This window comes from Carassius carassius, chromosome 17 (assembly GCF_963082965.1).
Source record: "Carassius carassius chromosome 17, fCarCar2.1, whole genome shotgun sequence".
NCBI lineage: Eukaryota > Metazoa > Chordata > Actinopteri > Cypriniformes > Cyprinidae > Carassius > Carassius carassius.
Window position 1 is genome coordinate 18,226,028 of NC_081771.1, and position 144,179 is coordinate 18,370,206.

General features: G+C 37.2%; 6 protein-coding genes across 12 annotated transcripts; 4 read left to right on the forward strand and 2 right to left on the reverse strand.

Annotated features, from left to right (window-relative positions):
- Nucleotides 1-9,831: 9,831 nt before the first annotated feature.
- pkn2b (protein kinase N2b) lies at nt 9,832-55,736 on the forward strand. Of its 2 annotated transcripts, none has more exons than XM_059571195.1 (22): nt 9,832-10,264; nt 24,897-25,197; nt 37,103-37,257; nt 42,346-42,469; nt 42,567-42,721; nt 43,572-43,785; nt 45,182-45,367; nt 46,266-46,375; nt 47,470-47,613; nt 47,710-47,785; nt 48,720-48,897; nt 49,192-49,318; nt 50,582-50,703; nt 50,809-50,884; nt 51,058-51,149; nt 51,886-52,062; nt 52,160-52,222; nt 52,309-52,385; nt 52,488-52,630; nt 53,969-54,076; nt 54,282-54,362; nt 54,454-55,736. In XM_059571195.1, the coding sequence occupies exons 1-22, from the start codon at nt 10,244-10,246 to the stop codon at nt 54,655-54,657; spliced, it is 2,934 nt and encodes a 977-aa protein (XP_059427178.1). In that variant the 5' UTR covers nt 9,832-10,243; the 3' UTR covers nt 54,658-55,736. The 2 variants fall into 2 exon arrangements, with proteins under 2 accessions (XP_059427178.1, XP_059427179.1); XM_059571196.1 differs by having other exon boundaries at nt 49,192-49,312.
- Nucleotides 55,737-58,479: 2,743 nt separating this feature from the next.
- On the reverse strand, nt 58,480-64,496 carry LOC132160548 (kynurenine--oxoglutarate transaminase 3). Of its 3 annotated transcripts, none has more exons than XM_059570208.1 (13): nt 64,303-64,496; nt 63,208-63,272; nt 62,985-63,129; nt 62,758-62,907; nt 62,579-62,665; nt 62,365-62,493; nt 62,174-62,294; nt 61,999-62,075; nt 59,673-59,762; nt 59,402-59,588; nt 59,206-59,279; nt 58,971-59,057; nt 58,480-58,817 (listed from the first exon to the last, which is right to left on the reverse strand). In XM_059570208.1, the coding sequence occupies exons 2-13, from the start codon at nt 63,264-63,266 to the stop codon at nt 58,761-58,763; spliced, it is 1,263 nt and encodes a 420-aa protein (XP_059426191.1). In that variant the 5' UTR covers nt 63,267-63,272; nt 64,303-64,496; the 3' UTR covers nt 58,480-58,760. The 3 variants fall into 3 exon arrangements, with proteins under 3 accessions (XP_059426191.1, XP_059426192.1, XP_059426190.1); XM_059570209.1 differs by lacking the exon at nt 64,303-64,496 and adding an exon at nt 63,480-63,553; XM_059570207.1 differs by lacking the exon at nt 64,303-64,496 and adding an exon at nt 63,344-63,544.
- Nucleotides 64,497-75,104: 10,608 nt separating this feature from the next.
- Nucleotides 75,105-96,331, forward strand: lrrc8c (leucine rich repeat containing 8 VRAC subunit C). Its single transcript, XM_059571197.1, has 3 exons — nt 75,105-75,262; nt 90,694-90,835; nt 92,360-96,331. Exons 2-3 carry the CDS (start codon nt 90,698-90,700, stop codon nt 94,592-94,594), a joined length of 2,373 nt encoding a protein of 790 aa, XP_059427180.1. The 5' UTR covers nt 75,105-75,262; nt 90,694-90,697; the 3' UTR covers nt 94,595-96,331.
- LOC132091048 (uncharacterized) lies at nt 79,316-81,232 on the reverse strand. The gene is made up of 7 exons (XM_059497818.1): nt 81,167-81,232; nt 80,969-81,049; nt 80,767-80,878; nt 80,536-80,661; nt 80,322-80,405; nt 79,928-80,014; nt 79,316-79,560 (listed from the first exon to the last, which is right to left on the reverse strand). The coding sequence occupies exons 1-7, from the start codon at nt 81,230-81,232 to the stop codon at nt 79,316-79,318; spliced, it is 801 nt and encodes a 266-aa protein (XP_059353801.1).
- Nucleotides 96,332-99,937: 3,606 nt separating the features above from the next.
- LOC132161260 (volume-regulated anion channel subunit LRRC8D-like) lies at nt 99,938-113,726 on the forward strand. 4 transcript variants are annotated; one of them, XM_059571199.1, is made up of 2 exons: nt 99,938-100,071; nt 110,997-113,726. In XM_059571199.1, exon 2 carries the CDS (start codon nt 110,999-111,001, stop codon nt 113,501-113,503), a length of 2,505 nt encoding a protein of 834 aa, XP_059427182.1. In that variant the 5' UTR covers nt 99,938-100,071; nt 110,997-110,998; the 3' UTR covers nt 113,504-113,726. The 4 variants fall into 4 exon arrangements, with proteins under 4 accessions (XP_059427182.1, XP_059427183.1, XP_059427181.1 ...); XM_059571200.1 differs by lacking the exon at nt 99,938-100,071 and adding an exon at nt 100,099-100,655; XM_059571198.1 differs by lacking the exon at nt 99,938-100,071 and adding an exon at nt 100,100-100,651.
- Nucleotides 113,727-117,201: 3,475 nt separating this feature from the next.
- znf326 (zinc finger protein 326) lies at nt 117,202-121,151 on the forward strand. The gene is made up of 13 exons (XM_059570210.1): nt 117,202-117,424; nt 118,215-118,262; nt 118,388-118,460; nt 118,656-119,019; nt 119,102-119,267; nt 119,386-119,402; nt 119,470-119,515; nt 119,611-119,692; nt 119,875-120,022; nt 120,117-120,216; nt 120,385-120,515; nt 120,628-120,723; nt 121,036-121,151. Exons 2-13 carry the CDS (start codon nt 118,235-118,237, stop codon nt 121,138-121,140), a joined length of 1,356 nt encoding a protein of 451 aa, XP_059426193.1. The 5' UTR covers nt 117,202-117,424; nt 118,215-118,234; the 3' UTR covers nt 121,141-121,151.
- Nucleotides 121,152-144,179: the final 23,028 nt, after the last annotated feature.

Sequence of the window (144,179 nt, forward strand, 5' to 3'; positions counted from 1 at the left end):
AATATAAATAAAATAAATGTAAAACAAATTATGTTTCTACAAAATTATATTAGGAAAATTGTTTTTAACATTAATAATAATAACAATTTCTGAATGGTTCATAAGAGAGAGAATACTGTAGTAATGTCTGCTAAATATTCAGCTTTTCACAAGAACAGATTACATTTTAAGAAATATTAAACTAGAAAACAATATTTTTACTTTTTTATTGTTTTTTTTTTTTTTTACATATAAATGTGGCCTTGGTGACCATAAAATAAATCCTTAAAAAAATATATTTTAAAACCATCCTTTTTTTGTTGTTGTTGTTGTTTTTTAGATATGAATGTACTGAAAGTAACTCATGGCTCAGAGCTGTGCAGAACAATCTCAATGTCAGTAACGGTTGGACCTCCAGACTTCTCTGTGCTGTTATTTCTGCAGGCGTATCTGACCTCAAGTCTGTCCGTTGTGGCATTAACACCTTTGACATCATTAGCACTATAATCCCTCCACTCATTAGTGTATTAATAAAAGCTATGAACATCTGTGATGTACAACAGCACACAAAGCACATGTATGAATGACACTTTCCCTTATTTAATGACAACAGTCTCCCTCAAGCACCCAGCAAAGATCACTCATGACTTAATATTCCCGCAAGTCAGCCAGTCAGCCTTGTAGCCTAACTTGTAAATTCGGTACAATTAGTGGCCTCTTGCATAGCCGGAGACATCATTTGATTTTAACCTCCTCTGTCCAATTAACACAATGTAGGTTGGAAAATAAATGGCAGACGCTGGGGCAAATTAATTATGTGTCCTGCAAGATGTTAGCCAGCGAGCACCATACTGAGTTGCCATTGGTGGCGAAAGTGTGTGTGGGGGCATGTGTGTGTGTGTGCCATATGGCTTGTGTGAGAACGGACATCATTCAGGGTGCAACAGTGAACCCCCTGGATGTCTAGCAGATATTCTCACTTGGATTTCTCAGTTTCGATTGGACTACATGCAGAATCGCTTTGTCTCTTTTAAGAAGAGCAACATTATATGTTGTTTGTTTGGAGAGAATGTGAAAGTTGAACGCAAGTACAAAAGCTTTTCCAAATCTGTGTACCATTACATTGTTTGTTCTCCTACGTCCTTCCAAAATTCTCTTACTGCAGTACAAACATTTCAACAAAATCAGTTTGTGTTACTCATTGTGCAATATCGCCCTCTAGAGATTAAATTAAGAATGTTGCAAAAATTTCTTTGCTTCAATCAGTATTTGTTTTTTGTTTTGTTTTGTTTTGTTTTGTTTTGTTTTGTTTTGTTTTGTTTTGTTTTGTTTTGTTTTGTTTTGTTTTGTTTTGTGTTGCTTTTGTTATTTGCTTTTAACTCTAATGGTCTGGTTGCACTTTTTTTGAAGTTCATTGGAAAACATTTTGTTCTCCTATGTCCTTCCAAAATTCTCTTACTGCAGTACAAACATTTCAACACAATCAGTTTGTGTTACTCATTGTGCAATATCGCCCTCTGGAGATTAAATTAAGAATGTTGCAAAACATTTCTTTGCTTCAATCAGTATTTGTTTTTTGTTTTGTTTTGTTTTGTTTTGCTTTGCTTTGCTTTGGTTTGTGTTGCTTTTGTTATTTGCTTTTAACTCTAATGGTTTGGTTGCACTTTTTTTTTAAGTTCATTGGAAAACATTTGGTGCAGAAAACATTTTCGCTCAGAAATTGCTAGTAAATACCAAAATAATCACAAGCAACACATTAATTAAACAACAACAACAACAACAACAAAAAACTGAGTTAGAAAAGTTGAAATAGAATTTAAAAAAAACATACTTCATTAATCTTAATAATCCAAATTTTATTTAAACTTTGAAAAACGTCAAAAGCTGAAGTTTGCATAAAAGGAATCTTTAATGTATGAAACCATAATGGTGGAGACGTTGTTATATTTTTATTATATAATCAATTTGCATCCATTGAGGCCAAATTAAACAGACCAAACTAATATTTTTCAAGAGAGGAGGTCTTTCAGAGATTTGCCTCAGCATGGAAAACATCAAAATGCATTAATTCCCCTGGCACCTGAATGCACTGAAACAGATCTGCCTTAGTCTAAATATTTGATGCATTTTTTGGTGGTCTGAGTTGACTCAGTGTGTATAAACATGAGGTGTGTTCTGTGCGTCATGGCTCAGGTGGCGGATTTGCAAGCTAGAACTCATGAATGTCACAACATCCTTGTTCGTACACTGGCCCGTACATAACTAATGCCATCTGCTTCAAACTGCAAAAGGAAATGGAAGAGAAATCTGTGATTACACATTGTGTTCTCAACCATTTCAAAATATGGCACATACAAAATTGGAAAAAGACAAGATCAGAACAACAATAGCTTAGTCAGCCCACCCAAGGAAGTAATCATCCTGCTGAACAGCAGATGGGTCAGTGACAAACAAGTGTATACACAAAACAGAAAGTTGATTTTAAAACACATGTGCAAACAGAAATGTACTGAATTCTTGTTGGTTTCATTTTTTTTTTTTTGGCAACTTTTTTTCTTTTAACTTTTTTCGAGAAGAATTGAAACATTTAGGCTTGTTTTGTTTGTTATGTTTTTGGGAATTCACACTTCATAACTGAACTGAACTACTCTTGGCTTCTGGTAAAAGATTTAAAAAAGGCCAAATTGTCTGATATTTTATGTTTTATTGAGCCTGAAACAGTCAGGGGGGGTCTGTAGGGGCTTTCTTTATGATATCATTTTCTTGTGTTATGGTGATCACACTGCATGACTCTTGGCAGAGAGAGAGAGAGAGAGAAATAAGTAAGCTACAACTCAAAGTTTTCTTTTCAAAACATTAATCACCAACACTTTTTAGAATTTCTTCTTTTATACTGGTTTGGAATGACATGAGAGTGAATAAATGATAAATATATATATATATATTTTTAACTTTTTGGGTGACTTATCCACAATTAACCGAAAAAAAAAAATTGTTATTAAAATATGCCGATACATTATGTGTATAAAAATATAAATGTGAAAAATATATATTAAACACAAACATGTACTGCTTTATTTAATATACTTTTTATTAAGACTACAAATACCACTGTACATGATCTGTCTATGACTTACAATAATAATAATAATAATAATAATATCAATAAAATGTTTTATATTTTATACTCTTTTCTTCATAGATACAGTATCCTGACATATAGTGAGTATATATATATATATATATATATATATATATATATATATAGTGAGTAAAAAAGGAATGGAATAATTTACAAATCTCATAAACTTATATTTTATTCACAATAGTATATAGATAACATATCAGATGTTGAAAGTGAGACATTTTGAAATGTCATGCCAAATATTGGCTCATTTTGGATTTCATGAGAGCTATACATTCCAAAAAAGTTGGGACAGATAGCAATAAGAGGCCGGAAAAGTTAATTGTACATATAAGGAAATGCTGGAGGACTAATTTGCAACTTATTATGTCAATTGGCAACATGATTGGGTATAAAAAGAGCCTCTCAGAGTGGCAGTGTCTCTCAAAAGTCAAGATGGGCAGAGGATCACCAATTCCCCCAAAGCTGCGGTGAAAAATAGTGGAGCAATATCAGAAAGGAGTTTCTCAGAGAAAATTTGCAAAGAGTTTGACGTTATCATCATCTACCGTGCATAATATCATCCAAAGATTCAGAGAATCTGGAACAATCTCTGTGCGTAAGGGTCAAGGCCGGAAAACCATACTGGATGCCTGTGATCTTCAGGCCCTTAGACGGCACTGCATCACATATACAGGAATGCTACTGTAATGGAAATCACAGCATGGGCTCAGGAATACTTCCAGAAAACATTGTCGGTGAACACAATCCACTGTGCCATTCGCCGTTGCCGGCTAAAACTCTATAGGTAAAAAAAGAAGCCATATTTAAACATGATCCAGAAGCACAGGTGTTTTCTCTGGGCCAAGGCTCATTTAAAATGGACTGTGGCAAAGTGGAAAACTGTTCTGTTGTCAGACGAATCAAAATTTGAAGTTCTTTTTGGAAAACTGGGACGCCATGTCATCCGGACTAAAGAGGACAAGGAGAACCCAAGTTGTTATCAGCGCTCAGTTCAGAAGCCTGCATCTCTGATGGTATGGGGTTGCATGAGTGCGTGTGGCATGGGCAGCTTACACCCCCGGAAATGCACCATCAATGCTGAAAGTTATACCTAAGTTCTAGAACAACATATGCTCCCATTCAGACATCGTCTCTTTCAGGGACGATATATATATATATTTTTTTTTGTGGCGAGTGGGGCGGGGCCGAGAGCCGGTGGAGTGATTGGAAATGAGCGACACCTGCTCGACCCACCGGTCTCGAGTCCCACGGAGGAGATGGAGGAATACAAAAGAGGAGCGACGACAGTGAAGGACAAGAGGACCAGGTCTGGATTTTAGTCTTTTTTTATTTTTTTTATTATTAATTTTTATTATTAAAGCTTTTTGATTGTCTACCGGTTCCTGCCTCCTTCTTCCCACGAAAGAACATTGTTACATATATACATATATATATGTTGTTTTTTTTGTTTTTTTATTTTTTTATTGGCAGCTTATAAACACATTGTAAAGTGACAGGTATTGCATATTGTAATCTTTTGTGCATTCAACGCATTCAAATCAGATATATCTCAATTTACAAGAAAAACAGAAACATGAACAAGGAGCTTTATCTGGTAAGCCAGGGTTTGCTTACCTTATTAATGAGCATCTGAGGTGACACAGGGAAATATTTACATTTGTTATTTGCTCTAGTTAATATGGAGATTAAATTAGGTGCTGCTCCCTTTAACCCTGACATTGACAGCTGTGCTCTTTTAAAGTTGATCCCTCACTCGCATTCACAGGGGATTAAGGATTGGAAATAGCAAACAGTTTGAATGTGTATAAAAATTGATATCTGGGATAAGCTATGGATAAATGAGCTGGGAAAAATGGTTATGAAAACCTCTGGATGAATGGTCAACACCTGCTGTGGTTTGAATGGCTTTTCTTTCCTATTGCTGGTTATTTTGCTTCAGCTCTTTGCCAGATGCAAAATGAATCCTAATCGAATTGGAATCATTTGTAGAAGAATGTTCAAATAAACCAAAAATGTGTATAACAACAAAACTATTTAAATAAAAGCACAATTAAAACAGTATTTTGTATATTTTATAAAATGACAGTCTTAGTTCAAAAGTTTAGAAACCTAAAAACAGACTGTACTTCACATGTGGTGTTTGCAGAAGGCCCGTCCCATATGCAAAAAGAATGCAAACTCTATAATACAATAAAACATAAGCAAATGTGATATACGTATGGTGTGACCTGAGAAAATGTAAATACATCTCATGCTCTTCCTGCATACTGTAATTGACCATGATGAATGCCTTTAATTGTTCTATGTAGATACCATCATCATTCTATGCATGCAGGCTGTGTGTACATCACTTGGGCCAACTTTGTCTTAATTAAGTGTCTGTGTGCATAGATTTCAAATGGGGGGATGGAGTGGATTTGGTTCAGATTATCCCGGCTAGTTCTAACAGTTCTGATGGTAAATGCTATTATAGAGTTACAGTATGAAGAGTTTTTTTCTTATGTATCTGAAACATCTTACAAAGGAAATTCTTTTATCTATTATGATTGTGCATCTGTTTCCCCCCTGCAAAGGGTATATAATTTAACCCTTTAAACCCACCGGCGGGACACCACCACCACAAAAAAAAACAATAAAAAAAAACCCATCAAAATCATATTACTAAGCAACCCCTGAAGGGAATAACACAAAAAATGTATAGTTTTAAAGCTTAGAATCTCAGCTTTTTAATGAATGTTCAATCAACTCTTAAAGAACGCTGAGCTGTCCCTCTAAACCGAAGTGTATTGTGGGCGGGACCACCCCCAACCACAACAATATTACTAATCATATTTTTCAAAACACTACCAAAATGTGGATATCATTTGAAAGTTCAGAGTCTGACTCCAAAATAGTGCAGAGTTATTTGCTGATAAATGACAAATATATATATATATATATTTCCATGTACTCTAATACAGTATGTCAAAAATATAATATAGCTCAGATAGTTAATGTGTCACATGTCATTTGAAAGGTCAAAACAAAACATGCATAATTGTTTGGGGCTTTGAGTAAACTGGAGCAAGTTTTTGTACAAGCAGTCATACCCAGACCCATATGAAAATAATATACTGATGTCACTGTTTTACTTGAATCTTCATAAAACATGATCAGATCGTGGGAAAGTATTTAGATTATTATTTATAACAAATTCTCCTGATTAAAAAGAGGCCAAAATCACTATAATCTGACATTTATATCTAAAGATTTTCCTCATGAATTTATAACACACATAAAACTGCACAGGTGCATGTTGTAAAATCTAAGGTAGCTCTCATGTAGCGATTTCAGACGTAACTTCATGAAACATGCATATATCATCTATATCTATATCTATATATATCTATATATATATATATATATATATATATATATATATATATATATATATATATATATATAATCTTTGCATTTGAATATTCTCACGCTGGGAAATATGTGATAAAATGTGACAATATGTTTTCAGAATTTATAAAAAATGTTTTTGTGCCATGTATTCTAATATATCAGAAACATCATGTGGCTCAGATAATTATGTGTCATATTTAATTTGAAAAGTCTCATTAACAAGTATAATTTTGGGGGCTTTAAACTAAACTTGAGTGAGGCATTACTTCAAATTCAAAACAACAATTTCAAAACTGTAAAGGGCTAAGAGAAGGGCTACCTTGTTTCCAAATTTTGAATTGGATACACCTTGGTTGAATTGTTCTCCTACCTTGTTTCTTTCATGAGATATTGAAAATCAAATAAGAATAGGAAAAAATTCCCTTGACCACACTAGTTTATCTCGCATTTTATCACCCATTCCTCAGCATGAGAATATACAAAAGGAAAAGATATTTTCCCCCATAAAAATATAGAAACAAATGTTATCAGGCGATGCCTACCTTTTGATTCTCATTGCTATGGTCTTGGAATTATGAGTCATTATCTTTGTGTATGGCACTCAGAAAACAACAGTTTTTAAATTCCTTCAAGGAGTCATGAGCTAAACAAAAAGTCCTGTTTTGTTACAAAATACTGTAACATTTGGATACTTTAAGCTATCACCACAAAATCTGAAACAGCTACAGCTAACATGCTGGAGAACATCATCAAAACAATATCAAAAAACATCAAGAATTTTCCTCCTACCTTATTTCTGTCCTGAGATATTGAATGTCAAATAAGACAGGTCACCAAAAGGGTTTGATTAATAACATTCTTCAGAATATCTTCTATTGTTTTCTGCAGAAGAAAGTCATACAGGTTTGAAATGACAAGGGGTTCACTACATGATGACAGGATTTTATTTTTTTGGGTAAACTATCCCTGCTGCTTTAAATTCCACAGTCACAAAAATGATACATAATTTGGCAATTTATTAAAAAACAATAATAATTAATTATATGTTGATAATTTAAGTCTTTATAGTGTTATGTTCAACTGACTATAATACTAAATGAATACCTGTAATACTATAATATTACCAATATTTGAATTTAATAGAGGTAAATGATATGTGTAACTGTGAATACCAATTTATGATTTTATTGTTTTATTACTTTATATTAATATGATTATTTTAGATATCATGGTGTCATTTAAAACAGCCAAAACTATAACCAACTAAATCAAATTACCACTAGATGGCGTAAAATACACGGTAATCGTAAGTTTTTACCATGAAAAATCAATGCAAAAAGCTTTGTATAATAATAATAATGTTTATAAATAATAATAATATAAATCATTTTGTGTGCGTTTTCATAATAGCCTATTTATACGAATACAAAAAATAAAGAAATATAAAATAAAAATAAATAATTAAAAGATTATGCAAAACAATTAAGGCTTAAGGTTCTCGTCATTAATAATAATAATAATAATAATAATAGTTTATATTTCATAATGTCGTTTAATACATCAAAACAAAACAAAAGTTAAGGGTACAATTAACCACTAGGTGGCGTAAAATACATGGCAAAAGCCAGGTGGAAGTATTTAGATCTCCAGTGGGAATGTTGTCTCTGATAGGACTGCTTTTCCAACACTGAAATGAATATAGCCTAGTATTCAGCAGTTTTTTACAGCACAGTTTAATAAGAGTCTGATCATGTTGTGTGTGTGTGTGTGTGTGTGTGTGTGTGTGTGTGTGTGTGTGTGTGTGTGTGTGTGTGTGTGTGTGTGTGTGTGTGTGTGTGTGTGAATGTGTGCATGATGCAATGTTTTCAGTCTCTAACAACCATTGAGAATTACAGCTCTCAGTTCATTTTTGAATCATAAATTCTTTTGTTCTTCAATATGCATATGTGTAACTAAAGAAGTGGAGGACAGAATATGCAAAAACTGTAAAACTCTGCATTGAATGTTAACCCTATTTGATGACCAATCATCAAGGTATAAGTAACAGAATACTGACGCATCTCTAAGCTTGCTTGATCACTAGTCATGAGCCATGAATCATGACCAACCCGAAAAAAAGGAAAATCCATTGTTATTACCCCTATTGCCCCAAAGACTGGTTTTACTGGTTTTCCCTTGTGACTGCACAGAGCTAATATTCCATTCATACTTTTATGGTAATAGTCGTTTCTCCATAAAGTTGCATGATTTCTCATACAGAACAACATTGAGTCTTTATATTAACTGGGCCATAGAACTCTATAAAACTCTGTCATTCTAAATGAGGAACTCCTGATGCTATATTGCATGCTTTAGTCCAATATCTACTAAACATATTGGTGCAACCTATTATAAAAGCAACAGCAGATTATCATGGATGATAGAGAAACACATGCTCTTACACAGGAAGCTCAATTGTTACTACAGGAAGTGTCTAGCTCTTAGCTCCTTGGGAGATTGGAAGTCAAAAAGCCAATGGTGGTTTCAGAGGTTTCAAACAGGAGATGACTCCCCATGGTATCGACCCAATTCAAACCAAAGAGAGAACAAAAAGCAGTCTGAACAGATTTATGAACAATGTATTGAGATATCCTAATAATCGATATAAACTAAAAATATCATTCATCAAATAAAATATTGTTCATTAATAAAGAGGAGAGAAGAAAACATAACAAAATCTGAGAAAACATGAGAAGATTAATGCATCAAGATTGCAGTCCTTACAATGACTGTATTATGCTTTGTTCTTATTTCATCATGTAGCTATCAAACCTAAATGATTTACATACATACTATTTTTGTGTCTAAGCTTGATTTAAAAAAAAAAGCTGCAAGACAGAAGTACTGTTTAAAAGATATTTAAAAATCTACTATTTATAATTAATAATAATATCATTATATCATATTATATTATATAGGGGCTATTATGATACCCTATATGTAATACAATAGGCCACTGTATTATTGCTATTATTATTAAGTGCTATTTGATATCTATTTAATTTCATTGTGCTTTACATAAATCCCTGTATAAATGTCAAAAATAAACTTTTGAAAGGTTGAAGCCTAGAAAACACTGAGCCCCATGCACCTAGCAGCCTATTTCAGTATTGTTTAAAAATGTAATTCCACAAATGCAGAGCTTTTATACTCTCCGATGTGTTTCTGTCATTTTCAAACATTAGGCGCCGGTGTAATCTGATACAGGGCTCTAGTAAATATTTAAGAATGATTTAAACTCTATATTTGGCAGTGTGCATGGACACTCATGGGAAAATGCTTGCACAGAGTTTCTGATCACATGACTGGAAGTGTAGGATTTGACTCCAGCTGGGAGAGCAGAGGAGCGGAGCGTGTTCAACTATCCACGCGTTCAAGACACTCGCATTTCCACGTCCCTATACGTGTATCTGTCGCGACAAACTATTGCATTGGTTTCCTGGAACCTTTAAAGCTTTTATACAATTGTTTATACATATCATACAAGGATATTTCGGCAGCGTCATGGGAATTGGGAAGTTTACCGGCTGCGCTATGGAATAGCCCACAGTCGTGGATCCGATGCGTTTTCTCCAGTATCATTAAGAAATACGAGCTAACCAGGAGTGAAGTGGAGAGGTTTAACTTCTTACTGACATTCCTCCTTTTTGCTCCCTTGAGTCTGATTCAAAGTTATTAAGAGGCAAGATGGCGGCCGATCCCGTGCAGGTGAGAGAATTATTTTATCTCGTTTACTAACCACGCGCTTCAACACTGTCAGCTCACTTTGATCGCTGTGGCTTTGTTTTCATCTGATCACTTCTTTAGCATTTCAATGCTCTTCCTAAGCATTAGATAGTGACTTTTAACTGTGTCTGAAAGGGTTAAATGTGGCCTAGAAATATTGACACAGACCAACTGTTGCTTCAGTCCCAGGCCATAGATAAACTATGCCTTTTTTCTTTTTTTTTAACTTCAAACGAAGAGTATTATATGTATAAAAATATTGTGGTCATGTAAATTCAGTAGCATTCAGAACAGCGGTTAATGCTACCTCTTTGTGCTTAATTCGCAAAATGTTAATTTTCTGTTTCTTAAACGTAATATTTTTGATACAGTTAGCCTAACTATTTGAAAACAAAATGTAGCATTTTTGTATACTGGCTGAAAATGCACTAATAATGTACTTTCGTCTTCTCAAAAAGCTGTTTTCATGACGAAAATATGAATGTTTTAAAAAGGAGTGTAGCTATGTGCACACGACATAAATGTAGAAACTGTGGAGCAGAAGCTCTCTTTAGTGCCTGTGTGGTGAGGGAAAATCTGGAGTAAAATCTATTATTAGTAACATATCCTGAACGATTCCACCCTGGCAACTCCCTGAAACACTGCTGAATACTGTATGAGGTAATGTCAGTGTTTGCTTGCCTGCTTAATAATAATAATAATAATAATAATATATTATTATATTGCAAGGTATTTGAAGAAACTACTAAACTTTATAAACAACTGATGTCAAACACCATCACTGAACAATATGCAAGTTTTGACTTGATTCAGAATTAATTTAGAGAAGAATAAACTCGCTTTTTACAAAAAACTCCAGGTCATAAATGGATATTTTGACTTATGTAAGGGTTTTAGTCCAGCTGTTGCAAGATTTGATGGTCTTCACACCATTAGTCATGTAACAAAATTTTCTATCTGATTTGCATCTGTTTATTTCTTAAGGCATGTTTCCTCAAATATGTTATGTTGTGCTGTTTGGCTTTTTTAACTAGCTACATTTACAGTTAGTCATTCAGCAGACGCTTTTATCCAAAGCCCTTTGTTTATTTTAGTTATGACATAGGCTAGGTTTTGTACTGTTCCAACTGTCATTCTGAAGAGACAAAATATGTTTCAAGCAAAATATGATTCAGGTGAAAACAATACAAAGTGAAAAAGTAGTGTAGAGAGTGTAACTGGTTGTGAATCAGTCCTTTGTGAATAGGAGCATTTCTAAACTCATGCCATTTTGTTGCTTTGAGAGGGAGTAGTTTGATTGCTGTGTTTGGGTTGTGTCTCCTCCCCACCTAATTGCAGTAAGACTCAACTGAAACCCAACAAGTTAACTGATACTCTCAGTTCGAATGTTCAGAGGGATTCCGACAGGTTGTTTTTTAAATCCCTGAAAGAGAGAGAGGCATTAGCTCAGAAATGCCGCACTCTTTGGGTAGGAAGTTATTTGTGTAGCTAAGGGAAGAGGATGTAAGGATAAGCAAATTTTATTTTCTTTAAAGATTAGTTTAGATCATTGTCAAACACACTGGCATAAGCAGTCCACAAAATATTTCCTTGATTGCTGAAGTTGAAGGCACACTTCCTTGGAAATAGGGCTGGGCCAAAAAAATGGATTTTTCCATAAATTCTTTTTTTTTTTAATGGCGTTGATATCTGACAAGCTACACAATATCGCGTTCATTATCGCAGATGAATCGCCTTCGATAATGAAAGCGATGTTGCGTAGCTTGTCAGTCATCTACGGCTCTGTCTATTAAGTGCCGCTCCATTTGAAAGCAGGTGATGGCGATTTAGCGCTAACCACGCATCCAGATTTACTGACTAAATGTGCATGATCATATCGTTAGATATATCGCCCAGCCCTGTATTTACCCTGCACTATATTACAACGGAAAGCCTGTCATTCATTCAACGCTTATCATGGCGGAGATCCTGTTGATGAGAACCAAGAACAAAGCCATATGCCTGATTAGCAATGCTCAGCTGAAATTCTATAGTCATACTATAAATCTGCGGAAGCATTTAATATCACTCATAAGGCGCCATGGTTTTCGCAATCAATCAGTGAATGAATGAATGGCGGGGCGCACTGTTTTGTTTACTAATGTAACGTTACACGCATACTAGGGGGAAAGTCGTGGCCTAGTGGTTAGAGATTTCGAATCCTAACTCTAGGGTTGTGGGTTTGAGTCTTGGGCTGGCAGTACCACGACTTAGGTGCCCTTGAACAAGGCACTGAACCCCCAACTGCTCCCCGGGCGCCGCAGCATAAATGGCTGCCCACTGCTCTGGGTGTGTGTTCACTGCTGTGTGTGTGCACTTTGGATGGGTTAAATGCAGAGCACGAATTCTGAGTATGGGTCACCATACTTGGCTGTATGTCACATCACTACTAAAGGGCGAACAACGCTTGGAGTTTTTTTAGCCTCTGTCGTCTCACTATGATGATATGAATACATATATATACGAATATCATCTCCAGCTGCTCTGAGAGTCACTTCATTGGCATTTTACCAGTTCATTTATGAAAACTCATCATATCACAATACACAGCAGCTGCAAGTTCCTAATGGCAACTCGACAAAATAAAAGCATTTAAGTAATATAGTCAGATTATATTTCTATTTAGCAGTCTTAAGACTTAATGCTACTACTGCTAATACATATTAATAAATCTTTATTTTTAAATGAATAATCATATTTGTTTTTTAATTTTAACACCAAACCTCTTTTGTGCAGCACTTTGTTTGCCAAAAAATAAAAGGGTTTAATTTTCATTTAATTAGGATAAATAAATTGTTTATGCCTTCATCTGATTACCAGAAAAAAAAATAAGAAGAACATTTTATAGGGCCCTAGTATTGTTAAAAAAAAGGACCCTATACAAAAAAAGAATAGGTTAGGGCTGCACGATAAATTGCATGCGATACTTAATGTGCATCTTGTCTGTAAAGCCGGTTCTGTAATCAGCGGTAAATCTCCCATCACCTGTGCACGTTCACATGGAGCGTGTCATTGTTTTGTAACACCTGTGGTTTTGGTTTTAATCCGTTGTGCTCTGGCTGAATGCAGATTTTATAATACACACACACACTAAACTTGCAGCATGCATTAATATTGCAGTTCCTATTCTACTAGGTATTTTCTAATGGGTACTCCTGCCCGATATGCCCGATAGGTAGCAGTTTGCAGAATACATATGTTATAGGAAGTTATTAAAAAGACGTACATGAAATGGACTTCTGTATTGATAAATAATCAGCTGAAAGTAACAGGAAAGTAACAGTGTAATGTTGCATCTCAACACTGATACCCGCTAATTTACATTGCAGATTGCTTGCAGAGAAATTTCTAGCTAAACCAAGTACCCAGTAAATAATAACCATCTTTCTTTCTTTTCTTCATTTTTGTTATTTTTTTATTTATAATTCTGTGACTAAAAGCTCATGTAAAAAATTTGGTTTTCCTTAAAATGTCTAATGCTGAAAATTATTTCATGGTTTATGGGTCAATCTTTAGGCAATTTTTTTTCCCATGGGGAGTGAAAATCTCATGTGAATATTAAATAAAAATAAATACAAAATTAGTTAATAATTATGGATGTTTACTTTTTTTTTTTTTTTTTGATATTTGAAATTATTAAATTTAATGTTATTAAAATTGCAACTATTACTACTGCTACTAGTTTAATTATTACTAATGCTACAAAAGAATACATCCCATCCATCAATTAGTCACAGACCTGTCAAGAACCTCCTAGTCAAACAGGATAGGGCAGCTTGGCCAAACATGTAGAATGACAAAATAGGTTTTTAAGTCATTATTATTAGTGCTTTTATATTTGGCAAGGTGGAAATTCGGTTAGTCTTTATTTTTACTTGGCAAGTCACCTGAAATATGTTCCCATTTATTTAATCTAGTTCTATAAAGAACCCAGTGCAAGACGTTTCCTGAGTGATCTGTGCCAGAGCACCAGGTCTATTGGCTTATGTGTTTGCTGTGAGTGTGAGTTAACTGCAGAAGTGGTAATGGAACAAATAAGGTAGTGGGTTAGAGGAAAGTCTTTTTCACTGTCGTGGGTGATGGGGGTCATGGTAAAACCATAATAGGATGAGCTCTGAGCTCAAACTCACAGGATGATGCTCAAAACCTCATTGGCTCTGAGCTCGCTAATGACTCTTTTCAGTGGGTGGAGTTTCAGAGACTTGGCCAGACACTGATGTCACCGAGGGCTTCACATGTCGGAACTCCTCTGCCTAGTGTCTACCCATTTTGAACTCTTTAACTCACAAAAGTAAATCTAAAACACATGAACGCTAAAACTTGGGGATATAGCAAATAATAATATAATATTATATGAAATATTATAAATAGTTTTTTTAGTATTTTTTAATAGTTCATTATATTTAATAAATTAGTTGTATGCATTAATATAACAATGATAGTAAAATATACAGTAATATTAACCTGCATTATTAGCAGTATTCAACTGAGCTGGTAAAAAAAAAAAAAGTTTATAATGCTATTTAAATAGATGCATCACTAAACAAGGAGAAAACTAAAATGGTCTAGGAAACTTACTGATGCATTAATTATTGTATTTTTAATAATAATAATAATAAAACATTTATATAAAAAGGACTTTTCATACATTAAATGCAGCTCAAAGTGCTTAAAAAAATATAATAATGGAATTAAAAGAAACATTGGCAATATAATTTCAGTAGTTTTCTCATAGAGAGGAACGAGAATGTTAAGCGGAGAGGTTGAATCTGCAGTATCAGTTTCAGTCTTTCTCTGGGTGTGTTTACACTTGGCATTAACATGCAACCTGCATCTGGATGTTGTCCACATACACATTGAAAAGACAAGTGAGACACAAGACAAGTATGTGAATGTTATCCGATCAGCGTGTCCTGGTCCAGAGGTAGTCGAGGACGCACTGTGATCGGATCTCAGTGTAAACACAATCCAGCCAATGTGTCTGCAGTGTATTGTCAATGTATTGTCCTGTAGTGCGTTTCATTAAAGCAGCTCTGACCGCACTGAGGAACACCAGTTTCAAAGATTCCTCTTATTTAAATATTTCTTGTGCATTTTAAAAATTTAAAAGGTTGAAAATAATATACCCTAAACCTAACCAATAGTTTGAACAAAAGCAAAGATAATGAAAAGGGATTTCGAATTGGCCATTAAATTTCAACTTGCTTCTGCAAGAATTTGCCCTCTATTGTTGAGTGTTGTGTCTCGGTTTCATGCAATGCTGTAACAGCTGAGCTACTGAACAAGTTTACTACATCAAATAAGCTCTACACAGAGATGAGCACTCGAGTTAGTGACTTGGACTCGAGTCGCATTTTCATAGACTTCAGACTTGACTTGACTTGACCTGAAATGACTCCAAACCTGACTCGATTCGAGAAAAAAGGATTTGTAAATATGTGGACTCCATCTGGACCGCGAGCCGTAACAGCAGCACCATTTTAAAGTAGGGCTGCGCTGATCACGATCGGCTGATCGTTATGCGCATCTCATCAGTAAAGCCGGTCCTCTAATCAGCGGTAAATTCCATCAGGTGCGTGATTTCACATAGAGCAGCTGTTACTACACAGAGCCATTGTTAACTGAATAGCTGCGCAAATCCACTTTCATTTTTTCAGCGTTTATTTGCGCATCTTTTTAGTTAACAACGGCTCTGTAGTAACAGCTGCTCTATGTGAAATCACGCACCTGATGGAATTTACCGCTGATTAGAGAACCGGCTTTACTGACGAGATACGCATTAACGATCGGCCGATCGTGATCGGAGCACCCCTATTTTAAAGGGGTCATATAATGCCTTTTAAAGATCATTATTTTGTGTATTTGGTGTTACAGAATATGCTGACATGTTTTAATATTCAAAAAACACTTTTCAAATACTGTACATTACTGAAGGTCAAAAAATCTCAAAGTCTCAAAGTCAAAATTACCTCTTCTCCTAGGTTCACGAAACGGTCGTCCATAAAATGCGATGCTGTTCTGTTGTAAGTAATCTTAAAGATTCCTAAATGCATCTACTTTCGTAAGGCCAAATAAAGTGCTTTTTCTTTCGCCTAGATACACACAGCATCTCCACATGGCTGCTTCAACACTAACTGCGGTTACTGAAACCACGCCTTCTTTCTTTGCGTTAACATTTGGGCAGCAATACGCAAATATTTCCACAGGTGTGTTTGAATGAGCCATTTTAGGGGGGCGTGGCAGAGTCTTAACTTTAATAAAGAGTATCTCTTTGGATTTGAGACTTTAGTCTTTGCAACTGTACAGATCTTCATTCACAAAGAGCTTGTAACACTCCAAAGAGAAAGGAAAAATTTTAATCGCATCATATGATCCCTTTAAGTGAGCAGCGCGTCAAAACAGCGGACCGGTTGTTTATGGTACCGTATTTTTCGGACTATAAGTCGCACCTGAGTATAAGTCGCATCAGTCCAAAAATACGTCATGATGAGGAAAAAAACATAAGTCGCACTGGAGTATAAGTCGCATTTATTTAGAACCAAGAGAAAACATTACCGTCTACAGTCACGAGAGGGTGCTTTATGTTCTCAGTGTAGACTACAGGAGCACTGAGCAGTATAGAGCGCCCTCTCGTGGCTGTAGACGGTAATGTTTTCTCTTGGTTCACTCTCTTAGTTCATTTCTCTTGGGTCATGTCAAATTAATTTTGATAAATAAGTCCTGACTAAAAGTCGCAGGACCAACTAAACTATGAAAAAAAGTTCGACTTATAGTCCGGAAAATACGTTAAATATCTTTCAGCGGCAGCGCTATGTCCTCTAGTGTTTTTATCTAAAGCCAAATGCACTTTATTCAAGCCCCTTTCAGCCCTTTGCGCTTTCTATCTCTGGACGTGCGCCGGTGGCAAGTTTAAGAGCTGCAGATGACGCAGTTATTTTGACAATAACAGGAATACGGTGAGCAGCCAAATTATAGATTATTTTCTCTAAAACAACAAATATGCTGCAAATATTGTTATTTTTCTTACTGTCTATCTAACCTATGACTCTGACTGTTCAAACCAGATGTGACAAGACATTTCTGATCTACATTTAGCATTATTAATCTGTTGGCTAAGAACATTTCAAAAGAATCAATTATAATTGGGCAAATTGTTGTTAGATGGCTAGGATAGAACTTTGAAACTGCTATTATTGTTATCTTTCTTTTCTGCTCAAGATGAGAACGTTTTGATTATTGTAGCTACATAGATGGATGTAGCGAGTAGATAATGATTTTAAGTAAAATATTAAAATAGTATAGATTTCAGGAGGAAAACGTTGAACAGAAACAATTTTTTTTCTGTCATGCCTCCCATGTATCTAGATGTAAAAAATCCAATACAAAAATGTATTTTGTTGTTGTTGTTTTTCCAGACCTATGCTAGGAAAAACTATAAAGGTTGCGCCTTTTGGAACTTTAATTAAATATATGGCATAAAGTAGATATGTTTTTGAAGTTTTGCAGTTTGCTTTTGTCACCTTATATCTTGTACAGGTAGGCTAAATAATCAGAAGCTCTTTCTAACCTCAGTGTGTCACAAGCCATGTCGTCTGCTGTTTGGGAGTTAGTTTGTTTTGCAATGTAGCCACTGTATCCAGAGTGGATTTGTTCCACAGCCAGATCCTTCTCACAGGGTGGGGCATTTATTTTGGGAGAAAAACCCAACCAAGAGTCTTAGCCAGTGTTTTTTTTTGTTCTTAATTTCTTCCTATGTACAGTTGTATATGTTCAAACCCCCCACCCTGTCACTGACTCATGCTTTTGGCATTATCTTACTTCAGCATCAACTCCTGGCTTTTCTGTTAGCTGCATTACTTTCCGTGTTCAGCCAGCCAAAGCATTTACAGGACTCTCCACAGACGGCACACAGAAGTTTCCCTGTCTCTTACTGCTAAATATCAGAAAGCTGAGGAGGAAAGTGAGGCAGTTCTCCATCCACACAAGGTTCTTGGCTCTGAAAACCAGTTTACATCTTCCATTCCCTTCTTGTGACCCGTTATACATGGGTGGCCAGGGGGTGGCCAAGGCTAATTCAATGGGTGAATAGACCATGACAGAAAATCAGTATAACTCAAACCTGGCATAAAAAAAACAAGAATAAATCCTATGATTGCTGATTACTTTACATTACCCCACATTAGCTATATATCCCTACCTTACCTTCTAATGTTAGTGTATTGAAACGTATTTCTTACTTCTATCACCTCATTAACCAGTGGTTGAAGCAAAAGATCTAACGTCGACTTGTAGGCTACAATGAATTTTGTAAATGTTGTTCAGGGAACCTTAAACTTCAACTTACTTCAAGCAGGGCTGCCAGTTTTTGAGTTCAGCCAGGAGTGAGAATTATTCAGGAATAATTAACAAGCTTGCGATTAAGTACACTACCAGTCAAAAGTTTTTGAACAGTAAGATTTTTTTATGTTTTTTTTGTTGTTGTTTTTTAAGATCCAAAAAACAGCAAAACTATTTTACTATTTTAAAAAAAACTGCTCTCTGTTTGAATATATTTTAAAATGTAATTTATTACTGTGATTTCAAAGCTGCATTTTTAGCATCGTTACTCCAGTCACACGATCCTTCAGAAATTATTCTGATTTGCAGCTCAAAAAAAAAAAAAACATTTATTATTATTAATAGTTGAAAACAGCTGAGTAGAATTTTTTCAGGTTTCTTTGATGAATAGAATGTTCAGAAGAACAGCGTTTATCTGAAATGGTACTTTTGTAACATAATTGTCTTTATCATCACTTTTGATCAATTTAAAAGCATCCTTGCTAAATAAGTGTATTAATTTATATGAGTAAAAGTTTTACTCAACTGTTTTAAATACTGATAATAATAATAATAAATATTTCTTGAGCAGCAAATCAGCATATTAGAATGATTTCTGAAGGATCATGTGACACTGAAGACTGGAGTAATCATGCTGAAAATTCAGCTTTGATCACATGAATAAATAAATTATATTCAGATAGAAAACAGCTATTTTAAATAGTAAAACTATTTCACAATATTACTGCTTTTGCTGTAATTTGGAATAAATAAAGGAAGGCGTGGTGAGCAAAAGAGAATTAAAAAAACAAAAAACAAAAAAAAACATCTTACTGTTTTTGACTGGTAATGTACACCATACAGGGAACCCTATTGTTAAGGTTTAAAGTAACAGTTGATTTATATACAAGTTATGATTTGTATATGCATGATCTGTCAAGTCATCCATCAAGTATTTATCGTTTGAAATTCTTAAAGCAGGTCATATGGTATTTTTAAGTGTCCTAATATTGTGTTGGAGTCCCTATAACAGGTTTAAATGCATCTAAGGTCAGAAAACATAGTAATTTTCTCAGAATATACATTTAATATTAGAGTCATTTGCCAGTGATATCAAAATGATTAGTTCCAAGCAAGTTCGGAGCAAACCCCTCCCTTCCATAAGCCTACTCTTCTCTGATTGTTCAGCTGGCTAAGTCTGTTGTGATTGGCACTGAAAGGAGTCCTTGAGCCAGTTAACGAGTGCTACCATTGATAAAGCACTGTTACATAAAACAATTATATAGTGCTCCAATCCGTTCTAATAATAATGACATAATAAATATATATATATATATATATATATATAAAAAACATGTGGAAGCGATTCGTGCCCACAGCTAAAGTTTAGCTGCTTAACTGTGAACACTTCAAACAATAATAGTGGATACATTAGCAGAGTGCTAAAATGACTAAATGATGGAACAATACAGTTTGGAAACCAAAATATGTCTACTGTAATGTTTGAAGAACGATAGACAAAAGATGCTCTTTCTCAACTTTAATCAGAACGCAGAACAGCTGTATCACAGGAGCAACAGCCCAACTAAATAAAGCTGCACTAGGTATATGTCACATATTAGCACAGTAACTTGATCTTTTGAGCACTCAATTAAAAATGTACTCATAACGTATCAATCGAAGATAAAAGCCAAGATTAGAGTTCTTGATAAAAGACATGCACACAACAAAAGGTTTCAAATTGTATTTATGTGGTGTCCTTTAGTGTTGTGGGGCGGTATGGTTATTTTTCAAATCGTCATATCGTCAGCCCATGAGATCGATGATACACGATATTATCTTGCATGGGTGGAGCAAGAGAGAGACTCTTTGTTCTTGTCATAGCATAACTATTTAGTGTTTTAAATCACGCAGTGCACGAGAGAGCCTATGGAATCACCAATAATCGAAAAAAATATACTTTCGGACAAACTGATAAACTAACGTTAAATAAAAAAATACTGTATTTAAAACAGCTAGTTCATATATAGTCAGACGCAACTGTCATATCACGCGTCCTGTGGCATTTCTGCTGCATCTGCGCATGGAAGTTATCAGTCTAAATATTCTGCAAAATCAGTCAACGGTGAAAATCAATAGTAGATTTAAAGTCCAACAGTTTAACACTAATATTGGACATAAACAAACATGTTAAATATAAAGTATTGAAAACAGGTAAGTTGATATATTTGGAGTAAAGCTGAATTGAACTGCTGCATCAGTCATACAGCGCTCCGGACCGCGGACTTCCATTTGCTACTAGATCACACATAATCACTTGAAGTTGGTCAGTTCCATATACTAGAAGAATAATGCTACATTTAATAAGAGTGGAATATATAAATTTTCTATATAATATTTTTATTTTGCACCCGTTACTGTTGTTAATAAAAGTTAATTTTTTATGCGTCTTAACTCAAGCTTAGTGCTTTACTGTCAAATCTGTATAAACAATTTACAAAAAAAAAATAAACAAGAAATGAACGTAATATTATTAGTAACTTATTACTTATGCACTTATTAATGCCAAACAATAGTAATTTTATGATTAAATTGCCTATATTTTAATACTTCCACACACCAGCCCCAGCACTGCCAAATCTGCTCCTGGCGCCACCATCTATAGAACTAGTAGTGTTGGACAGTCCCAGAGCGAATTTCGCTGTCTTTGTGGAATGGACACCCTGGGTTGACATCATAGCTGTGGTCTGGGTCCAGCTGGACTTCTCCTGCTCCAAGCTCCTCCTGTTTCCTCCCTGGCTCCTCCTTCAATCGTCTCCTCCCTGCGCTTTGTCTGCTGGCCTCCTCCAGGATATCCATCCTCCTCTTGAGCCTCCTTCAGAATTCCCACCCACTCCCCTCCCCATGTTGTTTCTAAGGTTCGAGGACGCAATAGTTCTTCTTTACATAGAAGCCTAATATAAAGGTGTTTGCGAGCAAAATAACCTAGAATCAGATGATTTCATTATGTGCAAATGTCAAAATGTTTCCATATACTGAATATCATAATGGCTGCCATGAGGCACTGTGCGTATGAAATTGCATAGTTTTAACATTTATTTTTATTTTTTGATTTACCGCTAATCACGGGACCAACTTTACTGACGAGATGCGCATGATCATATAGTTCGATATATTGTCCAGCCCTATATTCAATACTTATTTTATCCGCTGTATATAGCACACATAAATGCATCACTTTATTTGTATTCATAGCACATTTTTGGAGGACAATATTGGGCATTTTATAATAACTTAAAAAAAAAACACTGAGAAAATTTTTGGCTTTTTTAAACCTTGATTCAATTAATCAAATATATAATCGACATATTGATTATTATAAAAAATAATCAATAAAACTATTGTGATGCATTGGTAAATTTATTTATTTATTTTTCTTCTTCCACTGCCACTAAAACTGATATGATTTCTTCTGGATATAGGCAATAGCTTTACTATTTATGGACTGTTGCACTTTAAAGTTTGTGGTGACCTTCTAGATGTGGATTCTTCTCTTTTTTTCAGGAAGCCTCTAGTTTTAAATCACACCACTTGAGTTTTATCGCTCTGTGTGGCCACATCTAGTTGATTTGAAGCAGTTGGACTCCTCAGTCAGTGATCTGTGTGTGCTGACCCCACCCTGCTGATAACATGCGCTCTGAATGCCAAACCCCATGTTTGCTGTATGTCTATAAATCTTTCTCAGGAGGGGTCTTCTCATTCACCACACAGGCATGTTTGTGTGAACTTTGAGAACCATGCTGTAGTGAGAAGGCTGTGCACTGAACTGACCTAAGGTGGAAAATAATTCCCAGTTGAACTTGTTTTGATGAATCCTTTAACCTTACAAAAGCGAGCACTTGCATCATCCTGTCTGTTGGATGGATGAGGACAAACTTTGTCCCTGTCTTATAAATGGTGAATTGGTGCAGATGTCTTAAAGGGGGTAGTTCTCATAAAAATGAAAATTGTATCATTATTTATAACCCTTACGTTGATGAGTTTTTTTCTTCTGTTGAACATTGAAGATATTATGAATAATGTTGGTAACCAAACAGTTGCTGGTGGGCTTTGGCTTTTGTAGTATGGAAAAGATAATATAAAAGACAATGGGTACCAGCTACTATTTGCTTACAGTCATTCTTCAAAATATCTTTACTATTATAATAAGTACATGTTGTTGTGTTAGTTAACAAGGACACCGTAAAATAAAGTGTTACAGAATTTCCTAAAGGTTTGGAACAACATGATGGTGAGTAAATAATGACACAATTTTCTTTTCTTTTTTCTGTCAGTGACATCATGTTCATTTTTGATGCCCAACAAGTCAATTCACATTTATGTAATAGTGCTATATACAATACAGATTATTTCAAAGCAGCTTTATAGTAGTAAACAGGACAATAACATTATTAATATTGCAAAATTAATCTCTTTTGAAACACTTCAATTTCAGCTGTAAAGCAGTTCTGCAGAAGACAGTAGTGACGTTATTTAGATCAACTGTGATTCAGAGTCAGTTCAGTTCAATAATCGAGTTACTGTCAGTATGGCTAAGGTTATAATGATATAATTCCACATTTTAATAAAAAAAAAAAATACTTTCCCCAAACAAGTCATATGGTGCATTCATGGAAAAAGTAAATAGATAAATGAACATGAAAATTACTTCTTAAAGAGGACCCTAGCAAACCTTTGTGACTGTCAGATTCAGTTGAGTCTTATAAAATGAAAAAAATATAGTTGTTTGTCAGGCCGACGGCAAAGCCTTTTGGGCAAACATATGATGGCACAATTATGCTAGCACCTGAAATTAAGTCCTCTCTCATGATCCAATTCCCCTCACTTTTCTCCAAATGTTTCCTATATTTTTATTATTAGTAGTAGTGGTCGACTGATATATCGCCAAGGCCGATATATCGGCTGATATTTGTCAAATATCGGCATCGGCCGATAAGATTTTCTGCTTGGCCGATGTGCTCGAGGTGGGACTTTTATTTTGACAGTGCTGAGAGCGGCAATGCCCGAGCGGCTCACAGTGCTCACACTTTCTCTTTTGTTGATGGTCATTTTTAACAGTTCTATCTAATACGAATAGAAGTCTGTTTAATAATCAGATAGAACATTTAAACAAATGAATTAATGTATACATAAAGTATTATAACAATTGCTTTTATATTAGGCCTATTAGTAATAAAGCAAATATTATAGTACTTTCTCATTTGCTGTCAGCATTAAGCAAATACGCATTTATATAATTTAAACAAATCTTTGAATGACTAATGAACATTTAATTTCACAAACCTTGCAAACTTAGTTGAATCCAGCTGTGAGATATTGTGAAATGTGTATCCTGCATGATCACGTGTTCTCTGTGTGATGGTCGGCCCGTGTGAATTGAATCCTTTAAACTTTAAACTCGTGATTTCAAATTATGCTGCACTTTATACATTTGCCCACTGTCATATTCATGTCATTATCTCTGTGTGCTCTATGTAAAATGAGGGTTACCCTGGCTTTATTTGACATTTAATTTAATTACCAATGCACACAAATGTCCCAGAATACTGAGTGCCCTGTTGGTTAGTGTTTACTTCCTTTTTATATTGGCTATGGGTCCCCCCCTGCTTTCCAAGATATCGGCATCGGCTGTCAAAAAAACACATATCGGTCAACCACTAATTGATAGTAGTATTATTAGTATTATTTTACATGTTTATGTTTATAGTTATTACAATAATGTTTGTTATTTTTGAATGGTTATTTTTGGAGTCATTTAATTTAAAATTACACTTTCCTTAAAAAAGAAGAAAAAAATCCTGGTTTACTGGGTATATTTTTAGAAAATTTAAACTAAATTTTTTTTTCTTTTCTTCATTGTGTACACTCTGTTTGTCTCAGACCCTTGTGCTTGTCTGAAGGCGTTGCATTGTTCTTGTGAGATCTCTGGGCCTCCTCAAGCTGATTAGCTGGTGATTTATTCTGTTGCATAACAACTTGAACCGGATCATACACTCTACCTTGCATGTGAAAGTGAATTTCCATCATTCTGCAGCACAGAAAGGATATTACACTGACAATGCAGACCAGTTATTCTGAGAACTTGCCATTGCATTGCATCTTGAGAATGATGCTTCATTCCAGGATGCATTCCATGTCTCTGAATGCCTCGGATAATTGTAAACATTTCTGCTATCTCTTTCTCTCTCTTGCTCCTCAGAGTGATACTCGGGGTCAGATGGTTTCAGAACGTCTTGGTCTTGGCCAAAATCTGGACCTCTCAGACACCATGGTCCAACAAAAGCTGGATGAGATCAAGGACCAGATAAAACGAGAGATCCGCAAAGAGCTGAAGATCAAAGAAGGAGCTGAGAATCTGAGGAAGGTGACCACAGATAAGAAGAGTCTGGCTTATGTGGACAACATGCTTAAAAAGTCCAACAAGAAGGTGGAGGAACTGCACCAGGAGCTTCAGGAACTGAACGCACACATAGTGGTGAAGGACCCAGAGGAGCTTGTAGGTATGGCTGATTTCACTCCTCCTGTCTCTTTAGCTTTTGTATTTATTGTAGACTTTGTTTTTAATCACTGACAAAATTGTACTGAAAAAAACCCAAAAAACATAGTACTATCATTTTTTTTTTTTAATGGATTACAAATGATATCTTGATGTTTTTCGGTCAAATGTTTATTTGCACAGAAATTGCTTAATAATGAATGTTTGTTGATTTTAGTCATTTAATGACAAACCATATTTTTTAAGATTAAAAATGCTATAAAAATCTAGTTAAAATAAATTTTCAAAAGGAACCATATTTAATCATAATTTTATAGAGGCACCAATATACTAATCCATAGTAATAAACGGCAGTATTTACTAAGGTTTATAAAAAATTTTTTTTATCAATTTTACATCCGGTAAACAGATGAATTGAACCGATACATGGAAAAGAATCACTTATCAACTCTTTTGTGATTGTTTGCCGCTATGGCCAAATGAAAATAAAACATAAAAAAATCATTGAGAATATCTATCTCAAGCCTTACAAAGTGCCGTGGAAATCGACTGGTTTGATGGCAATTCCATGTTTTGGACTAAGGTAATACCATAGCTTTCTTTGAACTGTGTTGAGGGACATTGTAAATAACATGGTACATAAATATTGTTATCATCAGTATAATGGTATACTTTCCAAGTACCATGTTATTACCATCGTATGCTGTTACTGCACCTTGGTACAACCACAGCACTTTTTTCTGTTCTACTTTGGTTGTACAACCAAGGACTTTGTGTCCAAAATAACAGTTATCCATGGATATTACTGTACCCTGTAATATATAATGTTGAAAAAATCACCACAACAAAGAACAATGACAATGATTTGCCAGGGGTTTAAGGGATAATCCGAAATAGAAGGTTTTGCATTTGAGCTTTTGGTTATACAAGAGGCTTGCTGTTAAATTTTGATATTGTTGGTCATTTGAACCATGAGGTTGCTACAGAAGGAAGAACACTGAATATTTAAGTAGGCTGTCTTTATTTCCCTGTGAACTTTATTATCAATAATATTACAGTAGTATAATGTGACTTAGAAACTGTCAAGTTAATCATAAATTAATGCAAAGAAGCACCAGGCACCATTTATTTTTTATTTATTTTTTTCCAGTAGGCCTAATTTATACAAATATTTTAAAAGCTTAGCTGCATGGTTAAAATACGCTATGTGTATAAAAAAGTAAATAAAATAAAAAATAAAACATAAGTTGCCATAAGTCGCATTTTATTATTTCATTCAGAAATGGGCCTAATGCAGATGCAAAATGTTTACAAACATTATAATAAACACTGTAAACATACCTAGGCTATTTTAGTTCAATTCACTCCACAACAAATCCTTTAAATTTTACCAAATTTAGAAAAGAACGAGAATGAAAAATATAAGAAGCTATAGCTATGTAAACGACAAGCCAAAACGTATTAATTTAGGCTAAAACAAAACCGAAACCAACGTTGGGTCTCTCATTTGACAAAATCAAATGTTTCCATATACACGATGCATTTGAATGGCAAAATATTTATTATGTAGCCTACTTCACTGGCGTTCTTATATCCATGTAAAACAAAATGTTTTGCCTAACATCATGGCTATTAGTGTTGTCAAAAATATCGATATTTCGATAAATATCGATACTGAAATATCTGAACGGTACCAATACTAATTTCCCGAAGTATCGATACTAGCCGCGCTTTCACTTTCACTTCTCTCCAAAGGCGCGTTGACAACCACCACACGCGCACTCGCACTCGTCTCATTCGCTCTGGTTAGCAAAAGTGTAGTGAATGGAAAGATGGCGCGTGCAGCCCCCGCGCGACCGGCTTTGGTTGATAAGGAACACAGCAGGAGTGCTATCTGGAAATATTTTGCATATGAGGCAAATGAACATGGAAAGCCGAAGGACACAAGCAAGCCAATATGCAAGAGATGCTACAGAACAGTGCTAACAAAAGGCGCTAACACCACTAATATAGCAAAGCACCTGAGAGACCGACACCCGGATCTGTATAAAGAATTTCTCGAGGTTGGTATTATTATTATACATTACTGACACTCTATCCTCCAATTTGATACTTTTAAGAGCTTTGACACAATCTGTATTGTTAAAGGGACTATAAGTAGGAATTGCTCCCATCTAGTGGTGAAATTGTATTTTGCATTCAAACTAATTTTGCTCTCCAGCGCCTCGCTTTTTTAAATGCGCGTTGCATCTACGGTAGGCGATATGTACCAAAAAGCTTTGACAGGATGTCTTCTAATAGCACTTCGTTTTGGCGACGATGTTTTCTTCTCCTGTGGCGCGGCATATGTATGGTCCATAATAAGAATGCAATCCAGACTTTTAAACTTGCCGGTGCAGTTTCAAGCGCCTCTCGTTGCTCTACACCTGCGTTTCTGGCTCTGACCGAAAACGCGTTGTGGAAACGCGTTGGTTTAGTACTTTTTGTCCCTCTCTGCTATTATAGTTTTGCAAGATGGCGGAACTACATGGAAGCCTCCGTCGACCTACCCGTCCCATGTATATAAAGATAATAAATTCTTCATTTACAAGGATTAGTTTAAACATTGGCATAGGTATTTGTACACCATTGAGGACATATTTATGAATAAAAAAATTGATTTTAGATAATAAATTACCTAAAAAGTTACTTATTGTCCCTTTAAAAACACTATATAAATAAAGGTGACTTGACGACTTCATGTCGATCCAGTGAGCACTGTTTTCGCATGTGATGCACGCACGTTTGCGTTTAAATCTGTTCATCAAATAACGTTAATGTATTAACCAGCTTTTTTGACCGATGAGCAATGCTCAAAACTAAATCAGATCTGAAGAGTCTGTTAGCAAACATACAGGGGGAAAAAAAGTTCATCATCCAGAGAAGATGAGGGTGCAGAAACAGAACTCAAAAATGAGTTTTCAGTATATGAAAAGATGCCTGAAATCAGTGCAGGAGAGGACCCACTCACATGGTGGAGGACACATGAGACAACTTTACCTCACCTTGCCCAGTTTGCTAAGAAGTATCTGTGTATCTCTGCTTCAAGTTCAGCTTCAGAGCGTGTATTTAGGACATCAGGGCTCATTTGCAGTGCAAGAAGGGCACGACTTACAGAGGAGCACATTGACATGCTGGTGTTCCTAGCTCAAAATCTGAAAGTTGCAAAACAACTGTAGGATATAGTAATGGGTGTCAATCTCACTCACCTCTGTAGAGAAAATCTGCATAAAACTGCAGCAACAGATTCCATTTAATTATTTTGTTTACTAATTTGATACTTGATGCATAAGATTGCACTGATTTTGTTTTTGCTTGAAGTTTAAGTATCTTTTGTTGACATTGTGATTTGATTTTACTTGGAAATACAAAAGATTGCACTTTTTACTTGCACTTTATTGGTTTTTGAATGTAATGCAATCTGAGAGGCTTTTGAACAAGTGCACTACCTCAGGACATTTTTGTTAATGTAAAATATATGTTCTAGACTTGTTATATTTAGCTTTAAATAAAAAAATAACCCCTTAATATTGTGGCAGTTTTTTTCTCTTTGGTATCGAAAATGGTATCGAATATCGATATTTTTCAAGGTATCGTATCGAAGTTAGAAATTCTAGTATCGTGACAACACTAATTTTTTTTCCCCATATGTTTGACTGACTGTATTTTATTATGATAATGAACAGGCTGCTTTATTGTCAAGGTAGCGAGGCTTAACTCTGCGCGTGCATGCAGTGGCAGCAAAGTCATACTCCTTTTAGTCATAAAGATACCGTATTTTCCGGACTATAAGTCGCACTTTTTTTCATAGTTTGGCTGGTCCTGCGACTTATAGTCAGGTGTGACTTATTTATCAAAATTAATTTGACTTGAACCAAGAGAAATTAACTAACAGAAAACATTGCCATCTACAGCCACGAGAGGGCGCTCTATGCTGCCAGAGATGCTGCACAGTGCTCCTGTAGTCTACACTAAGCAGCATATAGCGCCCTCTCGCGGCTGTAGATGGTAATGTTTTCTCTTGGTTCTTGGGTCTAAATAAATGCGACTTATAGTCCGGTGCAACTTATAGTCCAAAAATACGGTAATCGGAATTGTAAAAAATTTGCTTTTATTTGTGTACAAATCTCTGTGCTTTTGTAAAATAGGCCTTAAGAAAAATCTGATGGTGCTTTCTGTTGTCTTGGTTTCCTTTCGCACAACACAGAAATGAAATGACACTCCGCATACTTTTTCTTAATGTTCTTAATTTAGTATTTAAGTACAAATATATTTCTTGTATAGCCCTAATTATTTGTTTTGTATAGGCTATATATTCTCCACTTGCAGAATTGCTGCAGGTGTGTGGTGTGATATGACAATGTGAAACCTCATGTTCTGTTGTTTGTTGCTTTTTGCGCATGTAAAATATAATTTTCTGAATTTTTTGTTTTTGTTTTTGTATTTTTAACTGGTCACCAACACTTACACTTTCTAATTTAAGGCAATCCTATTTTAAAATAATTTTTTTGGTTAACGGTTAATTATCAGTTAACGAGTGTCGGCTGTCGGTTAGGAGAAATAAACTAAATGAACATCCCTAAAAGAAGCAGTATGACAAGAATGAATGAAGTCTTTGCATCCTTGTGTGTGTAAATGTTGCATTATGCATTGCATTGTTGCAATCATGGCGTTGTGGGTTTTGATTTATATTATAGTGTGACTCTTTGTGGACTTGGAGAACATGATGAATGCAAAGTCATGATTACAAGGCTGTAATTTCTTTGCTCTTGCTAGTGCTTCAGGGGACCTGTTTGAAAAATTTTATTTTAGTTTCTCTGAATCCACGTACATTTGTTGGCTTCTCGTTGGGCCCAGACATTTTCACACCCAGAACGATAACTAAAATAACTATATTAGCATCCACACCAACATATGATGACATTGTTTATTCATAATTGCAGCACACACTTTAAAGTATGAAGGGTTTTGATTGGCTGTCAATGTTTTTATCATTCATCACCTAAACAAAATGCAGTGTGAAAGTGATTCCAATGTCATTGTTAATACACAACTGTAGGATAGGATACACTTGGTGTAAATAGATCAAGCCTAAACATTTCTTTAAATTTAATGTATGTTTACTGTATGGTGCATTCAGACGCATGTTTTATTGGTCACGCAGAAGCGACCTGCTCATCTTCAAGAGAGGGAGGGTAAAAGAAGGATTAGAGAAGAATTGGGACACAAATTTTCCTGGCACTTAGTATTGGGGAAGCCCATGGCTAATGTGAGACTTACTGGTTATTTTCACAGATTCTTCATTGAATCATACATAGTACTGTGTGTTAATAAATGCCACAGAGTTGTTTTATGTGTGTATTTATTTATTACTGTGATCCGTTTTTAGATAGGAACTAGTCCAATTGCAGTAGGGATGGGACGATAACCGGTTTTATCGATAACCGTGATAAAATGTGCTGAAGGTTAGTAATATCGTTTAAAAATGAATTATCATTAAAACCGTGTTTGATTATCGCGGTTTTAATAACTCGCTATTAAATCATGTCCAGCCAGCAACAGTCTGACGCAAGCGCAGCGCACAATGTTTTTTTGTTTTTTTTCGAGAAGGAATGGCGAAAGTCAGTGACTTTTCTATGCTTTTCTATGCTTCTACACTTTTCATTGTAAGGAAGGAAATGCCACAGAATTTAATCTTTCTTTAAATTAAGTGCATAGAGTTGCTTGTTTTATTAGTTGTTTGTTGATTATTAAATATAAAACTTGCTGAAATGTTTTCAGTGTGAGCATCAACTATTTTTGAACACTTTTATCTCGTTTCAACAAAACCGTGATAATATTGATAATCGTGATAATTTTAGTCACTATAATCGTGATATTAAATTTTCATACCATCCCATCCCTAAATTGCAGTAGGTTGAATGTTGACTGAATGTCTCTTGGACAGTTGGTTTTCTCTTTCCTTGATTCAGTTGTTCACTCACCAAACTTCAGGAAGTTTTAAGTGTTTACAAATAGGATTCTCTCTTCTAGATAAGGTTATAGGAATACTCTAAATCTCAGTATAATTAGCTGAGGAATTCCGATTTACATTTTTTTTAGTGTTTTGAATTTGTAGTACTGAACTTAAAAGATGCATTACTTCAGTTCAAAGTGAAAACTTACTTAATGCCTGTTTACTTTGTTTATGCATTCTTCGGAATTGAACCCATGACCTTCATATTGTTAGTGCTGTTCTGTACCAGAAATTATTTTTGTCAATGTACAGTAGTTCAGTATTCATTAAATTATTGGCCAAATGTCTATCATGGCAAGATACTATTATAAATTTAGTATTAATATCAGATACAGACTGAATGTTGTTGCAAGCATGTAAATAGCAAAAATGAATGCACAATCTTTTGAAATCCAAAATGTAGTCTTCTAATCTGTGTCAAAATAAGAAACATTTAAAATTCTTAAAGGGGTGGTTAACTGCGGTTTTGCGTTTATGGGGTGCAGTGTAACATGTGTTAATGCTTTGTTTAAAAAATATATATATATTTTTTTCCACATAGTTTTCCTTTTTTCTACACCGGTCTATCCCTTCTCTTATGGACTTCCGGATGGTTTCCTTTATGAAGCCCCTCCCTCGGAAATAGGTGATGGGCTCAGATTGGTTAGCTGGCTGTCTAAACGTCACGCCCCTCCGCTTGTGACATCACAAACCCCGGGAAGTAACTCGCTGTAGTCCCTACGAGACGTTTTTGTAGGCGATAAACTGACATAATTTTAAACGTCCATTTGCATTGTACTTTCAGAATAGTATCTTTGCAGATATTGTTTATGCTCAACAGCAACACTAACTAACGTTAAAAAAAGTTAAATCACAAATAACCACCCCTTAAAATCAGTATACAAAAACAGTAAAGAAAGGCTCTATAAACCTGTCTGTGTCACAGTGTTTTTTTTTTTTTTTTGCAATGCAATTGGCTCGTTTTGTGTGCTAATAATTTAACAGGATATGAATGAGAATTTTTATGAAATTATTGTGCAGAATGCATGAAACTAAATATGTGAAATATGTATAAATGGTACCCGTGGACATCTCCAGTATTTCCATAAGATAGTAGCAAAAAGAACAAACATTTATGCAAGAATATTCTGAATTCTCATATCCTCTCTATGTATGTGTTACTAAGAAATCTGAAATAATCACTTTGCACTCAATTACAAAAAAGGAATTCATGGGAATTCCCAACATACAGTATGAATCATACAGGGAGGCGTCTTCTCCTTGGAGGAATTAATCGCATTCCTGTTTGGTCTATTTCTAACAAGGTCAAGTGAAATATTTTAAAACCTACTAAGTATTTAAAAGATACTTAGGTTTTAAGCCTGGTTTTAATTACAGGCCTTTTTAATAGTCAAACTACAGCAGTATTATCTAGCTTGTCTTTATGCAATGATGACTGGCAGTAATTTGAAAAGTTTTATTTACATAATTACAGGGAAATACAATTTTGCATATGTTGTGTGTGAGGAGTTGACACAACCAGTTATTGGACCTTTTTTATGTTTAAGTTTTATGTTTTTAATGAATTTGAAATGGTCCTGTGTGGTGGGACAAATTCACCATTAAACAGTAGTGCACAATGACCATATTGTCCATTGATATAAGTTAATATTATTAAAAGCAGTACAAAAAGTCCATATTCCATTGATATAAACTGAATGTCTAATAATTAGCAGTATGATATTTAAAACAGTAGATTTAGTATTGCATGTCACAATTCAGCTACCAGTTTTACGGTGTTACTGACTATTATTGTTTTATAAATATGAATGTTTTGCCTTAGTCCTCTATATGCCATGAGGGAGCTGTCAGAAACAGGGCTTCCACCTTACCTTTGCAGGTGTATAATTTGTGGTTAGTGTTCTTGTCAGGACATGAGTAGATGATCTCATCATTCTGAACCTCAGCTAATCATAAAACAACCCTGAAGTGCATGGTGTGTGTGTGTGTAAGTTTCAGAGGGAAAATTACAAAATTAGCAATAACAAAATAAATATTTGTGTTAACTTGATCAAGTTCTAAATTGCACTATAGTATTTTAGCAGTTTAGGTATTACTTGTTTAGATAAAGATGAAGCAACTTTAATACTGGCAATACAGTTTTGCCCCCTTCTTTTATTTTTTTTTTTTTTCCTAAGGTGTTTTTGCTCATGTTTGTGTTTGTCAATCTTGTGCAAGTCTTTCCATGATGGCCTAGTTGTTCTCACAGAGAGTCTTTGAGAAACTGGCTCACTGTCACCTGAGAGAATTTGCATTTTTCCTGCCTGCACAAGTCCTTCACTGGGTGTCATTATATCAATGTCATTTCTTTTTATTACACAACTCATCAAATGCTAAAAAAAGAAACGCCATGTTATTTTGTTCCATGCTTTAACAAGTTGTGATTTCTCAATGTTCTTAATGTTTCCAATATGTGTTGAATATACCTTAAAACTATTTTAATATTTTTACCTTTTGTTGTCACAACTCTTGATGTATCCAAAAAAAAAAAAAATCACTTCACATTACTCTGGTAGGGAACAATATATTTAAAAAAAAGTCTTAAAGGGTTAGTTCACCCAAAAAATAAAATTCATCCATGTTCTACTCACCATTGAAGCATCCTCGGTGTACGTGCCTTTCTTCTTTCAGAATAATCAGAGTTATATTAAAAATTGTTTTTGCTCTTCCAAGCCTTTCAATGGGGGTAAGCAGGTGTTTGTTGTCAATAGTTCAGAAGTCATGAAATAAAGTGCGCTCAAATGTAATAAAACGTTCATCACACGGCTCCGGGGTGGGGGGGGGGGGGGAGAATACAAGGCCCCCTGTATCGAATCCACACGTTTTTGTAAGATATCCAGATTTCAAATGTAATAAACGCTTTTTTTTCTCACATCTGTTTACTGTGGGATGCAGAAGACATGCAGGTGGAAGATGGAAGACGTATGCACCACGCGCAACCCTCTACGGACACCTTGGCAATTAAATCGCAATTAAAGTGCTGAGTATCTATTGAGATGAACTGAGAGATATCACAGATCGCTTGACGGAGAGTGAAATTCTGAAGCCCTCAGGCAGAGTTAATGTGTGCGAGTGAAAATATATTGGGGCTAGACTTATACGTAGCCCCCAATTAACACACTGGCGAGTAAAATCTGAGAATTTTATTAGCCACTTGCTAATATTAGACATAATTTAGTCGCCAGTAGTGTTGTCACGGTACCAAAATTTCAGTATTAGGTACCGATACCAGTGAAAATCCACGGTTCTCGGTACCAATTTCGGTACCAAAGCAAAACACAAAAATATGCTAATGAAAAAAAAAAACTTTTTAGCACTAAAAATAAAACCAATGCCATTCTTTATACTTATTTACAATTGTGTTTATAGTTTTTCTACAAGTTATATAATTATGAAAAACAGTAAACAAGTTTCACCCAAATTTAATTTGTCTTTTAATTTATGAAATTTAAACACATTTTATTTTTGGTAAATAAAGGGGATTTGCTATTAAAATTAAAACATGGAAGAAATATTATGATTTATTTCTTTAAAAAATAAAGTTTTATAAATTTTTTCAACAGTAGTAGCAGTATCACATACATTTGACTAAATAATAGTAATATTTCTAGCACAATGCCTTTATGTAAAAAATAACTTTTAGGCCTAATGAATGCATATTTGTCATTTTAACTGAACTTAAGACTAGTGGTGATGCTTAAGATATTTTGGGTCATTGAGGGTTTCTGTAAAAAAAATAGTAATAGATCATATTAATTATTAAAAGATAATACTACTACTAATTCTACTATCATACTAATGTATATACAATGCACTATGAATTGATGAGCTGCTGGGTTCATGAATATTAATCACGTTGTCTGCGTTCGGTCAAACTGATTTGCTGAAATCAAAACCGGTACGGTACTAGATCAGCGCCAGCCAATGAAATTGTCATTTGCACATTAACTCCATTATTTTGACCGGAGAAGACAACAAAGAATAGTTTACATATAGCGTGTCGATTCAGCATAATAAGACTCGCTCTCTCTCTCTTTGCATGTGTGAGAAACAGCGCTATCAGTAAAGCGACGGTGAGTCGTGCACCTTAACAAAGAGTTTACAGAGCATCAAATACAGGTGCGCTGTGCGTCCACTGAGATGAACTGAAAAGTTCAGATCGCTTGATGGAGAGAGAACTCTGAAGCTCAGATGCTGAAATTAATGCAAGCATCATGTGCTTCAGTCTATGTAGTAAACAAACCTGCACGTCTCTGCCATTCTTTAATTCACACAGAGATGCGCAGAACACAGATTCATATTTTGAAACAACTTTTGCGGCTTAACATTTACAGATACTGGTCCATATGGAGATTTGATTTGATTCATTTATGCTAACTTTGACAAATTCCATGACTGTCCATATTAAAATGTAAGTTTCATTTTCATGACTGGATTTTGAGATTCCGTCCTCGTTTTCTGCTTCGCGGAAATCATAGCGCTGAACCGGGTTTGAACGGGACCTCGGTACTACCGGTACTTAAAGAGCCACACAGATGGGAAATCAAAAATTACCTGTATTACAGTGTATGATGTAGCTGTCCATCAATGTAAACAATGTGCAAAGTAATTAAACCAAAAAGTACACGATTTATAAAGTTATTGGCTTCTAAAGTAAGGAGTCGACTCTGAATCACTGAAGCGAGTCGTTATAGATTTCAAATCTTTTGCCCATCTCTTTGTATGTAACGAGAACACTTTGCATAATAATCTCCGCCTACCGTCTTGGGAGAAACAAAACTCTGACCTGCCCCACCCCCCACACAGACGCTCTGGTTAGTAGTTGGTGTGATGGCATCATGTCGAGGAGACAGTGTGTTTTTAATTGTAAAGGCAAGTTTGTTTTATTTTCACTGCCAAAGAATGAAGATCAGAAGAACCAATGGCTAAAATTCATTTTTACCACAATATCAGAGCAGTACAACAAATCCCTTGTGTTGTTTTCACAACATTTCACTGATGACTGCTTTTCTAATCTCGGTGAGTTCAAGGCGGGATTTTCAAAGCGTTGAGTGACTTTTGGCTTATTTCGAAATCCTAAAAAAGTTTTCTTTACAAATCCTCGTTTTGTGCTTCTAATTTGTGACCAGCGTTTTGTTTTGTTCTCTCTCCACGCTCGTCACTAACCATGCAATGCTGATGTACTATGACATTGGTCTGCACATCTTCCGATTCCCGACAGTCTACAGAAGTTAGAAAACATTTTTTTTATTACGATTGAAATCTGGATATTTATCTTACAAAAACACATAGACACGCTACAGGGGGCCTTAATTCACCCCCCGGAGCCGTATGAGGGATGTTTTATTACAGATGCACGCAATTTCATGTCTTCTGAACTGTTGACAACAAACACCTGCTTACCCCGATTGAAAAGCTTGGAAGAGCAGGGACAGTTTTTAATATAACTCTGATTGGATTATTGTGAAAGAAGAAAGTCACATACACCTAGGAGGCTGTCTCATTCATATGCAACCTAGAAAACACTTTTTTCGATCTTGCAAGCTATAATATTATTGGCTGAGTTTAAACAGTTTTAATCTGAGGTGCTTATCTTAATAGCAGTTAAATAAAATATTCATTAGCAGAACTGTGTATTTAATCATTCATCTCTTCTTGTATATGTAGGAGGTTCAAGTGGCCAGAATTACTTATTACGTGGACCGGACTGGACATTTTTCCATTTAGTTAAAGGCCTGGCTTTTAGAGAAAACTAAGATGTTGGTTTAGTTTTTTATTAACTCTTTGATGTTGATTTGTGTTTGTCCAATATCAGAGTGCCCGCCAACCCCAGATACCCCCATGAGTGAAGCACGGATGTCCACCAACAATAGCAGACTGGGCGCTCTGAAGAAACAGGCTGACATCGAGCTCAAAGTGAAACAGGGAGCAGAAAATATGATTCAGATGTATTCCAACGGCTCTTCCAAGGTAGTAGTCAAACAGTTATTTACATGGACATGGATTCTCTTTCTCTTTTTATTTGTTACAAAGTAATATTGGAAAAATAATAAAGGCCATTTCCAAAAACATTCCCACTTTTTGCCATTAAGTAGTCCTGCCCCAAACTCATACTAATGGTTGAACCACTGTTTGGCTGTTTAGAATGTTTTGATGGAGCCACTGTTTACATTTTTCAGTTAAACCAAGTGAAATAATTGTACCTCTACATACAGTGGGTATGGAAAGTATTCAGACCCCCTTAAAATGTTCACTCTTTGTTATATTGCAGCCATTTGCTAAAATCATTTGTTTTTTTTTTCCTCATTAATGTACACACAGCATTGACAGATAAGTACACACAGCATATTGACAGAAAAAAACATAATTGTTGACATTTTTGCACATTCATTAAACAAGAAAAACTGAAATATCACATGGTCCTAAGTATTCAGACCCTTTGCTCAGTATTTAGTAGAACCACCCTTTTGATCTAATACAGCCATGAGTCTTTTTGGGAAAGATGCAACAAGTTTTTCACACCTGGATTTGGGGATCCTCTGCCATTCCTCCTTGCAGATCCTCTCCAGTTCTGTCAGGTTGGATGGTAAACGTTGGTGGACAGCCATTTTCAGGTCTCTCCAGAGATGCTCAATTGGGTTTAAGTCAGGGCTCTGGCTGAGCCATTCAAGAACAGTCACAGAGTTGCTGTGAAGCCACTCCTTCGTAATTTTAGCTGTGTGCTTAGGGTCATTGACTTGTTGGAAGGTGAACCTTGGCCTAGTCTGAGGTCCTGAGCACTCTGGAGAAGGTTTTCATCCAGGATATCCCTGTACTTGGCTGTATTCATCTTTGCTGTGTCTGCCCCTAAACTATGGAATGATCTGCCTATGCATGTTAAGCAGGCCTCTTCTTTATCTGTTTTTAAAACCCTTCTTAAAACCCATCTTTTCTCTTTGGCTTTTGAGACCTAGTAAGAAGTCGACTTTATTTACTTGATTGAATTTGTTACTTTGAATGCTTTTATTGTGTGGTTATAAATGGTACATATGTTTATTTTATCTATTTTATTTTTTATTTATTTATTTATTTATTTATTTTTCTGTACAGCACTTTGGTCAACTTTGGTTGTTGTAAAGTGCTTAACAAATAAAGTTGGTATGGTATGGTATCTTTCCCTCGATTGCAACCAGTCGTCCTGTCCCTGCAGCTGAAAAACACCACCACAGCATGATGCTGCCACCACCATGCTTCACTGTTGGGGACTTTATTGGACAGGTGATGAGCAATGCCTTGTGTTCTCCACACATACTGCTTAGAATTAAGGCCAAAAAGTCCTATCTTGGTCTCATCAGACAAAGAGTCCTTCAGGTGTTTTTTAGCAAACTCCATGCAGGCTTTCATGTGTCTTGAACTGAGGAGAGGCTTCCGTCGGGCCACTCTGCCATAAAGCCCCGACTGGTGGAGGGCTGGAGTGATGGTTGACTTTCTACAACTTTCTCCCATCTCCCGACTGCATCTCTGGAGCTTAGCCACAGTGATCTTTGGGTTCTTCTACCTCTCTCACCAAGGCTCTTCTCCCCCGATAGCTCAGTTTGGCTGGACAGCCAGCTCTAGGAAGGGTTCTGGTCATCCCAAATGTCTTCCATTTAAGGATTATGGAGGCCAATGTGCTCTTAGGAACCTTAAGTGCAGCAGAAATTTATTTGCAACTTTGGCCAGATCTGTGCCATGCCACAATTCTGTCTCTGAGCTCTTCAGGCAATTCCTTTGACCTCATGATTCTCATTTGCTGTGACATGCACTGTGAGCTGTAAGGTCTTATATAGACAGATTTGTGGCTTTCCTAATAAAGTCCAATCAGTATAATCAAACACAGCTGGACTCAATTGAAGGTGTAGAACCACCTCAAGAATGATCAGAAGAAATGGACAGTACCTGAGTTAAATATGAGTGTCGCAGCAAAGGGTCTGACTACTTAGGAGCATGTGAGATTTCTGTTTTTCTTTTTTAATAAATCTGCAAAAATGTGTTTTTCTGTCAATATGGGGTAGTGTTGTCAAAAGACCCGGTACTTCGGTACCAAGTCAATACTAAAAAAATGAAAATTTGACGGTACCAGGTTTCTTTAAGTACCGGTGGTACCGAGGACCCGGTCAACCCGGTTCTTGACGCATACAGCGCTATGATTTCCGCGAAGCAGAAAACGCGGACGGAATCATAAAATCCAGTCATGAAAATAAAACTTACATTTTAATATGGACAGTCACGGAATTTGTCAAAGTTAGCATAAATTAATCAAATCAAATCTCCGTATGGACCAGTATCTGTAAATGTTAAGCCGCAAAAGTTGGTTGAAATATAAACCCTGCATGTTCTGCGCATGTCTGTGTGAATGCATAAATGGCAGAGATGTACGGGTTTGTTTACTACATAGACTGAAGCGCGTGACGCTTGCAGTAATTTCAGTATCTGCCGTCTCAAGGAGGACATAAATACATAAACATCACCTGAACTGTTCTGAGTCACTTCACAAGCATTTTAACGTTTCATTTGAGTAAAACCAGTGTCATATATATATAACAGAGTGAAAATGTAAGGGGGTTTGAATACTTTCCGTACCCACTGTATTAAGCTGGAAAAGGAAAAGGATTTCAAAAATAATCTTCATCTGTATATTACACTACATACTGTACTTTTCTTTTACTCCCAGAGAGGATAAGCCGTTTAATCTCTTAAAGATCTTGGGAGACAAGATTCATCCCAAGAAATGAAAACAGATGTTCGCAAAAAAAAATTGAGTGAAATCTCCTCTCCTTTTTCCAAAAGAGGTAAAGGAAGCCAGACTAGACTAATTTATACACACATGCCAATGTCATGGTTGGAACCCCCAAGGGTGCAGCTGACATTAAGGAGAACTGGAATAGAATAGAACAGTTCAGTTATGTTTCTCCACCCTCCCCCTCAGGAAATCAGGCTTTAGTGCTGTGCATGTAGTGTGTCTGAAAACATGCATGTAGTATCAGTAGAATCGCTCTCATGGTTTGACTTGGCTTTGGTCTAGAGTGTCCGACCCTCCTTTCCTCCCTTTTATCAAGAACGATGCTGTTAATTAAAGAGGCTCTGTGGCTAAAATTAGCGTCTAGGACTCACAAAGGAGTTCTGTGAAATCAGCAAAGTCTTCGGCTGGAACTATGTGAAGTGATAAACACAGGGAGGCAGAACTGAATGGAGTTTGACTTATTTCCAGATGTATGAACGGTTTTAGTACCCTTTAAAAAACCTTTATAAAAACATGCTCAGCACTACGACACATGACTTCATTTGACTCGCACTGATTAACTGATACTCCCACATTTCTGCTGGCCCATAACTTATCTGTTTAAGAACTTTAAAGCTGTGTTTTTGTGCCACTTGTGGCACCAAAGGGAATTGCTAACCCTTTGTCTTTAAATGCTGGGCCAAACAGGTATTCCCTTCCCAAACTTGCACCATTGGTTTGACTGTGTGGGAAAAAAAAAACAAAAAAAACACAAGTCAACTGGTATGTGATGTTGTTGTTTTTTTTAAGTGGCGAGTCCTGCATGCAGGTTCCCAGCTGCTTTAGACATCCGGAGGAAAGGCCTCTAAGGTAACGTCAGCCCAGTAATGGCTGCTTACAGGAAGTTTAGTCCATAGAGATTCCTGACTCAGTCACTGATTTGAATGTTTGGTGTGATGAGCAAACATCCCTTTTCACTTCAGACGAGTTTTGGATAGTTTCGTTTTAAATTTGTGGGTTTTACTTTTAATAACTTTTAAATAATAAGATATATTAAGAATATAAATTAAGACTAAAGTACAAGAAGTAAAGTATTAAAGTACATAAATATAAACTCTGTCATTAATTACTCAACCTCATGTATCCCAATCAGTGGGCGAATTGTTGAATAAAGTCATTCTTTCTTTTTTTTTTCCTTTCACTAAAAGATATAGTCTTTGATATGCCAACAAAATGGGAATGTGGTTTATAAGTAAATCTGTACTTTAATAAGAAATGGCAAATTGAATGGAAATGTTTTGAAAATAGATATGACCAGGTTGATAAGATGTCGAATTAGACATTCAAGACCAGTTTTCAACCAGTTTGTCACTTGTTTAAAAAATGTTTGTGTAAAACACATAATACAATGTCCAATAATAAATGATCATTTTACTCAGAAAATATAACATATTTTTAAAAAGGTCTCTCCTAGAAGAATTTTATAATTTTTTTATCACTGATTAAATGTTAATATTTTATATGATTTTTATTATTATTATTATTGTTGTTACTTGTATGTTTTTGAATAGTGATTGCTTTTTAAGCAAATGTAATATTATTGTAAATTGATGTAGTGAAATGATAATGATAAACCGTTAATGTTGGCATGAATATAGCCATTGTTGCTGATATGTCGTTAAAACAAATAAATAATGTATGAGTGCTACGCAGTAGTACATTTTGAAATATTGAAATCTATAAAGGGATCATTACTTAATCTACATTTAAATCTAAATGTCGTGAAACCTTGGTTCATGCATTGCAGTAACAAAGATTTAAGTCTGTACGAAATATTTTAATGTTTTTTTTTTTTAAACCTCTGATGCTAACCAAGGCTGCATTTGTTTCAAATAAAAATTTATAAATATTGTGAAATTTTAGTTTAAAATAAATAACATGTTAAAAGTAATGGCAAAGTGAGATTTTCACAAGACCCTTCAGAAATCATTCTAATAGGCTGATGTGAGGGACTAAAATCATTTCATATTATCAGCGTCATCCAGTTTCTACAAAAATATTAAGCCGATTTTTTTTTTTTTCTTCAGGATTCTTTGAATAGAAAGTTCAAAAGAACAGCATTTATTTGCAATAGAAATGGAACCGAAGTGTGTATCTATCTCCTTTTGTATTTCTATTTTTGAAGGTTTATGATCTATGGATCTGAAATAATACTTGTAATTAAAGTGCTTTTTGTGCACTTTTCAGTCCTCTGTTCTTTTGTAAACTCCTCTTCTGTTTTTTTGGGGGGGTTTTTTCTCTTGTGGCTTCATCTGTAGGACCGCAAACTGCTCGCAGCAGCTCAACAGATGCTTCAAGACAGTAAGACAAAGATAGAGTTCATTCGAATGCAGATTCTCAAAGCCAGCCAGACCAGCGAGATGAACTATGAGAACAATGACGGTATGTGGTGTAGCTGATTTCCTCTCTAATTATATCTGTGATTTGCAATTTAAATGGGCAGGAGTGTGGCAATAAAACATAAATCTGATGTTTGCAGTGACTTCAAGCAAGTCTATAATCAGTCCGCTGGACTTGAGGATAGAAGAGCTCCGACATCACTTCCGGATAGAGTCTGCTGTGGCAGAAGGTGCCAAGAATGTGATGAAACTGCTGGGAACAGGGAAGGTGACGGAGAAGAAAGCTCACTCAGAGGTATCTGTATCCATTTTATGAAGTTATTCATTTAACTATATACTTTTAATAGCCTACATTGCCTCAAGGGCCAAATGTTTACAGCTTTTCTCACTTTTACACCATAAATGTGGTATGACACAGAGTGGTTAAATGGTCTTAGAGCTATCATGCAATTGTTTCATTCCTGTGTGAGTTATACTCAGTTTTTCCTATCTGTTGGAGGATGAATTAACTTTTATTTAAAAAATGTCCTTTAAATGATTTTTTTTTTTGTAATATAACATACATGAAATGTCACACCTACTGCCTGACAGAAACCAGCTTTGTTTGACAATGCTAGACTATCACATACAGGGAAAAAGATTGAAGCTAGTGCCGCATGAAAGAAATACTACTCCGAATACTAGATGCTTTAAGAATGCTCTGTGCCTCTGAATCAATGTTTATTTTGAAGTTGTTCCTGTTTTTCACTTGATAGAGCAAGATAAAAAAAGGGGGGGCTTCACTTTAGGGCTGCATGACATTGGAGAAAACTAAAATTGCAAAGTGTTGTTTTTCTGCAATATTGCAAATGGGGGTAATAATAATAATATAGTAATAATAATAAATAAATAAAAATAGAAAAATAAATAAAAAGTAAAATAGTATGTATTATTAAAAAATGTAAAATTATTTCACAGTAATTATTTAAAATGATTAAAATTGGCATTTTATAATAATAATAATAAAAATCATAATCTACAACAGTTTCTAGTATAAGACCATTTGTCTCATGGAGATTTTTAATTCCTTATTCTCAGCTCTGTCACATTCAAAATGAGTATTTATGTCTGTTAGCATTTGAAAGCATTGTCTGACTTTCTTGCAGGCACAAGCACGCTTGAATGAGTCCAGTCAGAAGCTGGACCTGCTGAAGTTCTCTCTGGAGGAGAGACTCAGTGAGCTGCCCAGAAATCACCCGAAGAGCAATCTGATTATGGAGGAGTTAGCAATGGTGTCCTCCCCACCTCTCAGTCCCCGCCAAAGCATCATGTCCACCAGCAACAAGTACAGCACTGTGGCCAAACCAGCTGCTCTGACCGGTAACATAACAGAATTCATAGTCACATGGTATATGCTGTTTACATTTTAGTTTGGTTTTAGAAATAAGACAGCTTGTAATGGGGTTAAAACATATTCATACTAGGAGAAAAGTGCAGAAGTGAATCAAATCAAATCAAAACAATCCCAATTTTCATGAAACCTTTGTCATAAAACCAAATTCACTCCAGTCCAACAGGTGGCGCAATGCATATTTTAGATGGTCTGCCATTCATAAAATGCAGAGGTACATCTTCAAAACCAAAATTGAGATGTTTTTAATGAAACCTGTGATATTTCTGTCCCTCCATTGAAAGACATTCCACTTAAAATATGATGCTTCGGAAATTTCATAAAAGTGAATCTTTATGAATTGAGGATTAATTTAGTTTAGGCTTTTATTCAAATAAATCATTGATCATTGCACATCAAATATGGTGAATGGAAGCTCAAAAGTGCTTGCTTGTCGCAACAGTAGTGTTTGTTGTGACTTGTCAAGCAAATATGTTTGAAATGCCGTTTGACCATGTTTGATGTGCTCTATTCATGTATTGATCAGTGTTTGTATGTGAATTAAAGCCTAAATTAAATCTGTATATCTCATAAAGGCTTGGGTTAAAACCGCTACTTATAGTTTACTTTTATTATCTCTTTATGAACTTCTGAAGCATCACCAAATAGAAAATAAGAGAAAGCAAATGGATTCCACTATATGCAGGATTCTTATTCATTTAGCATGCAATACTAATTGGTAAAATAGCACCCCCCAATGGTACTGGAGTATGTAGGAGCAATTCCAAAAATCCATATGCTTATATTTTATTGGTAGATATGTTTTGGCACTGGTAGAGGAAAAAATAACCTATACATGGGAAAGAAAAACTCTTTCAGTAATTCTTCCAGTCTTCAGACGAATTTAGTCTTTGTTAACAGATCCATGGGAATTCATTGTTTCAATTTATAGTCTTGGTCACTACAGATATTCTCTCCTAGTGTGAACAGGCTTTTTAGTCCTTTATCACAACACATGGTTCTGCACATATAGCCCCGTTTGAGAAGGGTAACAGCTGTCTGGGTATAGGCATGTAGGAACTGCATTCGACTTTTCACACTGTCTCAACACACTTGGCACCCAGTGGTCCCTTCCCCCACCCTTGGTTTTATCACACACAACTTTGACCTTCCCTCTGAAGGAGAATGAGAGCTTACGTTACCATTATAGACTCGTAGTGCTTTCCATATAAGGCTCTATAACCACTGTGTGTGTCTTGAAATAGACATTTGCATTTGTAGCACACTTATTATCTTGTGTTAATCAGAATAGATGTGTTTGGTGATTTACATCTCAGATCACGCAGCGTTTTGGCTCTGAGTTGGCTTTCTGTTGTAAATCCACAGGCACATTAGACGTGAGGCTCATGGGCTGTCAGGACCTCCTGGAGAACGTCCCAGGTCGCTCTAAGACAGCATCTGTTTCCCTGCCCGGCTGGAGCCCCAGTGAGGCACGAACCTCATTTATGAGCCGAGGAAACAAGAACAAATCTGGCAGCAGCCGAACGCTCTCCAAGTCTGACGATCTGTCCAGTTGAGTGGCTTTATATTTGTTTTAAATGCTTGTAAAAAAAAATCCAAGTTAGTATCATTCATGGCCATTGTACTTCACTGTTTTATTCTGAAACGGAACAAATCGAGTAACCACTGTAAAGTAAGCTAAATTCAGACGCATTAAACTACATTTATCAGTCACATTTAAGTTAAACGTGGTGTTTTGCTATCTTCGTCTTCACTCATTGTCTGTGCTGGTAAATTGAAAATAACACTTGTTCTAACTGGGAGGCTGTTAATACAACTACCATTCAAAAGTTTGGGGTCTATATGTTTTTTTGTTGTTGTTGTTGCTTTTAAGAATTTTTTTTTTTATTATTCAGCAAGGGCACATTAAATTGATCAAAATTGACCTTAAAGACATTTGTAATGTTATAAAATATCTCGTATTTCAAATATCTATACTTCAAATAAATGCTGTTATTCTGAGATTTATATTTTTCAAAGAATCCTGGGGAAAAAATCACAGCTTTCACAAAAATATAAAGCTGCACAATTTTTTTCAGCTATGATAATATAAATAGAAATGTTTCTTGAGTGCCAAATCTGAAATTATTTGTAAAGAATCACGTGACCCTAAAGACTGGATAATGGCTTCAGCTTTGCCATTACAGAAATAGGTTACTTTTTAAAATAGACAGTTACTTTTTAAATTGTAATTGAACATTTCAGAATATTACTGTTTTTGTATTTTTGATCAAATGTAGCCTTGGTGAGATTGAGACCACTTTTAAATTCTTTGTCTATATATTATTATTTTTATTGTATGCAGACAGACATGTTTGGGGAGTATTTTTATAAAAGGCATCCCTAATGAACTTATCTTGTTTTTTTTCTAAAATAATAGTTAAAGGGTTGTTTTGCACTTTTATGACAGATGAAATCAGTGCCGTCCTGAAGCTGGACAACACAGTTGTGGGACAGACCCATTGGAAGCCAGTTAGCAACCAATCTTGGGATCAGAAGTTCACGCTTGAACTTGACCGGGTAATGCAAGAGAAATCGCATAAAACACACTTGTCAAACCACAGTCTTATCCCACAATCCTCTCGACACATGAGTAGATGGGCACACATATCCACACATGCTCTCCATTCCAGCCTCTCTCAATTAACTTTGGAAATGTTAATCCCAGATTTGACCCAGTTCTTATGGAAACTCAGACAAGGCAGATCAAAAGCCATCATTCGTAATCTCTTCACTTTCACATATATAATTGTCCTCTTTTTATGATGGCTATGTGTTTGTTACACTCTTGCACAAGCAAACGTCAGTTTAATTTTAACGTTCATATGTTTACAGTCAGCATTAGTTCCCTATTTATTTCCCAACTTGTCCTTTATAATGTATCTCCATTCCTCCACATTAAGAAATGGGCTGATTTTGTATTTGCTTTCAGGCGCTTAAAATTTTTTTGCTGATGGAATCGCTCAGGTTTCTGTTTGACATCTCCCAAAGGAGCAAGCGGTTACATAAGAGTGAATTAAATGAGTCCTTCAGTTACTTCAGTAGTGGTTCCTGTAAACCTAATATAGAGGCTTACTCGCTATGTTATTTTATTCATTTTTGAGGGTTGATTATTATTTACACACACACGTCTATGGGTTTGGACTTGCTTTTGGCTGTGTGATGGCATAAGCGTTTAATCTCATGGCAGGCAACGTGAGAGCTCTAATCAGCAGTTGTGTAATGGCAGACAGACTCTGAAAAGACCTGTAAAAGGCCTGTAAAAGTCAAACCGTTGGCTGTGAACTGTAGTAAATCTCATAAGTGGTAACTGTTGGGCGTTTTTAACTTGATCAATAAATTAAAAATAAAAGCACTTGAACTATTCGTTCAACTACCTGTAGCTTTTTAGCAATCGCATAGTAAACCCTGGCAACCACTCAATACAACATCATAATGAAACCTTAACAAAATATTAAATTTTGTAAATGTTTATGAAAGTAGTCAATTATAGTGTGTGTGTGTGTGTGTATGTAATGTATATGTGTATGTGTGTATGTATATGTGTGTACATATATATAGTGTGTGTGTATACTTAATATAAGATATTGAATGTTTTTTTGGTTGACCTGTAGTCTCGTGAGCTGGAGATAGCTGTGTACTGGAGAGACTGGCGCTCGCTGTGTGCTGTTAAGTTTTTACGGCTGGAAGACTTCCTGGACAACCAGCGTCATGGCATGTGCCTTTACCTGGAACCGCAAGGAACACTGTTTGCTGAGGTAATTTAGTTTTTTAATCACACAATGCAATATACAATTTTGATGGCCCTATAGAGGACATTTATATTGATGTTCTCTCTACCTCTTTGGATACAGGTTACATTTTTTAACCCAGTTATTGAGAGGCGACCTAAACTACAAAGGCAAAAGAAAATCTTCTCCAAACAACAAGGTAAGGTTATGAAGTGGCAAATATGCCTCAGTGTTGAGAAGGGTTGACATGTTCACTTAAACGGATTAGATTAAGCAGCCTACTTTTGACACAGTACTGTGGTTCAATATTGCACTGCTGTGGGGCCAAGTCAGAATGAACTTTGACCTTCTTTTTGAACTCTTTTGAACCATTTATAGACAAAGAAGGTGAATAGCTGGTTTAGAAACTTAAGCTTTGTTTAAAAAAAGTCCCCCAAATAGTGCCTTGCAGGTAGACTCAGGTTAAGTTTCCGTTAGCATTTTGCTAAGCTAACAGTGCAATGCTGTTATTATGCCATCTCAGGCCCTTGTAAATCAACATGGATCTGGCATGTAAATTTGGTTTTCACTATTGTTTTGTCTGTCCAGAACAATGTGTTAAAACTACAGACGGGGCTGAATGAACATTACATTCAGTAAATTCAGTTTCTGACACTAAGTGGCAATTCTAGAAATGTAGTAGTACCCAGTTACTCGATACAAACAGCGCTTTGCAACTTTCTGTTTACATGTTTTCAAATATCTGTTCAGATTTTACTGTTTGCTTTGGTGTTTATCAAAGAACAATAAAAGAGTACAGAGACAATAGAGACTGTCATTCAAATGTAAAGGTTTATGACACTGTTTTCTCACACAAGATATTTGTCCTGGTGTGAACAGGCTTTCACACAAATATTTAGCCATCCTGGATTTGCATTTCTTATGGAGCTTATCACAGAGCATTCTGGGATTGCATTGTACATAAATAATAAATGCTATGTTGTTTCAGAATTTTACTAAAATAAGGTATCTTATACCTTTTTTGAATGTGACGAGAGCATGTCTACAGTGCATTAAATGGAATTAATAGTATCTGCTGTTCAGAAGTTTGCTTCTGCTTTCTTCATGTCACACATAAACCTTGTTCCTCTCAGGTAAAACGTTCCTGCGTGCCCCTCAGATGAACATTAACATCGCCACCTGGGGCAGATTGGTGAGAAGAGCCATTCCGTCAATCAATAACTCATTCAGTCCTCAGGCGGCTGATCTAGGCTCAGCATTGAGCCATGAAACAGTACCCACTGGCCACCCAGACGCCCACTCCCTACCCAGGTACATATGTGTTCAAATGCATTCCAGCTCATCCAGACAGACTCATTTCCTAAAAGAGCATCTGGTAGCGGAAAGCCCTCAAATTATTGCGCAGTCTCTGATAAACAATGACTAATCTGTCTGGAAACATAATTGGTGCTCTATATTTAGTTAATGACATGACTTAACATTCCTGCTCTGTATCCCAGTGTATGCATTCCATAATGTAGCTATTCCGTAAATCTCCAACCCCCCAAACAAAGCCACTGGACTGTTTAAAATGGAAACTTTTATGATTTGTCTTCTCTCCTTCAGCGATCCCACTGTGACCAAATTAGATTTTGACAGACCAGCCACACCTCCCTCAAAACGGCACTCCATAGAAGTTGAGATAGAGGAAACTGCATCACCGGATAAGATCCCAGATGGAAAAGAGGTGCAGGTACAGGAGCAGTTGTTTTAAAGGAATAGTTCAGCAAGAAATAAAAAATGGCATCATACACTCATGTCGATCCAGACCCATCTGACTTATTGTTTTCTGTTGGAACGCAAAAGGAAAAGTTTAGCAGAATGTTAATACCATTCTTTTCCATACAATAAAAGAGGATAGGATGAAAATGGAATTGGGATGGAAAGCTTTAGGTGATGGAAAGTCATTTAAGTTGTCATTCACAGATTATCTTGGCAGGAGGACATTTAAATACATGTTAAGGAGAATGAGATTTGGAAACTTCCATTAATCTTCGCATAGAATTATATATGGCATGACAAGTTGTTTCAAATGATGTTTGCTGCCAAATGTTGTTGTTTCTGTCTTTTAACTGACTATGTGTGAATGTGATGTGCTCAGTCTGAACATCCAGTGGTTCTCAACCAGCCTTACCAAACTTCCAAAGATGATTTAAAATGAGACAAACCCAGCTTTAAAAAAGCAACTAAACAATCCAGATGTTTAACATTTTAATGCACCAAGAGCTGTGATTTCTGCTGCAATGTGTGATTTCTTGCCCTGAAGAAGTCACAGAAATTAAAATCTTAAAACACCATGGGCATTTTATAACAAATATATATGTTTTATAGGTATGCTAAGCTCTAAAATATTTTATTGGGTAGAACCGGTGAGTAAAGATTTTTATTTTTTAAATCCTAATCCTAATCCTTTAAAAAATATATATATTTTTTTTTTTTTTTTTTTTTTTTTTATATACACTATTGCCAGTATCACTAATGACAGGAAAAGTCATGTATATTCATTGGTTAAAAAAAAATAGATGCCTGAAGGTCCTATAGCTCTTAAAACCTCTGGAATCCTGAGATTTGATTTATAAATGTTTTAGTTATTTAATTACGTCTATGGAGACTTCTAATACCTGTAGATAAAGAAAGCTTGAGAACCACTAGCTTGTTCAATAATATAACTGGATAAATAAGATTACAGGGCTACAGCAAAGTTGCCTGGGTCACCATTCACTTTGACTGTATAGAAAATAACATCTTGAAAATCTTCTTCTGTGTTTGATGTGAAAAAAGTTAGTCATATGAGTTTGGAATGTTATGATGAAAAGTAAACAATGACACAATCTTCCTTTTTTTTTTTTGTCTTTTTTTTTTTTTGTCTGAACTGTCCCTTTAAGGCAAGTATTATTAATAAGGGGAGTTCTCTTGAAGTACTTCAGAATGACCGTTAAATGTCTCTCGCCTACAGGATGCCCTAGCGACCTTTGACTTTCTGAACAAAGCAGTCGCTAAACCAGATTATGATAATCTGGTTGAAAATGAGCAGCCTGACCTGAATCTGACTGTAGTTCAACGAAAAACTGAAATAAGGTAGTTTGTTCCCCTTTTTTGGATGACTGACATCACGGCTACATATAAACACCATGGATGCCTTAACAATAGTCAAATGCTTAAAGTGTGAGGTCATGCCTTTAGGAAAGAAGAGGAAGTTGAATTCAGTTTGAGAGACTTCAAATGTGTAGCTGTTCTGGGGCGTGGCCACTTTGGAAAGGTAAACTTAAACTTGCTTTCACATATGCAATAAGCTGAGCTCTGTAAAATATGCAAATGTGTCATAAATGTACAGTATATAGTAATGGTAGCAGGTTATGGCTACATGCTGCCACTTTTTGATGTGGCTCCTGCAGACAGTTTAATTGTCTCATACCTTTAATTATTCAACAGGTTTTACTTGCCGAGTACAAGACCACTGGAGAAATGTTTGCCATTAAAGCTTTGAAGAAAGGTGACATTGTTGCAAGGGATGAAGTTGACAGGTAAACTGTATCTGTGTGTGCTCACGTAAAATAAATGAACAACTTCATTACAATGCTTGAAGCATTTGTAGAGGCATCAGTTGTCATATACTGTGGGGACTGTTCTGCTCCTGTTTTACTTCCTGTTATTATTAATGCCAAAGAGTCAGAGCTGTACTCTAGACATGGTGGAGCCACCATGCGCAGTGTTTTTGTCTTTTGCTAAAAATGTTTTTTTAAATTTAGTCCGTATTTCAGCATGTCAGATTCATTAATTTTAGTCCATTTTATTTTGACTAAAATGCCATTCAAATAATATTTTAGTTGGCAGTTAGTTTCTTTTTTTTGATAATTGACTTTTTGGTTAATTTAAGTTAGATTGACACTGGAAGTCCTCAACTCTCTAACTTGCTGTAATTTTTTTTTTTTTAATGTTCCTGTCATATCTTCATCTCCAATTTAAAATTTTCTCTCACGCCTAATCTTTCTGATATCATATTCACTTATAATTACTACGCATCCAGTTAATGTGGTCATGTTAAATGACAGAAAAAGTGGAATGATTCTGCTTTTAAAAATGCATTTGTCACACTGACTGGAGGACTATATGTTGAAGTAGAAAGTCTTAAATATAGTGCTATAGCTTAAGTATGTATGCCTCGTATACATTTTTACTGGAATTGTCGGAGGAAAAAAGTTAACGACTATGTTATGTGTCAACTGTCCATTTACTCTACATGTTAATATCTATCCACAGCCTCATGTGCGAGAAGAGGATCTTTGAGACAGTTAACAGTGTTCGGCATCCGTTCCTGGTGAACCTCTTCGCTTGTTTCCAGACCAAGGAGCATGTGTGTTTCGTCATGGAGTATGCAGCAGGTGGAGACCTGATGATGCACATTCATGCAGATGTGTTCTCTGAACCGCGCTCTGTGTAAGTGACTGAATTTACTATTGCTGCTGTCACTTTGACATGATCGTTTCCCAAAAGTTGGATTTCCGTCTGAAATAACTTGTTTATATGTCTTCAGTTTTTATGCTGCTTGTGTCGTCTTGGGGCTGCAATTTCTGCATGACCATAAAATAGTGTACAGGTAAGTGTCACTCCTGGATGTAAAAACAGAAGACTTGATGAACGTTTTATGAACTACATGTGACTGTCATGAACTTTCTACTGCAGGGATTTGAAGCTAGATAACCTTTTGCTAGATACTGAGGGATATGTCAAGATTGCAGATTTTGGTCTTTGCAAAGAAGGTAGATAATGTATTTGTATTACTAATGTTATTAAAGTTTGTGTGATTTATGTGTTGTTTGCCAGTAATGTGAGTGTAACTCATTCCATCTCTCATCATGTAGGAATGGGCTTTAAAGATCGTACTAGTACATTCTGTGGCACTCCTGAGTTCTTAGCACCGGAAGTTTTAACTGAGACGTCATACACAAGAGCAGTGGACTGGTGGGGTCTGGGAGTTCTCATCTTTGAGATGTTGGTTGGAGAGGTATGATGGATGAATGGATACTTCATTGATCTGCAAAGGGAAATTTATGAAGAGTACAGTTAATGTTGTTAACTTGAACTGTCGGTTTGTAAAAGAAAAAATCAAACTAATTAAACTTATCACAGTTAATTAAAAAGGTCCCCCTAAAAAGTTCACTTACATTAATTTGTGTGAATTAAAATAATTGATTAAACTGTTTCAAATGATTATATCTTAGAAAAGTAAAATAAAATGTGACTTTAGAACTTAAGGCACTTCAGAACTGTTAAGGCCCCGTATACTCAAAACAAAGTAACTTTTGGTTATCATTTAGGAGTTTCTCTCACTAACAAAAATGCAATAAAAATGGAGAAAACGGCAAGCATTTCTTTATAAAAAAGCATCTGATCATAGCAACATGGTTACGTTTGTATGAGCTCTGCAAATTAGCGCTCCCATGAAGTCAAGTCAAGTGTATTTATGACTCTTTATTAAATATTTTGCTTAAAAGCAATTGGCAGTATTAAACATGAAAAGTAGGTGCCAGTGTCATTTCATCAGAAGCACAACTTGTATTTTCACCTCCAAGGACTCGAGAGACTAAATTAACCCAAAGGAGAGTTCCGTGTGAAAGAAGGTGGAGCCTCAGCACACACCTCCTATGGTGTAATCATCAGGGACCAATGGTAATAAGAATGTGTTTTGCAGCCATAAAGAACTTTTGCGTAAAGTTCTCTTTGGCAAGCCATTTCGAACTTCATTTTGGCTGGATTTTATTCTAAATTAAGTCGCATCAGTTCGTTCTCCGATTTCGTTTGAAGTATATTGGGGTCTTTAGTATTTCACTGGTTTACAGTCCACAGCAATCCATGCAACAGAGTTAGTCAACCTACCTATTGATGTAGACCAATGGATCATTCAACAGAACTTCAGACATTCCAGCTGTGCTATTTGACCTCTCAGTGTTTTTCAGCGTCTTGCTCTATGAGCACCATATTTTTAATACAGAATGTCAAGCAGTTCAACTTTGCAAAACATCATCAAGTTTACTGCATTCTGTTGCCATTTTGTTGTTATCCATTCATGTGAACCATTCTCAGTGGTTTTGTTAGGCGTGTTGCTTTTAGTAAAAAAAAACAAAATGTGATACTTCAGTTTTAAGTTGACAATTTACATAATTACATATTTTAGTTGAACATTGATAGCACTATTATCAACTATAATAATTAAAATGTATGGTTTATTAGTGATCAAGAACTGATAGGCTCATGTTCAGTCATATGGAAATAATACAAACAAATAATTTTTTTGATTTTCAGTACTTTATTATGTGAAATATTTATATTATTTTGATTACAGTCCCCGTTCCCTGGTGATGATGAAGAGGAGGTGTTTGACAGTATTGTTAACGATGAAGTTCGCTATCCAAGGTTCCTCTCCACAGAAGCCATTTCCATAATGAGAAGGGTATGTCTGGATGTGTCCAGCTTTGGTTAAACCATATTCCTCGACTACAGCTCATTTTATTGTTTATGGCTATCCTTAAAATCACATCACAGTTTTATTAGAAAAGACTGTTTTGTTTTGCCTTTTTGTAATGCCACTTTTATATTCTCAAATTAATTTACCAGCTAACTGTTCATAAACTTTAAACATTCTCTTCCTTATCCAGTTGTTAAGGAGAAATCCAGAGCGTCGCCTTGGCGCAGGGGAACGAGATGCGGAGGAAGTAAAGAAGCATCCATTTTTCAGAGTAGGCCATCTGTTTAACCGTTTTTTTTTTTTTTTTACTTTAAGATGTCACTGAAAATCTCCTTACCACAAATTTGTTTATTTTTCCTCAGGATATGGATTGGGCTGCACTGCTGGCAAAGAAAACCCGACCCCCATTTATGCCGACCATCAAAGGCCGTGAAGATGTTAGTAACTTTGACGATGAATTCACATCAGAGGCACCAATATTGACTCCACCTCGTGAGCCAAGGGTTCTGACAGTAAGCGAGCAGGAGATGTTTGCAGACTTTGACTACATCGCTGACTGGTGTTAACCCAGATCATTAACCTTGTTCACACATGCTCAACACTGAACCAACCAAACAACTCCCTCTCTGTAGGACACATTGGAAAAGAAAAGGCTTTCCCTCTATACTCTTATTGTGCCATTCAAAGGATTGGCAATACCTATTTTAAGAATCAAGAATGAAGTGGCTGAGTCTTGGTAGCCCAATGTGGCATCTTTTTTTATTGTCAGAGCACTGGGACACTGATTGGTGACCATTATTAACTTGTGAGGAATCAACAGGATCAAATGCACGTTCCCCCTCCATTTTCCATACATTTTCTCTGCTTTTAAAAGCTGAAATGTGCCTACTGTCTTCAGATTTTGGGATTTTCAACACAAAACTGAAGAATTGAACCTGACAAAGACGTCAGATTCTTCAATCCATAATAGGAGTATTTTACAAGATGAGCAAGCTCAAAAAAAGTTCTCTTGCTTTATTTATTTTCTTGTATTCCCTTCAAATGCCTTAAATTCTTTACAGGGCTTCCAAAAATAACTATGAGGTACAGAAAACCTACCAAAGTGTTCCTGCCAAATGTTCTTCTACCCATTTTATTGGAATAAAAAAGACCTTGGCCAAGAGCACAGATAAATGAACTTGAATTTTATCAAGGCAAAATGAGAGAAAGCGACAATTTAATTGATCTTTTGAGAATTTTTTAATTTCTATAAAAGTATCCTTGTACTCCAATCAACAAAAGAAATGTAAGTTATAGTTTTATACTGTATTTTTAGAATATTAGCCATTTGGATCTGCTGTATGTTATGGTTGTACACATATATATGAACTGTAAGATCATCATTTTGGAGAGGGCAGCTCAAAGTTGAGAGCAATTCTGAACTTTTCATATGGAATGTAAAAATGTATATTCATGAAAACAAACAAACAACAAAAAAAGTATATTTTGGCATGTGGTCATGCCAAACTGGTTGTATGTTTTAATAGTTGACATTTTTAAATAATATTTGTAGTCTGTTTCAGGTCTTTGTAATTTTGCAACGATTTCTCACAATTTAGACATTTTGTGTTTGTATATGTCAACATTAAACCACCTTTAATAGAAATGGTTTTGCAAGTCTGATCACCATTCCTACTTGTTCAACACATTTTTTCCTACAGTGAACTCACCCCTCTCTGAGGAAGCTTATGATGGACTCCTGCCAACAATTCCACTCAAGTGTATCAAGAAACCTACCTCAAATAACATTCTGTACACCAACTAACACCTGGTTTCTGTCTATTCCTCTTGGTCGAGCTTCAAAGAAGAATGTGCTCCAAGCTAACTAACGAAGACACCCCTAATATCCACTAAGTACGTTTACATGCATTTTAAGTCATACTTGAGTAGAAATAAAACATATCAGACGCTAAATGGATGTTTGACGTCATTAAATCCACTTAAAATTATGCCGAATACAGCTTTTTTGGATGTAAACCCGATCCATTTTTTTCCCCATAATTTTGACCATATTGACTTGCCATACCGAAAAACGTGTTTTAGGCTTTACGTATATTTGGTTATGCCATTTGTGCGAATATAACTGCACATCTAAACATGTTAGTGGGCTCTCTCTTTAGAAATAAGACCTGATGGATTTACTTCTGAGCGAAAAATGTGATGTTTGTAAATTTTTACTACAGGCGGAAGATGACAGATGCACCTGTCTGGTCGAACCCGACGGTCAAGTTCTATTACTCGCTTTAACGGTGTGTTTTTGTATTAGTGGCAGATGAAAACCGGTCTAGAGAATTTACCAATAAGCTGGTTTATTCCGTATCCTGTTGTGGGTGGCGTTTGATTTATTCTCAGTAAAAAAAAAAAAAAGCAGAAGCAGTTTTGATGTTTGAGTCACCTCACCTGACTGAGAGGGAAAAAAGTTTTCGCTCTGCGGGTCTAACTGGTCCTGTCTGGGTGTGTATGTGAGAATCACTACATGAGTAATAAGGGTTTCCCATGGAAAGCAAGTTAGTTTTGCTTCATCCACACTCCGTGAACTTTCATAACTCCCTCCTCTCTGTGTTCAAGATTAAGGTAATGCGTTTGAACAGTATCATAAACGTAAAATACTCCAACTGTGCTGTTCTTAAAGAAAACCAATTATTTGGTGCAAAATGGTATATGAAACCGCACTGTGTTATCCAGCACGATTTCAGAACGTCCCAAAGAACATCTTATCCTTCAGTGGAAACTACAACTCACCATTTGCACAAAACAGCTCACATGGTAAAAGTCAAAATGTACTTATTTGATTAGTGACATATTGAAAACTCTTTATAATTATATAATTCTATGTATATATTTCTTTGTATGTATGTATATATATGTGTATGTATATATATATATGTATGTATATATATATATATATGTGTGTGTGTATGTGTATATATATATATATATATATATATATATATATATATATGTATATATATATATACACACACACACACATATCAAATGTTTTATAATAATACAAAATGCATGCCATGACCCTTTGTTTCCTGTTTTTATATTAGATTAAACCAGATTTTGAAGCTGGATTTAGACTTTTGAACTACAGTGATTCTTTCTGATTTTGCAGGCTGATAGTCAGTGACCAGAAGTTATCTTTGAAAACTGTGATAGAAATAGTGGGTACATGCTCTCCAGGGGATAGTCAGGACATGGGACAGATTTACAGACAGGAAGAGGAAAGGGAAGCTGGGAAATAGGTTGGAGAGGAGAGGCTCTGCTCATCACTTTGCTGGAACCTTTTATTTGCCTTTATTATTATTATTATTATTATTATTAACATTTACAGGGAATTTGGGTGTCACTGATAAAAGACTTTACATTGGAGAAGAATTATTCAGACAATTTAACTGTCTTTGAGCACAGTCCTATGGATTCCATGTATTTCAACAGAGGGTTTTTGTATAAATACTCCAGATCTTCTTTTTTTTTCTTTTCTTTTTTTTTGTATTTGCACCTTATTGTAATAAATATATTCACCTAAATTATTAGCGAGTACACACACTGCTCTAAAAAGTGACAAATTTGGTAAAGGATCAGCTTAGTCTGTGATTTGTGCATGTTAGCAAATAAACTTAAAAAAGTACAAGAGGTTAAATGAAAATTTACTGGACAATAATATATAATTAATCTAATTTTAGGTTCCACACTGATCCTGAACAATTTTAGGTTGAATGATGCCATCTTGAGGTTGACAAATGATATTGTTTTGTGAAAAAACCTATTGGTTCCAATATTATGGGCGGTTGGGGGGATTAATGAACAGCCCTCTCTCCCTCCCTCAATACCCATGGCTGAAGTGCCCTTGAGCAAGGCACTGAACCCCCAGTTGCTCCCTGGGCGCTGGATCTATAGCTGCCCACTGCTCTTGGTGTGTGTTCACGGTGTGTTCACTTCTCACTGCTGTGTGTGTGCACTTAGATGGGTTAAATGCAGAGCACCAATTCCAAGTATGGGTTACCATACTTGGCAAATGTCACAACTTTCCTTTTTCTCTCTTTCTTTTTATATATTTATTTCCGCTTGGTTTCTTAATTCACAGGTCAGTAAAGAGTGACAGAATTTTTATTTTTTTTATGTTTTTGGAAAGAGGCTATTATGCTCACCTACGCTAAAATAGCATACTGTGAACAATTTTGAATATCCATTTTCTATTTTAATATATTTGAACGTGTAATTTAGTCATGATGAATTTTCAGGAGCCATATTACTCCAGTCTTAAGTATCCTTCAGAAATTATTTTGATAGAGCACACAATTATTTTTTTAAAGGTACCTTTAAAAAGGCAGACAAAAATAGTTTCTTCACATTTGATTTATTTGTATTTATTATTATTCAAACGTTAAATTGAGTCAGTTTTAAACCACTAGTAGCCTGTGACAAAATATTAATTAAAAAATTAACATATAATTCATCATCCCAACAGGCTTGATCCTGCAAACTTTCAATACAAGCTCAAAAACAAAAACACTTCAGCTATAGTTCAGGTCATTGTAAGAGGATGTAATAATATAACAAGTTACATATTTTTTCTGACCATTACCTCACATGTATTACTGCATTATCAGGCTTTCAAAAATCAGCCTTTGTTCCAGCTCTTCAGAATGGCCTCTGCTGCATCCAAGGTGCTTTCTTGCTGTAGTAAAAAACCCATTAAACACCATCAGCACCAATAAGGCATAAATATTATTAATATAAAGCTAAATATTAAGCTATGCTTTCTTTAGATACTGTAGTTGAATGATATTTTGCATTTCCTGTAAAAACCGAAAGTTAACCCACTCCTTACCTTGATAAAGCACAAACGAATATATTTCTCAAACTGCTTTACAGAATCTTCCCCCACAAAAGCTGTTACAGGAATCGAAGCCAGTTTCTTAAAAACAAAAAAAAAATATATATATAATAATAATAATAAATGATATCCTTCCTATATATATAAATATATATATATATAAGACAATTCAGTGCATTTCACTATGCTTTGTCTTGTTATTTATTCCTAAAATCACAAAACAGAATACCTTCTCTTTTATCATCCATTTTACAAACTTGTAGTCATATGGTTCATCATCTCCCATATGTGACAAGTCCTGATCTATATTCAACAGGCAAGACAGAACAACACTTATCAGATTTAACTTCCCACAAAAAAAGTCACCTTTGCCTTTGTAAATATATATTTTTTTTCTTTAACAAACGTCACTTCAAGCCACTTACTGAGCGCTGTGATATCCACTATCATGAAGTATCCTCCCTCCGGGACCACTGGAGTCATGCCAGTCTGTCTCAACATGGCTGCCATGCGGTCTCTTTTCCCTTCCAGCTCTACTGCTAGCGAGGTAAAGTAGCAGTCGGGTTTACCCATCAGCTCAAAGTCCCGAAGAAGACCCTGGCCAACAGCCTCCTACCGAGCATTACAACCATGTCACAAACACGTCATCTAGAACAGTGTATTGTGTACAACTATATAATAACAGACCAAACTCACCTGTAATGGGGTCGGACATGTATAGAGACTGTTCTGCATAACAGTCTGGAGGTGTTTGATCAAGTGTTCAGGCCCGATTGACCAGCCCAGCTGCAAATAAAGAAATAACATTTGACCATTTTGATTTTATTTTGAAAATGTTGGAATCATTTGTTTAGCACCATTCGATTCCAAGCATGTTTGCTACTTTTTTTCATGAAATATAAAAAAGGAGAATGTTTTAGGAATCCTAAAGCATCTCTCTCTACCATACAGTGGTGATGTGTCAAGATCAGCCTAAAAAATTTACTTTCTGTCGCATGCATATGCTCTCCAGACCAAAAGTGTGGTTTTTGGACAGGGTAAAAAACTATAATTGCAGGAAGCATTATGAAATAAAAACCATGAATAATTAAAAATATTTATTCATATGAAGTAGTTTTTTTTTGGGCTAATGCAAGTTTTCAAAATTATTTCAAAAGCAACCTCTGCATTTAAACAACAAATTGAAATGAAATGATGTGCTTCAAAAAAAGTAGGTCTGTTTTAAAGGTTTATAAGTTATCCTTAAAAATCAATTCCTCTATGGAGAGAATCAATGGAATTTTTTCCTTCTGGAATTTGATTTGCACTCTTTTTTTAGCCCGATTTAGCCCCGACTTCCCCCTCCCGAGAATCCGAGCAAACATCTTGTCGAGCACCTCGATCTATATCAATGTTCGGCGAGGATTATCTGGTAATATGAGGCGTTCGCCGATTGAATCTCGAACCTCCCGATCTGCTCGCACACAAACCGGGGCAGCCCCGATTATTATCAAACATGTTTGATATTTAGGATTTAAATCGGGATGATGATGGCTATACGATTACGTCAGTACTTTCACAGCCAGTGCGCAAAACAGCTGATGTAGGGCTTCTTTGGATAGTGGAGATAGAGGAAACTGTTACTTGACAAACACAACTGTCTGTTATGTGTCGAAAACGCATCACAGCTGTAAGGAGAAATAGAAGTGCTGGAGTGAAATGAGTGAAAACCAGGTGAGTGCAGAAAGCTAGCATGCTAAAAAAAAAAAAAAATTATTCAGCGACGATCTGCTGCGTGAGATCACGTGAGGCGCTCCCTCTGGCATGATAATCTTATTGATATCTTGCAGTGTGTGATGTGCCACGATGTTCAAATCTTGTAGTGTGTGCATGTTTAATATTTGAGGGAAGATAATCTGCAAAGACTCTCCTTTTGTGTGTGCTGCAACCAGATTTAAAAATCGGTTATGATTTTCAAACTCCTGTTGTGTGAGCCAGGCTTAAGTCTGCGCCAGGCCTCGCGCCTTGATTTTCCATTCACCAAAGACCTTAGGATCTCAGCTGATGTCTCTCTTAGTCCTATTCACTTTCCACTGGGAAGAAATTCCCAATCACCGTTGAGTCAGGACACTTTTGGAATTCATCACTCTTCAAAACTGGAAGAATGTGATAGCGACTCCTATACCACCGAACCTGATGGATTTACGCAGGTGGTTAACTGACTCTGTTCATAGCTTCATTTTCTGGTTTTCCTGATGGTATCATCCATCAAATCTCATTTGCCCTTTCCCTTGTATGAGTGATTGTATGTTTGTTTGTTTGTTAGACTAGTTTGCGTTAGCGTTTAGTTAATAAAAATCTTGTGCACAAATTCAATTTCTGATTATGCCTTACAAATCAATGTCCCTTTACGATTACGATTTTGCTACATGCTTTAATGCATTAATACTGTATAAAAGTATTTTTTGTGGCCACGGAAATATCCTTTCTTAGACTTAATATGAAATTGCGCTAAGGGTTCGCTGGACAAACAGATTAGTTGATGGCAATTTAATTCTGCTACAGTTACTCCTGGCAGCTCATATAAATAATTGTAATTAATTATAATTAATTGTAATTATTTATATACATTTCCCTTTTGAGCTTAATTTACTACATTAATCTGAAGTTTAAATTAAATTAAATTAAATTAATGCATTTAGCAGACGCTTTTATCCAAAGCGACTTACAGTGCATTCAGGCTAACGTTTTTTACCTAACGTGTTCCACGGGAATCGAACCCACAAAGTTGCACTGTTATGTAATTCTCTACCACTTGAGCCACAGGAACACAGGAAGTTTGAACAAGATTATATAGCTCATATAGATGTTATTTTTGTTCCTTGTTTGAGACAGGAATCTTTAAAATTATTATTTGCCAGAGAAAAGGTGTCAGCAGGAGGGTTTGAATTGACTGGACGGCGAGTAAATAATAACACAACTTTCATTTTTGAACGAAATACTATTATAAATATGCACAAAGAAGACAATAACAGTCAAATACCTTCCATCCAGTGACGCTGAATGTTTTTCCTGCACTGCCGATAGTGATGGTTCTGTCCCACATTCCAGGGAGGGTTGCTGTAAAGAAAGAGTACAGCAGAATCACACATCTTTATACAACTTGTAATCCACTGACACGAAAAGATAAGATGCACCGCTGGAGAATTATCTCATACCTATCTTAACATGCTCATGGCCTTTATATATCAGCCATTCATATACCTCATCACTGAAGCACAGGGTGTCATGTTTGATGCAGAGATCTGCAATACCTTGCAACTCACTCCTACTGAATATCTGGAAGCGAAATAGAGCTTTAGAATATTAAAATGCATTTTGGATCTAAAAACAATATATGTGACCTTACTTTTCCAACAGGGTTATTGGGAGTGTTGATTATGATAGCCTTGGTCTTGGAGTTAAATTTACTAGCAAGTTCTTCCTGGTCCAGAACCCAGTCTGCGCTACTTACACTGGTTGCTGCTGATGAAGACTTCTGCAGATCGGGTCAAACAAGTGTTATGTTTCATGAAAAAATCCAGCAATCACTACAGCAAGCAATATTCATCCTGTTTACCTACCAATCGCAAAGGTATTAAAACAGGTTTCCCCCCTGCCATTTTCACCATAGGAACATAGCAGTCAAAAAAAGGTTCTATGATAATAACCTGGATTAAAAAGGGAGAAAAAAAAGAGTTGAGAGAATGCATAAGTCATAATCTAATACAATTATATATTGAAAATGCTAAATATACTTTACCTCATCTCCCTCCTCAACCAGAGCCTGCATAGTGCTGAACAAAGATCCATATCCACCGACTGTAACCAGGATCTCTTTAAACGGGTCAAGCTCACGGTCATAGACTTTTCCATATACTTTTGACAGGGCTTTAACCAGTGTTGGGTGGCCCTGAAAACAGAAATGTAGCTATTTGAGTGGTTTTTCAACATAATCCATGACAATCATAAAGTGTGGGGGAAACATACAAAGCCACGTGTGTACTGGTTCAGCCTGTCAACCATTGCAGCCTGAGCGAGACCCTCTTTCACATAGGAAGGAGGAGGAATATCTGGGTAACCCTGTCCAAGATTGACAATGGAAGGGTCTGCTGCCACTGATGTGAAGGCCACCCTAAATCACAACCGACACTGTTAGGAATATTTAATACAGGTTTGTGTGAAAGTTTTAGCAAATACTTTCTATTCTTACCATACATTCTTGTCCAGACCTTCTATCCTTTTCGTGTTCTTATGTTTTATGGATGCCATCTTGTACTAAAAAAGGGAAAGAACAAAATAAAGGCATGTCAAAGAGAAATTAATAACTCGGTGAAACTTGCACTCACTTGGCAGGATGTGAAATTTCTAAATCTATTGGTTTGTGATATGCGTGGAGCACATCTGAAAACACGTAGTAGATAAATAGGATTCATATCCGGCAAAAAAAAGAAGTCAAGATCGTATCAAATATTCATTGCTCACTTCAAAACATTGCGGCCACAGATATAAACTCCTTTCAGTTCATTGGTTCCCGTACAGTATAAATATTTTGTGTTTGAAAGAAGCAGATTCGGCCTGACGCAAACGTTCTACGCCTCCAAAACGGACCAATCAGTTGGCTCTTTTCAAAGAGTCGATACAAGACTCTGTTGAACAAGTCTGGGTTCTGGAAATGACTGGTCCTTTTAGGGTGAGGTTCGTCTTCGTCGATATAAATTAAATTACGTGATGACCTTGCTCTTCCGGAACTTTGGAAGACACCGAAGTCCGCATAAGCTGTTTAAATATTTATGAACGATCTTCTTAGCAGAGCTGAGAATTCCGAATCACTCCCACGAATCAGTTCATTTCAAATAACTTCAAAAACGATATTCAGTGACTCTTTTATTTATTTATTTTACTGTATGTTTAATTCATGATATTAAATAAACAAACTGTAATAAAACGTATTGGTAAAAGCTTGGTAAACTGCTTAGCACCGATCAAGGCTGATAATGAACGAATCGTTCAGACCAGTTTTCTTACCTAACGTTACTTGAAAAATCGACCTCAAAAATGATTCATTCGTGAATTTGACATTGGTAATAGGCGAGTGGTGGTTGAATTTGTAATTTATAGCCTTCGCGACGAGGTCAGGAAATAAAATTAAAACATGCAAAAAGATGATCAGTATCTATCTGAAGCTCTAAGCATAAAAAAAGAAAAGCGTACCTTTCATAATCAAAACAATGAACCGTGCTGAACGACACACGGTTCAGCAGTACAAAAAAAATATTTTCAGTTTTCTGACAGTAATTTTACTCACGTTTGTAATGGTCTCGCTTAATTTGAATGCATCTCTATTGAAAGAAAAAGATCCTGCAGGAAAAATGTGCCTCGGGCAGAAGTTTTATGTTTGTAGTCCGAGTTAAATTAATCATTCATTGAGCCCACCAACCCTAATCTATTTTAGAAAATGTATTACTTCTTGAATATGTCACCAATTGTCTAATGTCAACATAAAGTGCATACGAACGGCCACAAATTATGTATGTGTGTGTGTGTATATATATATATATGCTTCAATGGCTTTTTCCGACCCATTTGTGATGTCGCAGTATCGAGCCAAACCAAAGGTCCTGGGTGCAGGTTTGAGCGTCTCTGTAAATGTAAAATATTGACATTTGTTTACATGAACTTTAACACAGCAGATGGCGCTGTAATCACAAATACGTGATGCACTTCAGCTTAACATTTTGTATGTAATTCAATAAATAGATAATTAACATCTCAAGCTTTAAGATCCCACGATTCTTGGAACAAAAGTTTTGTTTTGATCATCTCAAGACAGTGAATATGTTGCTTCATATTCTTGGAATATAGTTTAATGTCATAAAGGCGTAGCTGTTATTTACAGGTTCACTGAACTAGAGACTAATCCTGCTAACCAAGTGAAAGAAGAAATGAAAAGTGTAGCCTATCTCTTCACAGAGTTTAAATAATATCCTTTCAAATCTTTGAAATGTTTAATGTGGAAAGAAACTTCCCAGCAGCTGTTAGGGATAGCATGTTATGGAGATTCTATTTATAAACTGTCTATGGATAGAATCTCAAAAGCTTGCTATTTAAGCAGTCTCATTCGTAGTCTGGATTTCTAATTTGTCTGCTAATGATTCAACCTTTATTTAAACAATGTTGTTCTTATTTCAATCTATAAATTTATATTTGACTTAAATTATTTTCCAGTTAAATCACCAAATTTAGCTCAGGTAATTGTTCATATTCATTAATTTATGGCTTTACTAGACATTGGAGTCTACAAAATCAGGGGTTTTCAGATTTTATAGAGTGATCCCCACTTATAAATAAACAAATAAGCTAAAACATTATTACATAATTATTATCAATTAATTAATCATTCAAGTAGAGAAAAATATCATAGACATTTTAAAATACAATTTTATACATATTGCATATCTTGATTTCTCCCTTTGCAATACCTTCAGAGTCATCCAGGGATCCATAAAACTCTGACATTTAATAATAGATGATCTCAGTATGTGTGTCTTTTGGGGCAAATTATTCTAAATTAAAGCAAATTCATATTGCATGTATTTCATTTTTCTCTTAGGCATTTAATATTTAATTGGCTTCCAGTCAGCACTGAATAGTTTCAGAAAAAAAAATGAATAGAGATCAGTTACAGCACACACTAGAGAGCCTTGAGATTTTTTTCCTGTGGTATTATTTTAAATAAACCCATGATAAATAAAATAATATTATAAATAACACAAGCAATGCTGTTACACATTGTCATTTAATAATTTTATTTTGTTAGTGTTGTTTCATAGGATGTTGCAAACACAGTTGTAAAAAGATCACCATAAACCAGTCAATTTGACCTTCAAAAAGGCTTGTGCCTGAAACACTATTAATACTGTGGCAATATTTTTTCCTCCATTTGTGTTCAAGTAGTTAGGAAATGTAATTGTTTTCTCTCTCTCCCTCTCTCTCTCTCTCTCTCTCTCTCTCTCTCTCTCTCTCTCTCTCTCTCTCTCTCTCTCTCTTCAATATGTGCAATAATAGTGGGGTAAAGTACAAAAAAGTATACATTTATTTAAAGTAAAATAAATAAATAAATATATATAGATTTACATTACATTTAGTCATTCAGTAGATGCTTTTATCCAAAGCGACTTACAAATGAGGAAAATGGAAGCAATCAAAAACAATAAAAGAGCAATATAAAAAGATATATAAGTGCTATCACAAGTCTCGGTTAGCTTAAACGCAGTACACGTAGCAAGGGCTTTTTAATAATACAATAATAAAAAGAAAACTGATAGAATATAATTTTTTTATAATTGTATAATAAATGAAAAGAAAAGATTTTAAGAATAGAATTAGAATAGTGAGTGCTGAAGTTAGAGGGTCAAATAAAGATGGAAGAGATGTGTTTTAAGCCGATTCTTGAAGATGGCTAAGGACTCAGCTGCTCGGATTGAGTTGGGCAGGTCATTCCACCAGGAGGGAACATTTAATTTAAAAGTCCGTAAAAGTGACTTTGTGCTTCTTTGGGATGGCACAATCAAGCGACGTTCACTTGCAGAATCCAAGCTTCAGAGGGCACATAAGTCTGAAGTAATAAATTTAAGTAAATGGGTGCAGAGCCAGAGGTGGTTTTGTAGGCAAACATCAATGCCTTGAATTTTATGCGAGCAGCTATTGGTAGCCAGTGCAAATTAATAAACAGAGGTGTGTGGAACCACAAGCAGTTCTGTCTTGGCAAGGTTGAGTTGAAGGTGATGGTCCTTCATCCAGCAAGAAATGTCTGTTAGACAAGCTGAGATGCGAATAGCTACCGTCGGATCATCAGGATGGAATGAGATGTAGAATTGAGTGTCATCAGCAGTGGTATGAAAAGCCATGTTTCTGAATGACAGAACCTAATGATGCAATGTAGACAGAAAAGAGAAGTGGTCCAAGAACTGAGCCCTGAGGCACCCCAGTAGTTAGATGTTGTGACTTGGACACCTCACCTCTCCAAGATACTTTGAAGAACCTATCTGATAAGTAAGACTCAAACCATTGGAGTGCGGTTCCTGAGATACCCATTGCCAGTAGGGTTGATAGGAGGATATGGTGGTTACCCGTGTCAAAAGCAGTGGACAGATCAAAGCAGGATAAGTATTGAAGATTTGGATTTCTGCTCTTGCCAGTCTTAGTGCTTCAACAACTGAGAGCAAGGCAGTCTCAGTTGAATGTCCACTTCTGAAGCCAGATTGGTTGCTGTCAAGGAGGTTGTTCTGTGTGAGAAATGCAGGGACTTGGTTAAACACAGCTCGTTCAAGTGTTTTTGCAATAAAAGGAAGAAGGGAAACTGGTCTGTAGTTCTCTAAAATAGATGGGTTGAGGGTGAGTTTCTTAAGTAGTGGAGTTATACAAGCCTGTTTAAATGATGAGGGAAAAACACCAGTGTGGAGGGATGTGTTAATGATGTGAGTGAGAGCAGGTACAACTGCAGGAGAAATGGCTTGAAGGAGATGAGATGGAATAGGATCAAGCGGACAAGTAGTAGGATGATTAGAAAGGATTAGTTTGGAGACTTCTGCCTCAGAGAGTGATGAGAAAAGTATATATAGCATAGGTCTATCTTTAGTAGCAAATAAATCCAGAACAATATATACAAATTGAACAGTATTTTTTACCTCATGTAAACATTCTAAAAAGTGCCTTCACTAACTTTTATTTGCCTTAAACAGGTAAAGACAAAAATATTATAAGCACCATTGAAAATGCTTGTATTGTGGAACACTTTTTAGTTTTAAACAGCAACCGGCAGAAAAAAAAGAAAACATGAGCAAGTACTTTTACAATATTGGTGTTGTTATAAATAGTGGTCACAAAGAAACCTCACTGTGAAACAGTCAAGATTAAAAAAAATTTCAAATACATGGGGAAAAAAATCATACAAAGACAGGGCTATCATTTATAACAATTGCTACAGACTTATAGTCAGTAGTCAAGTGAAATGTTCCAGTGTTGACACCATTTCTTACAGGAGAACACAACATTATTTAAAAGGACAGTTCACCCAAAAATGTGAATTCTGACATCAAATACTCTCCCTCATACCATTCCAAATCCATACGATTTTCATTCATCTTTGGAACACAAATGAAGAGTGTTTTTTTAATTAATATTAATTTTATGTGATCTTGTCAACAATGTTTTATGATATACCTCAAGAGATAGTTCACCAAAAACTTTAAATTATGTCATTTAATTATTCACACTCATGTCATTCCAAACCCGTAAGACCTTTGTTCATCTTCAGAAAACAAATTAAGATATATCTGATGAAATCCGTATCTGAAATCAGTAATTGATGAAAAGCTCTCTGACTGACCAACGGCGAATGTGTGTGGTGCTGCTGACGTAGACCCTGCATGCGCTGCACCTTGTTTACTGGCAAATGAATGCAGGTGTATGCATCGTGGTACTCTCGTTAATAGCAGACTCTATCAGAAGAGAAGAAATCATTGAATAAAGTTGTTGTCTTTTTTACTTTGCACACAAAAGTATTCTCATAGCTTCGTAAAATTACAGTTGTACCACTGATGTCACATGGACCATTTTAACAATATCCTTATACTATGTTTCTGTGCCTTGATCGTGGCAGGGCCCACGCTGTCTATGGAGGGTCAGAAAGCTCTCGGATTTCATTACAAATATCATAATTTGTGTTCTGAAGATGAACGAAGGTCTTACAGCTTTGGAACGACATGAGGGTGAGTGATTAATGACAGAATTGTCATTTTGGGGTGAACTAACCCTTTGATTATTTTCAACCAAACAGCAACACAACAAAATGCTTTATAAACAGTTTCATTACATATGTTCCTTACATTTTTATGAATTCCAGCATATGTGACATTCTCTTCTGGATGTTTTATGTTTAAAATAAAACAGAGAATCATTCAAACAATCTGGAATCACCAATAACAATAAACAAATAAGAAATTATAAACAACACATTGTTAATTCAGAAAGCCACTCCAAACATTGATTAAATCTTTCCTATATACTCAAACAACTTTAATATCAAAGTCAACTGAATAAATGACTCAATGGCTAATTTTTTGTCATTGTTGAATAACCCTAATGGTAATTATGGTAGCATATGGTTGCAAAATTCAATTTGAAATATGCAAAATGGCAATGCAATACATAAAATGGTAATGTAGTTCTGTATTTTAATTTACATTTGACCATACATGTGTCATACATGTGTACAAGATCTAGTTCAAAATGAAAATACAGTTCTATAATTTACATTTGCCATTTTCTACTCTAGTTTTAATATGCAAATTAAAAACATTTGAACACTTTATGTTACAAAATTAAAAATGTATTACCCAAATTGATTAGATATGTTTAACATGTCCAAGCAAAAAATTTAGCAAAATTATAATAAATTGTGTTTATCCTAAATGCATTTAGACTTGGGGTAGGACACTTGCAATTACATCTTAATACTGTGTGATAATTGTAGCAGAGAGAGAGAATTATGCAAATTAATGTAACATAATATACATTTACATAAACAACAGCAGACAATTCAAAAGATACCAGACAACAACAAATTCTAACCTTTGACAAAAATATAGATTCTTTTATATATTTTAGAATTTTTTTTTATTTATTCTCAAAATATATATTATAAAGTTGCGAGAAGTTGAAACATGAAGAAAAATTGACTTGAAACTGAACTGAAAATGAATGAGTCCCTCTGGACCTCTGCTGGAAATATGTGGTCATTGCACATTCTTTCTTTAACTGTAATTCCTAAAGTTTTTCCTCTAACCTGCAAATGGCAGTATTCTATCCCTAACTCATGGGCCAACATCTAGAAACCTTTGACCTTTGTCAGTCTGTTAGCATGTTCTTTAGCCCTTGTGAGATGTCTTCTTTTCATTACTTCTATGTTCATACGTTTCCAGTGAGGAAGACTTTATATAACAATCTGTGAGATGCCTGTCCTTAAACAACCTATTTACTTTACAAGCAAGCATTGACCGACCATCTAATATCTCTTTCTGATGCTGTTGTAAATGTGGGCAATTTTTGGCTTAGTTACCCAAGCTCTAATACACCTCTGGACAAATTATTTAAAGTTTACACAAGTGCTTTGCCTCACCATGGAGCATTACAAGAGCATTGTTTGGAGCTAAACCCAGTTGTTCAAAGTGAGGACACAAAAGGATTTCAGTTGAGCTGCAGGGTGTTCTGGACAGGACAAAGGATGTACAGTATTTATTGTAGATGATTAGAAACTCATAGGCAAGATCCTTTGACCTAATGTGGGATGGGAGTAGCTAGAGTGGTACTGCTAATGTCAAGAATGACTTGACATTGAAATGCTTTCATATTTCATCTACTGAACAAGTACAATCTATTGTTCCTGAAGAGGCAAATAGACTTTAAGTGTTTCTGTTAGAGATCCATCTAACAAAAAAAAAAGGCACAGAGCTTGAAAGCCTCTGGAGAAGTTCATTCAACATAAGTGTCAGATGGACATCTTCCTTATGTTCAAAAATACTTTTTTTAAGGGAACTAAAAGACTTCAAATGATAGATTCCAGATCCTAGCCTACCACAGAAACTTACATAACAGGGTAAAATCAAAGACTACCTGCACATGCAGACCAAATGGACTTGGTCAAGTTTTTTTTTTTTTTTTTTTTTTTTACTGAATTGGACAAGATCCTAAAATTAATCCTTAGTCTGCAGAAACCTTTGAGACCTCTACATTTACGGAAACATCTTATCTGTGGCAATGACACCAAATATATCCCTGCACTGTAAAACATCATAGCCCAAATAAGTTATATGAACTTACTTTTCCTCTTTAACTTAAATTGTCATTTTAAGTTTTGGATACTGAACTTAAGTTTATACGTTATTGAAAATGTAAACGTAAAGTAATGTGTTGTCTTGACTTCTTCTGAGTTTTGTCTGGCTTGTAAAAGTTAATTTAACGGGATAGTTCACCCAAAAATCAAAATTATGTCATTAATAACTCACCCTCATGTCGATCCAAACCGGTAAGACCTCCGTTTATCTTTGGAACACAGTTTAAGATATTTTATATTTAGTCCGAGAGCTCTCAGTACCTCCATTGAAACTGTGTGTACGGTCTACTCTCCATGTCCAGAAAAGTAAGAAAAACATCATCAAAGTAGACCATGTGACATCAGAGAGTCAATATTTTGAAGCATCGAAAACACATTTTGGTCCAAAAATAACAAAAACTATGACTTTATTCAGCATTGTCTTCTCTTCCGATTCTGTTGTGAGAGAGAGTTCAAAACAAAGCAGTTTGTCATATCCGGTTCGTGAACCGGATATGACAAACAGCTTTGTTTTGAACTCTCTCTCACAACAGACACGGAAGAGAAGACAATGCTGAATAAAGTCGTAGTTTTTGCTTTTTTTGGACCAAAATGTATTTTCGATGCTTCAAAAAATTCTAACTGACTCTCTGATGTCACATGGACTATTTTGATGATGTTTTTCTTACCTTTCTGGACATGGACAGTATACTGTACACACAGCTTCAATTGAGGGACTAAGAGCTCTCGGACTAAATCTAAAATATCTTAAACTGTGTTCAAAAAATAAACTGAGGTCTTACGGGTTTGGAACAATACGAGGGTAAGTTATTAATGACATAATTTTGCTAATTGGGCGAACTAACCCTTTAACTCGTGTCTGTAAGTTATATGTTGGGGGAGGGGCGATACACGGACACTGCGGAATACTGAGAGAAGCCATCGCCATTTTGGGTTAATGCAGCTGCCTGGAGACCTTACACGAATTCGTGTCGAGAACATAGACAGTAAAAGAAATGGACACAGCGACCCCATTGGAACTCAATTGAGACAAGTTTTTAGCACTTCCGTTTCTGACGCGCAGACTCAAACTAAGCTTGATGACGTCAGCAACCTGTCTGACAGATGTAAATCTTCTAGTAGCTGTGCGTGCAAACTGCCATCGTTAATCTTGCAGAGACGGCGAGCTTGAGCGGGGAGTTCTTTGGCGTGAGTGAGCAGGAGTAAGTATTCTGATTAATTATTTTGTATAGTATTTTAAAATGTAACGTCAGGGCTTGTATCTATGGGCTTCTCTCTTGACGTCTCCCCGATTGCCTGCGAGCTTTTACTCCTGTCTGTACGGTAATTTCTCTACTGTGCGATGGAAAGTCGAGTGGTTATGACGCAATCGTTAGCCTATTTTTACAAAAACTGTTTCTACGGGGCCATAATGTAACATAGAAGGTAATGGAGCCCTTTATACATTGTCGTGTATCTTTACAAAATAAATAATGGACAAATGGAGTCTTTAAACACCTCAGATGTATAGTTATTCGCTGTCAAAGTGACGCCAAAATGAATAGGAGTCAATGGGATGCTAACGCAAGTGAAGTTCTGCTACAAGATGGTGGCACGCGGCCGACTTCAACTTCCGGTCGACTTCCTTCACGCCTGGTCGAGAAACACAAAGAATGCGAGGAAGGTGAGTTTTTGTTTTTTTATTTGTAATGATAAATGAATAATGTTGCGATTTATTGCATGTTAGCAAATTTGACCGTGCTTCGCGAATGTAATATGACACCACGAGTTTTCCCTCCTTTATTCACTGTTTTCCAGAGCCTCAAACGCTAAAATAGTTATATCCCTTTGGTTCACAGTGCTTATATTTTAGTTGGTCTTCGACCTGAAGTCTGCAGGTATTATTATTTATTGCATTGACTGTGCTCCGCGAGTGTAAGACCGCTGTCTTTTTTTTTTTTTTTTTGCTTTATCTGGAATCTCAAATGCTGAATTTTGGTCAAGTGTTTACTATAAGCAAAAACCTTTGAGCATTCATTGGAAATAGACCAATTTCACATGTGTGTTCTTATTGCTTTTAGTGAGAGTTTACAACATGAGGATTGTTCAACACAGTCAATGACCATGTATTGTGCAAATCATTCAAAGGTCAGAAAGCTACATGTACTTGTTTATATAGAGAACACTTACAATCTTTAAAGTAACTGATGAGCCGTTATTTTGTATCATTACACACGGCCTGCCACTCCTCATTTTTCCCCAATTCATGCCTTTTTTTTTTTCCCCCTTAGTTATATTTTCTACCTCTTTTATACCACTTATCTACCTTTCTTCTAGTTCTGTATATTATTAGAGAAACTTTGATGTTTGGTTGATGAAATGGATGTTTAAGCACTTGTTCAAATGGCTTTTTAAAACCTGTTTTCCTACAATAATTTGTATTCTCAAACCATTCTCAAAGCTTGTACATTACTTGAATTTATTTCAATACATTTTTACTTTTTTTGAGCAGACCAGTTACAAGTCTATTTATTATGAGCTGATTTGAGTTTTCTTGAACTGATAATGTAATGTAAAGTAAGTTGTTTTAACTCAGAGCATCAAGTTGAAACAACAAATGACCATTAGTTTAATAAATTGTAAAACTTAACTTCTTGATATATAAATTCATGTATTTTTACATAGATATATAATTCATGTATTTTTACTTGAAAGTGAAAGTGAAGTGACATTCAGCCAAGTATGGTGACCCATACTCAGAATTTGTGCTCTGCATTTAACCCATCCAAAATGCACACACACAGAGCAGTGAACACACACACACACTGTGAGCACACACCCAGAGCAGTGGGCAGCCATTTATGCTGCGGCGCCCGGGGAGCAGTTGGGGGTTCAATGCCTTGCTCAAAGGCACCTAAGTCGTGGTATTGAAGGGGGAGAGAGAACTGTACATGCACTCCCCCCCCCCCACAATTCCTGCCGGCCCGGGACTCGAACTCACAACCTTTCGATTGGGAGTCCGACTCTCTAACCATTAGGCCACGACTTCCCTTGACCATGTGTGTTGCAAAACTTTACTTGAAGAAAACCCATCACTGCAATGTCCCAGAGTTTTTAAGAGTAGAACAATGCTACAATTCTTGTCTATATTTGAACATTCCCACCTGCAAGAAGTAAATCCCTTTGAAACAACTATTTAGTGGGTCATGAATTCTGTCCTTGTCATGACACCCTTCTGTGAAATGTTGTCTGGTCTGTGCATTTACAAGAGTGATTAGCTGCAGCAAATGACAATATTATCATACACCTTTAAAAACAAATTTTAGTCATGCATTGGATATTCTTCTATTTAGAACTCTACAATATGCTTTGTATTGAAGATATTTCATGATAGTTTCACAACAGATCTAAGTGTTCTAACTCATTTCCAAAGGGAGCTAGCGGTGTAGATTCTCAGCAGAGCTCATAAAATGCCACAGCCTTACACTGAATAGGCTTTTAGTAGTTGAGGAAGACCTTTTAAAGTCCCTGCCGCCCAATGTCAAAGAGGGTTTCTGTAGAACAAAGCATGCAAGTAAGCCTGAGGCGTGTCAGATCAGACAAGCTGTGAACATATGATCTGGTACAGAGGCTGTGGAGACAGTCGGATACTCAAGTTAATGTCTGCTATGGCTTTTGTGGAGGAGGATGGAAGTAATGAATAGCTTTTGTGGCTCTTTGGCGTTAGTTTCCATTCCTGATATCGTTTTAAATACTAAAAACACATAAGTACTAAAAATACACACAAGTTACATTACAAAGTACTAAAAATACACACAAGTTACTTAGCTCATGTTTTATTTATTTTTTAATTACATTTCTTGAATTGTTGTTTAGTAGTTCACGCTCATGTAATTGTGGTTATTTAGTAGCCTAATAATATAGGCTAGTCAACCCATGTGTGAATTACAGTGGTTTACAATAAACCACTGCCTTGCTGATACACTTATCCCCAGCTCATTCTCTCGTCTTTTTTAGGTTAAACAATAATTCTAAAAACTGTTAAAGCCATAATTAACTTTAGCTTGACGCACGGGAAATGGCTTTATTTGCTTAGTTAAAATGGTGGGGATATGGAGGATATGCCCTTGAGAGCTGCTGTAACAATGAGGTGCTTATGGGTCATGGACAGATGTAGCACGACATAACGCGCAAAATCTAAACGGAAAATGAGAAAGGCGGGACTCGGAACGGTTTTGTCATACTGAAGACCCGCCCAAGGTATTTCAGCCTATAGCAGCTGGAGGACAGAACTGCAAGCGTGTATGTGAGAACCGCAGCCACAAGGACATGCTACAGTCCCCGCTAGAATCTTCAGCAGTAGACGGAGAACGCGCCTTCAATCCATCTAAAGGTGAGCCAAAACCGGGACCGTTTCATTCGCGTTTTCGGTGTTTGAAGCCAGACGTTAACATCGCAGATGTTTATTTTGGATAATTTCATCTTCATGACGTAATTGTGGGATAGACGGGGCAGCGTTTAACTTTTCAACCCCCCTCGGTGAGAAAAACGTGGTAACGTTGCAGTTTTTGTTCTAAATGTGTTTTAGTGGATCGAATTGAACAAAACAAATGCTTCAGACGAAAGAAAATTGAAGACCGTGGGGAAAGTGATGATAGAGTTAATTGAAAATCAATAAAGATTTTGCCTCAGTTACGTCCTTTTATGATTTAATTTTTGTTTGTTTGTTTTATTGAATGATATTTAGCTTATATTTTTTTTACATTAAACTTAATGCATCCAGACAGGCCTCCATTTAAAATACTTTACAATTGTAAGTAGCCTAAGCGTGAGTCTAGTCAAATTTGAGGATCTAAAATGAATACAAAATCTAACGAGTAACGGTGAACGTGCATTGTTTTTGTTTTGTCCTGTGAGTGGAAATTAATGTTGTCGTTTTTTCGATTTCCGTAATTAGCGGTAGAGGAAATCGCCTACACGTAACATTACAAAACATAATCGTCCGTGCGAATGTCTGAAAGTGAGCTCCTCTTCACCCTGCTGACTGGATGTGTCTCAGACGGGCAACGTTTTTTTTCCACGACTATTATTGAGAATCACCCCATTTCCTGGCAGGAAGAGCTGCTCCAGGAGATGGTACAGATCTCCACTGAGCTGAGTTTAGTAGGATACTTAAAGCTATTAGCCTAGTTCTGCAGCAATGCAAATCTGCACATTGCTTATTTCTTGCCTATCAGAACTAGTTGGATTTTTCCATTCAGTCTGCCAACATTTTATTAGTTTCCGTTTTGTAGAGTCTGAACATTGAATATAGTGCAGCATTTATCTGTAATAACCCAGCTAGAAATGCTACGTTCCCAGGACGTTCTCAGAACGTCCCCACTGGTGTCAAGGACGTCGCCTAGTAACGTTCCAGGAACGTTTGGAGACGGTCATGATGTGGAGTTCTTTAAAGGGTCGGGGGACGTTATTTTGCGGACCTTCACAGAACATTCAGGACGTTATCGGAACGTTTAGGGGACCATGTTATATTTGCAAATGTGATGTTCCCAGAACGTTCTCAGAACGTCCCCACTGGTGTCAAGGACGTCGCCTAGTAACGTTCCGGGAACGTTCGTAGACGGTCATGATGTGGAGTTCTTTAAAGGGTCGGGGGATGTTATTTTGAGGACCTTCACAGAACATTCAGGACGTTATGTGAACGTTTTCAGAACGTCCCCACTGGTCTCAAGGACCTGTAGGGAACCAAACTAGAATTTTACTGCAAAAAACACTTGTTCTTTCAGAACTTTAAATAGGAATAAGCATGCACGTTTAACACATTCAAAGATAAAATCAGTCATTTATTTTGTGTGAACAAAAACAGATTATAAATAAATTATATATTACATAAATTATATATATATATATTATACACACACACAAATATTAGGAAACAGTAATAACAACAAGAACACATATATTCATTTTATGTTGCGTAAATGGTGAACAACAAATAACAAAAACAATAATTTATATTAAATATATACTGTGTGTGTGTGTGTGTGTGTGTGTGTGTGTGTGTGTGTGTGTATCAGTCACTGTCTCCATCCTCAGGAGGTGCCCGAAGTTCTTCTTCCGCTGCCTGAAAAAATTTAACATTATATTTACCAATCACTTCAACGACTTTTTAATTACTTTTAACTCCACTTTGTTTATAAGTACCGGTACTAAGTAAATAAATCAAAACAGTTATGTTATTCTAGAGAATAGAGAGAGAGAGAGAGAGAGAGAGAGAGAGAGAGAGCTCTCATTGAATAAAACAACTTACAGGTGTTGCGACCAACTTGGCACGGTGAGGTGCATGTTTGAGGGTTTCCCCTATACATGTATCAATTTCCTTTTCTGTGCGTTTCGGAAATTGTTTGGCACAAGCACCTAGAAGAGAAAAAAAAATGTAACAAAATAAATGTGAAAAGTCTCAGGGCTCAAAACTATGCTGAAAAGTTTTTACAAGAACAATAGTCACAGCTCCACCGAACAAAAATTGAAAAAAGAGACACTTAAACATTTAAAATGGACCATTATTATGACGTTATTGTTATACATTTTTAAATATGTAGACTAGGCTATTATAGGTATTTTTATAGTTTGGATTATTTTATATTTTTATTTTATATTTGTTATAATATCCCATTAGTCCTAATAGATGCGATTTCAACTATTTCTGTAGTACTTTTATAAAGAACACCGCTTTTTCACATAACGCAGTGAAGCAGCCCTGCACGAGAGAATAATTGATTCTATAATAAGAACTGATCAACCGATTCAGCACCATCGCCTCGGACAGCACCGGGGAACGGCGCGATGTGGAAATAATATTGCTGATGACGCAATTGCCCTGCTCCCTCCAAAATGGATACAAATGCATATTCTACAAGGGGGTTAAAATAATCTAAATAAATACATGACGATTATCACTATTGACATAAAATGTGAAAATAAATTAAAAGTGTTACGCCATATTACAGTAGGCAGTTATGACATGCAAAATATGAATTTTTATTTAAGCGTTGAGCATTATAAACAATCAGACACGAATCTGATGAGCTCATGTTGCAATAACCAATCATATGAGTTTAAAACAATCACATGCAAACGTAATGCATATTTTTAGGAACACATCTATAAAAATATGCCTGTATTTCAAGTTGATAAAATAATTTTTAATAAAACAATTTAAAATCCATATCAGTTTATTTGTGTCCACGCGCCACGCCCTCCCAGGAATCTATAACGTTAACTATACTTCCACTTTTAAAAATTCATCATAACCGCGCGCGCGATCTGCTTGCAGTCGTCGAGATGGATTCTGAGGAGTTTAAGAAAAGAATAGCTAGTGGAGGAGTTTGTAAAGTTGTCGACAATACGTCATCAAAAATCAAGTCCAATATGTGGGAGAAATTTGGAGTTAACTGAAGAAAATATTGTGAACGGCTTATTTGCTGCATGCATTTTCGTGTTCGGAAATGTGGAACTTCATTGCTGAGGAAGCACAGATAACTGGTTAAGTGAGGAAGTTCATTAAATAACTTCATATTCATATTTTCTCACAATATTTTGTCACCTATATCACAATGCATCTGTTATTTTATTTTTTAAATTCTCATATTTACATTTACATTTATTTGTTTAGTTTATTTTAATAAAGTTTTGACATCCAAAAGTACACTTTATGAGCAATATGAATAAGTGAATAAGTAAAACTAAAACCATATGAAACATTTATGATTATTAGTGATGAAAACAGTTGTGCTTCTTCACATTTTTGTGTTTTTCAGGGTTATTTGATAAATGAAAGAAAAAAAAGCAGCATTTATTTGAAATGTAAATCTTAACTCTCTTTTCTGGCCAATTTAATGCATCCTTGCTGAATAAAATGATTTTTTATTTTTTTTACTTGTTTTTTTTTTCGTTTAGAAGTCAAAAACGAGAAAACAAATTATTCGAAGGTACAGGGACAGTACAGACATTTTTCTGTTTATCATTTGCTCTTTAAAAAGTTGCATGATGAAGTGAAAAGAAGAGAGAAGTTTTGAAAAGCATACTTAAAACAATATGGTGGAGGGCTGTCCCAATGAAGGTCAGTTTTCCTTTTCGGCCTTTCAGGCTGTAATTTGACCAGGCCTCATTGGTGGCTATTTTCCGAAGGATTCTCCTCACAGCGTCTCCAATGTTGCTACCTCCCATCAGGCTCAAAAACTGTATCTATGCAACATATAAAGATAAATAAAGCAATTGTTAGTATTGCAATGCCACATGGAGCAGGGTAACTGCTGACACACAAGCAAATGCGAGAGGTGTATGTATTTAATTCTGATAATTTAGCCTACATGCACACAGATCTACATTTTGAACTTAAAAATGTCACTTTTGTGACAAAAAGGTTACTGACCCCTGTGCTATATCAACATACCATCCTTTTTTTCCCTTCTGGGCCCTCAAGTTTTAATAGGAAAGCTTGCAGCTCCTGCAATGTTTTGCAGGGCTTCTCAATGGTCTCCTGTGGTGGTGTTGTGATGGTTGCCGGACCAGGACGATTCTGTTGAATAGCCTGGATCAGACGCTCAATAGAATTGGAAATATCTGTTGACATTCTCTCAATTGCGAGGAGCATCCGCTGCTCAGATTGTTCGATGAGATGCTGGAAATCTGAAAAATTTAGATGGGTGAGATGATGATGATGATGGTAGGGGGGGTTCATCTTGACATTTAGTTATTTGCTTAGTATTCAGGCATATGTGTGGTACTTCAAGAAATAAAATATAGACATTGGCATGACTGTATTGCCAGATGCAATAGCTGGTCTAATTTGGATAGTAAGTCAAGTCATCTTCATTTATATAGCACTTTTAACGATGCAGATTGTTTAAAAGCAGCTTTACAGAGATGAATGTATAATTTAAGGTAACAGAGATTGAGATTAGAAAATGCAGCCATAATCTTAATTTACTGAAGATTAAAAAAAAAAACATTTATCTTAACAAATGAATAGAATATCAACATTAAAAATGCATACCATGAAAAGTATTATTAGCTGAAAGATTTGGAAGGGATGGCTCATCTTCCTCAGGTGAGTGAGCTGTGATGTCAGTAGGTGGTTTGTCTAAAAACAGACATTGAAAGCATGCGATAAACTCAGTTCAGGGGAGTTGAGTACTTTTACACAAAATGCCATGACAAAAAATACCAACCTGCAACTCACACAATATAAGACACTCCAACCAAATTCAAAACATTTTTAAAATAGGATTTCCATTAGAAATTTGTTTGTACTGTATTTCACACAAAATAGCTTCTTCCCGTCAGCTGGCAATGCACTTATTTTGCCTGTTCACTAATTGACGCTGACACACCACCATCAAATCAACACAACACAAGAAATTACACCAAAAGTTAAATCTGTTACTTACAACTTGGAGGCTTTGGGAGGCTTGATGGCTTCTGAGAGGATGTTGACATTTTTCTCCTTTTTTTGGTAGGAATCTCACATTCTCCTATTCATTCAGGATGAAACAGTTTATATATAGTTTAGTTTTATAGAGTAGTTTTCTCTGTAATCATGGCATGATTTTTATACATAAACAGTGGACTAATGCATGACAAAAAGCAATCGCATATGTTTACCTTCACTCTCGGTCCAGTATTTTGATGGTACTTTTTTTTTCCGCTCTTTTAGCACCTCTTCTTCTGTGTCCACGTTTGAACTTTCTACAGCTTTTTTGGCTCGTTCTCTGGCTGTCTTATAGTTGTCTAAGGACAGAGTAAATTTGAGTTGTCTTTTTAGTTTTTGTAATCATTTTACTGTGTAAAGGCAGTGTACTTTCATATGACTATATATTTATTCAGTTTTCTCACCAGTCTCGGAGAGTATTCTTATTTTGTGCCGCTTCCAGAGCTCCTTATCTGGCCTTTGGGAGGCCTTTGCCATGGCAGCAGCGTTTCTACGGGGCCAGTAGCAAATCAGAACCTAAAACATTTCAGGGAATATGTTATTTCCGGTATTACGTGTGTGTGTGTGTGTGTGTGTGTGTGTGTGTGTGTGCGCATGTACCCTTACCCCATTCACCTCCTCTACCCATAATGCAGGCGCCACAGCAATTGCATTTTCTTGTTCAAAAATAACTATGTAAAATCCAACCTACATTACAAACAGAAGAACAGACACTCCTTAGAAAAGACGGTCAATATTCAGTATATGAAATCTAAGTTAAGACATTAAAGCAATGACAGAAAAAAAATAATACTAACTATGTACATATTTCCATATTTCATTAATCAAGGTCATGAAGGAGAGAAAAGACAACTTTGCGGCCATGCCCATCCTCAAGGATCATTGCCCTTCCTTGCAAGTTTGCCTTGTCCAGTATCTCCATCTTAGATGGACCACATACATAGGCTCCATAGAACATCGAGTCACATGGCTGGTAAAGGTACGACGTTAAGTGCGAGAATACTCTACATAAGAGCTTTCCGGAGTTGGTCCTCTCCAGAACTTCACAGCAGGATGTTGGGCTAACAATGTAAACATTATTAGGATGTTTCAATTGTATTGGTTTCTCTTCACTTGTTTGTATAGGAATCTGTGAACGTTCTTGGAGCCGTTTTGCTGCTTGGACTAGAACATGGTTTCCTGATCTAACCATCTTCTTCAGCTGGTGCATGTAGCTCTCAAACGCAAAGGCACTACATTTGTCTAATGATCCATATGTGGTGGCATCAGCAGTGAGGTGAAGCAGTGAGTGCACATTGTACACTAGGAATTCTTTCCCATATATGTGCCGGCCTTGTTCTACAAAATATGTGAGGAGTTCATGGGCATACACATTGTGGGTTTGTGTTAAATGTGGAGACACTAGTATACACAAAGCCACACTAAAGGCCATGAAATGACTGTATAGGGTTTCTGGCAGGATTCCCCGGAGAACAACTTTGCCAGTGTAGAGCATAAACTGCCTGAATTCAGTGGCCTTCCACCTCTCCAATTCCTCCAGACTGCGTGGCTTCCTGGCAAAAATATGGGGTATGTCATTTCTCAAGTTCCTTAGCCTCTGATTGACCTCCCTCAGCTGAGCCGGCGATAGTCGATGCCCCGACTTGCCCTGTGACCATAGTAGGAGCATTTTTCTCATCACTCCCAGGCAGCACTGGTGCATGTAGTCAGCAGGGAAAGACTTGATCATGTCAATTTGGAGATTGCTGAAAGGGGACACAGCATTTTCGTGATGATGTTCTGGTTGGTGTTGCTCTCTAAATGAGACATCGTTCCTCAAAGTGAGGTCATGCACTTGTTGGTAAGTGATGCGCCCCTCCCAGTTGCCTTTTTGGGTGCATTTGTCACAGCCATAGTAACCTGAGAATTGTTTGATGCACTTCAGCATGGCTTTTGCTGGTGCATCACAGGTAATGCATCTCAATCTTACATTGAGTGTTGTTTCTCCCCATGCAAAGCCATTCATTAGAATCATTTTCAGTTCATCTGATATGACTTTAATGAAGTCCAGTGATTTGGGCTTGGCCTCAGTGAGGGCAATGGTCAAAGGAAATGTGCTTGCTGGTTTTAGATGTACTGTGCAGAGTACAGGCCAGAAAGATTTACCAGTGCTCTTAAAGAGTGGCAGTCCATCTACATTGAGGGAAATCTCAAGCTCAGTGATGTCTTTTGCATAATTGTAGGGATACCGATTCAAGCACATGATTAATTGTTCAGTCACTCCTAATTTAATGCATTCCACACCAGACACCATTTGGCTTTCAACAGGATCCGTTTTTAATAATGTTTTAGTAGTAGATGGCAGGTGTTTATGCCCGTGATTCCTGAGAATTTTGAGCAGTTTTTCTGCAGCATTGTGCTTGATATTATATTCATTGATCCACCTCTTTAACTCCTCTTCTAAATTTTCAGTGGGCATATCAATGTTGGCAGTATTCTGAAAAAACTCTCCATCCATGTCACTACTGGAATATTCAAGAACCATATTCTCTGTGTCTTCTGCCATTGTATGTTGTAGTGATGTGACTGCACTGATGTCAGTATTGACAAACGACATTTCATTGCTGTCACTATTAGATTCTCCAGTCATTGCATTTTTTAGGCCTGGGTTCCAGATTGGCATAGTGTCCCTGGGATTGTGTGCTTCATTGTTTAGCACAGTACTAGGACCAGCTGCGTTAATGTGCACATTTCTCATTTTCCGTTGTACCCTCTGCCATAGTCGTTTGTATTCTCTTTTCCTAGCTTCTGCAGGCATCCAGTTGTGTGACACAGCTATGTGTTTTTTTCTCTGCAAATGTGTACACGCATGTTATTTAAGTAAAAAAACCTAAAGATCGTAAATTTTTAGGCAAATACAGTGATCTTTCACGCCACATTATAAGGTGAAAAACATCTTGATATAACATTGAACTTATCACATTGCTGTGAAATCGATCCCTTTTCTGGCATGTCAGCAATATGCTGTAAATTTGAAAACCTTTTTTGCAAGACAAGCCTACCTTCTGAGATGACATCATGGTAATCTGTCTGTAGGGCAGGGTCTGGAAAGCACAAAAAAGAGAAAAAGTGAATTGAAATCACATATACGTCGACGTGGGACAATTTTATTTACACTTGTTACTTCAAAGGATACAGATGATATTAGATACAATGCCTGAATTGTGAATTGCCTAACCGGTTGTGCATTAAAGTGTAATTTCTATAATTATTACTATAATTATTATTATTATTATTTTATTTTTATTTTATTTTGTTTGTGTGTTTTGTATTTATGTATTTATAGTTTGTTCTGGTTTTGTTATGTTTTGTTAAACATGGACCTTTATTTTCACCAAAAAGGCTTATTTCTTCTTTTTTTCCCTGCTTATTTCTAGGCTCTTTTTTTAAATGCAAGCGCAAACTGGGTGCTGGCTGTTTGGCCAGAATAAGCTCGAAGTCGTGCACCTCTGGAAGCGGAGTTTCGTGCAAAGTTACAAAAAATGCCGTGCACACATTTGCGCGAAATGGGGTCTCGCGCCCACTGTGATGACGGCACCGTCGCGCTCGTGCGGAGGTTGAGGGACGCGCGCGCTCACAGCCAAGCCTGTGAGAAGGCGCGTTAATTTTCAAATAAAGTATAATTTACAAAAATGATATTAATTGTATTCATAATTTATTTTAAAGTAGCTAATGTTAACATGACAGACCCTAAAAAATTAATGAGCTTATCTGAAAAGGATAAGCTACTTCTTTAGACCAAATGACATCACGTAAACATAACGGTATTTAACGACAAATAACGGCGATGACAGTGCGGACCAGTGGTATAAAGTTAAAGAAAAAGACGGAAAAACAGTTTGTCTGAGTAAATGTGGTACATTTATTACTGGAAAAGAAAGTCCGTCAATTTTATGACAATTTATTCAATTTCTTGTGGAAACGGCCGTTTTACCATGAGAAAATTTCGCTCAAAAGCTAACGTTACTGTCCTTATAATTCCATATTATTATTATTTATATCATGTAACGTACATTATATGTCATTTTGTTTTTGTGTTTTTAATTTAAATAGAATGGTTAATTAGAAGAATTACCTCAGAGAAACTGACAGTTGGGATGTTGGGATGTCCACTGAGTGAGTGAGGTGTGAGTACGCTGTGTGTGAGCGCGATGGTCACAGACCCCAGCTTATATACCCGCTGCCAGATTTAGAATTTGTGACCTATATAGGTGTTAAACGTTTTTTATTTTATAAAAAAATATGTATATTTATATAATGATATATTGCGTTGTAATACTAATAATTACGTTATATTATGTAATGGATAATGTGAAAAATAATAATAAAGAAAATAATAAAGAAAATAGCCATTTCCGTCTAGATACCTGCGTCCATAGCAACACTTTGTTTTTCATGGCAACGGTGTGTTATACTTAGCAGCGCCTGTTATCAAGAAATAATACATTAGAATACAAATATATAAATTAAATGAGTATAAATTAATATATATACATATAATTTAGTATTATTTACTAATAAATAATTCATATTATAATAATTGTAATTTAGTATTATTTTTACAATTTATTTAAAAATGTTTATGTGCAAATAAACCCAATAGGTCATATTTCCCGGTTGTAAAATTGTCGTGTTTTATTCGTCTTATAGATAGGCGAACATTTCTCATGAAAAATCGTTCATTATTGTAATGTATAAGATTATAAACGTCTTACCTGTTTCTTCTTCTCAGATGTGCAGAACCTGACTCATCCCATTGATTTTTTTCTTCATGGTAAAAAATAAATAAATAAGTCTTCTCCCAGAATGAGGTTCAAGCAGCTGCTTTCCTTTTGTATGTATATATATATTTATATATTTATTTATTTATTATTATTTTTTTTTTTTTCATTACCTAGATACATATAGGCCTATTATAATTATACAACATACAAAAACCAGTGGCGGATACAGAACGTCATTAATAGGTGGGCCTGGTGAATATACAGAGGGGCCTCGGGTTTTTTAATCTTATACACCTGATTCCCGGGCTCTGTATTATAGAGCTTTCACACTGCGCGCGGATGCGGTCCGGCGATCCGTTCCATGTGCGGTGCAGTGCAGAGATCGTTTCCGCACCGAGTCTATTTCTGATGTGCTGCACGCGCTGAATTAAAGTGACAGGCTGACGGTGCATGGTTCGTGATCAAAATGAACACAGATTGACATGAAAATATAATAATCTCACCATAAATGCGTTTAATTAAATAAAATGTAGTAATCTCACCATAAATGCATTTAATTTATTTATACTCTTTTACACAGTCATGTTTTTTTTACTTTAGGACCGGGGTAAAGCAAGGAAAAATAAATTTACTTCAACAAGGCAACATAATGTACAACTCTCGTCTCATTCATGGTGGAGGTGAAAAAACAATTTCTTTGTGACATGCAATATTTATTGTATTAAAACTTAAATGCAAAAGAAAAGGCATGTTAGTCGGCTGTTTTTGTCAATTTTAAGATTTGAAATGTTTGCGATTTTGCGAAGTACTACATGGTTAAATATTTTACCACTTGTTTGAGCAACTTAATATATAAATCTATATAAGTAGCGCTGAATACGTTGTTTAAATTGTGTTAAAACGTCTATTAAAGAGTGTATATGTACAAAGAGAATCGCAATGCTGACAACCCTTTTTTTTTACTTTTTTAATAAAAGTTTCTGATAACTTCTGGATTTGAAATACAAATAGTGAGTATGTGTTTGTGGTAGCCTACAGTCGTGGATCAGTCACGCATAACTTTTAAGTCAGTGCGCGCACGGAGAGCGTGTGGCCAGCCCGTGCAGAAAACAAATTCACAAGCGAACCAGCTGTGTTGCATGATAGCATCACTGGACTGACACGTGATATGCCGACATATTTTTATTTTGTAGCTATTTTTCGTAGCTACTTTACTTAAATGTCCTCATGAAACTATTAAAATTAAATTATTTATTAATTTGTTATTATTAAAATTAAAAAAAATTAATTGTTTTTATTAATCAGATTGGGTGGGCCACCAGTCAATCTGCCCACCCAGGCCCACCCATATATCCGCGCCTGACAAAAACTAGCCAAAACACATCTAACAGAACAAAAGTTTATTTATTTATACAACATTAACGTGCTTTTTAAATTAACGAAATGTAATATTCATCTTTATAGAAGATACAGTACAATAGCCTACAACAATCTGCAAACTTCATATTCATAGCAGATTTAAAACAGTCCTTTTTGTGGTGGTTTATTTTGCTAAAGTTTTCTTGATATTGTGAGTTTACACAAATAAAAGCTTTAAATAATGTATTATTCTTATGACCAAAAATTGAGTATTTTAAGTTGTTTACACTGTTGACAGGAAAAAAATGCAAGCGACTGCATGGCCGCTTCCATGCCCTGCAGTGCGCGCGCTCCCCACTCCGCACATAAAGAAAGGACGATGCACCAGCAGCAGTGGCTCACAGTTGAATTGGGCTGCAGCTCTCCCTTCTGAATACAGTCAGCCGCGGGTGTGGCAGAAAAATTGAACTGCATCACTTATGCATCGCTTATTTTCACGTTGCCTTGATCTATGACATTGTATTGTTTTGTATGTCTATTTGTTAATAAGGGATTTATGGACACATCAAGGATTTTAGATCTGTAGAGTAAAAGCCATAGTTTTTATTTTGAAGTAACAAATATCAAATCCTACCCACAAAATTAGCAGAGAGGACCTAATAAATTGGCTAGCATGTTAGTGTTATTATTTAACAAATAAGTTTAATACTTATTGTATTATTATTTAATATTTTCATTAATTAGATGTAGATTTAATACATCTTTGCGTTAATTAATTTGTCATATTTTTAACGTTGTTGTGTGACCATATAATAACCACATTGGGAACGTTATTATATGACCAACAGAGGACCATGCGAGAACGTTCTGTTAACATCCCGAATGTCCTCTTTGTAACGTTGTTGTGTGACCATATAATAACCAATATCGAACGTCCCCCTAAAGTAATAACGGGAACGTTATTATATGACCAACAGAGAACCGTATGGGAACGTTCTGTTCACGTCCCGAATGTCCTCTTTGTAACGTTGTTTCATGACCATATAACAACCAGTATGGAACGTTCCCCTAAAGTCACTTTGGGAACGTTATTATATGACCAACAGAGGACCATGCGAGAACGTTCTGTTAACGTCTCAAATGTCCTCTCTGTAACGTTTGCTATGTGACCATAAAATGCCCCAAATAGAACGTCCCCCTAAAGTCATTTAAGGAACCTTGAACTGCAGCACTTTCATAACCAAAAGAGGACGTTCCAAGAACGTACCTAATGTTCTGTAAAGGTTCGGAACTTTCGTTACCTTTAGACAACTTTTAGGGAACGTTGCACAAGGTCACGAGAACGTCCCCTCCTACGTGGGAAATGTCATGAAATTCTATCTATTAACATTTATCCATTTTTGATAGTCTTGTTATACTCTTGGAAGTGTAATTTAAGTGCATTTTACAAGTTTTAAACTCACGTCAGGAATATATCTTGTAACAAACTCATCCAGGAATCAGGAGTTCAGATACTTGAACTGCTGCAGCTGTTCACAAATGTTCAAATATTATGCACTGTCTGAAGAAGGCTGCCTGTTGAAGCATGTTGCATTCACAGCGAAGTTCTTTTAACCCTGGGATCCTTTTTTTATAATGGTTGTGGCTTCTCATTCTATGCATACAACACAGACAGATTGCATCTAAATATGCATGCTTTGATGCTGTCTCTTTTCTGCAGAAATATTTATAAAAGTACAAACTGTATGTGGATACTGGAGTATATTTGAACCTGAATAAGACCGATTTTGTTTCTGCTGTAAGCTCCCTTGAATGGTTAACATTTCCAGAAAGTACACCACTTGAGGATTTATGATCAGCTGAGGTTGGGTTTACCTAATTCATTTGCTGACTAGATTGTGATGATTAAGTTACTAGTCTTGTACACTTTCCTGTAATTGTGTGTTTACAAGATTGGAAATTTATATTTTGTTTTAGTGTATTCAAATTTAGACTAGGGCTGGCAAATGATTAATCACATCCAAAATAAAAGTTTTTGTTTACATAATATGTGTGTGTGTACTTATATTTATTATGTGTATATATAAATACACACATGTATATATTTAAGAAAAATGTTATGTTTATATATTAAATATATTATATAAATTATATAAATATATACATGTAAATATTTTCAAAGTATATGCTGTATGTGTGTGTATTTATAAACATAAGAAATATACACAAAACATACACATTATGTAAACAAACATTTATGTGAAGTGTTATTTATTTGGGTTGACCTTGCATGTAAAGTACATACGGGATGTTTTCGTTTATCTGATGTTTTGATGGGAGAGAGCAATTAAGGCTGTTTGACTTCAAATGGATTTCAGGTGTGTAGCATCAGGTCCAGGACTACAACTGGGCACTTGTCTGCATTTTGTGAAAGGTACCTTAGTAAGTCTACTGATTAGTAGTGGTTTAGTACTACTCCCGTTCTTCATAGCATTCTGTGTTTTACTACTTTGTTGTCAATGCTCTCCATCTGTGCAGGCCTTTTATATGTACACACACACACACACACACACACACACACACGTATCTTTTTGTAGTGGCTGAATGCTGCAAAGTGAAGTATGCAGCTGTAATCTCAATATTTAATAAGCTCGGTGGAATATGCCTTGTGTATGATATGATGGAAGATGTGCAGCTCAATAGAGATTAGAGGAAGCCTGGCAGACTGCCTACATTAGGAATCATTAGAATGTAAGGGCACAATATTCTGGTCTTCATGGCAGTGTTGTCTTGAATACTCAAGGTGATCCAGTGACTTTCAGGATTCATAGGTCATTTCTAATTGCAGCTCAATATATTTTTACTTATATATTTTCTACACTAAATTACAGATGGATATTTGTTTTTCACAATTGTATTTGGCATATTAACTTGACTTTGCCAAATAAATAGATGCATGCATTTTAATTTATTTCAGTAGTTTAGTTTAGAGAATGTGAAGAGAAAGAATATTTAGCTAATGAGCAGCCAGGTATACAATGTTGCCCTGTACAATGGTCATACATATTTTATTGATGAATGTAGTAGTTTAATCAAGAATCAACGACTTTTCCAGCCAGCCATATAATAATAATAATAATAATAATAACCAGATGATACATATGGTTGGATTGTTGGAGGTGTGATTATTATTATTATTTTTTTACAACAGTGAAATGCAAATTTACAAAATACAAATGTCTTGTTCCTGTGTAAACAAATGCTCATTATTGAAGTTATAATTCTTTGGCTATTAAAAATTATTAGAAAAAGAAATACATCTATGTTTATGGATTAGCCAGTGGCTTTTAGTCCAGAGAATGTGGCAGTTAGGCCTTTATTTTACCAGGCCATGCATTCCCTGAGAAATAAACCCATGTCCTTTCCATTAGCTCTTCCAGTTGAGCTACAAAAAACTTATTTTGAACATATAATGCTGCCTATTATAATGTCATTCCATATAGCTTATTTCTTTAAACATCCATCAGTTTATATTTAGTCTGGCGTAGTATTGTCAAAAAGAACCGGTATACCAAGTTGGTACTGAAATATTAAAAATGTCATAATACCATGGCTTTCAAATGCTCCCATGCGTACAACAGGCTAGTTGTGTGCTTAGCCTGTGAAAAGCATCAAAAGGTTTTATTTACAGTGTTTGTTTGTTTTTAAATGTCATGCGTTGTAGCCAATCATAGGCATGACTGTTGAGCTCATGAAAGCAGTGGCCAATCAGAGGTATTTAAGCATCTGCTCAGTATCAGAACTCAGTGCTAGTAGTTTTGCACAGTTGTGAATCCTTTCAGTATGACCAACAAAGTGTAAACACTGTGTAGATCAGAGATTCATTGTTGTGGAAGCTTCTTTGATTTATGTATATATTTTTTTTTATACACAAGTGGTGAACTCAAGCGATTCACAATTTGTAATAAAGTTGTATTTTTCATGCTTCATCATTTTTCATCACTGCACAGTTCTTGGAGGATTAACTGTATTTTATTTTTTTTTTTCAAATAGTTAAATATGTTAATCCAGTAGTTCCAATAGTTTTTGTTATAGTACAGAAATGTTTTATAAAGAACTATGAAATAACTCTAGGCTAGCATATGAGCAGTTTTTGTCCGCATTTACTGTGTTTCTTCCAATTTCAAATTCTTCATTTTCCCTTTACAGGAGTATGATTCCAGTGACTGAATTCCGTCAGTTCACGGAACAGCAGCCAGCATTCCGGGTTCTGAAACCATGGTGGGATGTGTTCACAGACTACCTCTCTGTGGTCATGCTCATGATAGGTGTTTTTGGATGCACTCTGCAGGTAAATATTTAAATTCTTCTTCTTAAGCACATATCAAAAGAACATTTAATTATGTTTTGTTTTTATAGCTGAGAAGTTAACATCTTAAGCAGTGCTAAGACATACAGTGTTCCTTGACCAACAGCAATGGAATAATGATTGACTTGACACCATAGATTGATTTCCTCTGTGCATGAACAGCCCACTGTTGGGCAGTGCGTACTGCATTTAGAAGTGGTAGTTTGCTAATGGAAAACAAAAACAAACAAAAAAACCTACATTCCAGTCACCACACATGAAAAGATTACTCCTTTCCCTCATGGTGGCCCCTCTATAAACACAAAATGACTCCTGTAGTCTAGCTTCTCAGCCTCATAAACTAGTGGGTGGAGCTTAAAGCAGCATGCTTGGCCTTCAGTTTCAATTCCTAGATGGTCCTAATTATTTTTAGTTTCAACAAACATTAACCGGAACCCATTGTTAGGGTGGGAATATCCCACACTGTCCCTCGAGGTGTGCATTAAAGAATGGCACAGTTGCATGAAGCATTGCAATTTGTGAAATGCGATTGGATGTTTTTGATGATCCCAGTGAAGGCAGTATTAATTGACCTAATTAATGCTTTTACTAACGTCATGGCAAAATCCTGTGGTTTGAGGGGGAAATAAATAAACTCCTCTTTGCTAAATGAGCATGTTTGACTGGGGGCACTTCTAGTGGCCATGGAGTGCATAATGCATCCTTTATTAGTCACTTGGGGCTGCTGCGGCTCACGTCCATTTCACTGCAGAGATGCCGTGTTCAGAGCTGCTGATGCTTTATGAGCAGGCTTTACTCAGCAGTCAGCCTGTTGTGTTTGTTCCACACTATAGTGCTGTGTAGAGCTCTCACAATCTTTTCCCTCTCTTTTTAGCTGTTTTTTTTCATTACCTTCGTAGACAGAAACCACATGGTAATTACCAGACAAACTAAAACTGTTTTGCAGGAAAAGGAGGGAGGGAACACATCTTGAATCAAATACAGAATGCTTTTGTTTACTGCTTTTCAGTTCTAGTGAACATTGTTTTCTGCCTGCTGTGTAATTAAAAAAAATGTTTAAGTCAAAATTTAGTAGCCATTGAACATCTTTTCTTGCTAACCCAAAGGTAATTCTTTTGAATTCCAATGGCCTGTGTAATGGTTTCTCATTTCCTGTCACAACACTGACGTCAGAGCACCGATATAGTTATCTTAAAAGAGATGCTCCTTGTTGGATACTGTTACACTGTTCTCACTTCCCAGCAATCTATGGGTGGTGTGGAATTGTAATTCAGTACATAAAAGTGCTGTCTTTTTTTTTTTTTGGCTCTCTGATGTGTGCATTTGAAGTTCTTTAGCTTTCATCTTTAATTATTTTAGATCCAGAGATGCATACTTGGTGATATTAATATAATAAGTATACCTGTACACGGACAGACTCTGGTTTTCTGCCCTCCCCCCAACTACGTTTATGCAAATTTATTGAAGTATGTCTTGTTTTAATTGTGCACTCTTCTGTCCTTTTAGGTGATGCAAGACAAAATCATATGCCTTCCTCAAAGGACATTCGCTCCAAACCTGACAGAGCTAATGTGCCCACCTCCTTCCCAGGAACCGCCAGTGCCTGTCCATGAGTTGAAAGGACTGAAGACGAACTTGGATATTCAGCAGTATAATTACATAAACCAAATGTGCTATGAAAAGGCGCTGCATTGGTATGCTAAGTACTTCCCTTACCTGGTTCTCATTCATACTGTCATTTTCATGGTGTGCAGCAATTTCTGGTTCAAGTTTCCTGGCTCTAGCTCTAAAATTGAGCACTTCATATCCATCCTGGGCAAGTGCTTTGACTCTCCATGGACTACGAGGGCACTGTCAGAAGTATCTGGGGAGAATCCTGAGGAAAAAGACAACAAGAAGAACAGTGCCAGTAGGTCAAACCTTGATACTCCAATTGATGAGGGCAACCTGGAGAAGACTCAATCTTTAAGATCCATTCCTGAAAAGATTGTTGTTGACAAGCCAGCACCAAGTGTCCTTGACAAGAAGGAAGGAGAGCAAGCCAAGGCCTTGTTTGAGAAGGTCAAAAAATTCCGCCTGCATGTGGAGGAGGGTGATATATTATATATGATGTATGTCCGTCAGACTGTTGTAAAAGTGCTCAAGTTTATCCTTATAATTGCGTACAACAGTGCTCTGGTGTCAAAGGTTAGGTTCAGTGTTACCTGTACTGAGAACATGCAGGACATGACGGGTTACCGGTACTTCTGTTGCAATCATACTATGGCCCACTTGTTCTCTAAGCTCTCCTACTGTTATTTGTGTTTTGTTGGAGTTTATGGACTTACATGCCTTTATACGTCCTACTGGCTGTTCTATATCTCTCTCAAGGAATACTCTTTTGAATATGTCAGACAAGAGACCGGAATTGATGACATCCCAGATGTAAAAAATGACTTTGCTTTCATGTTGCACATGATCGACCAGTATGATCCTCTTTATTCCAAGAGATTTGCAGTGTTTCTCTCAGAGGTGAGTGAAAACAAGCTGAAACAGCTCAACCTCAACCATGAGTGGACAGCCGATAAGCTTCGGCAGAAGCTGCAGACCAACAGCAACAACAGGCTAGAACTTCAACTCTTCATGCTGTCTGGTCTCCCAGATACCATCTTTGAGGTGACAGAGCTGCAGTCTTTGAAGCTTGAGATTATTAATAATGTTACCATACCAGCATCCATTGCCCAACTAGAAGATCTCCAGGAGCTTTCGCTTTACCAGTGCTCACTCAAGATCCACATTGCAGCCACCACCTTCCTCAAGGAGAACTTGAAGGTACTGCGAGTGAAGTTTGATGATGCCCGTGAACTTCCGCAGTGGATGTATGTGTTGCGGAACTTGGAAGAGCTCCATCTGATTGGCTCTTTGAATTCTGACGCATCAAAGAATGTAACCCTGGACTCTCTACGAGAGCTCAAAGCGCTGAAGACATTGATGCTCAAGAGCAACTTCACCAAGATCCCTCAGTCCATTGTGGATGTGGCCAGCCATCTACAGCGCCTCTGTATTTGCAATGATGGCACCAAACTGGTCATGCTTAACAACCTGAAAAAAATGGTGAACCTAACAGAACTTGAGTTGGTGCACTGTGACCTAGAACGCATACCCCATGCCATTTTCAGCCTGAGTAATCTGCAGATGTTAGATCTGAAAGAGAACAATCTACGCACCATTGAAGAGATTGTCAGCTTCCAGCACCTCCGTAAGCTGACCTGTCTGAAGCTTTGGCACAACGGCATCGCTTTTATACCCGAACACATCAAAAAGCTCAGCAGCTTGGAGCGCCTCTACTTCAGCCATAACAAGATCGAGATCCTGCCCTCACACTTGTTCCTGTGCAACAAACTGCGCTACCTTGATCTTTCCAACAACGACATCCGTTTTATCCCACCGGAGATAGGTGTTCTCCAAAGCCTTCAGAACTTCTCTGTCAGTTGTAACAAAATCGAAAATATTCCTGATGAGCTCTTCTTCTGTAAGAAGCTGAAGACTCTGAAGCTTGGCAAAAACATGCTGTCTGTCCTCTCACCAAAGGTTTCTTTCCTTGGAGTACTGACTCACTTGGAGTTAAAGGGTAATCACTTTGAGTTCTTACCAGCTGAACTCGGCTCTTGTCGCGCCTTAAAGCGCAGCGGACTTGTCGTAGAAGACACGCTGTTTGAGACGCTGCCTTCAGAAGTCAGGGAACAAATGCAAGCGGAGTGATGACTGCTTTGCTTTCATGCCAAATATTGTAATCTGACTCCTTAACCGGTAAGGCTTCCAGGTGTTCCGTCCTGTAGTATGTATTGTGATCTATATGGGTGAGTACTTGCAATTTCATGTTTAATGCTGGACTTGTGCTTAATGGCATTTTAATGCAAAAAAAGCTGGGAGTTAGGAAAATCTAGGGATGAATACCTTTTAATGCCTTACATTGTATATTATGAAAAATTTAATTTCATTTAAAATGTATACATTTTAAGACTCTTTATCTTAATTTTTTAAGATATTTTTTAAAACTGTAAATCATAGAAGTAGACAACTTATGACAGGGATTCATTTACAGACAGTTTGTGTGACAGCAATTTCATTGTATGCTTTCACTGACATTTGCTTTCATAATCCATTAAGCTTTTGCAGGTCAAGTACTGAAAAACATGTTTTGCACTGGAAATAGCAAGATTAGAATTTGCACTGGAATCTTTAACATTCCCTTTTATTTTACTTTTTATGTGTATATAGGACTTTGCAAGGTTTTGAAGTATAAATGATAGTAAAATAGTTCATGTAATCATTTATACTAGAAGTATTTTTTTTTTCTTCCTGCATATTTACTCATAATAACTCTAAAGCTTTTGGAGAGCAGGATTTGTATGCATGTGTTCTCAGGTAGACTTTACATGTTTTTTTTTGTTTTTGCATTTCTGTTTTAATGTTAAACAAGTTTGACTGCTGTTGGTATTAGATCCCGCAGATAAAGGTAACCACATTTCAGTATACCAGCTTCAAATGTTTGAAGCATTTCTAAGCGTTTATTTCTGCTGTGGTTTGCTTGGTTTAAACCGTAGACTCCTGTCTAAGATACAATGCAGATGCAGAAGGTATTTCTCTTACCGTAACTTAGCCATTAACATTTTTCTTATAAACCAACAATGTACTATAAATATACATTTAGATTTATTAATCATATTAACCAACAGTATTTGTCATTTAATCATGCATTGTACACTATTTCTATTTTATGCAAATTGAAAGAAAACATTTGACAGAAACAAAGCTCTAAGCATATATACAAATGCATTTTAAGAAACGGATTCTTTAATGTCTATAATATGCAAAAAAATCTCTCAAGGTGCACTAAGATAAATCAGGTAGACTTTAAGTTTCCATAGTATTTTCTTCCAGCTGGCGATTATGATTACGAGTGTGCGTCTTGTCTCAATGACATGTAAATGGTAATTACATTGTCTCTGATCTGATCTTGCCTTGTGGGAAGTGACTCATCTGATGTACTGTGATCAGGATGTGGCCTTTTTTTTTCGGCACCATAAACAAGTGTCATTGAATCAGTGTTTCATTTATGAATTCCAAGACACTGGTAATACACATCCTTAGTCACTTTAAGAAGGTTAAAATATTTGAATATTTGAGCTGTTTAGATCACCAGACCTTTGTGTGTTTTGTATTTAGTCCTCTAGTAATTTTGAAGGTCAGTTTCTGGTCTGGTCTGCATGATAAAGATTATAGTGATGTGAATGTCAAAGCTTAAGCCAGTGTGGACATTTTTCTTTTAAATGAGCACATAAAATGAAGGATATTGCTTTTTTTTGCCATGTGATAAAAGTGCTGACATAATATAGTGCCACCTATGCCTTATTTTCCTGTTTTGTATCATTTTCATTCTACCAAAGATTTTTTGATTTCTAAAACGGCATAAATAAAATGCATTTTTGTCCCTTGTGTTGAGTTCAGTTGATGTTTTGTAATTCTCAAGGAAGAGTTGTCACCCAGATGGCAGTATTGTGTAGTAAATGCAAAGAGATTTGAGTCTATGCAATGTTTAGGGATAATATGCTGACTTCCTAAATGCATGCCCACACCTGAAAGTCTGACACATTGCTGACATTAAAAATGCAACTGCAATTTTTTTTTTTTTTTTACTTCTTTTTGAGGGATGATTTATAATGGTGAAGATTATTAAAATATGTCTGGCTCATATCTGTTCAAATAATATTGCAAATTAAATGGGACAAAAATTCACATGCAAGTACTAGTTGCACCGTGCACCGATACTTCAAAAGTATCGCGATTCTCGGAAATTAAAAACGTCACGATTCCTAAATTTATTAGTATCGATACTTCAAAGAATGACTGCGTTCCAGATTTGTAAGAGACGTATTTCATGTTGGTGTGTGCAACGCACGCTTCCAGTGCCTCCCTATGGACGTCTGTGTTTTTTCTCCTCACGAGATGTATCGGTTCATTCAGCTCGTTCACAAATGTGAAGATCTATCGATCTCGTTCAGTGAAGGGCAGATTCGTACACTACATTCAACAAATCACATGCTCCGTCACATCTTGAGTAACTCTTTGACAGGATGAAGCAGTTCACATAGCTGTTCACGAGCTGCGCATGCGCTGCTATAATGCTGCTAAATTTATTCTTTGTTATCTTGAATGTCATTGCTCTAATTTATTTTTTATATTTTGATATTTCATATTTTGTTCAAATGTTTAACATATATGCTGTTCATATGTTCATTTATTAGTGTCTTATATGATTAGAATGTTGTCCCGATTTTAAAATAAAGCACAGCAATGATATTTGAGTGTATTTTCCCCTTTCAGGAGAAGTATCGAAATCGCAATTCTTGACTAGGTATCGGTATCGAAAGAATAATTTTGGTATCGTGACAACACTAGCAAGTACATAATTTACATAATTACTTTTTGTAACATGCCTTAAGTGAAATCATTTAATTTTTATGGCATGTTTCACTGTTTTGTTTTTTTCTTTTTGTTAAATATTTGTTTTTTTCAGCACAGCATCACATTCAAATTGACTTTAATATTTATACGGTCAATTAGAGAATGATAGTAAATACTGATGCTGTGTAAATCAGTTATAGGTCTAATATCATTAACGTGAAAGAGTATTACTAATGTCTGCCAGAGCAATCCTCTGTCTGATGGAGGTATTTGGGTGTTGTATCCCATCTCTTCTCATGTTACCGAACCAAGTAGGGATTAGAGAGTGTTTGTTCAGTCACATGATCAGCCGTGATGGATATGGCTATTGATAGCTGAATCATGGTGTGGTCTATGGTAAAAAGCAGAGGGAAAATACTATAGCTTAAGCCACTTTCAAAGGCATTACCTCTGCCTTGCATGTGGTTATTTAATACAAATTATGTTACATTTAAAGGTAAAATTTTACAATTTTATCATGAAAGGAGAAAATCTCATCTACCTGTACAAAACTTAAAATGAGATGGATACTAATATTTTGTTACAGTTTTGCATTGTATAGTCAGTGGCATGTCTTCAAACTTTGACTAAAGTGTACAGCGAATGCCTTTTTATAGAGCATATCTTGTTTAATTACCATCCTGAAACACAACACCATGTACAGATCAAAGGCAGGCAAGTATTTTCACCCTAAAATAGAGTACTACACTATTTTGTCAACAAGATGGAGATGTTTAACTCTCATCTGATCCCTTGTCACCACTTAGTATAAAAGATTCCATGTACTAAATGTAGATGGCTGACTCATTACAAATAAGATCTTCAACACGGAGTCCAGAACCCCTAGAGGGACCACACGGTACTCCATGGGGTGCACCAATTATTATTAACTATTAATATTTATATTAACAAATGCTGAATGCAAAAAATAAAATACAAAAACCTTGTTGCTACTGGATGGTATGAGTAAGTTCATTAATCTGTTGTCTGTGAAAAGTTTTTGCAGGTAACTTTTAACTTATTTGCAGAATAAGTAAAGCAAGGAAAAGTTTTGCACCAGACCTCAGGCCTTTATAAACCTGAAAAGCTGATGACCCTGGATGGTGTGATCTTGCCCTGAGGAGAAGACTGCTCTCTGTTCAACCATGAAAAAGGCAAGGTGCAGCAGCTGTCAAAAGTGGAGCTGTAAATAGAGGCAAAAGGACACTATCAAGGTTGTGATTAGAGAAAGCCTTATATTTGAATGCAAACGAAATCGGCATAGATTCACTGCTGTTCCACAGCCTTTCTCATATAATCTACAGAAATAGATTTAAACTGCCATTTTGAAGACACCATCACTAAAGCTAAGTTAGTCTTTCACAGTATTTTCTTCAGACCGGCCTGTTATACTGGAATGTGGCATTCACCTTGTCACACTTTGTTTCAATCAAGATCTGAGACTCTTTTCTGTTAGGTTTTCTGATGTCTGTCCTTATTTGTGTGCAGGTGGCTAGTCACATAACATAACCACACCAATGACCAACACTAAATCACTCATGTAGCAAATAAATACAAGGAAAACCTACAGAATCTGGAAGTCCGGTGGGGTGGGGTGGGGAAGGCAATGTCTGTTTAACCTTATTTGCAACCATATGGTTTGCTTGTAAAACATAAAGGATCTCATTTACATATAAACAAGACAGCAAGCTTCATCACATAAGGTGAGTTTCCTCCCCTCCCCCCTGTTATTTTATGGTGTCTAGTAATAACTACACACTGTATTTGCATATTGTTTTGATTTTTATAACACTATAATTGTTTATGTTGAGTATTACCTGCCTATGCAAGCTCAAAAAGTTTAGAGTTTAACATTTAGCTGGTTTATCATGGCCCGTTTTCACAAACAGGACTAGGCCTTAGTTAAATTAAGATATTTAAGCAACTTTTACAAAAAATCCTTGTAAGAAAATATTACAGGGGTGCATCTTGACACAGAACAATGGCACTGACATATGTTAAGATGTGTCAGAGCAAGATATTTTCAGTTGAGAAAGCTCAAACATGCATTTTAGTCTTGGACTAGCTTAAGCCTGGTCTGTGAAACCGGGGGCATAAATATTAGGTATTCAGCCAACTTTATTTTAGAACTATGCATATTTAATGTATAATATAATCACTTAGCTGATTTGAACTATATAAAATGTAAATTATTGGAATCTGGCACAGAAATCATGATAGATTTCCCCTATGCTGCATACATCAGTCTCATCCGTTGTTCAGGCCTGTTACACAAACGAGTCACTATACAAAATAATTCTGCATATATAAAATAAATAGAAAAAAATAATAATCAGAAGTAAATACAAACCAACAATCGTAGCAAGTCCCTTCTGCGTGACAGGTTAATTTAGGCTACATTTGCAGCTATGTTACTCGTTACTAATGTTGGCATACTTTGTAATTTGACATAAAAATCATATTATAAACATAATAACATCATCCTATTCGTGGAAAGTGGCTTCAAATGTATAACAGTTCAAGTGTAACAAACGGAGTTTGGTTGCTTAGTAACTTCTTAACACCGGTCAGGTATTTGCGCGTAAATCCTCCCGTAAACTTTAGCCCCGCCCACATGCACTTCCTCTTTGATAGTACATTTCTGTTTATAACAGACATTTTTCATTCATCATTTCATACGCATGGACATAGTGGAAGCGTTGACGTTTTTAAAATGACAGACTTGGTTTGAGGTATGTATGAGCCTGAAATGTGTGTTTGTTGGGGTTTAAGGTGGCGGATATGCAATAGAGAACTGGTGCAGACTGGTTGACTCTGCCTCTGTGCGCGCGGCACTGAATGTACCATAATAATGAGATGAGCGGGGACCCTTTACATGTGCATAAAGCCCTCTCGGGTAAATGATTAGTAAGTCGTCCTTTTGTACCGACACTTTTTCCGCTTTAACACAACAGTGTCTTCATACTCTCACGGTTTTCTGCCTGAGAGGCGTTAATCTGCACAGAAACGCGAAGACATGACAAGACACTGGATTGCGTTCATAGGCAATATTCCAGTCCGTTCCTGTAAATCGCGTTCTGCTCGCAGTTTACGCGTTACTGGGAAGCAAACCATTGTCGTTTACATGTCGTGACCCGGTATAGAAACACAAATGGCGTGAATGCGCTCAAAAGGACGTCTCCCACGCGAGGGGACCGCATATATGACTACAACAGTGTCCCTATTACCACAAGGACAAGTGGATCCAATGTGTTTTAGATTCAGGAATTGAAGTGCTGCATGGATGACGTTTGATGACGTTTATATGAGACAGTAAGTATATTACGTTAAGCTATGCATCCATTTCTGAAATATTACAAATAGTCGAATAGCTATCTTGTCTTGAGTTTGTGTTTATGAAGACTGTCAGAGTAGTTAAGAACAGTCGAAGCAAGATGGTTTGGGCACTTTTTGAAGGAGACTGTACAAACGATATAGACTGTTCAATCAGTTGCACAAGCTAATATATAACTATGTGAATTTCAGGTCTCTTGTTAAGTAGTTACCAATTTATCAAATTTCTGGGTAATGCATATTACATATTCTGTTTCATAATATTATACACTGTTGCCCATCATCAAAATTGTATCCAGCAGGACGACAGTTGCGCTTGAGACAGCCAGTACTTTCAAGTTAAAGTGTTAATTTTTTTTTTTTTAAAGTGTGAATTTAGGTTTAGTTTTACCAGTTTCTTTTGCTGTCATTTTTAGACACATTTGATAATATTGGATTAGCCTGTTAGCCTGCAGAAGATATTTAACATTTTTGGTTGACCTTAATAATATTTTTGATTTCCTGATTTTGTTTTCACTTGACTTGGCATATATGAACAGCTGTTCAGTTTCAGCCTTTAATCTTGTTTTTTTTCCTCCTTTTTCTACACATACACATACGCACATACATGAATTCATACATTATAACAATAACACTTTATTTTAACTCCCTGACCTACAGTAAACTGTACATATACTAGGACACAAATGGTTGCCCCAACACTGAATTCCTCAACATCAAGAGACATGATTGGTTAACAGCATTGTTATTTAAATATTCTGTTTGATATACAGAAAATGAGAATAACAGCTGCGGACTTGACCTAGTTTTGGGGTAAAAGCCCAGACTGAGGTTAAATAAGGCTAGTTGTAATAATAATTGTGTTTTTTGTGGGTTGAGGTTGTGTTACCCAGGTGAGGTTAAAAACTGACGTTTCTCATCGACTGATAAAGAATGAGTGAAACACCAGATTTAATTATGCAACTGTTATTTATTTGTCAGAATCCCAGCTATTGTATCAATGTTATATTTAAAAATAAATAAATAAATTGAAATAAGAAATTGTCCCCATTATGCCATTTCCAATATTGCCTTTTATGCAGTTTGTAAAGGCAAGGTGTTGAAAGATGGATCAGTATCCTGTTTATTTGGACCAGCTGCTCCACTGAATCACAATCTGTAAGTATGATAAATAATAGATATAAATACAGAAAATACAGAACTATTGAAATAAGCGTTTAGTTTCCAATGCGCTGTATGCGGTTCACCAATCACAACAGACTGGGCCATCTGACCAATCAGAGCAGAGCAGGCTCACGAAGGGAGGGGTTTAGAGAGACCGAATCTCTGAATTCCAGAATTGCTGGAAAATGAGGTGATATTACATGCATATTCTGATTTTAAAAAAAAATAAAGCGTTTTGTGACCTTGCATGCATGTAATCCTATTGTAGGAGAAGCCCAAAAAAACAATATTATGAACTGCTAAAATGGCATAATAGGGGCACCTATTTAAGAAATTTTAATAAGATTTAAGAAATAAGCTAATTAAATTGCAATTGTCTTGCCCTTTTTTAGGAAATGACAGTTAATAGGGATGGGACGATAACCGGTTTTATTGATAACGTGATAAAATGTGCTGAAGGTTAGTAATATCGTTTAAAAATGAATTATCATTAAAACCGTGTTTGATTATCGCGGTTTTAATAACTCACTATTAAATCATGTCCAGCCAGCAACAGTCTGACACAAGCGCAGCGCACAATGTTTTTTTTGTTTTTTTTCGAGAAGGAATGGCGAAAGTCAGTGACTTTTCTATGCTTCTACACTTTTCATTGTAAGGAAGGAAATGCCACAGAATTTAATCTTTCTTTAAATTAAGTGCATAGAGTTGCTTGTTTTATTAGTTGTTTGTTGATTATTAAATATAAAACTTGCTGAAATGTTTTCAGTGTGAGCATCAACTATTTTTGAACACTTTCATCTCGTTTCAACAAAACCGTGATAATATTGATAATCGTGATAATTTTAGTCACTATAATCGTGATATTAAATTTTCATACCGTCCCATCCCTAACAGTTAATTCAGTTTCAGATTTGTTTACCTCAAAATTGTCTTTAAAAATTAAGTGAATCATTTTTGTGTATCTAACAGCATTAGATAAAATGGTAATCCTTTCCAAATAGGTTTTTAAACACTGCAACATGCCGTCATTTGGATAACCAGCATGGACAGTGGTTTATGTATATCCGACTACTAAACAGTGCAACCAGTAAGTGCCACAGAGCCTTTTGTCTTTGCTAAGTCAACTTATGTTTTTTTTGTTTTTGTTTTATAGTATTTAACACCTTGCACCTCTTTCTACACATGTCTAGAAATTATAAAACTAGTGGGAAAAAAAGAATCAAAGGCAAATTACCATTTAAAATACATAACAAATAGAATGCTACAGAACATACAGCATATAAAAAGGATAAAGAAGCGAGCCTGTTACAGACCTTTCAGTATTATTTAGTGGGGCTGTTTCTGAATTCAGAAAGTGTTAAATCAATCGGTATTCACTCACTGAGTGATGTAAGTTCATCAGATGCATGTAAAGTGCACTGGTGTGTGGAGCATGTCGAATGATGAGAGTAGTTAAGGAAATGAACAAATGCTCTTTGGATCTATACTGTACCAGTGATAAGGTAATTACCAGGAGTTGTTTGTATAAGTGTTTCCTGCCTTTTAATGCTATAAATGCAAGTATAATGAAAGGTACATTAGTCTGAGAGTCTGCGATATGTCATATCCTATCATATCATATCATATACTTTATTTATTAGTTTATTTATCGCTTGCAGAGGAATAGAAAATGCCTATTGAGGACTCTTCAAGACATCTGCAAACAAGCCTGCTTAACATCTCCGCTCTTATAGGGTTAGTGTGTGTAACCTTCTAGCTGTAGATCTCGGGAACTGATGTCTTGCAAATTATTTTCAGTAAGCAGTAGGAAATGCAATTCTCAGACATTCTCTGATGTCTTGTAGAGTCCTACTTTACCAATTTTGGCATTACATTTATTAGGTGACTTGATATTATTCACAGTCTTGCTGTTGGTGTTGTGCTCAATTTCCACTTCATTTGATAGGCTTGTATTTTTACTTTAAAGGACTGATTTTTCTTTTTTTTTTTACAGTAAAGTACCATCAAAGAAGTGATGAGCTCTACAGATGTTCATACTTGTAAAATGACAGATCTACCTATAATAGATCTCCCTGTTGGAATATCCAGCCAGAATCTAGGTTTTTGAACACACTGTCCTATCTCTTTGCTGTCATTTAATATGCATCTGTACATAATTGTGTGCCTTTTGAGAAATCACGTGTGCTTTTCTAACCCCATGGCAACACACTAAGAAAGTAGTAATTGTTGTTTACAGCAATCTTACTTGGCTAAATAAGCTATTGGGTAATTGCACTAAATTAGAGACTAATTAATGCAGAGAAAGGACATCTGCATACACAGCTACTACTGTAACTTACTCTAGTCTTTAAAGATCTGACACTATATATATATATATATATGTATTATTAATTTTTTTTTTTTTTTTTTACATTTATTGACCAAAATACAAAATTGTATATATTTTGAATTCAGACATTTTCCTTATACTTCTTAGAGTACTTCTTGCATCAAAGGCAATGTAAGATTTGAACAAAAGATCTGTTAGACAGGCGAAGCACAAGAACAAAGCACTAGTGACTTGGATGGAATGTGATTGTCTTGTGAAGCAAGTCTAGACTTTGTTTTATTAGTAGATCATACAGGCAGTAAATTATGTGCAAAAGGCCTCATGGAAATATTAAAAGTATTAAGTAATAATACATGTAATCTGATATCACATTTCTTTAAGGATAATAACTCAGTCATCCAACAATGGTTGTTAGTCAAAATATTTATGATTTATATAAATAACAGCCAAGTGAAATACAAGTTAATTAATCATTATGACATTCAGTCAATTGTTTCTTGACAGTGAGAAGGTCATTTAATTTTGTCTATTGGATGTTTATGGGTAAGTCTTAGCAATGTGAAAGTTGAGCTCTACACAATCAATAGTACCCCTGCAAAAACCCTGAATAATAGAGCGGAGACTTGCAACTTGATATTAAAGACAATATTGTCTTTGGTGAGGCTAACCACTGCAGTACTGTTATATTCATACAGTACAGTAGGGGCCCACTAAGGCTGATAATCTAATAACAGGGGCGCAACTGTACATTTGCTGAGGGGTATGCAAGATCATGGTTGGCGCCCCCCCCCCCATCCCTCCTCCAACAACCAAAAAAGTATATGTGACACACTAACAACACAGACAATAACTATCTTTTATGCCTTTATTGAACAGAACTCATCAAAGCATTCTTAATGCTGTGAAAAAATTATGTGATCTTTGTGACTGTTGTTTTTACTAGGATGATGGACTACATTTGTGGACAACAAAAAAATAAATAAACTATGAGCTTTTCCTCATGGGGGTCAAAAACATGTTTTTGCAACTGTTACCAGGTACACACACACATAATATAAATACAATTGAAAGAAATTCATAGACAAGTTATATCGCCTCTGGAGTCAATCCAACTATATTTTAAAATAGGCATGTGATGGTGCCAAAATATTTCCATCTATAACTATAAGCATACTTTTTTTTTGTCTAAACACTTTTCAAACTGCTTCAAAGTGTAACAAATATACAATTCAGAAAACAATTTAACTAATAAAAGTAAAATAAATGTAAAAGTACATAAAGTATATTTTAAAAACAGTTGATTACAATAGAAACCATACATTTTATATCACATCTAATTGCACTAATCCCCCCCACCCCCACCTTTTCTCTCTTTATCCTCCCCAATTACAGCACTTTGACATGCCTTGCTTTTGTACTTGCCCATTTTTCAAGTATTTCATCAAATGAAGTTGATCTTGCTAGGTTGTTTTCAATGGAGATGATTGCCAGGTGGGTCAAGCGATCATTGTTCATAGTTGAACGACGGTATGATTTAATAAGTTTCAGTTTGCTGAAAGATCTTTCAGCAGAGGCAACTGTTAGTGGCATTGTTAGAAACACTCTTAAGGCTACTGTCAAATTTGGAAAGACCTTGTCTAGATTTTCCTGCAAAATAAAGCTCAGCTTGTCAATGGCTTTTTTGTGCCCTTTGAGAATTCGGCTTGCAGGGTAGATTTCCTGAATTATGTCTCTTGAAATGTCACTTGATGTTAGTGCATACCTCGTTACAGATTCCTCCAGTTCATCTTTTGTCATGGTTTCCATCTTGATTAAAAAACTAAATTTGTCAGAGACATGGCCAATATTTTTAAACCTATCACCAAGCTCCTGGATAGCTGTGTCAACAATTACATTAAACACCCTACACCTCAAATGCATCTCAGGGTCTTCATCATCACTGTAACTGTTGGTTTCTTCATGGAATTTTTTTTGTTTGCGGAGGCGTTTTCTCCTGAACTCTGTGCTTGCATTCAATTCAGTTGCCATTCTGCGTGCTATGGACATGGATTTTTGAAATCCCTCCTCTCTGTACTGAACCAAGAGAATTGACCAGCATAATGGCTGTGTCCAAAGAAACATCTGCTGCTTGTAGTGCCTTGCTTACATGTGTGATCTCAGCCAAAATGTCATACCAAATTGACAAACACACAAGAAATTCCATGCGCACAATTTCTTCAGAGAGTGATTTAGCCTCTGATGCAATTTTACCATCTTTAGACACTTTTTCAAGCTTTTCCAAGGCATCAAGAGCTCCCCCAAGCTGAAAGCGCAAGGCTTTAACAGAATCCAGTTTTGCCTCCCACCTGGTGTCACTCAGTGGCTTCAGTGTAATTTCCAGAAATTCTTTTAGGATGTCCCATCTCTTGACTGATGAAGAGAAGATTGTATACAATCTCTGAAGAGTGCCAAAGAAAGTTAAACATTCTCTGTTAGAGGATGCTGCATCACACAAAAGCAGATTAAGGCTGTGGCTACAACAAGGAATGAATAATGCCTCTGGGTTTTTGTCTAGAATCAAAGCTTGGACCCCTTTCTTAATCCCGCTCATATTGGATCCATTGTCATAACTCTGTCCTCGACAATTCCTTAACTCCAATCCTAAATTCTTCTCAATCACTTCAATCAGTTTCTCTGCTAGGCCCTGACCAGTTGTGTCCTTCACAGCAGTGAAACCAACAAATGATTCCTGCACACTTGCTTTTTTACCTTCATCTGTGTGGACATATCTTATTATAACAGAGGCCTGCTCCTGTTTCGAAATGTCAGGAGTGCAGTCAAATTCAACAGCAAAATATTTTGCTGCTTTAATGCGTGTACAGATTTTGCTGACAATGCATGCAGATATAGACTGCAAAAACTCATTTAGAGTACACCACGACAGGTAAGATGTTAATTTTTTGGAAGATGTTTCTCTTAGATGCTCTGCCATTGTAACATCATAACGTGCAAGCAGCTCAATTAAGCCAAGGAAATTGCCATTTTTAGCGTTCCCTAATTGTTCTTTCTTCCCTCTCAGGGGCAAGTTTCTTTCAGCTAAAAAAAGAATTCAGTCAATCACTCTTGTCAATACATTTTTCCAGCGGGACTTTTCTGCTGCAATCACCTTTTGTAATTCACTATCAATTGTTCTTCCTAACTGCAAACGAGTTGCCAATTCTTTCCAAGAAAGGTAAGCATCTATATGATGGTTACTTGTTTCATGATGCTGTAGGGTTTTTGATAGACATTGCCAGTTATTGTATCCCAACACAAGCCGTTTGTCACATGCTTTGACTCCACCAAATAATTTACATGCAAAGCAATATACTTTATTTGATTTCTTGGAATACAACAACCAGTCTCGCTCAACTCTCTCCCCATTTGATTATAAGCGATAACAATAAGCCTTAGAAAAGTGCCTGTTACTCTTCTCCGATCTAGGATATGGCCCATCAGGACATTTCAAAGGCCCTTTCTAAGTCAATTTTTGCCTAAAAGTGTCAATAATTTGATGGGGTGCAGGCCAGTCTGATGGGTCCTCTGAGTAAGGTCTTTCCTCTGTTACCTCCTCTGTTGCATCTCTGCATTCTCCTGTTATATCTATCTCCTCTCCTCTGATGTCATTTTGAGGGTGTGGCTCTCCATCTTTCCATGCACTAGATTTTTACAAGACAAACCAATAACTAAGTCTACAACCCTAATCTGTAATGTTCTGTAATTCATAATATCCTGCGTGGCCAGTCCTACCTGTTCTCTTGACCTGCTCTCGAGACATTTACTTTCTCTCTGTCCTCTTCATCTGCACGACTGAGAAAACAAAACCGATGTTTCACAAAATGTATACCTCTGCAATACCTTAATCTGCAATGATTCTTGATATTGTCATTTGTCATTGATAAGTCATAAAATCCTATGGTCCATTCCTACCTGTTCTCTTCACCTGCTCTGAACTCATTTTCTATCATTTCTCTGCTGTCCTCCCCATCTTCATGGCTGAGTAAATGGACCAGATATTTATTTAAAAAAATATATAAATATAATAATAATAATTATTAAAAAAAAACAAGCCCAACAATGTAATGTTTCTTAATGTTGTTTAACGTGGTCATGACATGAGGAATCCAATTTTAGGTAATTGTGTAATGACAAGAGCATTTACATGTCTTTAGAAAGACAGATGCCTGCTTTTCACCCTTGGCCACACTCTCTAGCTCTCTCATTCATAAACAAACCTTTTTCAGTCAGAGACAGGGTGAAAAATGATATTATTTTACAATTTTATGAGTTTTTGGTGCACAAAAACTGTACTTGCATTAGAAGTGTAGCCTACCTCAGAGAACATATAAAAAGTATGTCATGACCAAACCAAACCTAAGTCAAAATATCTTGTGTGACAGTTCCTACCTGTTCTCTTCACCTGCTCTTGACTCATTTGTTTTCTCTCTGTGCTCTTCATCTTCATGGCTGAGTAAATGGACCAGATATTTCACAATATTTATGCCTTAAGTCTGAAATATACATTTAGTCAAAAAATCCTGTGTGGTCTATTCCTACCTGTTCTCTTGACCTGCTTTTGCTATTCTCTTTCACCTGCTCTTCATTGTCCTCCTCTCCATCTTCCTTGCTGAGTAAATGTACCATTATGTTACTGTTATATACTACAATGCCAACTTTCAGTAGCCTATGAAACTACTTGCATATATACACAGTGAAATAGGCTAGTGGTTAAAAACTACCAAACATATATTTTTGTGATTAAAACATTAAAGTACTTTCATTTTTAATGAACAGCCATGTTCATGATTTTATTTCCTAATCAGTAAATTACAGATGTAATTTTATACACCGTTATTTTCAAAAGAAAAAAAAAGAAAAAAAAAATTGTTCCAAATAAGCACCCCTCTCCGACCATCACAAGCATGTTTTTATTAAAATAGATCTGGATGAGGTAATTTACTCACACACCGCATCTAATAGATAGTCAAACGTAGAGGAGAAAGTTCAAAATCAAATGAACAGACACAGCTTTAATGCCTGAGTGACAGCGGAGCATTTTATGGTCGCGCGTAGACCACAAAACTCACGAAAACAGCTCCGGTGGAAGACTGGTTGGATCTAAAAGTTACCGAACCGAAGAGTGGTTCATATGACGTTACAGCCTGGTTGTCCAGTCCGGTTCCAGCAGGGCTTTGTCGATTTTATGTTTTATTATTGTGCAGCTTTAGCCCATAGAAAGCCGTGCATCCGTCCCTTGACATAATGGTCTTGTCCGCATTAACAGATGATGAGACAAAAGGCCCACTAACTAGGTTGTGCTTGGTGATGAGAGGCTCAGCTATCATTTTTGACAGTCTCTTCCTTTTTCTGGAATTTAAATCAAACGCCCATTCACAAACATACCGCAACGGCTTTTTTTATTTATTGAGCAACGGGGATAGCTAATTAACTATGCCCTCACTAACAACAACGTTAAATGTTGATTAACTTCAAGACTTACAGTGATACAAATTATATTTTAAGCTTACCAATCTCTTTTTATCCACTTGGACATTGATGTCCTCATTTTAAGGCATTGTTTTTCATGTTGTTTTTTACGTTTTCTGTTCTGCGCCCCAGAACGCTTCCCTCCTCTGTCCATTTTTGACATGTGACTGTCTGTCACAGAGCAACGGCTCTTTTAAAGTATGTCGAGGATAGTCAGTTGATATCACTTTATATAATAAAATAAAAATTACTCATTACTAATTACTAATGCTAAACAAACATTATATTTTTAACAAACATTATTTTTTAATTATTTTAAACATTTTATTAAATATTTTCAAAGAAATGTTATGGCACAATGGCGCCCCCCTCCCGTCTGGCGCCCCTATGCGCTGCATACACTGCATACCCCATTTTTGCGCCACTGTCTAATAAGAAAGTCTAATGCAGTGCTTTAGTGCCTGAGCAGTGATCAAGCTCTGTGCTGTGAAAAGTGATACAGGACAGAGACACTAGGATGTCTCCCCAAACGACGGGACCATTTGTTATCTTAAGTGGTGTATTAGGCCACTCCTTGCATTTGCACTGTACATTGATTTAATGGAATATGAGAATGAGACTTATGTTATGTCAAGCCTGTATTTCACATAGCATGGGGTGTAATATTGAGGCACTTGATTATGTTTATTAGCTTAAAGAACAAGCAAAAATTAAACGTTTTATATTTGAAGTGTATTTAAAGGTGCAATAGGAGATTGTCTTCATAAAATTTTTTTGTTATGCTGGTTAAAGTTCTCTTCACATCCCTATAGTAATCAATAAGTTATGTGGTATAAATGTATTTATATGTATTTATATATTCTATCGAAGGCGTAGGACCAAGAAATATTCATCCAATCAAAATGCTTGGTCAATGTTCAGGTATTGTACATATAAGATTTTCGGTATTAAATATCAGATTATTTGATCTCTTTGACAAGGCAAAGTTAATTCGGGTTGTAAAATGTCATGTGGTGTGACATCCCAGAAATAATTAAACTTTTTACCTTGAATTTTTTTTTTGACGCATACACTTCACGATAACACCACAACACTTATTAAATTGAAAAAAAAAAAAAAAAAATTGTAAAAGATAAGTTTAATTGGATTAATTAGTTTTTCCAAAGCTATATGAAATCAACATTAATACAGAGTAAACATGTAAGAAGTTGGTACATGTGTTTTTAATGAGACACTTTGTTTTTAAGATTTGCTCTTTTCACAGACACTCTTATTTGACATTGATAATACTATATACTAAGTATTTGTTTTTATGTCTTCATGTAGGAATGTTTACCCTCACAGAAGTTGCCTCTCTAAATGACATCCAGCCAACTTATCGAATACTTAAACCATGGTGGGACGTCTTTATGGATTACCTGGGTGTGGTCATGCTAATGCTGGCCATATTTGCCGGGACCATGCAGTTAACCAAAGATCAGGTGGTTTGCCTTCCTGTTCTGGAATCGTACCAAACCCCTGTAGCCACCGAAAGGCCACCAGAGAAAACAGGAGAAGACCATGTGACATTGACAGCTGCACCTTTAACAAGCAAAGAACAAACCGACAGCATTGTCCAACACTTCCCACAGTTGTCTTCTGACAAGCAACCTCAGCCTAGGGGTTTACGTACAAATCTGGATTTTCAGCAGTATGTCTTTGTTAATCAGATGTGCTACCATGTTGCCCTCCCGTGGTATTCAAAATACTTTCCATATCTAGCTCTCATTCACACTATTGTTCTCATGGTAAGCAGTAACTTTTGGTTCAAGTATCCAAAGACCAGTTCCAAAATTGAGCATTTTGTGTCTATTTTGGGGAAGTGTTTTGAGTCCCCTTGGACGACCAAGGCATTGTCTGAGACAGCCTGTGAAGACTCCGAAGAGAATAAGCAGAGATTAACTGGAGCCTCAATGTTACCAAAGCACCTTTCAACTAGCAGTGAGGAGGGAAGTCCAAATCAGTCCACACCCATGCTCACAAAATCTAGCATTAAGTTTTCTGCAGAGAAGCCAGTCATTGAGGTTCCAAGTATGACTATACTTGATAAGAAAGATGGAGAGCAAGCTAAAGCACTTTTTGAGAAAGTGAGGAAGTTCCGCACACATGTCGAAGACAGCGACATGATCTACAAACTCTATGTAGCTCAAACTATAATAAAAACTGTCAAATTCATTCTGATTCTATGCTACACCATGACCTTTGTCACATCCATTAAATTCGATCATGATTGTGAGCCTGAAATTAAGCACTTAACTGGATACGCAAAATTTAAATGCACCCATAACATGGCTTTCATGTTGAAAAAACTCCTTGTTAGCTACATTGTTCTCATTTTTGTTTATGGCTTGGTTTGCATTTACACTCTCTTTTGGCTATTTAGACGGCCTCTTAAAGAGTACTCTTTTGAGAAAGTTCGAGAAGAAAGCAGTTTTAGTGATATCCCAGATGTGAAGAATGACTTTGCTTTCCTCCTACACATGGTGGACCAGTATGACCAATTGTACTCGAAACGTTTCGGTGTCTTTCTCTCAGAGGTAAGTGAGAACAAACTGCGGGAAATCAGCTTAAACCACGAGTGGACCTTTGAGAAACTACGCCAACATGTGACTCGCAATGTGCAGGACAAGCTTGAGCTGCATCTTTTTATGCTCTCGGGTGTTCCTGATGCGGTCTTTGACCTCACAGATGTAGAGGTCCTGAAACTAGAACTCATCCCAGAGGCACGTATCACAGCGAAAATCTCCCAGATGATAAACCTCCACGAGTTGCACTTTTACCACTGCCCCGCCAAAGTCGAACAGACTGCATTCAGTTTCCTCCGCGATCACCTCCGGTGCCTTCATGTCAAGTTTACGGACGTAGGAGAGATTCCCACTTGGGTTTACATGCTGAAGAACTTGAGAGAGCTCTACTTGGTGGGAAACTTGAACTCAGAGAATAACAAAATGATAGGATTAGAGTCCCTCAGGGACTTGAGGCATCTAAAGATCCTACATCTGAAGAGCAACCTTACCAAGATCCCGACTAACATTACTGACTTATCACCCCACCTGATCAAACTTGTGGTTCACAATGATGGTACTAAACTCTTCATGTTGAACAGCTTGAAAAAGATGATGAATCTGGCTGAACTGGAGCTGCAAAATTGTGAATTGGAGCGGATACCACATGCAATTTTTAGTTTGACCAACCTGCAGGAGTTGGACTTGAAATCGAACAATATCCATACCATTGAAGAGGTCATCAGCTTCCAACACCTCAAACGGCTTAACTGCCTCAAACTGTGGCACAATAAAATCATTTCCATTCCATTGTCCATAAGTCACGTAAAAAACCTAGAGTTCCTCTATCTGTCACATAACAAACTAGAGACCTTGCCTACCACTCTGTTCAATCTTCTTAAACTAAGATACCTGGATGTTAGTCACAACTCCATCGTAGTGATTCCTCCAGAGGTGGGGTTTCTCCAGAATCTACAGCATTTTGCCATCACAGGAAACAAGGTGGAAGTTGTACCCAAGCAGCTGTTCAAATGCACAAAGTTGCGTAGCCTATCCCTTGGGCACAATTGCATCTCAACGCTGCCAGAGAAAATCGGGCAGTCGCAGCAGCTGACTCATCTTGAGCTGAAGGGGAACTGCCTGGATCGCCTGCCCGCACAGCTTGGCCTGTGCCGACTCTTGCGCCGAAATGGTCTCATTGTGGAAGACCACCTTTTTGATACACTGCCCCTAGAGGTCAAAGAGAGCATAAGTCAGGAAACCAGTGCTAATTTTGCTAACGGAGTGTGAGTGTGGATCAGAAAAAACCTGGCAAGATGGTTTTCTGAGTGAACGGAATCAGACTGTGCAAAAGGCAGTGTTCAGTACTTATGTTTGTTTTTCTTTTATAAAAAAAAAAAAAAAAACACCTTTGTTGTTTTATCCAGGAGTGTGATTGGCATGAATGGATGTTCTATGTCTAAGGAATGAGTCCAGTATCAAAACTTTCTTCACATAAACATTAAATGTCATTTTTTTTTGTTTTTGCACAGGCCAATGTAAACGTTTGTGAATTTTAACTATGCTTAGTGCATAAAATTCTTGAGAATTATTCAAGCCTGTCTGCCTGGGTTTTTGTTCTTTTAAAATGTTTTTGTTTGTTTTTATAATTTGTCCATGTTACAGTGGAAGTATAATACAGATCACTTTTGTTTTCTGTTCATTTTCAGTGGCATTCATTATAAACTTTTTCACCAGCTGTTATCTGCACAGTCTGCATCACATGCATTGTGTATTGTGGTGTCATTAATGATTGTATTTGTTTGGGAGAACCCAGAACAACAACTGACATATTATTATAAAGTTAATCACAACTACTGTACTTGACTGTAACTAAGTGCAAAAGAAAAAAGTGAAAAAGTTTCCCTGGTATTGGGTTTAGATAAAAGTGCACTAAAGTAATTTAAGTTGTGCTCTGAAGTGTTTAAGAAACTGAATGTTAGCATTGATACAAAGTTATCATATCTGTCCAAGATTCAATCAAACAGTACATTTTATGCCTCCGTTAATATCTGTTTGACCTTTTTCAAACTGTCCACCTATTCAATGTCTATAAACCAAAATACTTGGGACTGAATAACAATGTTTGTTGATTCATTGCGATGCACAAGATACCTTTAGTCTTTGCAGGTTTTGGGAATAAAATAGCCTTTTCCTTTTAACATCATCTTTTCATGTGGGCTATAGGAGTAATGCATAAGTTATGTTGACCTCATTTGACTTGTGCATGTTTTGTATATAACACCAAATGATGGGACAGACCTGTAATGTGTATACACTGCATGGTCCTTAATGCTCTAAACCTCCAGTAGACATGTATTGGTAAATTGCCATTTTATATATATATATATATATTAGCAATCTCATATGTTAGCCTGTAACTGTGTATGATTACCATCTGTTTTACTGTTTGCCCTTACTGATAACTTAATGAAAATGCTTGCATTGTGTGAATCACTGTTTTAAGTTACATTGCTCTGTCTGCGCTGTGAATGTCCATGCAGTCTGCGATTTAGGCGAATGCACGAAAAAATTGACTTGACATATGCGAAGTATCAATATTCATGCAAATGCTGGATAACATGTAAGATGTCCCTAACCTGAACATTTGTTGTTTCATTTTTCTTGACAAAGGAACAAATCTGTCATAAATGAAGAAAACAAAGTCAAGATTTAATAATTTTTATAGTTGAATGAAAAAATCAGGATTGTTATCACTCATCTACTCATCCTAATGTCATTCCAGACATCTAGACAACCTGGTGAAAAGAATTAGTTGTTTGGATCACATAAAATTTCATATTTTATTTTAATTATTATAATTTATTTTATGTGCATTATGTTCTACAGAGTGAAGTCATAAAGGTTTGAAATAACATTAGGTTGAGTAAATAAAGACACAATTTAAATTTGGTAAACTATCCCTTTTAAAGATGCTATAACATAATAACATAAATGGTTTCACTGTTGCACCCTGAAACTGTAAACCATTTCCTTTTTTTATTTTAAGCCAGTAATTTGCATGAAGAGGATGTGCAACTGTTCTCTTAAAAAGTAAAGGGTATCAATAATATTTAGCTGCTTTAATTAATTGTTGACATAGATTGAGTGGTGTTTGCTTCAAAGCATTCGATTGTTTATGAAAGTTTTCAATAGACTGGATGGTATTTCATTTACCTGTAGTGTGCATGGATTGCAGGGTTAATAGTAATTTAATCATTTGGATAAAGTCTATTGTATTTTTGTTTTGTTTATTAAAACCAATTTGGAACAATTATTTTATTTTATTATTATTTTTTGTTGACCCATTTGCATTCCACAGAAGTGTTTTCTTGTCATTTTGTGAAATTACACTTCCCACACTGTTATATTTGTCCTACTGAAATGCTGCAGGGTCTGACCTGTAACTGGTATCTTTCTGACCCCTGAAGAATCTTGATGTCGTGCCAGATGAGGCTTGAAAATCATTTTTGATACATGTGTGACAATTCAATAATTATAACTACATATGAATCTAAAGATGAGTTTCAATGTTTTATGTGACTAAATTAGATCACTATATAGGTTTTGTACAATGTAACTATTTGTTGATTCTGTTTGATGTTTGAAATGAACGTTTGTTTGTTTGTTCATTTATGTAGAGATTTATTAATTTATGTTCCATTCCTGTACTAATAGTTTTACTAGGATGTACCTGATTTGAAATGATTATACCAAAAAAAAAAAACATTGTGTCAATACATTCAGGTACATAAAACACCTATTGTTCATTCCTACTGAGTACTTATTTTCAGAATAAAGGAAATTTTTTTCTTTTTCAGCAAGCTACTTTAAGGTGCATTGCTCTTCAGCCTTGAATGTAGCCTAAAGCTGCATCCCTTCATGGTTTTGATGGAAAGGAGAAAGAATTTAGTCTGCTTTGCTCCTAATCACGTTTTGTTTGAAAGGATGTTAAATTTGCAACTTGCAATTTTTATATAATAAATACATTAAAATCTATATTGGTGTCCGTGTTGTTTGAAATGTAATTTATTTATTTTATTATTATATATTATATATATATTTTTTTACAGTAGTGGTTCTTAACTCTGGTCCTAGGGATCCCTGCTTTGCACATTTTGTTTGTCTCCCTTGTTTGACACACTCAGTTCAGTTCATTTGCAGACCGTGGGTCCCCAGGTCCAGGATTATGGACCACTGCAATACAGCATAAGTAACTAAAAACTAACCTAAATATTAAGGAAGTCAAATATTATAAGAGATTAATAATGTTCAATATAAATTTTAATATGTACAGAGTTATACTAGTTAGTATTTCAAAATAAGACCCTTTAATAAATCATATCTCAACTAATTTCGCCACGAAATGTCCTGCTAGTTCTCGACTATTCAGCGGAGTCCTTGCACAGTGGTTAAGGTTTGAGCTCCCTCTAGTGGTGAAGGATAATATAACGTCTTGAAAGTATTACAAATATTATTTTGCTGCTCTAAATGAACGAAAGAACGAATAAATGAGTGATTGAATGAAGAAATGAATGACTAAATGACAACCTGATATCACAAAGGGGCGAAGTTTGGTGGGTCTAAATTTGTCTCTTGAGTGGTTATATACCATAAATGAACATTAATAATTCTCATTGAACTATTCAATGTGAATAATTAATATATAAAGGATATTGCTACTATCTGACAGGTGTTAACTGTTTAACTGAATATGCTGAGGCAAAAAAAAAAAAAAAAAAAAAAAAATACAGCATTGTCACGTGGTTCCAGTAACCTTTCACAGCGCTGAGCAGGACAGACCAAACACAGTTGTTTGTGATTACTGGAAAAGTTGTGTATTTAATTATTTAGTTTAGATTCATTACATTGTACGGCTGTATCAATCCGATTAAATAGGCCTATTTTATAGTAGAAATGCCTTCAGTGAGACCAAAAGTATTTGAATGTCCCGAATAGGGGACTCAGTGTAAGTTTGGTTTGTGAACCACTAGCGCCCTCTGGAGGAAGACAACTTTCATTAGGAGATGGTTATGAAGTAGCAAAATTGTTGTCACAAGTTGGCTCTAAAGTTTCTTGACACTATTGCTTAGTTTGTTTCTAGCGGGAAATGATTTCAGTGACACCTGCGTTAATTTTATGCAGTAGGACTGACTGACCCTCGTGTATGTGGTAAGTGAGGATTCCTTTATGTTTTATTTAGAAATAACGTCACTTTTGTTGAAAAGGAATCGATGAAACGGAAAAATCTGTACGTTTTAAACGAGGATTAAGTTTAAATTCCTTGCAAAGGCATTCAGACTTTTTAGTTAATTGCTAAATGTTATGTTTTTGGTTTGCATAAATGTGCATAATACTTACGAAAAAATAAAATAAGTAAATGAACATGCCAGCATGCCAGATAATGTAACATAAAAAACACATTTTGGTTAAATAAAAGTAAGAATCGATGTAGAAAAATGGATTTAAATCCATCAAGGTTTTCTGTTTCATGTAAATGTTGAAAAGAGTATCCAAACACAAGGACAAAACTAACACTGGAGTGTTGATTGTCTCGCAAGAAAAGGGCCATAGAGTAGTTTATATGTGTCACTGTTTGTACTGTCCACAAGTGTTTTATGACAAACCATATTATTTCATCTCCCATTTAATGGCATTTTTTTTTTTCAATAAATGGTCTTCTATTAACCGTTATAGAAGTTTACCCTGCCTGATCAGTGATCATTATGTATTGGTCATAAAAAACTATTAGTTGGCTTCTAAAATCAGTACTCTATGCAGTACCCTAGAAAACCTTACAAGATAACAGCCCTTTGCTTAATTTACAGTAACTGTCAGCATAAATATGGAGTCAATACATGCTAGCATTATTTTATGTTTAATCAAAAGTTATAGACTACCTTAATGGACATTTAGTTTAATCAAGGCTTTAATTATGACATTATACAATCTGTTTTTTAAGGACTTACTATAAAGGATGAAATGTTCCCATCATCCGCTGACAATTCAGGTAATTTAATCTTCACTCTTATATTGCTACAATATTATATACTTCTGTCTTGTACTTGTTGTTTCTGAATGAGGTACATTCTCATAGCATTCTCAAATAATGGCTTTCACTTGTCAAATGCACAGGGAAATGCTACAGTCAGCCATTATTTGGATCGTTTGCATCCTCTGAGTCCTTGGAGACCAACGGCTCTGACAGGTAACAATTGTCAGGGGATCTTCCTTGGTTTTTGAATTTTATATATATATATATATTTAAATAAATAAACTAAATTAAGACTTTTAAATATGTATTTATAATTGTATAATTTGCATTATATAAATTATATTATATATGTTAATGAAAAAATATTCAGTCTTGCTGTAAAGTGCTACTATACATTTTTTTCATCAGATATGGTGCCTATGATTCTTTTGGACTTGGGTCCTTGAATACTGAAGATAAAGATAGCGTTTTTGATAATTCAAATGGAGAGTACATTGACACCTGTTCATCCACTTGGGGAGCAGATGTCTTATCAAACTGGGACAGGCCTTTCATCATGTCTTCCCAAAGGTCCAGGTCTCCGTTTTTGGACAGCGGCAGAGAGATTGAATACTCAACGTCCAACCTCTCCGATTCCTCCAGCCTGTACTCTCCTTCACACTCTCGGCCAGCGCCGATTGGCTCACGGGGCAGAGACATGCACCCATACGTGCACAAAAACTACCGCGGAAGAGGTGCTGTTGTACCTGAGGACAAAGGACAAGATGTAGGGGTACGTCTGGTGTCTAGTTTATTTATTGAGCAAAAGCAATGACTTTCATTGTTGAATTTTCTTTATCTGTTCTCTTCCACAGTGCTCTAGTCAGAACCCATCTATTTGCATAGAGAGATTCTACTCAAAACCATCTGCTTTGGTGTTTCGAGGGACCAAGAGGAAGATGATGGAACCAGTACCTCCTTGCAAGCTGGTAAAAAAAAAGAGGATCGTAAGAGCAACTCCCAGCATAATCAGCCTTGTGGGTATGTGATGCGCTACTTTGATGGACCAAACATGATTTAAAATTGTTAAATTGTTGCACTTTCTTTACTGGATTTTTCAAAAATGTTGACTTGCATTGCTTTTTTTTTTTTTTTTTAGGACCACACATTTCAAAGGTAAGAATTTACAATCAAAGATGCCTCAAAATCAGTTGTGTGATACTAGAGTTTGTCGTTTCTACAGGACAGTTGTGTTTCTTCCCAAACCAAGGAAATAAATAAAGAGCATGGTATGGCTGTTATATTCTATTGTTTATTACATTTGAAAAAAAGTTGTATCTCACAGCATGATTCATTGCAAGCGTGGTTTATTATTTGAGTGCAGAGCTTGGTAGGAAAGTTCGAGCCAGAGAGAAGCGCAGAAGGCGACGAGAGAAGAATCATGAAAAATATGGAGATAAGCACAGGTAAACACTGAAATTTCAACTGACTCACCGCTTGCTGGATATTAATTTATTATTTGAATCTACTGTATATATATTTTTTAAGGCAGAACTTGATAACTTCTGTATTGCTTTTAGAAGCAGCGAAATGTTGACTTGTGAAATGTGAAAAGGCTAAAGAATTAAAATTTGTTCAAAATTTTTAGGTGGGCTTTTACATGTGCTTTTTGTAAATTCCACACGTTTGAAGACAAAGACATTGAGAAACATTTTGGAAGCACGTATCACACAGAGACTCTTGACTACATACGACGGCAAGCCAAACTTGATGACAAGGTCATCAGTTTTTTGCATGTAAGACTTTTAAATTATTTTCTTTCTTGATGTTTTAGTCTGGGTTTTTATTATATTTGTTGAAGTACACTTACCCCATTCTAATATTGCACAGGATTGCATGGTTCACAAGTTTCATAAAACTGTCTCTACCCTACACAAACTTAAGTTTTCCTGTGGACGAAGCAAAGATGAATGGGCAAAGATAATGGAAGGTTTGACTCTGCTTAAGCCAACATCACATAAATATACATAATATGATAAATCAGTACACTGATGTACAAGTATTTTTTTGAACACTTGATGCTTTGAGGCTTTATCATCTTGCATTCTACAAAGACACACATACTGACAGATTCTATTTAAACTTCTTGTTCCTACAGGGGTGACAGAAGAGGACTACATGAGAAGGATGGAGGTGGTTTACTGTGTTGCATGTGACATTCACATTCCTGTGGTTTTCAGCTCTGTACAGCAACATCTTCATTCACTCACTCACCTCACGAGCAAAGTGGTAACATGACTCTCTCCTCTCTTCTCTAAATATCACGAACCATCATTTTTGTCTTATATATGGCCTTTTTCTCATTTTGCTTGTACGTCTTGTGTTCCCCCCCCACTTAAAGGCTTATAAGGAGCAGTTAAAAAGAGACAGTGTGGTCACAGCTAAAGCAATAATAAATAATGACAATGTGAAGGTGCGCTATGAGAAGTACATGAAGGTAATGACATTTGTGGCATATTGGAACACATTTAGAAGTCAAGTCACCTTTATTTATACAGTGTTTTTAACAATACAGATTTCTCAAAACAACTGCACAGCATCAATTAGGAAAACAGTGTCAATAATGCAAAATGACAATAGTAAACACTAATTTTTCAGTTAAAGGCAGTTCATCATTGAATTCAGTGATTGTCGTCATCATCCAGCTCAGCTCAGTTTAAATGGTATCTGTGCAATCAAGTCAACGATATAGATAGAAAATACGTTTTTTTTTAAACAATATTTAATGGGATATCTTTTTGTTTTACAGGGAGAGGACCCATTTGCAGTCGACGCCAATGACACAAGTTCTGATTCTCAGGATCCTGAGAAATCTGATGAGGCAGATGAAGACGAAGAAAATAGTGACTCATAATAATGGACAAAAAAAATGGATTTCTACTGTACTTTCTCACTCTATAACTTCAAATGGTCATTCACATGACCTTGCAACACAAAGGGCCTTCACATTGATCCACACAAGTGTAGGCTAGTTTTCTTCTGATAAAGTGTATGCATCATACTGGGGCCATGTTTTACTGGTGTTTGTAGTATCTGTGTTGGTTTGTACTAACAATATTTAGTCACTGTTCCAAAAAATGAAACTTTACAGCTTTATATTTAAATGCAGATGTTATATTTTGTTCCCTTTAATATTTGGGATTGGAAATTTGTCTTTTCACTGTTTGCTTTGAGATGAGATGGTGTGTTGACCATTAAATATTCACTTTAAACTAGATGTGCTTGCTGTGAGAATATATTTAACAGCTTTAATTATTCATTTTACCCATTAGAACTGTATGTATGACTATTCTGTGAGAAGAATACTGGCACCAGCTACACTGGAAGTCCCTCTACTGGAGGAAAGAGATAAAAACAACTCTGAGAAACTTGAGTTGTACCATTGAGGCTATATCGAGCGGCAACCTCCCGCTCTCTCTCGTGAAGCCAACAAGGAAGTATCTTTTCATTTTTTAAAATTATTTAAAAAATGAAAAGATACTTTAAATGCGAAATTAAAACCGCCAGTAGGTGGCAGCAAGTCACTGTTGATAAGTGAGTCATTGCGAACGAACTGAATCTTTTAAACGGTTTATTGATTCAGGAAGGAAACACCACCATGTTGCTCAGAGACGCAAAACAGTGCTGTAGCTGTGCTGTAGAGCAAAAACAGGCAATATGCTGTCTAAAACGTAAGTCTCTTAATTAATTTGTTTATTGAACTGTTGTAAAAATCAATATCACATTTCGTAATCATGCTGATTTTTGGAAAGAAAAAAAACTATACGAAATTCTAAAACACATGCACTAGTCTAACCCACTACATCTCGTAATGTGTGCGTGCACTCTGTAGGTTTGTTTTGTTAGGTTTTTTTGCAATATACTCGATAATGTCAACACCACACAACACACAACAAGCTGTCAATCTGAGTGGGCCAGTGCCACCCTTGCCCTCATCTAGCCTCGCCACTGCTCCACAGAGGCTTCCCTACCAGTGCCCTCAATTTATACATGGTCTGCCTGTGAAGGTCATGCTACTAGTTGTCTGAAATCTTTTCGTCTGCTCCAGTGTTTTAAGAGGCCTCTGCCTGATGCTTATCAGATGCAGGCCTGCTATCCCATCATACTGAGTTTACAGTTTACTTTATAAGAATCATTTGTTTCTTTGCATCATGCTACAATAGTCAGTTTAAAATGCACTGTGACTGCTGGAGATAGATGCTATATTTATAGAAAAGAGACATAAAGTATCTGTTTTTGACATTGCTAACCCTCTAATGAGACCGGGACTCAGGTGGGTACGTTGTAGGTATATTTAAAAGTGACAAAACCTTATTGGTTTCCTGACTGTTCACACTGAAGTATAATGACGTTATTAGGTCTGAAATGACACAAATTAACAATGGAAACAGGAAAAATTATCCTTACAGAAAAAATAGAAATAAAAACAAAACTGAAAAAATAACATTAGCATGTGCTTTAACTGCACTATAGGAATTATTTTTCAGAGCTTTAAATATAAACAAACATTATTGGCATATGTTTTACAAGGAAATACTATTTGTGACCCTGGACCACCAAACCAGTCTTAAGTACTGTGGCACGGCTAAATTTATACCAATAGTCTCAAGCATTGTACGGGTCAAAATTAATTCTTTTCCTTTTATGCGAAAAATAATTAGGATATTAAGATCATGTTCCATAAAGATATTTTGTAAACATTCTACCGTAAATATATCAAAACAATTTTTTTTATTAGTAATATGTATTGCTAAGAACTTCATTTGGACAATTTTAAAGGCGATTTTCTCAATATTTTGATATTTTGGCACCCTCAGATTCAGAAACTTGATAGTTTCAAATAGATCTCAAATATTGTCCTATCCTAACAAACCATACATCAATGAAAAGCTTAATATTTAGCATGCAGAAAATCTATAAATCTAAATTAAAATAACCATTATGACTGGTTTTGTGGTCCAGGGTCACATTTAAGTTTTTCTAGTTTCAAAATTTAATTCAGCGTGTCACTTATTTTTATTTTAATTGTTTGTGAAATATACTGGAATTTTTTGAGAGAAAATTGCTTCTGCACTAAATGTTCATGCAGACAGATTGTGACAGATTGTACAATAAATGCTTGTTGATATTCCATTAAACAAGACGAAAAATAGCTACTTTTGGTATATAAAGATGTTAAGTGTTGCCTTTGAGTGGAGGGCAAGTGTTTTCTGTTCTAGATGCTAAAGCTCCGATTTTAATTGGGCATTAAACCCAGTGAGAGATTGATTGTAAAACTTTTATCTAGGGTATGGCCTTGGATTTATTTGTGTCTGTGTGTATGTTTATGTGTGTGTGTGTGTGTGTGTGTGTGTGTTGCCCAAGGGAAAAGAGCACAAATCCAGAACTGGCACTTTGTAAGCACTTGCACAGATGATGAGCAGTAATTATGCTTTAATGATTTCTTTAGGGCATCCCCCCCTCCCTTGCTCCCTCACTAGCTCTCTCTCTCAGTGTCTTTCTTCTTACTCACTCCCCCTAAATTAAGACTTATTTTGAAAACATTTGGTGATGAAATGCTCCTTAAGTCATCTAATTGCCACACGAACCTCATGCGGGCATTTTCGCTTGGCATCTTTGATGTCTCATGCCCCTGCCTGTGTACTGATTGGTGCTTATTGGCTGTAATTGGGACAAGTTGTTTTAAAAAGGGCATCCGCTGCATGACTTTGATGGCTGCAGTGGCCTCGCCATTGCTCAGAGTGGAGGAACCCTCCCCCAGCATGCACCCACGAGCACTAAGGCCCTGTCACTTATTAAAGGAGGTTGTCACCACAAAGTGACAGATGTCCTGATAGGATCTGGCTGAGACTTTGGCCCCCGCCTGGCTTGTTAGTACACATGGTTCAAGGGAAGAGAACTGTTGGTTGTTTTAATAACTGTTACTTGTATTCTTCAGAGGCCTCCATCTTTCCCACCCTCTGTTCCTTGCTCATTCTTCGCCTTCTCTCTCGCTTTCCCTTCTTTTTCTCCTGCTAGGAGATGTTTTATACCCCTTGTAGCTGCTCTCAGATTCTGAGCTCTGTTCTCGTTCTCTCCCTGAGGTGCTGGCCTTGTCATGTCAAGGGTTCAGTGCCATCCGAATGTTTTTAAAGCTCCATTTTCGCTCTGTGCTGCCCCCCTGCTTGTCACATGAAGATGAGGCTGGTATCCCGGGGTACACACCTGGCACTCTCAGTCCCTCACAATCCCCCATCAACCCTAAGCATCCCTCTGGAGAGCAACCCGTCCTTTTAGGTTTCTTCCACAGGTAAAATTGTGAAAAACCTTGCAAGGCCCCCGGTTCCCCCGGAGGTAAAATCTATAATGGAGTTTTGATTCAAGCTACAAGGGCCTTGAAAATTGACTGCTTTAACCACACAGCTGCCTTTCAGAAGGTCAGCGCTGCACATAGACAAGAGAAAATCATTGGCCCAAAGAGGGCTGGAAAAGGCCAGAACAGCTCACCGCAAATTACACACCAGCAGGGCACCATGCAGAAATGCATTTTTTTCCCCAGCAGTAACTTTTATTTGTGCAGTATGGCTTCTTAAACTTTCACATTTTTCAACATCAATTATTCAGAATGTAAACTTATTGAATTATGGAACTTCCAAACTAATAACAGTTTTCATGCATGCAGCGCTTCACTCTCGGTGATACAAACTGGTGGGTCTGTTTTGATATCCTTTGATGATTGTGTGAGGTCAGAAAGCTGGAGTTACTATAAAGAGAATATTTTTATTGGCCTCAAAATGTGACTTGTAATATACCAGGGTCTTTCCTAGCTGAAAATATTTTGTGCTAGTAGCAAAAGACAGAGGGCGCGATAGTATAGCGTTGCAGAATTCAGCAGTCATAGATTGATTTCTTTTGTCAATTTGATGTCAACTGACACATAACTGTTCTCTTTTGTAAAGCTCTTGTTATATTCCATCATATGTCACACTCTCATAGCAGGAGGGAGTTCTATCCATTTATCCAGATAATCACTAACATCGAACGAGCACAATATTGTTTTTTTCAATCAATTCAATTGAATCTATTTCATAAACAAAATGAATTACATCTGTATGTGAAACCCTAAATGATATTACACTTCAACTTAATATTTCACAACTGAAAATATTTAATAATTCATCTTCCTCCCTCTCGTAAAAAATCCCTCATCCTTCTCCCGAAGTAGGTGTTGGTATGAAGAGTCAAACATGGCATTATATTTTCATTGCTGCTGGAATCTAAGACAATCATTGCTTTATCATCAAATTGACTGAGATAAACTGAGAATTCCTGACTTACAATTCTCCGTCTCACATCACAGATGGCAATGTTTGTTAGAAGAAATAAAAAACACCTGCCAAGAGTAGTCATTGCATCCTGTCAGGACAAATTGAAAGTAATGGTACCTGACAGTTAAATTCAGCTTCTGACAGAAGCAAACTTGTTGAATTCCCACAGAAGTTAATACTCTAAATACTCGTTGTTGCAATCAGTTAAACATCCCCGGGAGGCTCAACAGAGCTTCCCTTTGAACAAATACCCGAGGGAGGCCAGCCTGGGACAGCGCCAGAACCTACAGGTCTTAACGGCAGGTGCTTCTGGGAGTTTATGCAATGAAACAATTGATAATTTCTCCTGCGACTGTTGGGAGAAAAGATGTAGAAAAAGAGAGGAGAGAAAGAGTTGAGAGTGTTTTAAGTAAGAATCTTTATCTGAGCTTAATTTCCCATGCTTGAGCAGAGTGGAGGATTTTTTTCCTCCTTACAGATCTTTTTGGTTAGATCCTGCCTACCCAAGATAGACCCAGGGGCACTCTAAGAACATACACATCACCTAGATTTGCCTTCCAGCCCACTTCCCTCTCCAGCGATCGCTCCCTCGATCCCCGACGGCTTCTTTGTGCAGGAAAGACGAGAGAACGTTTTAGAAATCAAATTTCACTTTGTCGGGGGAACCTGGAACAGACTCTAATTTGAATAGAATAGCTTTAAACGTATTGCCTACACCTCCATTTAATCTAGACAGTTTTTTCATCTTTCTTTAAAAGTATAGTGACTTGCACTTTTTCTATAACAAGTAATTAAGGGTGACCAATATGATAATGAAATAAAAAAACTTTATCAGTTAATAATTTTTTTACATTTTTTTTTGTTATTATTCCTTTGAAATATTTCTTATATATATATATATATATATATATATATATATATATATATATATATATATATATATATATATATATATATATATATATATAAAATTTGTTTTAGTTTTTTTACAAAACAGTTCCATTGTTTACCAATTCAAATTATGTGGTTTAAATGCAAAACAATGTCGAGGTCAATGAATCTCTTAAAATATCAGATAATTAGTCATTTTTATGGCAAGTTAAAGGTATTTCATTTTGTAATTTCAGACCATTTATGTATTTAAAAAATACAGTAAGTAACTTGCACGTTAACCAGAATTATTTATTTAAATTTTATCGTAATCATGGACAATCTTATGTTATTGCCCTCTGTATTCTGAACATTGTCTTTCTAAACTCTGGTAGGTGTTTTTTTTTTTTTTTTGTCTTGATTGCTCAGTCATAAACACCTCAACGCCTCTTTTCTCTTGAAAGCATTTCTCTTGTTTGCCACACTAGCATGCTGACAGACATGTGGCCCAATGAGGGATTTAATAGTGCACAGGTTATCATAAGGATGAGTCAGTCTACTGAGACACAAGGGATATGGAAGTGGTCTACAGAGAAAGATGTGGGCTGGTTGGGGGGGGGGGGGGGGGGGGTGTTGGTGTGGGGGTTTGGAGGAGATGTACGTAGGTAGTGTATTCCTCCATCCCTCAGCACCTTGCCTGCATTGACCAGAGTGTCCATCAGTGTGGTCTCTCGAGTGCTGTAGGAACAGCAGTGCTGGCAAAAATAAAAAACACAGTCCAAGAAAGTGCTTTTTTCATAGCAGGAATAGGAGTGATGGATTGGGTTAGCATGAGCACACAATGCATTTGTTACAGAAAGAAAGAGAAAACAAGGTCTGGCAGAAAACCCCTCCACTGTCAGTTGGCATTGAAATATGTAATGATGAACAAGAATGGGTTAAAAATAATGAATGAATATTTGGATATTAGTATTAAAGATTTCATGTATCTCATATGCAAATACATTTGTTTCATTATCAGCATATCTTTGACATTTTCAATAATGCATGGATTGTTTGTCCTGTGTCCTTGAATTGATATCTGACTTAACGTGGCCCTCTGTGTTTTGCATGCATCTTCTGACCTTCATCGCCCATGAAATGTAATTATTTTTGGTTACTGATAGATGTGAAACATGTACTCCTGAGATTTGTGTAAAGGCAGGCTACCTGCCAATTTGAAGGGAGCGATTCTGAGAGCATAAAATATGAACAACCTTTCTGTGCAATAATTGTCCCAATTTCCTTTGAAGAAGGCAATCATCCTGGATGTTCACCAAGAGCTTATTTAGAGATATATATTTTTTCCATCTAGGTTATATTAATTAATGCATGCCTTAGCTCAAATTAGCCCTCTAAGGAGCAATAACTCAAATTCTTGTATTTATGTAAGTAATGGGTCAAAAAAAAACATGCTAAACTGAAATAATTATGCAGTCCAACACTTAGCTTTGAGAATAAACTGCTTGAGAAACCTGATAAAATATGAATGTGTTTAGGGTGCAAATTTGTAAAATATTTACAGCCTAGTATTGGTGGGGCACAGCAGTTAAGTTGGCAGTCAACTTCAATAATTACTAATAATAAATGAAACTTTTTCACTGAATTTATTGTTACTCATTTATTTGTGAAATGTGTTAATGTTTATAACAATATTTATTGATTTGTAAGGTAATCTTGGGAATGCTTGAAGTGCAGAATTCTGCCTTGCAACGCAGTGCTCAGTTGTGATGTGAGAACTCAAGGAGACTGCATGAGACTCAGCAAGAAGCCCCCATGGGGACTGATTTTATGTCAGGAGATTGCAGATTTTTACACTAAAGAAGCTACTCAATCTCTCTAAAGACTGAATTATTAAAGGCCTTGTATATTTTTCAAAGGCTGGGTTTAGCTTTCAGATGAGAGTGTGTGTGTGTGGGGGGGGGGGGTGGGGGGTTCATACGGGATCATATCTGTCCCACCCCCCACCTCTACAATTCTCTCTATACTTCCTCAAATGGCCCTTTACTTTCTAAGCATGCTTTTACTGCCTTTGAAGAGTTATTTTTGTTGATGAAAAGGATATGCCAGCTTGGTAAAGTGAACTGCGGCGATTCGTTCGCTCGTTTAATACTCCTCCCTCCTAGGTTTGGTTCATAAATTTATTATCAGTAAAGTATACGAGCAGTCTCATGCCTTAGTGAGGCCTGGAAGCTAAGTGTTGCTGATGTGAAAAGATTGAGAGCCAGACAGAACAAGAGAGAGAGCAAAGAGGTGAAGGGTAGGAAGAGAGGGAAAGAAGAAAGTGTGTTTTGGTTAGAGCGTTATCTTTGCCTGACTGACGACCGGGTGTGAAGTACAGTATAAAGCTCTGGCTTCATCGATGACTTTCTTCATTGTGAGCTGTAGGAGAGCAGCCTGGCTCTAGTGCATGTTCATTACTGAATGCTGTAGCTGATTAATTCCCATTGGACACACACATTCTCACAACACTTTAAAATTTAACAAGTTTTTTTGCCTGAATAGTCAGTTGCATATTAACTTTAACCTTTTTATTTTTTCATTTTTATTATTTCACCAAAAACAAAAAAAAAATAGCCTTTTCTCGGATTGCATTATATTCTCATCCAAAGATCCAAAGAAGTGAGTTAATGATGGCAGAATTTAGTCATTTTGGTGAACCATCCCTTTCCAATGAAGGCATGTATTATATTATATGATATATGATATGATATGATATTATATTATATGATATTAATTATATTATATTATATTATATTATATTCAGGGAAAATTAACTTTTTTTCAATTAACAGCCAGTTTTGTTACTAAATCTGGCCATTCAGAACTTCTCAACAAATCAAACATATAAAAAATAAACCAGATTATAAAAGTTTATCACATCTTAGATTTATTGTTAATGTTATTTTTATTATTTTACTTTTGCCATTATTTTGCCTTTATAATGATAGGTCAGTTAGTTCACAGGAAGTGAAGTGGGGGTCGGAAGTGATACAAAATCTCGCTATAAATAACAATAAATTAATTTTGCTACCTATCACATTCTGTTTTATTAATGTCTACACCTACCCCAGCCCTAAACTTATGCCTTACAATAATGCAAATACAGTAATTGTTGTTCAGCGTGACAAAAATGATGCAATATTAATGCTTGCATGACCAGGAAGCCCTGTGGCTGAAGCTGTATCCATCCATACATAAATTATTAATTATATTTTGATCATTAAAGTTATTTCATAGTTCAGTGATTTTCACAAAAGCATCTTCAAAATGTGAAAATTATTACTGGGCATCAATTTAACTGTTTAATGCGATTAATCACACGACTGTCTTCGATTAATCGCGATTAATCACATTGTTATGCACAAAATTCAACAATGCATTTAAAAGTAGTGTATTGTGCACTTTTTTCTTTTAAAAGTACTGCTATATGAACAAAAGTTTGCAAACACTTTAAACAAATAAGTTTACAGCAGTATTCATTTTATATAGTAGCAGTTAAAATATGTCTTGTAAATCTCAACTTATAACATTAATGTAATAAAATTAAATATAAAACAAGCTATTTGCTCCACCAGGGCATTAATGTTTTTATAGAAACCATTTTATAATTTGTTATAGAAAAACCAGTTATGCTCAGAGTCCAGAGCCTCAATCATAATACAGGCACATTCCAAGTAGAGACCTGCACGATCATGGCACCCAACCCAACAGAGTGTGGTGCAGGACAACACTTGATGGGTGAGTGTGGGTGCGTGCGGGTAGAGACTTGAATGCGTGTGAATGCAGGAGAATAATTAGGGAGTACTCACACTAGGCAATCTTAACTGTGCCCGAGCGCGTTTGACCACTAAAGCATGGTTCGTTTGACTAGTGTGATGACTCTGTGCATTCGTTTAGCCGTCCATCGCTCGGTTGTCGTAGGGAGGGCGGGTTGTTCAGCTTCCTGACAGCCTGATGGATGAAGATATCCTTCAGTCACCTCCCGCAGTCTCCTCCCTGATGGCAGCAGATTGAAGAAGCTGTGTGACGGGTGTGTGGGATCACCTGCAATGCAGAGGGCTAAGGGGGGTGTCTGCGGTCTTGGGTGACGGGATGGGGGGCTTATGATATTAGACTTCGTAGCCTATAATAAAAGATAATGAATTTCAAACCTTAACTAAACACATTTTTATTCAAAGAACAACCGTCTGTCACTACTCTTTAGTCTGCCACAAAAAACAACAACATTAAAATCATGAACTCAAATGTCATTGTAAAAAGAAAAAAAAAACAATGACTGTTGTAACAGTGCGTAAATCAAACCTTTCTGTAACGCTAACGCTAATAAGCTTAAATGAAAATAACGAAATAATTGTGTAGCAGAGTATTTTTTTGTACACAGTGCCGCGAACTGTCAATCACTCCTGTACGCGTGCATCACTGTCCTCCTCGCAGCTGCAGCAACTTGCGCTCTCTTCATCAAGCTTTAAAACAAAAAGGGGACGTCTGGTCACCCTACCACACAGTGATGCAGCTAGTCAGGATGCTCTCGATGGTGCCTCTGTAGAATGTGCACATGATGGGGGCCCGGGGCCGGGTGGCTCACCTCACTCCTGTAGTTTGTCTCATCTCTGTTGCTAATGAGACCCACAACAGTTGTGTCATTCGCAAACTTAATGAAGAGGTTGGAGTTGTGTGACGGTGTGCAGTCGTGGGTCAGCAGAGTGAAGAGGAGGGGGCTCAGCACACATCCTTGGGGGGCCCCAGTGTTCAGAGTGATGGTGCTGGATGTGTTGCTACTGACCTGTACTGTTTGAGGTCTTCCAGTCAGAAAGTCCAACAGCCAGTTGCACAGTGAGGTGTTGAGGCCCAGCTGGACCAGTTTGTAAATGCATTTTGTAAAAAAACACCGCTTGGATGGGAGAGAGCGAAGCCTCTGAACCAAGATGGCCACGCATCCACATGCAAAGATAAAGATACATAAAAGTGAAAAGTGGTTTGTAAATATGTTGATGCTTAGCCTAAATAATTTTACCATGTGAGGGCTCCTGCAGTCTATAACAGTCCGTGTTTAATCTTAGTCCACTTTAGCTAGGAGTAAGATCACATCAGAAATAGGTCGTAAGAATGTTTTCACGTTACCACCTGAGGTTGTTTTAACTTCTATCTTGCGGACCTTTCCATCACTGCTCGGGAAGACGGATGTGATTAAGCCCAAAGGCCAGTCATTCCTTGAAGACTGAACTTGTTTCAACAACACAACATCTCCAATGTGCAAGTTTTGGTGAGTGTCATACCACTTCCGTCAAGGTTAGAGTGTACTGATGTATTATTTTTGCCATCGGCTCCAAAACTCATTGGCCAATGCGTTTACTTGTCTCCACTGATATCTTAGAAGATCCTTTTCAGTGGAGTTCTCAATTGGGATGGGTACTCCTGGCTTTTGGATAAGGAGCATTGCTGGAGTGAGTACGCATGGAGAATAGGGATCTGAAGAGACAGGAATCAGAGGTCTAGCATTTATGATTGCGGACACCTCTGCCATTAGAGTGCAAAGTACCTCCTGAGTCAAGTGAGCATGTTTCTTCTGCAACAGCATACCATCTAGAATCCTGTGACTCACGCCGATCATGCGTTCATGGATTCTATAACTTCTATATGTACTGCTCGTATACTCATATACATGAAGAGTATAGCCCACCAATTGTTTTCAGCTACCCCACCTCTGGTGTGTCGAGTGACCACAGTACATTGACCAAAAACATCTAACCCCACGTAGGTAAATGGAGGGGATTTACTGAGGCACTCAGGTGGCAGATCTGCCATCTTCTGGACTTCCTGCTTTCCTCTGAGTCAGAGGCATGTCACGCAACAATGAAGAAAGGAGTTTATCAGTCTTTTTCCTCCTAGAATCCACAAGCCAGCTGATCTAATTGCTCCTTCTGTAATATGTCGGCCTTGATGGTGCGCTTTGGAATGGTAGTAATTCACCAACAGTTTGGCAACATGACTTTGCTTTGGGAGGATGATTCTTCACCTCTAACTCCAGAGAGGCGTGTCTCAGACGTCCACCAACCCTCAAAAGATCATCGTAGATGTAGGGGTCGAGGTTCCTCAGCCCACTTGAATGAAAAACTTGTTTGTTCCTCTTCAAAGCAACATAGTCCTCTGGATATAGCTCTTTCTGTACATGTAAAAGAATTTGTTTCTTTGCGCTTGCCTGGTCTTCAGGAGTGCGTATATCACTGCACTGATGCCATCCTTTGCACGCATGTGATGTGCTGATGGAACTTGATGACTGAGAGCGTGCTTGATGAATCAGAAAGGAAACGGCTCTTAGCAAAGATTCCCAGGTTGAAAAGCGCTGAAACCGTTCTGAGAAGTGGCTTCTGTCAATTTGAGTAACTGCTGGTCACACAAGGTCTGATTTCTGCATCCATCTTAGGATTCACCAGTTCGAAGAACTAACATTCTTGCGCTTGGGGCATTTTAAAGAGAAAGCTGGGTCCTGTGAACCATATAATGTCATTAAGCTGTGATGTAACCACAGATCTTGTCGCTAGATCAGCTGGATTCTGATCTGTAGGCACATAATTCCACTGATCTGGAGAAGTTGACTGGCGTATCCATTGAACACGGTTGTGCACATAAACGAAGAAGCATCTGGACTCAATGTAGATATATCCCAGGACTACTTTGCTATCACAATAGAACTTCACAGCATTCGGCTTGTAGTCTAGTTTGTAAAGGATATGTTCAGTCATCTCTACAGCCAGCAACACACCACACAGCTCTAGGCAAGGGATGGAAGGCTCAGGACGAGGTGATAGCTTTGCCTTGCCCAGCACAAATCCCACTTTGACCTCGCCTTCATCAGTCAGAGCTCGAATGTAAGCCACAGCCCCTATGGCCCAGTTCGAAGCATCTGAAAAGACACCCAACTCAGTGTATGAAGTGTTAGAGAGTGAATGATGTAGGTATGTGCGTGTGATGTACATGTTGCTTAGCTTTTGAAGTGAGATTCTGCATTCTTCCCACTTGTTTATTTTCTCTTCAGGAAGGGCTGTGTCCCAATCATGCTCCTCTTTAGCCAGCTCACGTACTAGCGGTCTGCCTTGGATTTTCACAGGTGCCACCAAGCCCAAAGGGTCGAAGATGCTGTTCACGGTGGAGAGCACTCCACGGTGAGTGTAGGGCTGGTTGTTAGTTATAACTTTGAAAGGTGAAGGTATCTGTTTTTATGTCCCAGTATAAACCCAGGTTTCTTTGAGTGGGCCAAATCTCATTTCCAAAATTCAGATCTTGGAGGCCAGAAGCCAGGTCTTCTGGTGGGAAAGCTTGCATCACGTTGACACTGTTTGAAGCTATCTTGTGTAGCTGAAGTTTAGACTTGGAAAGCAATTCTTGAGTACGCTTGAGCAGGTCGAACGCTTCAGCTTCTGTGGGAAAGGACATGATACTGTCATCCACGTAGAAATGTCAGTTGACAAAGTGTGAAGTGTCAGTTCCGTACTCTTGCTCACTTTGCTGTGCAGCTAACCGTAGACCGTATATGGCAACTGCTGGAGAAGGGCTGTTCCCGAAAACATGTACCCTCATACGGTATTCTACCACTTCTTTGCTCAAGTCACTGTCTCTGTACCAGAGGAATCTCAAATAGTTTCTGTGATCTTTTTTCACCAGGAAACCATAAAACATTTGTTGGATGTTCGCCATAATTGCAGTGAGATCTTTCCTGAACCGTAAATGCACACCTAACAAGGAATTGTTTAGGTCAGAGCCTGAGAGGAGCACATCATTCAGAGAAATACCTTGTTGTTGTGCACTGGAATCAAATACCACCCGTATCTGTCCTGGTTATTGTGGATGATATACTCCGAAGATGGGTAAGTACCAACATTCTGCATGGTGGTTCTGAAAGAGCTTCTTCATAAAGGCAGGAAACTGTTCTTTCATCTCAGGTTTTCTGCTCAGTGTGCAACGCAAAGAATTAAGACGTGATAAAGCTTGTTCCCGATTATTGTGGAGTAATGGCCTGGGTGAGTGAAATGACAAAGGAGTGGATTTTCAAGAAGATTTCATCCTCAAAAGACATGGCAGGTTTGTTATAATTTTTTGGTTCTCTCAAATACCCTGAGTCCAAGCCCATCTTCGTCTTGCATGCAATGAGTAGCGTCATTGAAAGAATGGGAAAAAACAACAGACTCATGCTCCCCACCATGACACAATTTCTCTTTCACTTTGAGGTGGCTCTGACATGGAGTGAGATGAGATAGACGACCATTCTCCAGGGTGTTAGTTTTGCCAATGCAGACATCACCTACAATTACCCAGCCTAGATCCAACCACTGTGCAAAGGGTGCATTGTGAGGCCCATTAAATTGTTGTCTCACTTTATGTATGGATCTAGCTTTGGGATGAACTGTGCCAAAGGTTTCAAATGTGGATGAACAAGGGCGACCTCTGGCATGGGAATTTCTAATCTGCTGCTCATTATCTCGTCACACTCTATTAGTGGAGGGAGATCAAGACACATCTCACCATCCAGCGTCTCTATTTGGAAACCGACTGCTTTTCTACCAGACATTTCTATGGAACCAGAACATTATCTCAACAAATATGGAGAGGGGTTACTTTGAAGTAAGTGACATGACATTCAGCCAAGTATGGGGACTCGTACTCAGAATTCGTGCTCTGCATTTAACCCATCCAAAGTGCAGACACACAGAGCAGTGAACACACACACACACACACACACAGCAGTGGGCAGCCATTTATGCTGCGGCACCCGGGGAGCAGCTGGGGGTTCGATGCCGTGCTAAGTCGTGGTATTGCCGGCCCGAGATTTGAAACCACAACCCTAGGGTTAGGAGTCAAACTGTCTAACCACTAGGCCACGATTTACCAAACAGGACTCCAAACAGATGAAAGAACTCTCCTTTGGCCAGTGAGCGGTTGCTCTGGTCATCAATGATGACATACATCTTGATGGCTCGTCCCTGCTGTCCTTGAGGAAATACATGCACCAAGCACATTTTTGCACAGGATCGCATTGAAGTACTTTCTCCACAAATTTCTGTGCACCTTGAAGTTACCTCTGGGGTTGTGTTGACCTGTTGTTCTGTGTTTCGTTCTTGTATCGGAGATGTAGAGAGGGGTGGGGCTATGTCAGGATGCATAACTGTGCAATGTCTGTCAGAATCACATTCAGAGCATTTGAGGATCATGAGACATTCTCTGGCTACATGACTCGGAGAGCAACACCTGAAACATCTTTTATGTTCTTTCAGCAGGTTCTTGCTAGTGATGCGCGGGTAGTCTCATAACCTGCGGGCCCCACGGTTAACCCGCGGGTCTGGTTGGGGCGGGTTAAGAAATTGGCACTTTATTTGCGGGGCGGGTTGGGGCGGGTCACTAAAAACAAAATTTTTAAAAATTTATTGTGGCGGGGGAGGCGTGGTTTAGCGAAGTCTGCAACGGGAGAGCGAGTGAAGAGACGAGCGGCGGTAAGTGGTTCAGGTGAGAAACAAGTAACAGCTGGATCTCGTTGCAGTGATTGGCGTGGGGAACCATTTAAGGAGCGCGACAGCTGCCGAAGGACGAGAGAGACGGGGACTCGTGCTGGACCGAGAAGGCTGCGGAAACGGACAGTAAAGTGAAGGCGAAAGCTGCGAAGTGCGCGCACCTGCCGCGACTGTTTCTTTGTTTTATTTTTTTGGTTTGGTAAATAAAGCTTCTCACGAGCCCCGTACGCCGACCCTGGTCTCCTTCCTTTACCCCAACCTTGAAGTTCATTACACTGGTGCCGAAACCCGGGATAGGAAGGAGAGCATCCGCCATGCAGACTCCGTCAGCCACATCATCCTCGCCGTTTGCGGACATCATCACATCGCTCGCGGGTCTTCATCAAGAACACCACCAGGCCCTGCTGGAGTAGGAGCAGGAGGACCGCGAGCTGTTCCGGAGCCTGCTGGACCGGGAGGGTCGGATGGGGACGGACTCCCCAAACGCCCCGCCCACCAACATGCCGCTCACCAAGATGGGACCCGCTGACGACCCAGAGGCGTTCCTCGACCTGTTCGAGCGAACGCCAGAGGCATATGGGTGGCCGATGGACAGCTGGCCCGTCCGGGTGATCCCTCTGCTGTCGGGGGGGGCCCAGAAGACGGCCCAACAACTGCCCGTCCCGAACCTCCTGGTCTACGCCGACCTGAGACGAGCCATCCTCCAGAGGGTCGGCCTCAGCCCTGAACAACATCGCTAGCGCTTCCAGTCGCTGGCCGAAGCGGGCCGACCCTTTGTGTTGGCGCAGCAGCTCCGGGACTCGTGCCGCAAATGGCTGTTGGCCGGGGACGGCGACGCCGAGTCCATCATCAACGCGGTGGTGCTGGAACAGTTCATCTCCCGCCTCCCAAAGAAGACCGCCCAGTGGGTCCAGTGCCACCGCCCGGCGTCGCTGGATCTGGCCATCCAACTGGCGGAGGATCAGCTGGCGGCGTGCTCCGGGGTCGGCGAGCCCCTCCCGGCTGTCTCTCTCTCTTCCCCTGTCTCCCCCCCCACTCCGAAATCTCTCCGTCTCCCTAGGTCCCGTTGGGTGGGGCCACCGAGGGCTGCACCCCGCTGGAGGGTGGCGATGGAGCCTGCAGCCGGGGCACGAGGTCCCGCACGAGGGATGGCCGCACCCCAGCAACGGGGGAGTGAAAACTCTCCGGCTGCTTCCCCACGTCAATCCCCTGAGCCACTTCCCACCACCAGGGCAGCGGGGAGACCCGGGCCAGCCTGCTGGTGTTGCGGGGATCCGGGCCACTTTGTGGATAGGTGCCCGATGATGGAGGTGGGGACACTGGTCCAGAGCCCGGACGACCCGCAGGCTGCCCCCGATCAAGCCGGGCTGTACCAAATACCTGTGAGTATTAAGGGGGGTACCTATCAGGCTCTGGTGGATTCAGGTTGTAACCAGACCTCCATCCATCAAAGCCTGATACAATCCGGGGCATTGGATACGGGCCGCATGGTTAAGGTGAGGTGCGTGCACGGGGATATAAGGGAATATCCATTAAAAGCCATAGGCATTAAATTTCGGGGCCAAAAGCATAGTGTGGAGGTGGCCGTTAGTCCGCGCCTCCGGAATCCGCTAATTTTGGGGACGAATTGGCCAGCGTTCCATCATTTACTGGGGTATTTGACAGCGGGTGCCGTCGGGGGAAAGAACTGGCCGGGGGCGGGGCGAGCGCTCAGGTGGGAGAATCTGTCCCGGGACCTAGCGGGGCGGTCCCAGGGGAACCGAGCGGCGTGGCGAGGCTAAACCTTGCCAGCTGCGATGACTTTCCCCTGGAACAATCCCAGGACGAGACGCTTAAGCATGCCTTCGAGCAGGTCCGCTCGATCGATGGGCGGGTCCTCCACCCTGAGCGTCCGCTATCCCACCCGTATTTTGCCGTTATTAAAGACAGGTTGTATCGAGTGACCCACGACGCTCAGACAAAGGAAGATACAACCCAGCTGTTAGTACCGCGGAGCCGTCCGGAAATGCTTTTCCAGGCGGCGCATTGTAATCCTATGGCAGGGCACTTAGGAGTAGCAGCAACACTAAATCGCCTAACGCCCCGATTCTTTTGGCCGGGCATTCACGAGAACGTGCGCAGGTGGTGCGCGTTTTGTCGGGAATTTCAGTTGGTAAACCCACCGGCTGTTCCAAAAGCGCCTTTGCGCCCTATTCCTCTAGTGCAGGTCCCCTTCGAGCGAATTGGTATGGACCTGATCGGCCCGTTAGAGCGTTCCGCACGGGGACACCGTTTCGCGTTGGTCTTAGTGGATTACGCGACACGGTATCCTGAAGCAGTGGCGCTCCGCAACATCTCGGCAAAGAGTGTGGCGGACACCTTGTTTCGTTTAATCTCCCGTGTGGGAATCCCAAAGGAGATTCTCACGGACCAGGGCACCGCGTTTATTTCACGCACGTTAAGCGAATTGTACGGATTGTTGGGCATTAAAGCGGTGCGTACCAGCGTCTATCACCCACAAACGGACGGTCTGGTCGAACGGTTTAATCGCACATTAAAAACCATGATCCGGAAGTCGTACAAGAAGACGCGAAAAATTTGGACTGTTGGCTAGAACCCCTCTTATTTGCTGTGCGCGAGGTCCCCCAAGCCTCCACGGGGTTTTCCCCCTTCGAGCTTCTCTATGGACGTCAGCCCCAGGGGGTGCTAGACGTCCTGTGAGAAACTTGGGAGGACGGACACTCGGATAGCAAAAATGAAATTCAATATGTCCTGGACCTGCGCACAAAACTCCATACACTGGGGCGGCTCTCTATGGAGAATTTGCTCCAGGCCCAGGGCAGACAAAGCCAGCTATATAACCGGGGAGCTAAGCTGCGAGAATTTACACCGGGAGATAAAGTGCTCGTATTACTGCCAACCTCTAGCTCCAAATTGTTAGCCAAGTGGCAAGGACCCTTTGAGGTCACACGGCGGATAGGGGATATCAATTATGAGGTAGTACGAACAGATAGAGGCGACTCACGGCAAATCTACCACCTCAACCTCCTTAAAAAATGGAGCGGGGAGGAGTCAGTGTTGCTAGCGACGGTAGTGAGTGGGGAGGAGGATCTCGGGCCAGAAGCGATTATTAAAAGAAAACCCCTCGCACTGGCCCTAGGAGGGGACCACCTCTCGCCCTCGCAGATCACTGACATCGCGCGGTTGCAGGTGGAATTTGCGGACATGTTTTCGCCCCTACCTGGTCATACGGACCTGATTCAGCACCACATTGAGACAGAGCCGGGTGTCGTAATTCGCAGCCGGCCGTATAGATTGCCTAAACACAAAAAAAGGTAGTTTAGATTGAATTAGAGGCCATGCTGGGGATGGGGGTAATCGAGGAGTCACACAGCGATTGGGCGAGCCCGATAGTTTTGGTGCCCAAAACGGACGGCTCGGTACGGTTCTGTGTAGACTATCGCAGGGTGAATGCAGTTTCCAAATTTGATGCTTATCCAATGCCGTGAATTGACGAGTTGCTCGATCGGTTAGGCACGGCTCGTTTTTATTCGACATTGGACTTAACCAAAGGATACTGGCAGATCCCCTTATCTCCCATGTCCAAAGAAAAGACAGCCTTCACCACGCCGTTCGGATTACACCAATTTGTTACGCTTCCGTTCGGCTTGTTCGGGGCCCCGGCTACGTTTCAGCGCCTCATGGATCGAGTGCTGCGGCCCCATGCTGCATATGCCGCAGCCCACCTGGATGATATTATCATCTATAGTGGGGACTGGCAGCGGCATATGGAGCATGTAAGGGCGGTCCTCAGGGCGCTGAGACGGGCGGGGCTAACGGCCAACCCAAAGAAGTGCGCAGTTGGGCGGGTGGAGGTAAAGTATCTGGGCTTCCACTTGGGCCACGGGCAGGTGCATCCCCAAATTGATAAGACGGCAGCAATTGCAACCTGTCCCAGGCCCAAGACCAAAAAGGAGGTGAGGCAGTTCTTGGGGCTGGCGGGATATTATAGGAGGTTTATTCCTCATTATTCGAACCTCACCAGCCCGTTGACTGTCCTCACTAAAAAGGAGGTACCGGATACGGTCCAATGGACGGAGCCGTGCCAACGGGCCATTACCCGAGTTAAGGCGGCCCTGTGTGGCGGGCCGCTCCTGCACTCTCCTAATTTTGCTCTCCCCTTTCTTTTGCAGACAGACGCGTCGGACAGGGGGCTGGGCGCGGTCCTGTCCCAAAAGATGGGGGAGGAGGACTGCCCGGTGCTGTACATTAGTCGTAAGCTCTCAAAAAGGGAGACTAAGTACAGCACCATAGAGAAGGAGTGTTTGGCCATCAGGTGGGCGGTTCTCACCCTTCGTTACTATCTCCTGGGACGGGAGTTCACCCTCTGCTCGGACCACATGCCCCTCCAGTGGCTCCACCGCATGAAGGATACCAACGCGCGAATCACCCGTTGGTATCTAGCTTTACAGCCATTTAAGTTCAAGGTGATTCACAGGCCCGGGGGCGCAGATGGCTGTGGCCGACTTCCTCTCCAGGAATGGGGGGGGGGGCTGCAGGCCGGATGGCTCCCCGGCCTGAGTCGGGCGGTGGGGGTATGTGGCGGGGGAGGCGTGGTTTAGCGAAGTCTGCAACGGGAGAGCGAGTGAAGAGACGAGCGGCGGTAAGTGGTTCAGCTGAGAAACAAGTAACAGCTGGATCTAGTTGCAGTGATTGGCGTGGGGAACCATTTAAGGAGCGCGACAGCTGCCGAAGGACGAGAGAGACGGGGACTCGTGCTGGACCGAGAACGCTGCGGAAACGGACAGTAAAGTGAAAGCGAAAGCTGCGTAGTGCGCGCACCTGCCGCGACTGTTTCTTTTATTTTTTCGGTTTGGTAAATAAAGCTTCTCACGAGCCCCGTACGCTGACCCTGGTCTCGGGCGTACGGGGGTCGGCGTACGGGGCTTGCAAACTTGCTGGTAACTTCTCCACTATGGGATTGAGACCACGAGGGGTATCGAGATAAGCTAACCCCGGTAAGTATGCATCTTCTTTAGCTGCAAGGAGCTCCATGAGCAGGTCTGCAAGTTCCTTGAGTTGTGTGTTGTCTTTTGGAGACAGACGTGGAAAGTTATCTAAGTGCTTAAATAAAGCACCTTCTATCACTTCAGGAGTAGCATAACATTCCTGAAGTCTCATCCAAGACCGATGAAGAGCTTGTGGATTAGTAACATACACAGCTCGAATCCTTCTCACATGATCCGACGATTCCTTCCCCAGCCACTTGACTAATAAGTCTAATTCTTCAATGAATGAGAGCTGTAAGTCTTGTGTAGCATTAAGAAATGAAGACTCCCATGCTCTGAAGTTCTCTGGGTTATCATCAAACTTACTAAGTCTTGTGGTGACTAGATCTCTGCGCTCTACAAATCTAGAAAAGTCTAACATAGGCACGGCTTGACCTTGAGACAAAAAAAATGCTGCATATCTGGATGGACTGCGTAGCTTTGTGAAGCAAGATTTTGACATGGAGATGCTTTAGATGTTTTGGTATGGAATGAGGCAGATTGTACAGTGACTCTGGATATCTTGCTCGCTGCTGTCGTTCACCTTGACAGATTCTGCTCTGCTCCTGAACAGTATCTGTGCCACCGTCGTATGCAGCATTCATGCTCTCAGATTTTCCTAACACACATGGAGTCGATTCCTTCACACAGGTTAACCCTCTGAAGTCGATTAACGTGTAAAACAAACAAACAAGGTGTGCTGTCTGCAGCCTTTGTCTGCGCTGATCTTCATTTACAAACACGTCATTAAAATGAACTGTAACTCAGTGAATACTCAACTAAGAGACATGAGAGAGATATCTATAGAAAGCCTGACATGTTTACTTTTAAACTAAACATGTGCTGCTTAAAACAGATATTCTGTGATAAAGTAATCCATATGAAAACAACGCGATGTCCGTTTTTAACGTCTCCCTTCATTATCTTCTAATGTGACCACGCCCCCGCGCTGAACGCTCTATTCAGATTCTAATGTTTCACTGAAGCACGCGGCTTGAATACGCCCACACAACAGAAGATAACGCAGCGAGACTGTTCAAGTTTTTTTTATTTTACTGTTTGCTTCGCGATGAGAGGAATAACACATTATTAACCCCGAAAAGATGTGATGTGGTTGAGGATTTGAGATCTGGATTTCCTCAGAAAAAAAGAATGAAGCACTTTATTCAGCAGAGATCATAAACATGAGTAAGTCTCTTTTTATTTATTTATATACTTATACTAGTTTTCACATAACGTGTAAACAATTTACTAGTTAGACTTTTTCCAAAGACTTTTCCAAACTATAATTGCTGACTAAATGTATAATCAAGTGAAATATTATGAAATTTCAATAACAATATACAATACTATACAATTCAAAAGCTTGATGTAACTAATATAAATGTAACAAATAAATGTAACAAATGTAACAAACAATGCTGTTCTTTCAATTTATCCCCCCTAAAAAAACTGAAAAAAAATATTCTCAGCTCTTTTCAACATTAATAATAATAATAATAATAATAATAACGATAATAATAACAATAAATGTTTTTTTGTAGAAAATAAGATTGTAAAAAGATTTCTGAAGGATTGTGTGACTGGAGTAAAATTCAGTTTGAAAGTCAGCTTTGATTGTTCCTAATAAACTGTTTAATTGCACTCGCCAGTGGATATTAAATTATGTTGTGGGAAAATTAAATATATTCTAAATAAACTACAAAAATAAAATTATATAGATTTATTTTGTCCTCACATTCTTTCTTGTAACTCTTCCCTCACAGTGGCACAGCTGACTGAAAGGCTCATTATGCATCTCATTATGCAGGCCTTTGTCTTCTCAGGTGTAAATCACAATGATATTCATGATAGTTAACACCTACTCGCATATGACTTTTACCAACAAAAAGTGTCTTAGAAAATGTAAATCAATATATCGTTGTGTGAGTAAACAAGATGATTTTCAAATAATTTAGAAAGAAAAATTCAGAGTCTAAGGGTATTTTTGGGGCCTGGAGAAGTTTTGTCATGCCCTGACATTTGTGCTTTTTTCAGTTTCTTATACACATCTAAATGGCTAAAGTCTAATCTCACTGTAATCAGCACAAACTTGGCTATAATAATATGTGAGCAGCATGTATGTACATGATTGTGTTTTTGAGAAAAAAACTGTTATGCGTGGTTAGTGAAAAAACTAAAAATGTTAAATCACTTGAATAAGGCCATAAAACACATACAGAACAGTGGTTCCCGGGCCTTTTGAGAAGTGGAGCTTGTAGCCTAGAATTTTTCTTTGTAAATTATGTGAAAATCATCTTGTTTACTCACAGAAAACAATATATTGATTTAAATTTTCTAAGACACTTTTTGTTGGTAAAAGTCATATGCGAGTAGAAGTCAACTATCATGAATATCATTTTGATTTATACCTGAGAAGACAAAGGCCTGCATAATGAGCTGCATAATGAGCCGTTCTGTCAGGTGTGTCACTGAGAGGGAGGAGTTACAAGAAAAAATGTGAGGACAAAATAAATTTATAATTTTATGTTTGTAGTTTTAGAATATATTTAATTATCCCACAACATAATTTAATATCCACTTGAGAGTGCAGTTAAACAGTTTATTAGGAACAATCAAAGCTGACTTTCAAACTGAATTTTTTGCTTCAATACTCCAGTCACACAGTCCTTCAGAAATCCTTTTAATAATCAAATTTTCTACAAAAAATTCTTACATTTGTTACGTTTACATTTTATTTGTTACATTTATATTATTTACATCAAGCTTTTGAATGGTATAGTATAGTATATTGTTATTGAAACTTCATAATTTTTCACTTGATTATACATTTAGTCAGGAATTATAGTTTGGAAAAAGTCTAACTAGTAAAATGTTTATACGTTTTGTGAAAACTAGTACAAGTATATAAATAAATAAAAAGAGACTTTGTTACGATCAGAACCCAGAGAACACAGGAGACGAGAGATCCAAACGCAGAGTGGTATTTAATGGGTAATCCAAATCAGAATCCAACAAGCAGGGGTCAAACCCAGAAACCAATCCAAACAAACAAACATTAGGGATAGGAACAGAAACAGGAATAGGAACTGGAACAGGAAACTCGAAAGACGAGGAAACTCGGAAGGCGAGGAAACTGGGTGA

What these genes read in the sequence shown, in the direction of transcription:
- pkn2b (XM_059571195.1), top strand. Translation starts at nt 10,244, where the DNA reads ATGGCGGCCGATCCCGTGCAG. An exon ending in TGGCGGCCGATCCCGTGCAG is followed by an intron (nt 10,265 to 24,896) that starts GTGAGAGAATTA and finishes CTTGCTCCTCAG; the next exon opens with AGTGATACTCGGGGTCAGAT. An exon ending in GACCATAAAATAGTGTACAG is followed by an intron (nt 52,223 to 52,308) that starts GTAAGTGTCACT and finishes TTTCTACTGCAG; the next exon opens with GGATTTGAAGCTAGATAACC.
- LOC132160548 (XM_059570207.1), bottom strand. Translation starts at nt 63,430, where the DNA reads ATGAATCCTATTTATCTACTACGTGTTTTCAGATGTGCTCCACGCATA. An exon ending in GGTCTGGACAAGAATGTATG is followed by an intron (nt 63,130 to 63,207) that starts GTAAGAATAGAA and finishes GTTGTGATTTAG; the next exon opens with GGTGGCCTTCACATCAGTGG. An exon ending in ACCAGTACACACGTGGCTTT is followed by an intron (nt 62,908 to 62,984) that starts GTATGTTTCCCC and finishes TTCTGTTTTCAG; the next exon opens with GGCCACCCAACACTGGTTAA.
- LOC132091048 (XM_059497818.1), bottom strand. Translation starts at nt 81,232, where the DNA reads ATGGGCATGGCCGCAAAGTTGTCTTTTCTCTCCTTCATGACCTTGATT. An exon ending in TTAATGAAATATGGAAATAT is followed by an intron (nt 81,050 to 81,166) that starts GTACATAGTTAG and finishes TTTGTAATGTAG; the next exon opens with GTTGGATTTTACATAGTTAT. An exon ending in AGCTAATAATACTTTTCATG is followed by an intron (nt 79,561 to 79,927) that starts GTATGCATTTTT and finishes TAAATTTTTCAG; the next exon opens with ATTTCCAGCATCTCATCGAA.
- lrrc8c (XM_059571197.1), top strand. Translation starts at nt 90,698, where the DNA reads ATGATTCCAGTGACTGAATTCCGTCAGTTCACGGAACAGCAGCCAGCA. An exon ending in TTTTTGGATGCACTCTGCAG is followed by an intron (nt 90,836 to 92,359) that starts GTAAATATTTAA and finishes CTGTCCTTTTAG; the next exon opens with GTGATGCAAGACAAAATCAT.
- LOC132161260 (XM_059571199.1), top strand. Translation starts at nt 110,999, where the DNA reads ATGTTTACCCTCACAGAAGTTGCCTCTCTAAATGACATCCAGCCAACT.
- znf326 (XM_059570210.1), top strand. Translation starts at nt 118,235, where the DNA reads ATGTTCCCATCATCCGCTGACAATTCAG. An exon ending in GAGACCAACGGCTCTGACAG is followed by an intron (nt 118,461 to 118,655) that starts GTAACAATTGTC and finishes TTTTTTCATCAG; the next exon opens with ATATGGTGCCTATGATTCTT. An exon ending in GCTATGAGAAGTACATGAAG is followed by an intron (nt 120,724 to 121,035) that starts GTAATGACATTT and finishes TTTGTTTTACAG; the next exon opens with GGAGAGGACCCATTTGCAGT.